The sequence below is a fragment of the Balearica regulorum genome, chromosome 3 (genome assembly GCF_011004875.1).
Source record: "Balearica regulorum gibbericeps isolate bBalReg1 chromosome 3, bBalReg1.pri, whole genome shotgun sequence".
Classification (NCBI taxonomy): Eukaryota; Metazoa; Chordata; class Aves; order Gruiformes; family Gruidae; genus Balearica; species Balearica regulorum.
In genome coordinates, this window is record NC_046186.1 from 106,422,253 (window position 1) to 106,566,431 (window position 144,179).

Here is a 144,179-nt window from a genome sequence, read left to right on the forward strand (position 1 = left end):
GCCAGCCCAAATGTCACATGCCAAGTCACAAGTTTATAAAGAATTCTCCTGAGTGTGTTTTGAACTGCTGAGTGTGCATGTGAAAGGAGATCAGGTCCTAAAATCATGCAGAAGAATAAAACGCTTGTTCCAAGATAGCCAGATCATTTTACAGCAGCATTGATGAGCTGAGGGGCAGGGGGAGCAAAACACTTCCAAATCCGTACAAGGCACACAGTGTTCTGCTCCCAAAAAGGAAATATTAATTTCAGTGCACATTTTTGGAATGCCATTAGGATGACACACATAAAGGCTTACACTTGCAATTGCTCTGCTCCCAAGTTAATTCTTTTCCAGTTGCAATTTTTTTCTTTTAAGAAAGAGATTGCAGGTGGGTTTCCAAGCAAAGGGGGAAGTTGTGCATGAAAGAAATGGGTTAAGATAAAGCTTCAAAGAGAAGAAGCCTGGCTGAAAAAAAATGTACAGGGATGCTGCAGGCAGCTAATGCTTTAGTCCTGTAATATTTTAAGCTGTACTACCTTGGTGCAGGTACTGCAATGAGTGGTCCCATTCTCCCCAAACATTTTATGGCTTTTTCCCATACACTTTGCTACTGTCACTTCTGGCATGCATCTACTGATTTTCTTTGGCAAGTCAGTCTTCAACAGCACCAGCTGCCCCAGTCAAGCACACAAGCTCAATGCTACTGACGTCAAAAAAGCAGCAGCAGCAGCTGAAGGCAAAGAGACTAGCACCATACCTTCCAATAGTTGTGTCAAGTTGTGTCGGGCTAAAATGGTTGTGAAACAATGGTGTATGTGTCCGTGACCACGCTCAGAAGCACCAGGGGATGTTCTAGAAATAGCCTTTGGTCCCATCCCTTTGCTGTCCCAGCTATTACATCCAAGAAACATTCCCAATACAGAGAATTAAAGGCAAATAAAGGAGCAGAATTTGTTTTATTCTGGGTATTTTGCCTCCTCAATAATGTCTGGTGCCAGGCAGCGTTTTGTGGGCAGCCCTGTTTTTTGCCAGCTGGCTCTGACCCCCAAAGGCCGACAGCAGAACTGCACACCCACTGCTCCTCTGGGCTGCTGGGGCTCCCCCTGCCCCTCCAGCCCAAGGCGGGGAGGCCCAGGTTGGACACAAAAGGAGGGCGCTCACCCATCTATATGTAGAATAGAAAGGCCTGGATTCCATTTCTAAGAAGTATGTAGCTGCACCTCGTGAGCTACAGAGGTATTTTTCCATCCTGTAGCTGCCTCACTGTAACTCAACTGTCCTTCTCACACAATTACCTCAGGAGGGGGCATGGACAGGGAGGTGCTGATCTCTCTTCTCCTGTGTCTGGCCATAAGGTGCGAGGGTATGGTGTAAAGCTCCCTCAGAGAAAGTTCAGGTTGGGCATCAGGGAAAAGCTCCTCACAGAGGGTGGTCTGGCACAGGAACAGGCTCCCCAGGGAAGGGGTCACGGCATGTCGGTGTTCAAGAAGCATTTGGATATATATACATGGTTTAACTTTTAGGTTGCCCTGCGTGGAGTGAGGAGCAGGCCCGGATGATCTTCATGGGTCCCTTCCGGCTCAGGATAGCCTATATCTCTGTGAGCTTCTCCAGCCTCCTCAGCTACCTTACCCTTGGGTTTCTTCTTCCACAGAGCAGGAAGAAAAAAGCCCTGTAGCTTCACAACGACCCACGTAAGACTTAACGTGCAAAAGGCCCGTTGTGCAGGGTCGGACTGCTGGTGTAGGGAGCTCATGGTGCCATCTCCCTGAGCCAGGCAGTAGGTTGCTTCTGTCCCTCGCCTAAGGAACACACCGGGCGCGCGGTCGCGTTCCCCGTGCGCCCAGGCACCCTTATCAAACCCTGCTTGTGCTTCCATCCTCCACTGCCCTCGCAGACAGCCAGTCTCGTGCTTTCGTTACACACGGTAGCAAAGATTTATTTCCAATCACTTGTTTTCAATCCGCCCCTGCTTGGGTGCCCAGCACTTGGAGGGGGGAGGGCGGGGAATTTGGAGCAGCCTCCTTCACCACGCCTCGGGGTCCTCCCTCAGCCGGCAGACGTGTCTCCCGAGGCGCAGTCCTGTAGCGGCCGCCCCGCCCCGCCCCTGCAGGCACCTCAGTGCCTGTGGACTCCTCGCCGAGGGCAGCCCCGGGCGGGCGGCACTGCCGGGGCGGGGCCGGGCCGCCGAGGGACAGCAACGGCCGCCCCGCTCTCGCGCTCTGCCACCCCCAAGCGGCCGGGCGGGGCGGGGCATTCCGTCCGGTACATACGGGGGCGGAAGTGTCGTCATAGGAAGGCTCACTCCCCTCCCTCAGTGGAGGAAGGACGGGCTCCAAGATGGCGGCGCCGGAGGAGCGGCTCCTGTCGGACGGGGAAGGCGGCGCCCTGGGCTCGGCGCGGCTCTCCCCGCCCCCGGTCTCGGAGTCTCCCGAGGCTCTGGCGCCCTTGGAGCCGCCGCCTCAGAGCAACACGCTCATGGGGCTGCCCATCGTGGCGATCGAGAGCATCCTCAGCTTCCTGTCCTACGATGAGACGAGCCAGCTCCGCCTGGTAGGGGCCGGGGAGGAGAAGGGAGGCGGCGGGGCGGGCGACCGAGGAGCCTTGTTGCGGCCGGGACCCGGGCCCGCCGGGGGAAACCCGCCTCGCTGGTCGGGCGCCGCCGGCCCCGGGGCGGGAGCAGCGCTGGGAGGAGGTGGGGAGGTGTCGGCGGCCCCCGCCGCCCCCCGCCGGGCTGCTGCTCTCGCCGGGGAAGGGGCGGGATGGAGTGGGGTGGGATGGGTCGTTCTCCCCTCTCCCGAACCGCCCCCGAGCCTTGGGTACGAGCATGTAGGTGTGTGCCTCTATACACGCATTCCTAAGGGTCTTTTACCATCTCTTACTTCTTTCATTCTGTTCGACCTCTCTAAGAAATTACTGGGCTGCTGGAGGCTTATATCTCCTAGTGACTGCTTTTCTTGGGGGGCTAGTCTATTGTGTCTCATGTGTGTATTTATTTTTACTTATAGAGCTTAAGTCTACAAGTGTAGGAGATGGTGACCCTGCTGCTCCAAGGACCCTACCCTATCTAGAAATAAATGGGCAGTAAAGAAGACTTAAGAAAACCCTTGTCTGACTGAAAGGCTGCCTGTTTCTTGCAGTCATAGTAGCAGATCTAATAAAAGATATTACCTCTACCTCCAAACTTTAGAATGCAAAAAAAAAAATCACAGCTGTCAGTGAGATCAGCATATATCGATCTTTAACTGCCTGCATAAGGAGCCTCATGTAAACTATGACATAATATGATAAGCTGCTATCTTACTGAATTTCTTATGAGGTTGTAAATGGAATACTAGTGAGGGAATTAATGCATAGCTTACGTAACCAGTAAACTTGCATGTACTGTATTGTTTCTATTTTAAGATCTTTATTGGCCTAAACTGGATAATATTACAAGCATATTTCTGCAGAAAATTAGACTGCGTGTGGCCTGGATCAGCAACCTGAAGTGTTGCATCCTGACTGTAACTTTAAACCAAAAGCTCTTCAAGCAGAAAATCTGTTTTTATTCATACTGCACCGAGTACACCACTACCTAAATACTTCTAGAATGTTGTCAGTCCACTAAAGACTCACTTCTGTGAGTGTAGGTTGTGGATGTGTGAAATAGATGTAGTGCTGCCTTTTTGGATTGCAGCCTCTGCTTTTGAGTACTTACAGCTTGAATAAAGGGAAGAGATGTATACTGCTTGGGTATGCTTAGTGTTTGTGTGGTCTGTATTGCAACACTAGACATAGCCCTTTGCTGCAGCTTTCCCATTGCATTTTATAAATGGTAGCTATCGCTAGTCAATAGAAGGTTTTTTCTTTCTGTAGGGCTAAGTTAATGTTTATAAGCAATGCTTTGTCAGCAGTGAAGTTCAGAATAGGAAAGATGGTGGTGTAAGGACTAACCAGCTGTGTAACTCTGGGTGCTACTTAAGGGAGCATAAAAGTGTTACATTTTACTTCTTATGTAGCACCTACAAGTTCATTTTTCTGGAAGAAGACTGCCCCTTTCAGAAGTTCCAGAAATGTGCAAAACCATGCTAGATAAATATCAACTTTGACACACACATGGAACAATACTAGATGTGAAACTATTCAGTTGTTCTTTCCCTATTTTTAATTTTTGAGTCAGTGACAGCCAAGAAACTTAATCTCCATCAAATACCTTACTGTTCCCTTAAGCACATCAGAAGGCATTATGAGCATTCTTCTGAGAAGAAAGTACACTTGTCTTTGTTAAGCTAGGTCTTTTGGGATGGCCATTCAGAACTAAAAGTGTTCTTTTGTTGATTCATTGAAGGCTATAAACAGAGGAAGAGACTGGATGTTTTACATAACTCCAGATGCTGTTGATGGAGAACTAAGGTAGCCTTTAAAAATAACAATGCTTAGGCATAAATTCATAATGAAATTTCATCACTTTCAGATTTTTAAAGATTGCAAGTAGCCTTGGGAGATACTTGTATATTCTTGCTCTAAGATATGTCTTGCACAAACAGTAAATTTTTCTTCTCTGTGAAAACAGACTTGAGCTGCTTATCAAAGATGAATGGATGTATCTTGTAATGAGTAGTATTCTGCTAAAGGTACATTGCAGGACCACATTAATTGAATGACAGGGACTAAATTGCTTAGGTCTTACGCATATTAAAAATGTGCCCCAAAGCAGCCTCGTTAACCCCTTAGAATGTGGCATTCCATGAGATAAAGCACCTTGAGGAGGGTAGGAAGATACGATCCAGGACATCGATCAACCCAAACGAAGTTTGATCATACATGCGTAGACACAAAATGCGGATTCCCTAAATTGATTGCTTTGATGCATTCTCTGGATCCCAGCGTTGAAGGAAATGAATGTCCTAATCTCTTTCTTTTTCTGGATCACCTTAGCTCACTGATTATAAAAAAAAACAACAAAGCAAACAAAAAAAAAAACCCACCAAGAAAACTTTGAGTTGAACTGCTGTTGGAGCTAGAGTGTGTACAAGAAGACAAAGACAGGCTAAGGAGTTGGGTGGGTGGGAGGACATAGAACATCAGCAAGCTCTCAGATTAAAATAGAGATAGGAACCTGTATTGTTTAGATAGAGCATAATGAGGAGCATAATCTAAGGCTTAAGATCCATAAGTCTTTTTCTGTCACCAAAGTATGAGGTAAAGAACATTTCCTGCTTATGATGATTGCCATTGGGCAAGGCAAGACCATGGGCCCCTCATTGTGCAAAGAAGCACTTGCTTTCCTGAGCATAATGCTTTCTGCTATTTCTGGTGTTGCTGCATTTAAAAGCATAAATGAAGCACCTACTGGTTAAGCAGAGAAGTGGATCTACAGTAATGGAGACAGAACAGTAGGTATTCAGAATGCAATCTTCTCTGAAATTATGCCTCGGTGCAGATCCCGAGTTTTCAAACTTTTGCTCAGATAAAGCAAATTGAAGGAAAAGCAGCAGCACTTTGCTTTCAGCTCTTTGGAGTATTTACTTCATCTACTTCCTCTGATATGTCATCATAAGAGAAACGCAGAAAACCCAGAAGATCATTATGTCTGAAGCTGTAATGATCTGGACAAGCTGCAGCCTAGTATGCATACTGATGTGGAAGCTAGCTATCTTGCAGCTTTTGAAGGCTTCTTTTACTCTGATTTTTTTAAAATGACTTACAGAAGCTCGGGATTTTTTACCTCAGTGGGATAATAATGAAATTCTTATATTCCAGTTTCTTTTCACTCACACGTCTGAGCTTGGAAATGCACTTCCATTCAGGCTATTGCTACAGCAAGCGTGATTAAAAACAACCAGTCCACAACCTCCTTCCATGAACACTCTGAGAAGGTTATCTTGGATTCTGACACACATCAGAAGTGTCTTAGATTCTGCAGCAAACTTGTGGTCTTTTTTTTTTTGCATGGCATAACTAAGGCCTGATAGCCTTTGGACAGCATGGCTTTAATCTTCCCACAGTTTCAGTAAATCTTCTATTTTAAAGCTTCTTGCTGAAATCATCAATGTTTTGTCACTTACTTTACCCTAGAAAGGCATTATGAAACATGATGTCCGTCTATCCTCTAAGAAAAAGAACATATTGAATCGAAATACTTTAGGATGTTTTTATCTCTGTTTTGATATTGGTTATCTGTTAGTGAAGCTCGGAAGACATAAGGTTTGCTTGAGGAAAGGGAAGCTGGTAGTAGTCGTCTAGTAGATTATGCCAGATTAGTTTGTTTACAAGTGAAGTGGAAAATTAGTTCTTTCATAGAAGCTGTTATCGCATATAAGTCAGCACGCTAAGAAGCGACCACCTCGTTCTGTTTTTCACATGGACTTGGAATAACTTTCTAACACTGAAATTTGGACAGGCTGTCTGGTTGGACTTGACATTTGAGGAAACTTGGGCTCTTTTGGCTTGATGGCTAGAACAAGAAAATATTAACAAAAATTGCAGATACAAATATGAGCAAATTTACTTTCTTATGGTCCATTGAATAGCTAGCATCAAACTGTGTTGGACTAATATGGACACTTAAAAGTGTAATGATGCTACTTTGCATATGAGTGCTGGCTGTGCAGTCTAAAAGAGGTATATCGTTCCTATATATGAGTGCCATGTGGATTAAATGGTGTCATCAGGAACCAGCTCAGAATTAAGAGGTGATTGGTAAAATAAGTTGCAGACGCACCCTTTTGGTACCTGTTATCTGTTCAATGTTTGGGTTCTAGACTGATTATGGCACAAATATGGGTAATTCCAGAAATTGGAGCAAATACAGTGTTTAAGAAATCTAGTGTTACCCATTCCAACCTACTTTTGGATGTGGGAGGGCTTCAGCAAACTCAAAGGCCCTCGCTGCCACCAGGTGTCAGTATGCACATGATGAAAATCACTCTTTCTGTGCTTCCTCTGAATTTGTAGCTCATAGTGTGTCTAGGATTGTTTTTCTCTCATGCTGAATAATCGCTTAGCTAACAAAGCCCTTGTGCAGGTACTAGTTCCTAGTTCAGGGGGTTCGTAGCATTAGAACTCCAAGTAAGCTGTTAAGTCTTGTACTCAAAAATGGTATCAGATCTAGGCATCCCTAATGCACCTGATATCTGAGAAGAAATGTGACCATTTCCTCCTTCCTGTAGTTGAAGGGCCAGCATTTTTTTTATACACTAGAAATGATTTAGCTGATTCTAGTGAATGTGGGGGGAGAAGTGTACACAGACTATACCTCTGTACTTAGTCTGTCTGATCATTCTCCTTTGACTGTTAACGAGGATCTAATACAAAGGAGCACAGGCAGATCGACAGCAGTTACTTAATAGTCTGTTAATACAGATCTGTTTGAAAATGATTGGTTCTTACTCACAGAACTTAAATTAGCAGTGACTAGAGGAAGACTCACGGAGAGTAGAACTTCAAGTAGTGCCTTCTGAATACACAGAAAATAATTGCAGGCTTTTCTAGAAGTGAGAATCTTCTTCCTCAAGGTATAAACTATGTAGATTTCAAAGTTATGAAATAAGGTGGGGGGGGAGGAGGATGTGGGGGGTTTGGTTGTTTTGGTTTTTGTGGTGGTGGTGTTTTTTTCAAAAAACACTCCCAAGCTAATCCATTGGAAAGTGGGGTCACAGTGGGAGTTGTGCACTTCAGTATAAAAAATAACAATTTCAAAGGACAGTTGGTTCACTGAGCTCTCACGTCTTCAGAACTGAATTGCAACTGCTTTAAACTTTTGTACAAGTTGGCTTTGTCTTGTAACTGGTTACTTGGTGAAGATTTCAATTTAGCAGTTTATTATGTCTTCTGCAGCTATTAATGTCCTTTTTCCCTAAATCTGTGCAAAACATTTAAGCTATTGGGATCCATCATTGCAAATAAAGGAATCTGCTGAACAGAGAAGAAAAGATTATTTTTTTTATGTGAAAAGGAATCTCGCTTTATGTGCACTGTATTGCAAAAGTTTTTAAATTTAATTTTGGCTGTCTTCAAAAACATAAGCCTTAAATGCTGAAGGAAAACCATCATAATTTCTTGTTTTTAAAGGCTTCTTTTTGAGACTACAAAATATTAACGTGATCTACCAGAATCACTGTGGAGGCCAAGTTAAAAGCTAGGCACAGGCATTTGCAACTTCCATTGAAATCAGGAAAAATTATATCTGTTTATATGTGAGTGGAATTCAGCCTGCTGTCTCATTAGGCAATATTAGGGGATTAATTTGTGACCTGTGTGGAACATAGCTGCTCCTTTTTGGAGAATCAGGACCATTGTTAGAGATGGTGATACCTTAAGCTCAACTGCAGTTTCTGCTTCTTGAAATGGAGCAAAAACTGATAAGAGAATCTTTTACGACCCAGCAAGTATGGATAAGATAATAGTAAAAGTGACTTGTGGCCTTAATTGAGCCTTAAGTTTTTCTTTTTACTTAAATACAGGTTTGTAAGCGAATGGACTTGGTTTGCCAACGAATGTTAAATCAGGGATTTCTGAAAGTGGAAAGATACCACAACTTGTGTCAAAAGCAAGTTAAAGCTCAGCTTCCAAGGTATGTACCAGTTAAAACTATAGTTAAATTTAAATGTGCTAGATTCTTCTAAGCAGAATATTGAAATTTCTGGCTAGCTAATTCAACTTCTATATCTTGAAAATTTGAATCACATTTGGTTTAACTTCTTTTTTTTTTTCCAAAAGCACCTTGAACCTAAGATCTAATTACAAAATAATGGTGTGGATGAATGTAAGTTGTTGTATACTAGGAACTGGAATATTGGAAAGTGTCTCCGGTATTTTATACAGAGAAAAGAAGAGTGGGTCCTGTATTACTCAACTCTTCTGGCAAATCAAGAAAGACTCCTAGGAGAGAATAAATGCCATTCCTTTTCAAGACCGTCTGCCTTCACTGATGATTATCTACAACTGCTTAAAAAAAAAAGCAAGGTTTTCCAGTGCCAAAGATTAAACAGGGAAAAGGGAGGGAGGGTTTGACATGTGGGTATTACTGGGAACTAGTTTCTCACTAAAGCAATGTCTTTTTTCCTCTTTCTGGTGACTAAATGCAGCTGCTGCTATGTCCTGTCAGATTTCCCAGTCAGAGTGAAGCAACTAAATGCTACTTACTGTACAAAGTACTGTCAAAAGAGCTTATATCTCAACCTAAACTTTGTAGTAAGCAGTGATATAACTGTAGGAATATGGGGGGGGTTTAAAAATATTCACACTGACTCAGTGTCTTATGCTAGTTAGTACTGAAAGCTTATTTTTAAATAGTCCTAAATTACATATAGACTTTATGGGTCACAGAAGATGTAGTAATTATTTAGAGAACAAATTTTGTCTAAGAAAGCGTAGTGTGCTATTACTAGCTGGTTCTCTGTCCGTATCAGTTTCTTTCCATGAAGACAGAACTAATATTAGTGGTTACATTTTCAAATCTCAGAAGGTTTTAAGGGTGAAATTAACTCAAGCAACTGTTATAGTTTCATTTTGTTGCCTCATTGTTAAATCCGTGTCGTTTAATGGTCTGTCTTCCAGACGGGAGTCTGAAAGAAGAAACCATTCATTAGCTCGTCATGCAGACATCCTTGCTGCTGTAGAAACGAGGCTCTCTCTGTTAAATATGACTTTCATGAAGTATGTGGATTCTAATCTCTGTTGCTTCATACCTGGAAAGGTAAAATGTAGACTATATTATGTAAATGTATATCTGTGTCTAAAAAATATGATTGTGTAACTTAACCTGGGACAAATTTATATAATGTGTATATATATACACTGTGTTTCAGATACTTGCAAACACACACATGCGCCTATACTCTCCTACAACAGGCAGTGTGAAATGAGTGAACCAGACTATATCTAAATACTAATTATTTTAAACTTGCTTTCCATTTTCCCTTAGATTCTTTCTTAATTCTGAAGTTTGACTTGTGACATATACATCCTATACAATCTTTTACGAGAAACACATGATATGTATGGTTTCATTCTGAATTTTAATTGTACAAAACAGCTGGAGGCCAGGTCTTCAGAAGATGTAGTGATTTAGTCTATGTATAACACTAAGCACTCAGTCAATCAGGAAGATTTTAGGCACCTTTTTTAAGGGTTTGAGTCCTTCAGATTAATTGAATTAAGATATTTAGTATGTGGAAGCACTGTTCAGTATTACAGTGGATGGGGTGTTTTTGTACAGTAGGTGGAATTAGTTTTAAATGTAGATAGTGTGTTAAATATTAAGACTACTGAACAATTCTGGTGTTTCAGTATGCTACCCCAACATAAAATATAAATTATGCAAGCAAGATGTACATCGGAGACACCACTGTTTAATGAGCTGTGAAAACAGAAGTGCACAAGGGAATTGACAAAATCATGATCTGAGGAAGACTGGTACAGGTCAGGGTTGAAACAAGATCTGTGAACATTTAGACTAATACTTTATTCATTGATCTTTCCATGTGAGGTTTGGATATGCTGGTATTAATTTTTCATGGGCAAATTACTGAATTGCTGGGATGAATGGAAAAATTGGCTGTTGGATTCAGGGGAAGCATGGCAGGCATTTCTACATTCAGTACAGTAGGATAGACTGCCAGCATGAAATGTATTTTTTGTCTTGAAGAGGTAACTTGATTTCTGTACACTCTTGTTGACTTGATATTTAATTAATTTAAAAATCATTATAGTTTAATATATTTATGCTTATTTGACTTTATATATCCTGTGTATTTTAAAAAAAGTAATGCAACATAAAGTCAAACTCAAATCCTTGATACTCACATAGTAAATGGAATACTTAAAAGAAATGTTGCCTTTTTGTTCTGAACAGTAGATGGAAAGGCAATAAGCAGTCGAGACCTGGGATGTGTAGGAGTTGGGCAAGTGAGCTTGCCAGCCGTTTTCCTTGTGGGCACTGAGTCCTAAAGACCTTGTTTGTATTCTAACAGCTAAAATTTTTTTTTTTAATTATTTACTTAGTGTATGAGCTTGCTGGCGCTGCTGCGCTCTCAGCATAGTTACCAATTCACCAGAAAATCCTATCTTGGTCAGGCAGATTCAAGGCTTAGTGTTCATTTATGGTCTGTGGTTTCCCCCCCCACCTGCCCTGCTTTCCTCAGGAAATTTCATTTGAATGAAACTGCCACAGAATTGTTGGGAAGTGAATTTGTATTAGAGTACGTGAATCCTGATTTGTGGTACAGCTTACTGTGTGGAGGTTCCTGGTGATAGCAGAGCGCTGCTGCAAGATTTTCCGTTGAGGATTGCAGGAGAATGCTTTGAGGATGTTTTTGCTAACAGGATATAATGTGGGTAAAATTAGAGAATTCTTTTATAAGCTTGTTGCGTGATGAGACACTTCAGTCTTGTCTAGCTTTTGCAATGTTTTTTAGCTAAGCTTCCTTTATGAAAACACAAGATGCAACTGTATTGTCTCACTTATGTTTCTAAGTCCTTAAGATCTGTGTTCTTCAGGAGACTCTTCAACCATTCTTAATCCTGTGCAAAATACCTGTGTCAGTAGTTTGGGTAATAAGAGACCAGCACACCTATCTTGACCTGCCTCAGACTGTAATTCATAGATTGGCGAGACATCGTTCATCTATCTGTATTTGTCCTCACCAGAGGACTTGTCAAACCTGTTAAAAAGGTGTTTATGTTTTCTGTTGGCAGTGGATTGATGTTTTATAAATTAATCTATTTTGGACTTAACCTGAATATTGCAATATTTTGAGTGTATGCAAGTGGACTCAAGTAAATATTTACAGCTCTTCAGACTGACATAAGGATAATTCTTGCTGTTCCATTCATGTGTTTCCGATGCCTTCGTAACTGGCTGGGGGGAGTGACTGCTCTGAAGAGTGGCTTAGAGTATTTTGCTTCAGGTTCTTTAAAAAGAAATGATTATGCTCTGCTGAGTATAGATTTATATAACTTAGAACTCAAGTATGGATGCAGTAAACCAAAATTTCACACAATGAGCATTATTTCATGAGTTTAAAGAGAGTTGTTGTGATAGATCAAGTGAATAGCTTCTCTGATGTATCACAAACAGGACTTCATTTCAAAAAGCTGATCTAGAACTAAAGCACACAGTGGTGTGCAATAGGTATGTAGTAAAAGCCCCTGAATATGCCAGAACTTCTAGAATGATCTGAAATAATCTTGCCTTAATCAGAAAATCCTAATTCTTCTTAAATGTTTTAGGTAATAGATGAAATTTATCGTGTGCTAAGGTATGTAAACTCTACAAGAGCTCCTCAGAGAGCTCATGAAGTTCTTCAAGAACTAAGGGACATTTCCTCCATGGCTATGGAATATTTTGATGAGAAGATTGTTCCAATACTGAAAAGAAAGATGCCTGGGTCAGATGTATCGGGACGTCTGATAGGAACTGCCCCAGGTATTAATTCCAATGTATAGTTAAGTTTTATTTAGTTTTTCTGTAAAAATTCACAGCACTGTGTATTTTTAAAGCTCCCTCCCTTAAATGCAAGCTTTATTACATAAATATTGATGATACTTGTTTCTTAAGAATGCTAACTGAAATTCATTTGCTTGGAAATTTAAGGAGCCTTTGTGCTACCAAAAGAACAGTCACTTGAATGTACGTTAGAATTATGCATAGTGTGTATTCATTGAACAAACGCTTTTGTGCCACTGATGAATGAGACTTTATCATTGCACTTGGTTGAAATTTGGCGTATGAGATGACAACTCGATGCCTTTTATTTTTAGGACGATCAGCAAAGAATTAGCCTAAGCTGTTGTAGTACATAGAGAGGTAGAACGTACTTGTATGTGCTTTTTTACTTTCCTGGGGCACTAAATAGTATAAATATATATAAAACATATATTTATAGTGTAATGTATACACTAACAACCAAAATACTTATAGGTAATAGTGAAAAGGCAATTAAAATTACAGTCTATCAATAAACAATTAGACTGGTCCTTCATATACTCTGTCAGGCTTTCCAGAACTTTTGTGAACCAAAGCCTAATGTAGTTGCCTCATATAATGGCCAAAAGCAAAAAGTTACTAGAACTGTAGTGTTTTTCCTGTGCTGAACATTTTCATGCTTCTTAGGAACTGTGGAATTAACTCTTTGAAAGGATAACTTAATAGAATTTTTTTTTAAAAAAATAAATTACATCTTGAGCAAAAATGATAGGCCTAACTGTAGGAGCTGCTGCTTGTTCCTGGTTGTCCCGTCCATCCTTTTGGCCGTAAGTATGTATACCACCTCTTAATTATATCCTGTTAATTATACCTCAACTCATTGAATCTCTTCCTTCTGTTAAGGAAGTACTGCCCAAAACCATAATTGATGTCAACTGGCTTTTCAAGGCCAAGGCTTTATGTGGCATAAAAATGCCTATCTTGTCTTGAGGGAGGAGCATAAACTCTCGAACAGCAAGCCTTTAGTGTCACGCAACTGTAGCTATGCTGGCATCTTCAAGGAAAAAAAAAGAGGAGGAGGAAGACGACTCTTCTAGGCTGTTCCAGAGTGTTCTTTGTAGCACTTAAAAGTTGCATCTTACTTGCACAGCATTGCTGAAAGAATAAAACAACAGAAAAAGCAACAGATATCTCTTATGATAGAAAAAGGTGAGAGAAATTATACAGTAGCTGTTAGTCTCCTTAATTTGCAGGAACTTTATTAAAATCAACATTCCCAAGCTCAAATTCCAGTATGGTTTTAGTACTTAGGAAGAATGATTCTAAAGCAGCATGGAAAATAAATTCCTTCCTTCAAAAAAGTAAGTTAAACTGAAATATCTTGTTAAGCCCCAAACCACAAAAAATTCAAACTTTAGCTGTCTACAACTAAGTAGAATTTTACAGCTCTGTTGAAATATATTTAATATGTCTATTCTGTAATAAGTAATTTATAGACATGTTGTGGGTTTTTGACTTAGCATCTGTAAGGAATTTTTGATACAGCAAAAGGAAGGGGGCTTATATACAGAAAATGAATGATGAGCTATTTTCCAGACTACGGAAAATCTAGGTATTTTGAATTAAACTAGCTGTGCTCTGAAATACTGTATGCTCTTGTTAGACACTTCAGTGACGATCAATCTGTTTACATGTTCACATAATTTGCAACTAGCACTCAGATTCCTGTTTGGGGAGTAGGGATAAGCAAAACAGGAAAACTGGGACACAATTTTTACCTTAAAGTTGTAGACGATTAATCACAGTTTTCTCTGAAGTTCCAGGGCCTTCTGCTGCACTGACAACAATGCAGCTGTTCTCCAAGCAGAACCCTTCAAGACAGGAAGTCACCAAACTCCAGCAGCAAGTAAAAGCAAACGGCACAGGCTTGACAGCGCTAAAGCGGGAAATCTCAGAGCTTCGCATCAAAGTACAAGAGCAACAGAAACAACTCCAAGATCAAGATCAGAAACTGCTAGAGCAAACCCAAATCATAGGTGAACAGAATGCCCGATTGGCTGAGCTTGAACGCAAGCTGCGAGAGGTGATGGAGAGCACAGTAGGAAATTCTTCAGGTTCTGGCTCAAATGAACAATCTCCTAGAAAAAGGAGGAAGGCGGTTGAATCCACAGACTGTCCTAGGAAATCTAAACGCCTTCGAAACAGAAAATAACTTGGGAGTAAATGACACCTTCAGGAGGATACACTGCTTTAGTAGCCCAAGCAGGTCTGCTTGTTTGGATACCGTGACTAGCTTCATGGTGTCACTTAGGCTGCTGGCTCTTCAAAACACCACTTAGACTTGAACAGTAATTTTCTTTCATTGAGACTTTTCCCCTGCTTTCTGTATGGGTGGGCCTAATGCACAAAATCTTTACGATTTGCAATAGATACATACTAACCAGACCTGCTCTGTTATGTTTTGAAGGGTTAATCTTTTTTTTTTTCTGTGCAGATGTGTTTAAAGTAAACTTATTTGTGTTTATGCATATGTTCACATAAAATCTTAAATAAATTCAGTCTTAACTGGCTAAAAAGTTAAGCGTAAAAACAGATGTCCTGTTCACTTGAAGGAAAGATCCACTTTTAAAATCTTGTTTTAGAGAACTTGACCTTTTTTGTTATAAGTGACCTTGTCTGGAATGTCTGAAAAGTAGTTAATACTTTTTGGGGATCTCTGTAATGAGTAAAACTGACTTCTTAAGCTACGGTATTGGCTATATATTTTTGTAAACCTACAAGGAAGGGCCTTCTATCCAGTCTTCACATGCACACACCCTGGGTCTAGGTTTTGGGAGCCATATTCTACATTTGCATGGATAGATGCATGTACAGCTTAGCCTGCTAAAAACACTTGCCTGAAATTGTTCTTAACTCTGGGAGAGAGAGCATAGAGACCTATAAAGCAATATCTTTGTTCCTCAGCCATGACTTAGTATATGCTTTCAGCACAACTGCTTTCTTACAATGAGGTGGTCCAATGAAGCCAGCTGCAGGAGAGTTTGAACCCAGGCTATCTGCCACTTGCACTGCCTGTGAATTGCAGATATCATTAGCCAAAGCTGGAGAATTGAGAAGCTACCTATGCATCACTTGATTCATAGGCCAACATCTAATAAGTATCAGACAAACTGTCCCTACAATAACCAAGCTCAGGGGGACATCATTTGAATGAAATGCTGTATTATGGAAAAAACTTAAACTATTCTGTGTGTATGTGTTGGGGGTGGGTGGGATGGAAATTTCTCTGTAACACTGATGACAATATTCTAAGCTTTCCTTATCCTAAAAGGAAAATCACTTCAGACAAAGCTTTAATTTCTTTTGCACTTCTGTTTTGAGCTTGTAACTGGAAAAGCATGTCTTGCACTGTTCAGTCTCTCTGGTCACTTTAACAACCTCAGAGTTGTGTACAGTGATTTTTTTTTTTTCCCCCATCTGTATATTTTTGGAACCTCATACAAATACCATTGTCTTTTGTTTTAATGTACTAAACTATGTAGCTTTATTATTTGAGTTATGTTTTTTTTAATCAGCTGCTGCTTTGGGTTTAGGTGGTTCTGAATTCAACTTGTTATGGCACTGAAAATGCAAATGCTGCATTTGTAGCTGTTCAAAATCTTGATATTATTACCATGGGTTAAAGTGCAAGTTATTCTTACATTTTGTATGGCTGTCAGCATAATGTAGTGGTTGTATTTTAATCACCAAGCAAGTTGGAAATTGTCTGGTCAAATGTTATGTAATCGTGGGAAACCTGACATTTTTCCTGAAACTTCAGCTGCAATCTTTACTTCTAAAACATATTAGCTCATATCAGAAGTACCATTGGAAATGCCAAATTTCTGGCAGGCGTTTAATTTTCAAATAAACTTGTTCGGTAGTTTGAGTCTTTAAAAAAAAAAAAAAAAGCATGTTTCTTAAGGAGAGTCTCGAAGAAGTGATAAAAGGTTATCTGGGGAAAGGTTCAACTGTTAAAGGAGCATTTGCTCTTACTGGTCTTCCATGGCTCAGAATATTTTACTGTTAAAGATCTCCTTAAGATATCTGCTGTTCAGTTTAAAAATACTGGCATATACTTTATCTTTTAAAGAAATAATAATTTTGAATCAAAGGGTCAGCATGATAGCTATAATTACTGTGTATCATTTGATACAAATTCATTTAATGGTTACTCATGATGACAAAGTCATATAACAGTCTAATTACCTGATATTTGTGGTTAAATGCTTCTAAACAAGTATAAACCTGTGAGTTGCATTTACTGAAAAAGTTTATTCATATATCTCTTAATATCTTTCACTTTAGTTTCTTTATTTCTAGAAGATGCAAACAATTTACTCCCCCCTTCACAATATAGAAATAGTTTCGGATTATTGGAGAGTACCATTTATTTATACGTTGGTGAGTCTCTAGCTGTGTGTAAACTGAGCTGGAAAGAACACTGGCCTATTGTTACATGAAACATCCTCTCTGAACAGTGCCAACTTGGAACCTTCAACTCAAGGAAGTATCACATGCTGCAAGTTTGCAGGTGCATCCTGACCTTTTGCATCCTACCGAGAACAGTAAAATTGAATGAGGCCCACCAAACCTCAGGGGCAGAGGGGATGGTTACATGCAAGCTCTGAGAAAGGCTATAACAAAGGTACACCACTACTTTGTTTTCACTTCCCAGGGAGGGAGACAGACATTGGGCTGGAATATACGCCAGTGGTATACACAGAATGTAGAAAACAGAGTAAAATACTAGTTGAGAGAAAATAGCTGGAACATTAACTTCTGACACAATATTGTCCCTTATTAAATAAAAAGGTGCATTTTGCAATACATGAACAAGCCGATAAATAGCCTGAAGTAAAACTAAATCACTTTTAACTATAAATTTATATGGAAATTTGCATGAGTTAGTATATCAATCTTAAAGTACAGTATTAGTAGTCATAGGTGAGTCTATAATCTGTGCGAGGGAGAACCTCAAACTAGTGAGACCGAGATGTAGTTTACAAAGTTATGTGAAAAATAATTTTATTTGCAGCCAGCTATCAGATTGTAGTGTTGAGCTTTAGTGCTTGTAGCAAGGGCTGAAACGGAACAGTTCAGGGCTGAAAGAAAAAGCGATAGTGCTTGTCTTTCATAGTTTCTTAAAACAGCTTCAAACTACTGAGGCTAGCTTTTCTTCTTTGTGAGCTTTTTTTTTTTTCTTTCCTAAAAACAGCAGCTTGCTTTGTAAACTGCTTTTTGTTTCATAGTAAGGTTGGGGATTTTTTACAAATTTGTGTATCTAGTGAAAATGGTATCAGAAGATACCGCAGTGGTACTTTTTTGAGGGAGAAGCTGTCTGCAAGCAGGTCTTGCTCCCCAAACTGAACAACTTGTATGTAAATGCAGTATGCGAGCACCTTCTAAACAAGGGCCAATGGATGTTATAGGTGGAAGCCCTGAAGGAAGAAAGACTACCTCCTCGACAAGATAAATTTCTCAGATTAAAGGACAGAAACAAATGTGAACTTCAATCCCTGACACTCTCTCAGCATAGCACATTAAATTAACCACAATAGTTCATAAATATTGTGAGGATGCCTTCACGTAATTTCTTCACATAAAAGGTAAGACTGTATTGAACAGAAACTTAGTTACTCTTATTGAAATGTAATTCCCACAGTTAATTGTGGAAAGCACTAAGATTGCCTAAGGAATTTTCAACATCGAGGGCCTCTTGAAAATAGGATGACATAGGATGTAGTTAAATGTGTCTCCAGACAGGAGAGGAATACCTGATTTCTTGGTGTTCCTGATTAAGAAGGTAACTGGCAAATTACAGTGATAGAGTATGATGTTATTCATCAGTAAATTCACTTTGGAGTATTTTATAGTAACATGTCTATGTGTTGGGTTTGCATGGCAAGGTTTTGGTAGCGGGGGGGCTACAGGGGTGGCTTCTGTGAGAAGCTGCTAGAAGCTTCCCCTGTGTCTGACAGAGCCAATGCCAGCCGGCTCCAAGATGGACCCGCTGCTGGCCAAGGCCGAGCCAATCAGCACCTCTGTGATAACATATTTAAGAAAGAGAAAAACAGTTAGAGAGAGCTTTTGCAGCCAGAGAGAGGAGTGAGGAGATGTAAGAAACTCTGCAGACACCAAGGTCAGTGCAGAAGGAGGGGGAGGAGGTGCTCCAGGCGCCGGAGCAGAGATCCCCCTGCAGCCCGTGGTGAAGACCATGGTGAAGCAGGCTGTCCCCCTGCAGCCCATGGAGGGAGGATGAGGGGGTGTAGAGATTCCACCTGCAGCCCATGGAGGACCCCACGCCAGAGCAGGTGGAGGCACCTGAAGGAGACTGTGGCCTGTGGGAAGCCGACGCTGGAGCAAGCTCCTGGCAGGACCTGTGGACCTGTGGAGAGAGGAGCCCAGGCCAGAGCAGGTTTGCTGGCAGGACTTGTGACCCCGTGGGGGTCCCACACTGGAGCAGTTTGCTCCTGAAGGTCTGCACCCTGTGGGAGAGACCCATGCTGGAGCAGTTCGTGAAGGACTGTAGCCCGTGGGAAGGACTCACATTGGAGAAGTTTGTGAAGGACTGTCTCCCATGAGAGGGACTCCATGCTGGAGCAGGGGAATGATGAGAGGAGTCCTCCCCCTGAGGATGAAGAAGTGGCAGAAACACCGTGTGATGAACTGACCGTAACCTCCATTCCCCGTCCCCCTGTGCCGCTGAGGGGGAAGTAGGTAGAAACCAGGAGTGAAGTTGAGCCCGGGAAGATGGGAGGGGTGGGGGGAGGTGTTTTAAGATTTGATTTTATTTCTCATTCCTCTACTCTGTTTTGCCTAGTAATAAATTAGATGAATTCCCTCTCTCAGTTCAGTCTGTTTTGCTCGTGACAATAATTACTGAATGATCTCTCCCTGTCCTTATCTCGACCCACAAGCTTTTCGTTGTGCTTTTTCTCCCCTGTCCAGTGAAGGAGGGGAGTGATGGAGCAGCTCTGGTGGGCACCTAGCCCTCAGTTGTGGGGGCCCCTATTAGTTGTGAACTATTCTGATACTTTCCAATTCCATTCCTGTACTACTTTGTACCATACCTGGACCAGCTCGCTTGTCCGCGTGCTCTCCGCTCGTGCCATTGTGCTTACTGGATCTCACTTTCCTGGTTGGATGGGGATGTGCTGCCAGCTTTGGTTTATGTGTAACTGAACACTAGGATTTTTGTCCTATCCTTGTGCCAGCTGAAGACTCCCTAGGTACTGGATCTCTGCTTTTGGAAGGGAAAATGTCAGGTACAAAAACTCTTAGCTTGCTAAGGACCAAATAAATCTGGATTTGTTATATGGTTAAACCAGAAAAACTAGGTGATTAAATAGGAAAAACACTGCACTCCAGGACACTTGGGCAACTAAAATTTCCAAAACTTTCCTATTTAATATTTTTCTGAGTTGTTTAAGCCTTGTTTGGCTGCTATGGAATGTTTCATTTATAAATCTGGGATCTTCTATTCAATTACTGAAACTAGTGACCATTTACAAACCTATATATGTTTGCAGTGCCATAAACCTGCCTCTGTGTATGGAACTCTTGATACTGTATCTCTCCTCCAATGTTCCTGTCAACAGCTGGAACCTTTCTTGCCAGCAGCTGGAACCTTTCTTGCCAGCAGCTGCCTTCATTCTTTTGGCAGGACCCTTCAAATGGATGAGGAGTTCTTTAGCACAGTGATGGATAGCAGTGCTAATATTTGAACTGTAGCAAGAAGGGAATGCTTCCAGAAACATTACGTGAAATGTTTAGAGTGCAGTTGAGCGAAACACTTGTGATCCTGGCAATTTCGCAGTCAGCTTCTGCAGTGGTAACCCCAAACCACTTCCTGGTTCATTGTGAAGCGGTCCCTGAGCAAAAAGTAAAACTGAACATTCCTTGCAAGGACAAAATGCCTTGGTGAAATCTAAGCATCTGTTTTACCTTCTATGCTGCACTAGTCCTCACAAAGTCTCCAAAATTCAGATTGTGTGACTAAGGAGGGAAAAGCTGTAAATAAACTTTTCTATCTCTCCTCTACTTGCTCCCTTTTTTACTTCTAATTTTTTTACTTCTAATTCACATGTGCAGATTAAAAATGCATGCAAACAAAAATATTCATGAAGCTGTTACATTTTATAGATCCTGTGCTTTGTCCATTACTTTAGATTGTAAACATTTTCGAGTAGGGATTGTATTTCCCCTATGTTTGCACAGTTGCACATGGGGCTTTTAGCAGCTAGTACATATTAGCCTTTTTTATTCGTTATTATTAACAAATTTTAAGTGATGCATCATAAACCTTGAGATATTCATATTACATTAATAGAAAAGGTATAATTTACTTTGTGATAAGTTCATCTGTTGTTTTTATCACTATTATTTAGAGTGGATTTATGGACAACTAAAATTCCAAGTAAGTAGCCATTCAACTTCTACATAAAGTAATCTTTGTAACTGAACTGTCAGCAGTCAATATTATATGAGAAATAGATGCAGGGAGAGATTAAATGGAGTTTAGTTCTTATGGAGGAGTTTGTCCAAGAAGTTCTTAAAGTATCTTACCACAAAAAGTGAAGAAAATGGAGCCCTTGGCAGAGGCGTTTTGATATGTAGTTAAGTATCTTTAGGCAGCTTGCAGAAATTTAGATCTTGGACAAATGATAGCTAGTCCTTACAACCACACATCTCTTACCTTTGGAAAAGAGCGCTTTTTGAAAAGCCGCTAATAGGATGCTGTTTCTGCTTCAGCTTTCAAGAAAGCGACTCGGATGACACTGCCCGGCCACCTGCGGTGGCTTCTGGTCAGGTAGTCCCCACAACCGAGAGGGGCAGAAATCTCGCAGACAGCTACACTTGCATAAACACGATTAAAGGCGGCAGGGAGCACGGCAGGGGAGGCGGGGTGCCTGAGCACCAACCTGGTGAGGGTTCGCCCGTCCCGCCTCTGGGAGGCCCGCTCGTCCTCGCTGACACGGTGAATGACGGAGGGCGCCGCGGCTCCGGGGGGACGGGGGCAGGGACAGCGCTACAAGCCGAGGATTTTCTCTCCCTCCTTAAAATATGAGTTACGCACGCGACGTTATTAAGGGCACCCAGAGCGCGGGCAGCGACACGGCGGGTTTGAGAGGCTCGCTGCCTCCCCGCGCTCTGCTCTCCTCAGGCGGCAGCGCGTCACGGCCCCTCGGGACTCCCCTGCGGCCGCCAAGGGCAGTCAGTCCCGCCGCCTCCAGCGGGATGGCCGGGGGACGGCCTGCGGGACCTGCCCCTTGAAGAAGGGGGGACACACGACTTTCCTCCGGCGGAAGCGGGGGCTGAGGGGCGGCCCCTGCCTTCCCGGCCGCCACCCCCGGACAGCACCGCGGCTCCGCCCGGCGGAGGTGTCAGGGGCCGAGTGCAGCCGCCAGCCGATCCCTCAGGCGACAGCTTCGCCGGGCGCCTCGCCCCGCCCCGCCCGGCCAGGCCCGCGCCGGCGGGCAGGGGGCGAGACGCGGCAGCGGCGGCTGATCCTTCAGCACCGACAGCGGAAGTAGCCAATGGGAAGAGAGGACGGGGGTGGTGGGCGGGATTTGTAACGTGCGGTGCCGAGGAGCGCTGTGAGCCGGTCGTTGCGGAGCTGAGCCGACCGGGTGAACGGACGGAGGGGCTGGGCGGTCGGGGAGCGCCGCGCTGCCGGGATGGGTAACACCGTTGCCAGAGAGGATTTCGAGTGGGTCTACACGGACCAGCCTCACGCCGACCGCCGCAAGGAGATCCTGGGTGAGAAGGAGGGGTGGCGGCGGTGCCGCCGCTCCTTATCGCCGGCTGCGTGGCGGGGGGGACGACGGGAGACACACACGACCCCACAAAATGGCTGCCAGCCGCCCGCGCTGGGGGGGCCCGTCCCTCGCTGGCAGCTGTTGGAGGCTCCTGGCAAGAGGGGGGCGGCTGGCGTGCGGCCGGGGCCGAAGTCGGCCTGGGCTCGGCGTGAAGGGAGCGGCGCTGGCCGCGTACGTGGAGGCGGGAGCCGCCGCCTTGGCGGCGCTGGCGGGGGAGGGGAAGGGAAGAAGCCGGGGGTGGGGGGCGGCTCGCCGCCTGTGGGGGCACAGCCCGAGCCCCGAGGCGTGGGACGGGCGGCCCGAGCTTCCATTTTGAGCTGCGAAGCGAGCGCTGTGCTGCAGCGGAGCGGCGGGAGGCAGCCGGGGTGCGTCTCGCCGCCAGCGGTGCGGGCGGTTACCGCTCCCTGTGGGGGCTAGGGGCCGCTCTCCACCCGCCGCCGGAGCTGCCCGCTTCCGCAGAGCTCTTCGTGTGGGTAGGAAACAAGCTGAGTAATTGATAAGGTGTCTGCTGGTCGTTAAAAAAACATAGTGTTTCGTGCGTAGAGGTTATCGCGGCACCCAATAACGATGGTGAATAACCGCATTTTTAAAGAAAGACGCCCAAATCGGACCCGAGCTTACTGGAGCCGTTTGGAATTACTGGTGGGTTGTCAGTTCAGAGCTATTTCCTTCCTGGGTAGGCTGGAGGCGTTACTGGTTCTTGCCATATATGTCTACTTGCTGAGCAAAAGAAAAAATGCTAGAATGACTTAATTCTAAAGGATTCACGATAGCAATAAATGTCGCAAGTGAAAAAGTCGTGCGTTTTCATTAGCTTTGCAGGCAAATCTTAATTGGAAGGAAGAAATTATTATAATCTGATTTTGTAATTGGGATAGTTGGCTGTGAGTAGTGCTTCTAAATAATTCCTTTTTTGTTTAATTCTTTCCCATCTAGCTAAACATCCAGAGATAAAAGCGTTGATGAAGCCAGACTATAACTTGATCTGGGTGGTTGTGCTGATGGTTCTTGCGCAGTTGACTGCATTTTACCTAGTTAAAGACTTGGACTGGAAATGGGTAATCTTCTGGGCATACGTTTTTGGAAGCTGTATTAGCCACTCCATGACTCTGGCTATTCATGAGATCTCTCACAATAGTGCCTTTGGTAACAGCAGAGCAATGTGGAATCGATGGTTTGGAATATTTGCCAACCTCCCTCTTGGTCTCCCATATTCCATATCCTTCAAGAGATACCACATGGATCATCATCGTTATTTAGGAGGTGACGGAATTGATGTGGATATTCCTACCAACTTTGAAGGCTGGTTTTTCTGCACCCGCTTTAGGAAGTTCATATGGATTGTTCTTCAGCCTTTTTTCTATGCAATTAGACCTCTCTGCATCAATCCCAAACCCATTACTCGACTTGAAATAATCAATTTGTTGGCTCAGCTTTCCTTTGATGCCGTGATATATTATTTATGGGGAGTCAAATCCACTTTTTACATGCTTGCTGGTTCAGTACTTGGACTTGGGCTGCACCCAATTTCAGGACACTTCATAGCTGAACATTACATGTTTTTAAAAGGGCATGAGACGTATTCCTACTATGGGCCACTTAATTTGCTCACTTTTAATGTTGGTTATCACAATGAACATCATGACTTCCCCAATATTCCTGGCAAGAGCCTTCCACTGGTAAGTTTACCTCCAATGTTATTACTTTTCCTTAAAATAAGCCCTAATTTAACTTGAAAATTAGGTAGAAGACTGATAGAGAAAGGGAAGTTGGGGGGGGGGGGGGGGAGGCAAACAAAAAATTCCAGAAAAAAACCTGAAAACAATTTCTAAGTTAAGTGATGAAGGGGGTAATTACTTACCATTTTAGTGGTATCCTGAACAAGCTACCAGTGTGCTGGCTGCTCAAGCATCTTCCATAAATCATAGAATCATGGAATGGTTTGGGTTGGAAGGGACCTCAAAGACCATCTAGTTTCAACCTCCCTGCTATGGGCAGGGACACCCTCTATTAGACCAGGTTGTCCAAAGCCCCATCCAACCTGGCCTTGAACACTTTCAGGGAGGGGGCATCCACAGCTTCTCAGGGCAACCTGTTCCAGTGCCTTACCACCCTCATAGTGAAGAATTTTTTTCTAATACCTAATCTAAATCTACCCTCCTTCAGCTTAAAAGGAAAGGGGAGGAATGCATGTCTTAGGCTTTGCACTAACTTTAGTTTTCTGTAATTAGAACCAGCCTTCTGCTTGCTTCACTTTGTAAGTATGCAGAAAACTATTTAAGAAGTTGGAAATAAATTCAGAGATTTGTTGGCTCTGTCCTTGAAATCTTAAGGACAGTACTGTAATGCATGCTTATCCTTCAGCCTTTTTTATTGCTGACATTCTCTGGCAGGGAAAAGAGAGGGTTTGAGGTACTGCTAATGTATGTTTGTACTGTTGGCAAATGTTTAATGGCTTTCCAGTTTGGAGCAGCCCAGTTTCCTCTAGTGAGAACCTTTGAACCCTAAGTAAGTATCAGCTGTACATTGACAGACTTAAGGCTTCAAAGTGAACTTAGACCTGTCACATCTGTGTGAGTACCAGATGTGAATTTGCAAACTAGTTTCTCCCTACTTCAATATTTGCTGGTTTCTCTTAAGCAGGAGCTTAATTCTTACTGTATATGTGTTTCCCAGTTGGAGCATGGTAACACAGGCTTCCAGGGTTACACCTAAAACTCATCGTCAGTGAAAAGTGTTTTTCATCAGGTACTAAGTTTGCAATTTGACAGCAGCTGTGGTGTTGGTCTTGTAGCTTTGTTATTCCATTTGGTAAAAGTAAGACCTTGTAAGCTTGTGCCTTTGGAGCCTAAACTTGTAATTTCTGTTGTCAGTGGTGGAATTGCCGATGAAATAACTACTCCAGTACTACTTTAGCAGGGCAGTTACATTCTGTAATTGGTTTGTTGAGACTTTGTTTCTGTTAGTTTTGAAAAAGATGATTTATTTATTTATTCGTAAATTTAATCTTTCAAATACAGCTAAAGCTGCTTTAACTCGCCTGTGACACCCAGATCTGTGCTGGTGAACCAGCATTTCACTTCTTGCACCAGTACTTCAGCTGTAAATATAGAACATTTTTTTTCCAAGTATTTAATTGCAGAGGTAAATACCCAGCTGTGCCTCAGCACTCCTAATCTACAGCTCTGATAAGAGAACAAAGCTGCCTTTTAGAGCAGTGGAGTTAATTTGATTGGACTGGACTCTGCTGTGCTGTGTGCTACAGATCACTGAAGTACTCAACACTTGATTCCAGCTGGGGTACCAGTCAGCTGACAATAATTAATGTTGAATAAAAATACACTGGCTAGATGTGCTATTCTATAGGTGTGATGATGGATCAAAAATGATCTTCAGCTCCAAACCAGGCATGCAAATGTGTTGAGTTTGTTGCTTATACAGAATAATGTCTTCTGTCTAAAGCTATAGAATTTAGTGAAAAATCAGTTTTGTTCAGGTTTTTAAGGCTTTATGTGATTGGCCTTAAATATCAGTAAGGATCTCTAACTGAAACTCCAGCTCTTAGTTTAAAAAAGTGGTCTAGTCAACCTGTACATCTGAGAATAAAGTCTTAGGAAGCAGTTTATCTTCATTCTTTAATGTTCTTTCTTATGAGTGTTGAGGTTTGAAACTTAGAAATAGCTGTGTTACACATCTCTTCCTAGAACTTAAACCATCTCTTTTTAGTGATCCTCATATACCTATGAGTCACCACTGAACTTGGTCACCTACTTCCACTAACAACCAAACTCTTGGCTTTCGTGAGCCTCATCATGCTGTAGGTACCACAGTGAATGGACTTGAGGGTGTGTGTGTGTTCTGGTTAGCTTCAACGTAAGTTTCACATGAAGTTTACTTAACCGGGGAGTTTCCTTCAAGAAACTTTCACATTATGGCACTAGTAGCCTTTCCTTTAGAATCTAACATCTAAAATGAAACTTCTAGTGCTCTGCATTAAGTTACAGGTTGAAAATTGTAAAGTTGTCACAATTGGTGCTAATATAAATAGTAAATAAACCTTGTGTCTCCTCTTTAGGTGAAGAAAATAGCAGCTGAATACTATGACAACCTGCCACAATATAACTCTTGGATTAAAGTACTGTATGACTTTGTGATGGATGACACAATCAGCCCGTATTCACGCATGAAAAGGCAATTAAAGGGTGAAGTGAAGCAAGATTAAACTTCTGGCGGCAAAAAAACCCAATTTGAAATATCTGCTTGCTTTAAAGTGGCTGGTATAAGGTCTCTTGCTAAAGATGTTCACCAGTGTCCTGAATTAAGATCTACAGCAACATAGCAATGCATCCTAAAGAATTTTGTAGCAGACTCCTACCAGCTCTAACATTCCTCGCAGTCCTCAGATTCATTGGTTTAATGTGTATATGTTTGCCTAAGTATCAGTGTTATATGCATAATGCTAAATCACTTTGTTACAGATTTTACTTTGGCAGGTGTTAAATCTATAGCGTATCTGTCTGACTCTTAAAATATTAAAAGTTCTCAATGTAGTACACAGCCCACAATGCGCTACTTAGATGACTGTAGTGTTAATGCTGTACTTGTTAATTCTAAACTAACATGATTTGTTAACTTAAACCTTCTCTTGAACCTGATTCCTAACTTATGGGTGGAAGAACTAAATTTGCACAGAAATGTTAAGTCTGCTTTTGTTTAAATATGTAACATGTCATTTGAAGCAATGCTTTAAAGTTCTGCCTTTTCTACTGAAAGTACCTTAAAGGAGCAATCTATCAGAATGAAACTGGCATCTTCAAGATAGCTTGTGTGACTTCCTAGTAAAAAGGGTGGGGAATTCAAGGGTATTGCCAACTTGGTGGGTCCACACCTACTGCCTACGTTGCTTGTGTTAGCATATAGCTGGGCAGCTACCATCTCGAATCCTATCGTGTAAGCCACTAGGTAACCTAATGTAATTGATTAGGATTTTTGTATTGGAAAAATCTTAACTACAGTTTGGGATTTTTCTGATCTGCAAAGAAAAATGATTAGGCTTGTTTGGTTCTGCTGTTATTCCATGGTTTGAAATACTCAATCTATAAATACTTATTTGGAAATTTGGCTTGTATGGAAAATGGAATAAATTGAAGCAGATACTGTTCTGGCAAACAAGGCTACCTTCAAACACTGACAACTCTACCTATTAAGCAATCTAGTCATTTGTGTACGCAGAAAGGTGTTGCTAAATGATGTTGATTTTTTTTTTTTCCCTAAACCTACAGTACCCTACATAAACACTTGCCTTTTTTACATATTAAAATGTGGTGAGAGTGCAGGTAGTGATATCAAATTTCCTGCTTAAGAAGTTTTTAAATTAGGAACAGAGAATGGATAGACTTGCTGAACACTGAAGAATCTCTTCATACCTCAGTACAGTATATTTGCCTTGTATCATGTAATGCATTGAGCTGTCAAAGATGGCTATAAATCACCTTTAAATCTCAAATGGTGATCCTATGGTATGTTCTTCACTTCTCTGAAAGATGGAATCTGATGAAGGTGGAAGTCTTAGCTGCTGTCCATGCTGGCCTGCTGTAAGTAACTTTTTTAGATGCTTTCAACTCCTGCATTTTGGGTGGGGTTTTTTGGAAGAAGCTGAGTGCCTGACAAGAATGTGTTGGTACCTCTTAACCCTTGCTTGATTGTGGTCCTGTTTTTAATGTGTGTTGTTTAAGTGTGGGCCCTATCTGTGGTCAAGCGCAGGAAGTGTTTCAATCACTTCCAAAGTGACTTCATTATGATGCCAATAACATGCTAGCTAGCCAGCATATTGCTCAGGGTAGAGTGTAATGTCAAAATATATCCAGTATTTTTAAATGTAATTCAATTAAAAAGCAAATGTAATTAAAAAGCAAAGATTAAAGTAATACTGGGTGAATTTTTGACTGGTCCCCTTATGCTGAAGGACTTAAGCTTTAGAGAAATTTCGTATTCTTAAAGCAGATGCAAGACCTGTTCTACTGAGTGGTGGTATAGATGAACTGTAAAGAATCGCTGCTTTGCCTTTCTACTTGGAAGAAAACTGACTTTGGCTGAAAGACTTGAATAGGCTTAAGTTGCAAACCAGTTTCTTTTTAAGCCACTTCCGCATGACTGCTCAATTTAAGAAGCAAAAGGTGTGGAATTAAATCTCTTTTGGTGTTGATGGCTTACCATAGCTGGATGAAGGATGGAAAGGGTCTCTCAAGTTTTACAGCTAAAAGCTAAAGTTAAGAAATTCAGTTATCCTAGATGAACACTTAGGATAACCAGAGTTCAGAGTCAAAATTTTATGCTTAGGCTTAGTTACCTACTTCATGGAATCACTGATGTTCCCAATAGGTAGTGTAACTGTGAATTCCTGCTTTTAAATGGGACTGAAGTTGCCATCTCTTGTTTAAAATAGCAAATGTTGCTTTAAGGTGTTCTGACTGTGATCTTTCTTTCCACCTCTGATTATAAACATCTGATTTTTCACTTTAAGAGCTGCAGAGAAGTGGGGAATTCTGAGGGAGATAATCTACGCTTGACACAATCTTTTTGAAACATCTGCTACTGGCTACCTATTGCAGAACACTTACTGACTTAACCAGACACCAGACCATGGTTTAGATCCAGCCTTCTTGGTAACTATCATTCTTAGGCATTCTTAATACACAAGAGGCCTTGACATCTAACTTCAGTACTAGGGATTTTGTCAGAAGCATATCATCTGAGAGTTAACCTATATTGCAGCATAGTTTCATCCATAAAAGTTAAAAGCATTTCTGAACCACTGGTAAGATGAATTAAGACGAACTGGACTGCTTGTGTTTGATATTCTAAATTAGTAACTAGTGTTCTCCAGTCATAATGTGTTTAGTCCAAAGGCATGGCACAGAAATAAGAAATGTTAATTTTTTTAAATGCATATGATCCATCTAGTTACTATTTAAGGAGTTAAATAATTTTCATTAATGCTATTAAAATACATTTGGCAGAAACAGGTTAGTATAATTTTTGAAATATTTTATCTGAAAAGTTGGAGGGAGCTTTGACTAACTAGTAAAGAACAAATTAAACAGGAAGACTCTGAATCTTGAGTTAACCTAATTATATATTTTTAAATAAATTACTCAGATGTAAGGACCTAACTTTGTCCTTTCTGTGTGCTTGTTAGCATTTGTTCCTTTCTGTGCAACTAAAACATCTTACTAGTTGGTCAGCTTGGCAAACCTCTCCTATGTGAAAACAGGCAGGAGTTTTAACTGTCAAAAGACAGCTTGGCTTTGGCTCAGCTGTGTTAAACACATCATCCAAGTATTTTAGCTGCAGTGAGATTGTGCAGAGCCCTGCATCCCCTCCAAGGCTTTTAGAGTAACTTAAGAGTTTTCAGAATAAACTGCCCTGTATGGCTTTTAACACACACACACCCACACATCCACCCCAAATTATTTGAAGTTGCTTAAGTGGAGTAAGTAATGCATCCTGGAATCTGATCATACTAGGCATGAGTTTTCCCACAGGACAGGCGTGGGTATATTCCTCTTTCAAAACAACTCTTGCCTCTGGCATTCTTGTTTTGCTGTTGAACCTGTCTTGCTCTACAACAGTGGCCAATTACCACGTGTTAAGTGGGCACATTTTTCTGGCTACAGAGCTCTCTGCTCACAGATCCAGGGCAAGGCTTCCTTCCTGGAACCAGAGGTCAATTGAAAAGTAGTTAAGACTTTCAGTTCTGGGTCTCAAAACTCCTCTGGTTAAGTCTTTAAATGTAGCCAGTCAGCATATAATGCATACTTAATATCTACAGATATTGAGAAATGGATCTATTTTAGGTAAGCAGACATGGTCAGGTAATGAGCTCAGTGGTTTACCTTACCTCCTTGGCACTTACTCTTTTATCAGATGAAATACCATGCCACAGTAGAACTTAGCTATTCATTTCTTATTTAATGCTGAGGTTCAACAACCAATAATGTCAATGCTATAGATTGCAGGCTGCCATACTAATCCTGTTGACAAACAGGAGAAAAGCTGCTTTCAAGTAGCAATCAGCAGCTTTTGGAAAGTGTACTCCTCTAATTTGAAAGAGTCTCAAAGTTTTAAGGCAAACCAATTTCTACTGTTCTAGCTTGCACCCTGCAAAGCACAGGAGCTGCTTCTGGGTCTGCCATGACTGATTCTGCAAGGTCCTAGAAAAACAATCTGACAAATAGGTGTGTCTAACTCATGTAGATAGGCCTTTAGTATAGCAACCTGCAACTCTATCTACACAATTATCTCTTCTCTATCAAATCCTCTATTTCACAATCAACCCTGCAGTGGTATACAAGACTTTAGTGAGGACTAAAATGTTGAAAATGTTTCCTATTGAGCCAAGAATGAAGATAGCATTTTTTTTCTGCTGCCAGTTCCCTGCACTGCCTCTGCCCCCTATCCATGCCTAAATTAGCATCTAATATGCTCTGGGAGAGAATCATTCTGATGTAGATATATGGCTAGCCTCAGGAAAAGGGAGAGAAGAATGGCATGATGAACAATTTCTTGATCTAGTCACAACAGAAACAACCTCCTCTAGGCCTGTCTGCTAGAAGGGGTGGTAGCTGCATATGCAGAACAAAGTAGTGGTCTGTATGGCAGGAGAAGGCTTGTTCCTTAAAGCAATTCCCACTTTCTGTGTACAAGGGATCTTGTGTTTTTTATCTTATCAGGTTGGTTTTTAGTGAGAAGTACTATAGCCTAAGCGGAATTTCCCACAAGAAAAAAGTAGCAGTGTGGGTGCAGCACTTGTGTGAACAGTCAAGCAAGAGTTCTGTTGCCTGCCCTTGTCTGCTCCTTCGCACACGTGTAGCCCACACAAGGTTAGCAAACAGGACCTGGACACTTGACTGATCTGGCTTTTTCTGTCTTTCAACTTCAGATTTTCTTGTAAGTTCAAACCCTGCTGCACCCTACTTCCACTATCACAAGTTAAGAATGATCAGATGCCTGGTATATTAAACATGTTTTGTCTTAAAACTCTTGGCAAGACTATATTGTTGTTAATACTTGAATAGTAATACTGTTATTACTACTGCTTAATATTACTACCATTTCCTCCTTAGTCTTGCCTTGCAAGTCCTACATTGCTTTCTTGTTCCATATATACACAGGAATAATGCCATCGTAAGAGGAAAGGAGGAGAAAATTCTTCAGTGAATATGCCAGGGTTTGAGGACTATACTCCTTCATAAGCTGTTCAGTGGCAGCTATACTTAAGTATGGTAGCAGGATTTTCCTCCATATATCCATAAAGGAGAAATCATTCATGTGGTTATTTTCAACTGGAACGAGTAGCTTGCTTGCCAGCCACATCCTTTTCCAAGAAAGGATGACAAATATTTCTAAATTGTATCACTAAAGTTGTATCACAGTTGGACCTCTTCATTCCTGACTTAAGTTTTTAGATACAGATTGTTTTGAAACCAATGCATGCCACAGGCAGGTAAAACCAGTGGTGGCCTCTAGAATTACCATATCTAAAGGTAGAATGGGTGCCAGTTTCAAAACTGGTATTTGAGGTATCATATACTGTTTTCATAGGCCTCCTGCTCGATTCTTTTTTCATCGGTCAACTCAAACACTCAAGTGAATTGAGTGCATTATTGTAGTAAAAGTTCACAGCTTACTCTCACACAGTTGTAGCTTCCTAGAAAGCAAAAACTTATTATTTAAGAAAGGTGGTAAAAAATGTGTAAGGTGGTAGGTTTAGAGCTGAAACAGGAAAAAATTCATATAATATATGTAATTCTTGTATAGCTCTGTTATGTGACATCTAGGTATGATTTTATGTTAAAATCAGTCACTTAACTGATATGTACTAATTGCATTGCCTCACAGTAATGAACACTCACAAGTAAAACTACTTTGAGATAAAATGATGATCTTTCATCTTGGATGTCTGGGAATCACGGTAATTCCTGAAGCTCCAAGCTGACATCATCTTCTACTTTATATGCAGGGACATCATTAGTTAGTCATACAGGCCTGAGTCTCAGCCTTTGCTAGAAGAGAGAGGGAGTATCATACCATGTTGTGCAAAAAAAACTCACAGTGCTAAGTACAAGCCATGAGTGTCAGTATTTTCAAAATACAAGTCTGTGGTGATTAGTTATTTCTAATAACCTTCCATGTTTACCTTTGGGGAAAATGTGCAAGATCTCTTGTCAGATGGTAATTCAGAGAAGGATCTAAGATGTAAGCCCCTCCCAAGGCAAGGTCAGTCTTAAAGTTAGATCAGGTTGTCAGGGTCACATCTAGCAAAGCATAGCAATTTGTTTAAATGAATTATGATTTGAGTAGGGGAGAGTTTTTGTAAGCAACACTTATTCTGTAAGCACCCCTATTAATATTTAAGAGGCAGGAGATTAAACTATTTTACTGTTTTTTTTACATAGAAATTCCATTACTTTAAAGTTTGGTATTATCAGACTTTCTATGAAATTTGCTAGCAGAAATAATCCCTTTCCTTTTCTGATCCTTGACTGATGGTTGCAGTGCTTTTAGGAAGAATAAGACTGATCGAAGATAGGGATGGAGATTAATGATTAAATAATTTCATAGAATGATGGTAGAGGTAAAAAAATCTCATGAAGGCTTGTAGGTTTCAGAAATTAGTTGCTCAGTATCTATCACATTGTCAGTGTTTTGTCTGAACTTGGATACTTCCCAGTTTGCTGATACTGAAAGTCATCACCCTCTAAGTGGAGTTTCTGGTAGTTAAACAAACTTGAGGGTCAAGGATATCAAAACGCTTGAGAAATTCAAATCCATAATATAATTTTTTATTGTTGCAGAACTGTCTGTTTAAAAAAAAAATAATTAAGAACCAGTTTGTTAGATAACTGTTTTGAATGTTTCTGAGGTGGCTGTTGAATTGTAGTATCATAGCACTTAGATTTCCAAACTTTACTCTCTCCTAGATAACTTTAAGACAGCTTGCCATCTGTGGATAGTTTGTTTTGATAATGTGAAGGGAAGCTGTTAAAAGCTCTGAGAACCTGTGCTGGCACAATCATAATGTGTCACTGTATGTGGGAAAGGCATGATTAATGGTACAGTAACATCCAGTACAGCACCTTCCCAGTCTACTTTCACAGCTCTGTTCTCCCAGTGTGATTCTTCCAGAGTCCTTGTTCTTGAAAACATAGCTGTTTTCATTCATGGTTGAAAACAGCTATTTGAGCAGTGTAAACACTTTGAAGGGTTAGCCTCTCTGCTTCTAAGGAACTTCTGATTAAGGGCACCAAATATCAGAATGGTATTAGCTCTTTAGCACTAAAAGCATTCATTTTTAAAATGTAAATGGTGATAAACAGGAAGTGTGTATTGTTGCTTTTATTCTGGAAAATAATTAAATTAAGGATGGCTTAGAACAGTAGGTTATCATCACCTTTTTTTCAGGTACAGTTTAAGTTGAAAGAGACTTAGTACAGCTTCTTTCCAACCTGTCTCTTGAAATCAGGCACAGGTATTGCAAAACTCTCCACTCCGCCAATGTAGAATAAGTCTCTTTTGGGAATTGTCCAAATATATCACCTGCACAGTGACTGATGCAATTCTTCATACATTATTTGATCCTAACAGTGCCAAGATAAGAAGAAAAAATACTTCAGACAAAGGTAAAAAAAATCATGCAATGTTTAAAAGTGACTTTGTTAAATAATACATATAAAGTGAAACAAAAGAGCTATATAAGCCACTAGCTATATTTTAAAACATTTACAAACAAAAACCTAAATAAGGCAACCCCCCCACTACCCTGGCTCACTAATAAGGTTCTCCAGTGCTAGTCACCAATGATATGTAATTAACACAAGTCTTTGGCAGAGTTCTTACACTTAATACTGCTATACTAGGTTCAGATAGTTTCAGTAAGATGCTGCCCTCTTTACCAGGGGAGCTGCTGAATTGACGCTCCTCCCCCATCCAGTTCTGCCACAGTGAACAGACAGATCATCTTCTGCTAGTCTAACTTAACTGCAACTGTTCCTTAATCCTTTTCACTAGTCACTCAAAGTTGACTGTTTTGAAGAACAGAATACTCAGATGTTAACTTCCATTAAATAACTGGCTTCAGAAGGTGATATCTGTCCTTAGCTTTAAGAACAACTTAATTTGGTTTGTCTCAAGTCAACCAATTAAACCAAAAGCAAGTTAACTGAACTCAGAGATGTGTATGGGAGGTAAAAGAAGAGTTAGAAGCACTAAATCAGTAAGATGCAACTTTTATTCTCCAGAATTCATAGGAAGGTTGGGAGAGAGTTTTTGTGGGATTTAATTTGTCTAGCAGACAGGAAGTAGCATCTGGAAATAGGTGAGTATCTTGTACTCCAAAAGATATTTCAAAATACCTAACTAAAAATTCTTTGGATTGATATAACTGAAGTACAGGGTTCTCAGACATGATATTTCAGTGGCCTTTGAGATGCAGAATGACATTTCTGGTTAACTCAGAACCAGAAGGAGCACACCCTAATACTTACCAGTGGTTGCTATGTTAGAGGACATATTTTAAGTTTTTGTGGCTGTTGCTTCTGAACGGTTTGCTTAGTGATTAGCAAAAGGGAAGAAAACAATAACCAACACCATCTTTAAAGGGTCTTGGAGCCAAAGATCACTTTTACATTTTAAAAAAGGTCACTTTTCTAAAACCAGGAAGGTAAAATAATAATGAAAGGAAATAGCTAACTTCTCTTTGGCTAGTATTCAGAGTGAATATAGTAACGTATTTTGGTTGCAGCATGCTCTTGGCAATATAGAAACCTATAAACAAAAGCTCTGCAGCAATAACAATTCATATATATATAAAACTTCTCAATTACAGTAATTAAGATGATTATAAGGAAAGCTGTTCAGTCATTAAAAAGAACAGCTCATAAGGAAGCCTCTAAAACAAACTTCCTTGATAAATGCAAATAATGAAAAGACTGATAAGAAATAAGTAAGACTATAAAGTATGTTTTATGTCTTATCTCAAAATGATATCTTTTGCACATTAACAGAAATGTTTGAGCATCTTTGGGTGTTACACCCATGTGGGGGGTGTGTGGAAAGGTGGTGGAAGGTGTGGTGCACTCTAAAGGCCTTGACTTTTAACTGGAAATAAGTGTATTGAAAGATAACCTTGATAGCATGGTAATCCAGCTACATACAGTGCATCATCTGCAATGGAAGAGGAAGACTTTAATTTCTGACCTTGCAAAAAAAATCAGGTTTGCTTAATGCAGAAACAGGTAGTGTCAGTTTGAAATATGTGCAAGTATACTGCAACCTTAACTGTTCCCACCAGTCTCCAGCACAGAGAGTATCCTTTCCAGGGGAGTAAGGAGTTGTACGTACTCAAAACTTATCTTACCTTTTTTGATACTGAGGACTTCACTTTCCTAAAAGCTTCTTCAAAGTGTTTATGGGAAATCTTGATTTCTCCTTAAAGAACAAAGCATAATAAATTACTAAAATTGTCACTTGCCTGCAATCAAGTGATTGTTGCATGTATTTCAAGGCAGCATTCATGAAACCTAACTCATTGCATGTGCTAGTCAGTTGGATGAGATCTAATTCAGTAGTGTTATCAACATCTGAACTCTTATATTTTATGTAGCCTCCTGTGTATAGACCTTGGGCAAGATCTTAATCCCTCTATCCCTTGTACCTTAAGCCAAAGAATACCTAAAATAACTTACTGAAACAAGTAAGTATTAGTGTTTCCACCTGCAGATCGAGAATTTCATTCTCAGAGATGCCAAGTTAGCTGCAGCTTACATCAAATCCAGTTTAGTCCTTTAACCCTTCTGGAAGTGAATGCCTCAACTCCTGCTATGTCTGGTTCTGGGCTTTATTTTCTGTACATATTTAATATTAAGCTTCCCTACAGAGTGTTATTTATTAAGTTATTTAGAAAACATCTTGTTATCATTCCAATTTTCCTACAGCATGCTCAATTCCTAAATAATTTTGTATCATTGCCTTGTCTGGCATTACCTAGAAGTGATGAAAGCTTTCACTTTTACAACTCCCTGTGTTTAAGTTTATGTAAATTGCATTTTAACCTTAATGTAGCTATCCACAGTAATTATTCCTAATCATCACCTTTTGAACAGGTTTCTTTAGTATGTGAAGACGTTAAGCATGAGACATAAGACATCCTCAGATCATGGATTCCTCTGCTCTCACAAGTACCTTGTTTAATCTAGACTTAAGAATCCCAAGATACCACTACTATACATATTCATTACAATGCTAACATTACACACTGGCATCATATGATAGGGATACAAAAATTATGTCTTTAGAGTCAATTTGGTGCATTTTTTTAATATATTTTATGAAGATGCATTTTGCTTCCACAGATATGTACTGCCACTACCTTTACATACATCTTTGTGATGTGAAATGGGAGGTACTGACATGAAAAAATTGTTAAGGTTCCTTGTGAGTATATTTGATGTCTGAGTTTGATATATCAGCAGAAGATTTTTGTTAAAAAAACCTACAAAACAGATGGAAGGCACTAAATTAAAAGATGAGAACTTGTTTAAGGTATAAAACAGAACAGCAAATAGTCTACAATTATTATTACTTGCTGTTAAAGTTCATTGAACTCAACATTCAACCTTGCTGCTCTCTCATCTTGGTTCTCTGAAGCTCTTATTCAAGATTTCCATTATCATATATTTATACCGGTATAAATGAAGATGTAAAGTTAAAGTTAATATCAGCATTTTAACTTATTTCCCCAAGGAAACACTACTTACAGTAAGAAAAAAAGTTCAACTTGCATCTTTCACAGGAGCCAAATTACTTTGATTGAGTCATCAAAGCTCCATGAAATAATAAAATGAAGCTCTCAATTTCATTTTACTTTCACTTTTGTTTGATTAAAAAGTTACAGGCTTAAATTGTGAAACAATACATAGCCTCAATGATAAAAGGAGAAAACTGCATAAATTAACTAAGATGATCAGTATCATTAAGGACATGGTTATCAGAAAAAGTCAAGATGAAACAGCCTGTGATACTTATGTCAGAGTATTAGCTATGTCTAGGTATAAGCATACCTTTACCCACTGCTAGGTAAAGTAGTTTACCTCTCATTGAACATAAGTTAGGGTACTTCATGCTTATTGTGTGATAAAAGCAGGCACAATTGTTTATACTGTAGAGAAGTTAGATGTCAGTAATCTATACCTTGGCTACTTGCATTAACATAGTTTGCCTTGATTTCTGATGACAAAACCATTTAGTCTGAATAAGTATGTATGAATGTTATTTTAAACAATTTATATTGATAAATTAATGGAGTATATCAACAGGTATAATCTTTTAAAAATAAGTAATTACATAAACCACCTTTTTTCCTATTTGCATAGATGAGTGAAGGATAGCTGGTTTCCTTTCCTCTTAATTTGAAAGTATCAAACAAGGACCTGATCTTGCTTTCAAATTCAACCGCAAAGATACAAAACTTTAACTAACCTCGCTTGCTCTTAACTGCTGTAACAAGAAGTCTCTCAGACTCTTTGCTTAAGAACAGCTTTACAGACTATGCAGGTGATGTGGGGGTCACTGGCTATCTTTTAAAAAAATAAATACATACAAAAAGGGACACTCCAGGGATAAGGTCATAGTTTAGAAGGTCAATGAATTCTCTACACTTGTCTTTGCAGCTGAAAATGTCAAGATATTCTCATACCCTACACATTCTTTGTAACTAGATCCATTACATAAATATACTGGAAGTATTAAACTAAAATAGGTCTGTTGTTAGTTAGAATGTTAACAGTGAGTCAGCAGGACCAGATGGCATTCATCCAAAGGTGCTGAAGAAACCTGTCTACAAAACTGCAGAACTGCTGGCTAAAGCATGTAACTTCTTGTTCCAGCCACCAGAGGACTGGTAAACTCCAAAGAATTGTAGGAAAGATCCTTTGGTGGACTGAAAGCTGATTAAAGGAGATTAAATGGAACACAAAGCTTAATGGTCACTTTTTAGGATATGGAACAGGCAGCAGTAGTGTCCCACTCTGGCAGTGGTGCTGAAATTGGTTTTATGCAGCATCTTCATCAGTGGTTTGGAAAAGGGAGCCAGAAGTGGAAACTCCAAGTTTGCAAGTGATGTTGAAGTTGTTCTGGGCGGTCAAATGCTGGGCAATGATGAGGAACTTCAAAGGGATCTCGTAAAACTGAAAATCTGCCCAATCTTTATTAGGATTCCCCCAGACAAACTCCAATATCTGGCATCTCCTGGTCTCAAATCAGAATCCACCTTGTACATGTTCATACCATCCAGGGCTGACATCTTGGAAATCCAAACCCTAGGACATCCCAAACCAGCAGCTACTATAAACATGCAGATCAAGCTATGCACACATTATGGACTTGCTGGCTGCCAACACATTCATACAGTAAGTGCTCAGGCTGCAATCCTAAATGTGATTCAAATGATGAACATCTTTGAATAAAGTCTACTGTATTTGGGATAATTATAAAAACAAACACAATACATTCAGAAATTTCCATCTGAAGTCAAGAGCTGTTTCCATCTAATGCAAGCAAACTGGGTAACCAAGTCACACAACAGTGAAGGTTTTTATAGTTTGTTTCTTCCCCCCCCCCAAATGAACAAGCTAGATCCCTCAAAACAAGAAATACAAACATTCTGCTCTGTTAACCTACTGTTGTTATAAACCAGATGAGACTGCATATGTACTAGATCAAAAAGAATGATTCAAAGCCATTAAAATTCCAGCATGGTTCTTAGAAATCAGAGGCATAATGAAAGCCTAATGTATTTTCCAAGGACATCATCTGAAGTGTCACAATTGCATCTTAATTTTGCATTCTTACTTAAGGATAAAATAACAAACAAAATTACTGGGGGAAAAAAATCTAAATACACACCCATTTTATAGAAAAGAGTTTCAGTTTCCAATTACATTTTCCTATCTGCACAGAAAAAAAATAATAATTTAAAAAACCAAGAAAACACAACTTAAACCAAAAGTGCAGAAAGATATGGGAAGGGCAGACACTGTACTGGAAACAATTTCTAACTCCCTGTTAAAGTCCTGGCAAGAACCACTGATGAGCTAAACACCTAAGATCAAAAATGGCACTCAGATTTTCCTAGTGCCATTACTACTAGGTGCATGTATTTGGTTACGCAGTACAACTGTGTGCCAAAGGTATGTGATCAGTGTGTGTGCAGTTACAACTGTGCTCAAATCTGGAAATAAGTCGGTATAATTAGTCTTTGATAGTGATGTGGAAATTTGGCAAAGACAAAGACATATTCAGTCTAGTACATAAATTGTAAGTTTATACTACCATTTAACATAAACTTTAAGGTTACAAGGTTCGATTCTTTTAGAAAAGAATGCTGAACCTCCAGCACAACCGTTTCCCCTGTACTCTACTCCAAAGATGCTTATGTGTTCTTGAAACAAATCTGACTTTATGTTTGGCTCAGAAGTCAATGATCATTTATGTACAGCATGCATATCTTTATGATCGTCTTGAACTACCTTACATTCCATTTATCTTCTTACCGTTTTGTGAAGATTTTTGTAAAGCTTTCTTACCTTTCTTGCATTGAGTATTCTGCAGGGCCATTTCCTGTCTCAAGGCGCAGATTGAAGCCTCACGGACTAGAGCGGAAAGGTCTGCCCCTCTGCAGATACACACAGAACAGGTTATTTTAGGATAAATTTCTCTCGTCTTTTGCTGATGGCATATAGAAAGGCTAGACGCTACAAATGATGGTAAGAGACTGGATGTGCTGTCATAAAGGTTCATCTTAAGAACACTGGAAAGAGGTCCAAGGACTACCCAGTGCTGCAACCTTCATTATGGAGTGATGTCCTCCAGGTTTTAGCCACAGATTAAAATCAAATAAATGAGAAGCAAGGTAAGGGACAAAACTTCCCGCCCAGCATCCTTAAAAATGCCAAAGGATTGATTAATATTGTGCCACTTGGTGGGAACATGATACATTTGTTTGTATCAGTCTTATGATAGATTCAAATGGAATCACCCATTATTACAACAGGGAATTGCCTTGCTCAAAGCTGCATCAACAGTTAAAATGCTCTTAAAATAATAGTATCCACAAAACATGGTCAGATTGGTCTTTCTAAATATTTGTTTCCAGTTGTTGAACTTTTTACAAGCCTTCAAAAAAGTCATTGAACCAAAGAAAAATTTCACAATTAACTCCCTATGCTTCATTTGGGGGTGCTGCTGTATGTTAAAAAACAAAACCCAAACAACAACAAAAAACCCCACACAAACCCCCCACCCTACAAACAAAAAACCCCCAAACAACCCACACAAAAGCCCTCAAAACAACAAAACAAAACACCCAAAACCAAACCTCCCCCACAAAAATTACAGTGAGCAAAAGAGAAAGAAAAAGTACTCATCTCTCCCAAGTATGAAACAATGACAATCTAAAAATCATTACTGGTGATAGCCTCTATTTCTAAGATTCAAAAGCAATATTGTGACAAGCAATTCTTTTGTGAACTCCAGCAAACCATTAACTATTAATAAATCATTTAATAGATTAAAGCTTTTTAAAGTTTTATAGAATGCAATTGCAATTTTTTTCTGGCAGATATGGCTATCAAGCTTTCTTAAAAGACACACCTTGGTATTCCCAAAGCATAAGTTGAATTAGGCCCTCATTATTTTGTCAAATACGTTGCTTTCAGCTGTGTGACAGAACAGCTGAACGCGTGGTTGTTTAACCAATTTGCTTTCATCATCACTGTATATGGGTCCACAACTTAAAGAGGGCTCTTTTATCCTCAGATTATGCAAGAATTGTAAAATAAACCCAAACAAAACCAAGAGGCCTCTACTGATCTGTATTTACAACATGAAGAGGACCATTGCTGATGAAAAAGACTTTAGCATCCATATATTCCTACCAACTCCCTGGAAAAAAGCCCAAGTGAAAGCAAAAAAAATACCGAAAGGGAAAAAGTGTATAAACCCTGAAAGTGAAGAGAGCCTCTTAATAATAACAACATAACACACATTATCACACATCAGAAGACTGTTGGCACTGCACATGAAATATTAAAGTCAAAACTAGAAGCTACTCACGTATAACAATCGCAATGTTGACTGTAAGCAATTTCTTCAAGGCTTACATCAGTATCTAGTGGAGGCCGGCTGCCATCCTAAAGGAGTTGAGATAATAAAAGGAGGAAGATAAGAAAACATTATTTTCACACATGCCATCCCCGAAGTGACTAAGTTTCATCAATCAGGAATCACATAGGGGTCTGACAAATTCCCTGAAATATCCACAAATATTAGCACTGGTTTTAATCTCAAACCAACAAGAAGGACAACCAGCCTTAAAAACATTTAATTACAAAATAATAAGTAATGATAAATTTTAACTTTCTACAAACAGATTAGACTTTCTCTAACAAAATGATGGCTGGCCTGTCACAGGGCAGTGTAACACTGACACTGTTCCATATGTGGACATGCCTTAAGTAGCTGTTTACATCAACAACATTGTTTAGCTGATCTTCTTCTAGTTTTACTATGTGTTGAAATCAAATAGCTAAACAATAAGCATGTAGATTTAGTCTTATCACCTTTCAGACTAAATTAATTGTATATCTTTTATGTTCTAGACATACATTTTCAAACTTAGAAGTTTTCTATTCTGGATTTCATTAAAGTTTACATCCACTGTAGACATTCCTGTAGACCTTGACACTATTCTTCCATATTATGACTGCTTCCTCCACAAAGATCCCTCAAGTGGTTTCTTTTGTTAGTATTTTTGCATCTCCAACAGAAAAAATATTGAAGAGCATTGTAAGTTATACTCAAAACTAGCCAACACAATTTTCAAACATTGTAAGCATGTATTACCCTTAGACAACAGTAAAGTAGTATCATGGTAGTACAGAGATTCTAGATATCTATGGTATCAAACAACACCTGAGTTTAGACATGAAAGGACACTTTTTCATACAACTGATATATTTCTGCCAGAAACTCATTTGACAGAAATGCACAAATTCATATAATTCTTTTCTGACTTCTTCAGGTAAACTAATATACCACATTCCTACAATACTTTCATGAGGGAAAAAAAAAGTACAGGAACTGGCAAGTTAAAACCCTTGAATACTGAACAGGCAGTAGGATAATCAAGACTGGGCAGAGTAAGAGAGCAATTTTGAATGAATCTTTGATAGAATACCAGTTAGAAAGGGGGATAAAACCCCAGACCAACAACAAAAAGACAAAGCCTAATTTGAAACGTCTTGAAAGGAGACTGTAACCTGGAAACAAGGAAGCCTCATATAATTTCATATGGGATGCTTTAGAAATTGTCATACAAGACTGCAAGCCAGAGAGACACCTTCTCTGCAAAAAGAAATGTTTTACCTATTGCTTTGAGTAGCAACACATGTTGGGCATTTTTTGAGTGGGATGATCTGCCTGCTCTGGAGACAAGCTCAGCAGTATGTGCACCATAGAAGCTTGATACAGCTTGCAGGAACATAAGTACAACTTAAACATGTGAAGACATGCTTCTCTTACATAATTAACATGCAATTTGAAAATGACTGATTTGTACAAAATAACTGAAATAAGACTCTTTCACAACAAAGCTTCAACCTATATTTAGGCTGTCTGTATTCCTCCTCCTAACTCTCTTTTCTACTCCTCGTGCTGCCTTTGTAAGCATTTATGTTTCCCCTCAGCAATGATTCTCAGTTTCCACATCCTGTGCATGTATTCCTTGGGGATTTCTGGGAATGCATACCGTCACCCAGAAGCCACTCACATCTGCACCAAACATCTTGTTTTATCTAGCCCTGAGCACATATTTAAGCAAGTGTTCCTGTACGCAGATTTTTCAAATTTCCTTACCTAGAGTGAATGGATGAAGCCTGACAAAAAATAAGGTATTTCAATTAATTTAACATATTTTCCTCTCTCCAAATTCCATGTTGTTCTTGCAGTTAATTCCTGTATCTTTTTAAAGAAAATAACAACCCAGTTCTTGTTCTTAACTTCTTAACACTAGAAATGCAAATCTTTGCCTAGCTTTACGAGAACTCTGGTGACTGCAGAAGCAGTAAAGTGAAAATAGCACCAGCCTCCTCATGGAATGAACACAGAAACACAAGGAAGACTCATTCAGAGAGTGTTTGTATCTCATTTCTGATGGCCTCTTAATTACGAGCTGAGGAAAAAAAAAATCCACGAAAGACTTAACACCTCATTCACTACAAAGGTTTGTAACTAAAATATTAAGACTAGTATGAATTAAGTATGCATGGAAGTATCTGGCATTCCAGAAATAACATGCCTTGATAACCAAGGACAGGATCCACAGGAACCAAACTGGTAAACACTATGCAATGCGTTGCTTATAAGAAGGCCCATAAGCAGATAAGGCCACAGCAAAGACGTTTTGTCAGCAGAAGACAAATATGCTGTGGTAACAGGGTAACGACAAGGTTACCACATCATATGTGCCACTCCTCGGTGTTATCCCAACAGGAAGACAGACCGTAGCCACAAAGATTCCCAGAAGGAGAGAGCAAAGACATTTTTCAGCGACCTCACCCAAGATTTATGGCAGCTGAAGTAAGCATGATTCTGAACTGTTTGATTTTTAAAGGGAATCTAGAAAACAGTTCTCTTTAACAACCAGTTTGTCTTTGCCAGTAAAGAGGAAGCCAAGAGATGAAGTGAGGACTCAACACCGAGTTCCTTATCCTCAGTGCTGCACACCAGTGATCCCAGCCCTACCACTTGGATGTACGCATCTCTGTGACTATATGTGGCTGTGAGAGTGTGAGCAAGTGAAACCCATGAGAGAGTGAGACACATCAAGTTTGTCTAATACCACCTTCCCCTCCCATGAAGTCTTGCACCAAGCTTTGCTGCACTGTCTTCCTATGCCACTCACTACAGTGAGAGCACATGGAAACCGTTACAAATCTCCAAAGATTCTCCAGGAAAAATTACGGAGAGCAAGGCTCAACACCTGTATGTTAAAAAACAGATCAGATGTAAACTCTGTACCAGAATCCTTCTGCTCTGTTTAGACACTTTAGTGACTGACCCTGGCTACTCACTTTTTCCAGAAGAACAAGGTTGTTTGTATTAAGTCAGAACAATCATATAAGCCGAATTTTTAAAGAATATTGAGTTATCTTTAAAAATAAATCGGTAAAATAAAAACCATAATTCCTTAAAGTATGTTTGAAGAATGACTCATGGATGTTACACTCAAATTCTCACTAGGCCTTTTAAAAGGCAACCATTTTTAAGGACAGGGTTGTAAAAAGTTAACAGAAATGTTTTTATAAAACTTAGAAACAATAAACCAATCTACTGCTAACAGTAAAATGGGGGAAAATACTTTTTCGCCTATGGGATCAACCATTGCCTACACCACAACTTTATGCTTACGCAAGTCTGAATTATCTTTTTTACAAATTTGCCAAATATTTTTTCCATGCTTTTCATAATACAGTGCTATCTTTACTCTATAGCCAAGACCTGGTCTCCTTTGCAGCTCAAAAAAAAAAATCTGATAGGACACCTGCTCTTAACAATCAATGCTGATCTACTGGAAAAAGTAGGAAACATCCAAGTAATTTGTAACGCTTTGTATGTTCTTTTTTTAAGGCCTTGATTACTGCTGTACTGTACTTAGAGAAATACTCCAATAGAATTCTCTAATCCAAATCTCTGAAGTGGCAGAATATGCCATTAACCACAGGGAGGACCCATGAATGTATTTTACACTTTCACATTTACTTTGACTTACAACCTCTATCATCACAACATTCCTTTAATCCTATAGGCAATTAAGTGTCACAATTACTGTTGAGCAAATACAGCTGGAGCTTGTGAATCATTTTGGTGAATGTGTGGAACTCCCCCCAAAAAAGCTTACAAAACACTTCCAGGCCCATTAGTCACACAGATAGGAATTTTTTAATTAAATCTGTTCAAACTGTGACTATAAAGGCAGCAGCTTCTATACTCAACAGGTTTGCTTTACTCAAGATTTATCAATGCCTTGCAGTCTCAGAGCAAATTTAACAGCTGATGTGGCTGACAGTTTCTTTTTATGACCTCGCATATTATCTGAAAGTGTTTCATGAGACAGGATGCTGCAATTCCCTGTAAAATTTAATTTGTCTTAAATCATTCCGCCAAGCTTCAAGATAAGGATTTATTTCCAAATACTCACTTTGGTGATAGTCTTTAAAATAGCAAGTCGATCTTCAGGTGGTGGCAAACCCACATAGAGTGTTTTATCCAGTCTACCAGGACGCAGGATAGCTGGGTCAATTATATCTTAGGGAGGGGGAAAGAAAAAAATAATCCAGAAATGAGATATATTCTTAGGAAACTGTACACATGAGAAGGAATATATGCATACTTGTACCCAGATTCCAAGAAGCCTTTGTGACATGATGTGAAGCTCTGAGAATTAAAATAGCTGATTGAAATAGTTTCATCTCTGACAAGTAGAAGCGTCTACTACCCAGCACAATTAAGCTGCATCTGCTCAAAGATGGCTCATAAATACCAGTTTCATCTCTTCACAAACGAGGGCAACTCTGTCGTCAGCACTACAGCACTAGAACATTTTTACTCTCATACCTAGCATAGTGAAGTGAGGAATTCCACATTAATTCATAACAAGGGGAAAAAATGCTTCCAGTTTGTTATATTGGAGCTAACTCTACCCATATTAACCATTGCAAATCTACTTGAAAGGCACAGTGATAAATTAACAAGTACACAGGGCCAATCATAGGCACCAATATGTAAACTTAATTTTACTGGTCATTTGCATTCCTACTACATATTAAATTTCCTGAATGGTAAAATAGGAAACCCTTGAAAACACAAAATAGAGCTGCAAAGTACAGAATTTGTTTCCTAGGAAGAACTACAGACTCCAAATTTTATTATGTGTGGAGAAGAAAGAAATCAAAAATCACCACAAACGTTTATAGATACCATTCAAAGCTTAAATGTAATAGAAATGTCTACAAGCCTTTTAGCACTATGGGCTTCAATGCCAACCTTCCACAAACAGTAAGTAAGGATACAAATACTAAGAGATACAAGAGATACAGACAGGAATCGAGGTCTTTTCCAGGTTATATTTGTATTTCAGCACGAACTGCCTGGATGATGTTTCTAAATGCTTCTTGATGCCCCATTTCCCCATCTACCAAAACTGATGATGGTATTACTTGCTCTGTTTCACTGAGGAATTCTATTGAATCACCATCCCCAGAGGTATTTAAAATACGCGTAGATGTGGCAGTTAGGAACATGGTTTAGTGGTTGGTTGGCATTGCTAGGTTAACGGTTGGACTTGATGATCTTTAAAGGTTTTTTCCAACCTACATGAATCTATGATATCCTACATACTACAGTAATACCAACAGCAAAGTCACAAAAGCACCCACAGAAGACATAAAGAAAACAGTACTTTTAGTATAACAGACTGTTTTGAAGTCTGCAAGTTATATAGAGGTGTTAGGTAGCTATTGCAAGAACCTTACCCAAAAGTAACAGTTGAAAGTTACACCTAAGTCTTAAGCTGGAAACTATCAAGGACTCCAAATGAAGCTGTCAACACCCTTACAATCATTACATCCTCTTGACAAAATGTAGCTGACAGTCAAACTACATGCATTCATGTATACAAAAGGTGAAGAACTGGGAAAAGTTAAGCTGTTAATCCTTACCATAAAAAGCCCCCAAAAACCACAGCACCCAAACCAGTAGCATGGTAGCACCAGTATCACTTTTTTTGCAAATGAAAAAAGTTTGCTTAACTCTGTCAAGACTCTAACTACCTGATCCTACCACAACGTAGTCCTGATTCACTTTTTAAAGACATGCATAGTTTTGTTCAAATTACTCTCTCACCTATGCTTAAAGGACAAAAAGTAGAATGAGATGCATACACTAAAAATTGCTCCACCATCTTTTTCTTGGACAAAAGCAATTTTTTTTCCCCGACATAGATGTCTTTGGCCATGACTGCGCTATGTCGGGAAATATCAGCTATTGCTAATGTGACACGAATGGTGAGAAAAGAAAGGAAGAACTTGCTGTATTAATTTAATCCAGGCCAGATGAAACAAGGGTTAAACAGGATCCCTGCCACAGCAGGCTCAGACAAAAACATCTTTCTTATACATCTGTGTGTGGTTCTATATGATACTGTATCTTGCTTTTGGCACAAGTGCACTTCCTGTTTGTGTGTCTGTGGACAGAAGTCTTGCCACATTATTAAGATGAGATGACAAAGTGTGATCAACAGATCAGTTACAAACATGAAAACAAGTACTCTCAATAGGGATTGTGTTACAACATCACGCACTTGATAACTTCCCCATTCTAAAGTTTCAAAAGGTCTTTAAAGATAGTAAGCTTGATACGGAAAATACTCTTTCCATTTTGCATGCTGAGAACATGGCACTTGCCATGCTATTTGTCCAACGATACAAAGTTAACGATATGGTCTAAAGATGCATTCATCCATTTATATGTAAACGATTACATTGCCTGCGTTCAAAGAGTTATCACAAGTCATATTAACTCAGTAAGTTGCAGTAATGGTGTTTACAACGAGAAGACCATACCAAAGTTTAAAACACAGATCTACACTCCCCATCTCCTCACGGGTCAATTAACTTTACTCTGCTGGTCCAGATCTGGGCCTGAAGTTCTTGAAAATTCAAATCACATTAAAAAGAAAGTTAGTATTTATTCATTGGTCAAATTCACTCATTATACGCACTTCATATCTGTTTAAAGAATCAAAGAATGTTCCCCTTTTAGGAACTTCAAAGCATTCCATCCTGATAAATCATAATGTTCTCTTCATATCTATTATCTTGAAACTTATCTGAACAGAAGAGAGTCAACTAATTTCAGATACATTTAACATTTCAATGAAATTAAGGTAGTTATCGTAGATACCTCTTTCAAAGACTACCATTATCTCTCAAATTTGAAAGTGAAACATGGAAACGTGGTAACACACAGCACTTCTTTTCCAAGCAGTTGTCTCACAGAGAGAATAAACTTCTATTAAGAGCAGTGTCTAGTTAATAATTTTTTTGTCTTGGTTTTCTGATGTAGTAGTCAATGGTGTTGACTATGTCGTTAGAAGACAGTAGTACCATTTTCCAAATAATTTTGCAAAATTACCTAAAGAGACATTTAGAGTACATCCATTCCTTCCTTTCTTTTTAAAGGTTAAAACAGGCACTAGCCTCTAGAAAATTATGTAATATTTCACTTTGCAACACTATTCTCCAAACTACTGCAAAATTTTATCCTCTCCATTAAATTCTATTGAAACTATCTTTGCATGAGTCCCTATAATGTGACATTTTATTGTCCTGTAATAAAATCTGTTAGTCTGACACTCATTTCCAGTTGATTATTTATGTCTTATCTCAACTGTACAAGTCAGCAATGTTTACCAAAGTTCAGTGCTTATCAGCAAGATGTCTATTTTGCCGAGTCCATCAAACTTCTATACTCACTACAGCCTTTAAAATTATATTTGAAATATACAAGATCTATGTCCTCACATTTATGACGTTCTGGAACGTATGCTTAGAAGCCCTAAAAGATTTTCTGAGACTCCAGATGAACACTGCAGTTGACAACTTTGCTCCTACACAACAAACGAACTCCACTAAAGTTACTATGAAAGACACATAACATTCAAGGGCTGGTGAAATACAGAAATATAATTTGTGTGAGTTAGAACTATCATGAAAGAAATTGTTCCATGACTCACATATTAGGTGCTTTTCTTAGATCTTATCTTGCATTTAATTCAGCAACATGTATAAACAGGCATAAACATAACAAACAAAAAACTCAAACCAAAACTGTGACTATTGTCAGAGCCCGAAGATTATTTTTTTATTGTGCTTCAAAACATGTGGTTCAGGTGAATAGCTCTAGAAAACTAACATAAACTTGCTAAAGAAAAATAGAGCTCAGTGAAACTCAGACCATGCTCTAAGACAACAGTAGAAGGGGAATTTTGCAAGAATTAATTTAAAAAAGCTAGAGAAAAAGACTGTGAATAAAAGCAAAGACCTCACCAAATTTACATCAAGCTTAAATCACTATCAGTGTGCAGTGTTTCACTGATTTCCTCAGTTAGCCTGTTTCCTCAGGTTACACACAGCTCCTTAGATCCCATGGGTAAATGCTGCTAATGCCTTGGTCAGCATTTCTCTAAAGAGTTTATAAATGTTCAAAGCCTGGGGAAGTAAAAAAAGAGCAGAAAGCAGCAGTATCCAATACTGAAACTCATGCTGGTAACTAGAAAATTGTGGGAAATTACAGACTTCAGTTAACAGTAGTGCTTGATGGTTTTGTAACTATTTAGTCTTGGATTTAGGGCAGGAAGTAGACTGAAAAAGAATACAATTATTCTGACCCATAAAGTTGTAACAGGACACGACATTTCTGCCTTTTTTTTTTTTTCCCCTCCTCTCTGTCTTTTTAATGACATTGAGTGCTTTAGAAGTTTAATCCTCTTCAGACAAAGTTTGACATTACTTCTGCATTTAGGTGGAAAGAGATTGAGTTGGGAATACTGCATCCCTGCTAATTTAGCAGCAGTCAAGAAAGATCTACAGAGTACTTTCAAAGTCACTGAGTAAGTGCAAAAAACATTCAAATATCCTGCTTTTAAGGACAGATCAAAGGTTTATTTCAGCACTGCCAGAATAAGAATTACTATTTGCAGACTGTATATGATAAACAAAGGAACCAAGCTATTGTGTGCCTGCCCTTCTGGCAAAATGGGAATTAGAATGTTCCAAGTCCTTAAAGGCTATTAAAAAAAGACTTTGGCAGTCTTCAGCCATGGGGTATATAAACTACCACCATTTCACAACAACACCTTGTCACAGGTGCTAACACTTCACTGGAACAACTGTGCCAGGAACATACGTTGATGCCAAAACTGGTTGAGCCACTGCTACCCTACTGCTGGTACTATTATTTTTACAACAACAATAGTTTTATGAGAGAAGACTTCTTTTGGCACCATGGTGTCTCAGACTACAATGCTGACAACACACACGCTAACAGTCATGAACAGTAACAGCAACCAACTATAAAAGCTACCATGCATGCAACCACTCTAAAAAAAGAAGCATCTTTAAAAGCCATTTTCTCTCCATTAAATCATACTAATACCGATTTAAGAAGATGAGATCTCACATGTCACGATACTGGCCCAGTGGAAGATTCCAGGAAGTTCTGCTGGGACACATATATTATTTAGATTTGTATTACACAATCCCCCAGCACCTCTATTCAACATAAGTATGACAGAAAAATATTTCCTATAAATGTCAAATTTATAAGCAAAAGAGCTTTTCAGGCACCACAACTTTTCTGGTTTGTGAGAATCATTTAAATATACTAGCCAGTATAGGCTATGGTTCTCCCACAGGTTTCTGCTTGGACATTTTGTTCTTAGGATGGTAAGAGTTCTTTACTAGCACAGACTTCACTGTTCTTTACCTGCAGTGTGCTCCTATTAAGTACCCAGACCATACTGGTAAAATTTAATTAGGCGAACGCTGCCTCTTCCTAAGCCCCATAAACAGTGAATAAACTACACCAGAGAAAAATCAGTTTCCCCAGTTTAACCACAATTTCAGTAAAAGTTGTACTGATAAAAGCTGCATCAATTGGAAACTATATTTCTCCACACTGACAAATGCAGATATCACAGAAGTTTGTAATTTAAACCTATCCAAAGCATTATTCACACACACAGCCGATACCCTTCTGAAGCAAGAGATCCATCCTATCCAAACTGCATAGATAAATGGCTCCCCTAGCAAAAATTGGATGTGCCAAGCTTTGCTGTTCAGAAAAAATTATTTGCCCACACGATAAAAACAACTCCTTTACCAAGATAAAATTCATTGCCATTTACAGAATTTGCAGATACATTTATAACCTTCAATTTGATAATGATATTTGTTATCCCTGCCTTTGTGTTTTCTTTACGTTTGGCATTTTTGCCTCAAATTAACTTTTTTCATCAATGTCACTGGCTAGTAATACACTGCTGAGTTCATGCCTTACAAATTTCCCAGCTTCCCTCAAATATTAGTTCAACCCTCATTACTCACGAAAGCGTTGTAATTTTAACTATTCCGGTATAGTAAAACAGTACATCTACCACTGTAGCTGAAAAAGGCAACAGTGACTTTTTAAAACTGAAAAATAAAAAAATTTTAAAAATCCCCAAACCATTACAGAAGTACTTTATACCAACCATAATGGTAAAACTGCATCCAGTATGAGGTTTATAAAGCGATGGATTAACAATTGCACAGATGTTTATTTCATGTATGCATGAAAATGAGACCCATAAGCGAGCGCTGAATCAGTGTAAATCTAAACCCAGCAAAGCTGGGAATTGGGACCAAGCTGCCAAGCATTCACACCTTGAAATTAACATCTGAGCAACATTTACTCTAAACTGGTCCTTGTAAAGCTACTAAACTACTTGCACTCAGCTGCGTCTATGAGAGGAGTCATTAGCTCAGAACAGTGCCATATACGCACACTGGCCCTAGAAGTATTCGTCCCATGTATACCTGTGGTACACCTGAGGTGGCACCGCAGGAAGTCGAGCTCGATGTTTCCTTCAGCAGTGTTGGAATTCACAGCCCAAACTACCAGTCAAGAGATAATGAGGAGTTTACTGTCATCAGCAATTAGATATGAAGCCCTTGAGAAACACTAACAAATAAGGCTGCTTGACATACATATTTACGCTAGCGTAACTAATTTAGCAAGAGATCTCTTTTCTAAGGCAACTTGATGACACTAGTACTAACTCCCTTGGTACATCCAACTCTACCTATATATAGATGTGCTACATTGTATAACCTTATTCTCTTTTCTACATTGGATAGGTCAGAATCATCAAGCTCATGCCAGGAAAACTTAAAAAAAAGCATCTACTGCTCATACTTTACCATGTAGAAGGCCTGAAAAGCCTGATAGTGGTGCAAAGAATTCAAGAGATGGGAAAACCTTCCTCAAAATCACTGAATTTTTTGACCATTGGAAAAACAAAAAACCCTCATATTTGCCTATTTTAGGTGATTTCAGACCAATTTTTCCTTAATCTATAGGACCCAAGCAATCTGTCAAATATTTTAACTTTCTCATCTTCCAATTTATATCCAAAGTAGCTATGCTACTAGTTTTGCCTGTTAAGCTATTTCTCATCAGAATTTTACATCTTGTCCTTATTTAATATATGCAGGTATGAACCAACTAACTGTGTCCTGTTGTTACTAATAATGTGCCAAATACGTGCTCTAGGCGCAAACATTCTTTCCAAAATTCTGGTACCTAAACCAGTATGGTTTTACCATAATGGACTAGTAATCCTGTATTTCATTTCAGTTCCAATATTCAGAAAAATGCTTATAACCAAGAAGTGCAACATCTTCATGCATATGTTTCCTTCTATACTTGACAACAAATTCCTTTACTTCTAACTCTCAGCATCCAGAGTTCAAATTCAGGATGAGACAAGTTCCTTGCTACATATAAAACACAAGACTTCTCTATAATATATAAAAAAAAAAGTTGGCTGTAAAACACATAGTGTTTGTAAAGTAGATGTCAGTATGTAACTTATTAACTAAGAAGATGCTGCAGGAATTGCACAAGCTACCAAAAGCTGAAGAGCTAGCAAAGGGGCACAGACAGCTGTCAATATCAAAGTTTGACAAAACGTGAGGGAACAGCAGAACAGCTTCAGGCTGAGGGAAATGAGTTCAGAACATGAAGCCCAGGAAGCAAAAAATAGGCAAATGGAAAAATTATTTAAGATTAGACAGATGCCTCAAGACAAAAAAAAAAAAAAATTAAAAATAGCAGAAAACTATAAGGTTGCTTTGGATAGAAAAATCAATGCAAGCAGCAAAAAACCTGCATAATTTATGGTTTAGTTCTCTTGTTCTTTTATGTTCCAAGGAGATAATCCAAAGTCCAATTAAGTCAAAGGTCTTTCAAAGCATTTTACAGCAACAGTACCAGGTGCTAATTAACACATTTTAAAGGGGTTGCTTCATCTCACTGTCACAAGCATGTGGAACAGATTAACTGATCAGAAAAGGTTTGGATTTGAGGAGACACTGTAATTTTAAGTACAGAACAAAGTTAGTTATAGAATTCAAATATGTAAGAACACATGATTTCATTAGAAGAGAACCAAGGATGTCTGATTTCTCTTGTTTATGATTTTTGGGTCCTTACCTGGCCTGTTTGTGGCAGCCATAATGAAAACTTGCTGACGATTCTCCAGACCATCCATCTCTGTGAGCAACTGATTAACTACTCGGACACTCGCTCCTGACTTTAAAAGGATAAATTTGTCAACAAAATTGAGGAAACAATGGGAATGTGAATATGTCAAAGTAAGAGAAACAAAAGATCTACTAGCTCCCTGCCCTGAAATACTATTCAAAGACAAAATTTCTTTTTCATACTTTTAATGTAACTGCATTCTACATTTCTACTATCATAGACTCAGCTTGTTTCCACCCCAAATTCATGCTACCTATATACCTACCAAACATTGTAACATGTGGAAAACCTTTTCTTTCCCATTAAAAATTATGGACTCACTTAAATAAGTACATATCAATATTTATAGTAGTCATTCTTCCAAGAACACCCAAAACTTCTCGGTATTCAGGTTTTGAAAAAAAAAAAGTTATCCAAATATTTAAACCTCTTTGCTTTCAGTAGCTCAGCTACTCAAGAGTTAAATGTTAACTCCATAGTACTGACATCCTGCAACCACACTCAATAGCTTAATCTGCATTTCATTCTAGAGTCGGGGAGACAGAGCGAGAAAGGAGAGGAGCCGGAGAACAAGAGTTCAATTATGCAGTAAAACTGCTTGATGATTTTGACGAATGTTGTTCTAAGTGTTACTGTTTTATTTTAAATGTACAAAGATATAAATCCACCTATGTATAATTAGAATATGTGGTGAAAATGCACACAGGTCTCAAAAAGCCAACTGAAACACCAAACACCCCTGAGTTTCAAATAGGAATCTCAAGGATTGTCACCAGTATTACAGCCCAAGTAATACAGTCAGCAGTCTCCTGCCCATATAGTACCTCCACATGCTTAAAGGAGGCTGTGAAGGGCAGGGGTGGGCTTCTAGGCACCAAGTTGCTGCCTGCTGCTGCCACCACAGACACGAGATATAGTGATGCCAAAGCACACTTGTTCCCCCTCCTTGGCTACCATCTATGCCTACTGTGGTACCTAGTACTGGACACCTTCATTTATGGCTCTGTGGGAACCACCACCTCAGGACATTCAAGAAGTCAAGTCTGAACTTTCCAGCTTGGCTATCTTTCATAGGAAGTAAAGTACGCAAAATTCAGAAGACAAGGTACGATTCAGAAACAGTTGAAACTTCCTCTCCCTTACAGACTAGAACTACAGTCTTTCTGTTAAAGTCATTGATGGCAATATCTGAACAGTACTGTCCTCAACCTGTCTATTGAAAAAAAGCATCTTTTCTTTCAGCTATCAACATACGTGCACCCGTACAGTATCATAAAAGATACTCTGCATAAAAAACAGAGCAGCTTTCCTTTCAATGCACTAACAGTTTGCGCTAAGAAAATACCCCCCCCAAAAGCAGAAGTTAATTCTAGGTGTAGGTAGCTCCTATTCCAAAACATAAAAAAACAAGAGAGAGAAAACTTCATGGGTGGAATAGCTCTGAAGTCTAACACATTTCATGTATGCTCCTGCCTCAAATATTTTTATGACCCAGTTCATGTTCAAATCAATACATACTTCATGCAAGCATTACAGTTGCAAGGAGATAGCAGGATTTGGCAATAAATTAAACATGATATCAAACTGCACTCCCTCCCTCTTTTCCTATGGCTCTACACAGCCAAGCTGGTGGAGATACACACATTTCATAGATAATTTAAAAAGTATTAAGCTTTATAAAATTTGGCCAACATTTTTTCTCAGATATAAGAAAGCCGATCAGATTGTTTTTCTGAACGTAGTACCCTTCTAGGTACTTGTGTTGCTAGCACAATGCCACAAAAGCTGCAACTCAGATTATTAATGGAGATATCTTAAGATGGACTCACTTCACGGTCAGACCTCCGAGGGCACAAAGCATCAACTTCATCAAAAAATATAACACAAGGGGCTGAATTCCTGGCACGCTGGAATACCTGACGTACAGCACGTTCACTTTCACCAACATACTAAAATGACAAATCACAGCAAAAGAATGTAAGACATGAAGATTTTGCTTGGAAAAAAACAACAAAAAAAAGCGCACAGTTTTAAACACTATTTGAGGTGCTTTGCAAGGAAGGAGTGCAACCTGCTAACCAGTTTATTTCTGATAAAGTTACCTGTATTTCCTTACTGATCAAGATTTACATAGGAACTAGTTGTCACTAGCTCACTTTTGACAGTTTGCAGTCCATTCAGAGTTTAACAGAATTCCTGCTTTCTGGGGAATAAATCTAACTCATCATTCTGCTGATGAGAATTAACAATCTCCATTACGGACCCTGTTGTTCTTCAACTGTTCATAAAAAACCCAGTGAGCAATCCGAACACAATGAACATCTGACATACGTATAGTCATTGCCTGAAGACGGGCGTTGGTGGTAGGGAACTGAAAAGTAAACCAGAATTTCACTCTGAATGGTGAATTGCAGGGGTGAGTGTTGCCAAGTAATAAATGCAAACACTTCACTTTTCCCAAACAAACATGTTTTGATACAATTTATGTCTTAACACAGTCTCTGAATCACAGCCAGACCTTTTCTCTTTACTCCACAAAGAAGTAGGGCTCCTCACTAACTCAGAGTTATACTTCCTGCCTGTATGAGTACTTGAAGCACACATACAAAAAAAAAGTTTGAGAAAAGAATAATCAAATCCAGTATTTTGGTTTTAGCTTCCACATTATTGATAAACAGGTAACTGCCATGGTCTTCCAAGATGTAGGCTGCAGCCATCTTGCTCAGTTCAACACATTCTCTTAACTCTAAAACCACTTTTAAGTCCAGTACTTTCATCTGTTAACATTTAAACTCTTTAAAAATTACTTTGATCAACTGAAAAAAAAAAAACCCAGAACAACCCCACATTGCTTTCCAAGGTTTCAAACTTCCATTACGAAGCTAAAATGACTGGCAAAACACATTTCTGAACTTGAAAGCTGAAAATTTTGTTTGGCTTAGTGAAAGCTGCTGATTTGCAGTTACTGATCACCAACTGTTCTCACTGTAAATTTGAATTTTTGTTCTTCTTCCTGATCAACATAAAAATAATGATGCATGTAGTTGGTCATCTAGAAATCCTAACTCAGTCAACAAGGCTCCATCTGCCAGGTAACTTGAACCAAGATACATACTTAAACTACCCAGATAGCTTTTTCCTTTTCACATGAACAACTTCACTGCTAAAAACTTTAAGCAGAGGTTAAATGAGGAAACGTCATTGCACCAGGATCAGTTGTGTAATCATCAGGAATTTTGCCCACGCTTTGGGCAAGAATTCCATAAATAACAAAAGGACAATGATTAGTGCATACCATATTTAGCAGTTCAGGACCTTTCACAGATATGAAGTTCAGTCCAGACTCATTTGCAACAGCCTATCAAAAAGCGAAAGACAGAGGTATACATAAACCGCACATTTTTCATGTCATCTTTCATTCTGTCCATGAAGCAATGAACAAACTTAAGGGAAGGAACATAGTTATCAATTGTTTGTAAAACATAGAAAACAGTACAAAGTATAATTACACACAATTAAGAGTGGGAGGGGGGCGGGGAATTTAACAAGGTGTTCTCTCTCTTTTAGGAGGCAGTGTTCCAGATTCACACCACACCTCCCTCCCCCTTACTAGCTGAAGAATTATCAATAATTAGTGGGAGTTAAAGAGAGATTCAACTACAGAAGAGCACTGGAAGACAAAGATGAGTGGCAATCTGGAAACTTGCATAATTATCTACATTTATATGGGGAGGCCACAAGAACTGAAATGCTCAAGGAGAAGGAAAACAAAAGTATTTTCATTAAGGTAAATATAATAAATAGAAATACATAAATTTATATAGTGTGGAATAGTCTACACATTAGTAGAGTGCAGACTACTTCCAAATATATAATTTAGTTGCAGTGAAATATTCCATATAAGTGGTTATCTAATAGAGTTTCTTCCCATCTTTGCTACTTTCTTCTTAACCAACTTGAAAGAATTAAGTTTTGCAATAATTCCCTCTCAATTCAAGCAAAATTGTAACTTTATGACAAGAAAATCAAATAACTTTAGCACGGAGGCCCAAATTTAATTTTCTGATGAGAAGCAGTGCAAAAGCCTAATTTCTGGCAGCATGATCCAGACTCAGTCATTCCTACAAAAACATCTACTTCAAGAACAATCTCCAGTATTTTTAAACATGTTCAGAAAATGTATTACCTTAGCTAACAGTGTTTTGCCACACCCAGGAGGCCCTGCAAGCAGGACACCAGCTGGAGTAGTCAGGCCCAGAGCTTTAAACTGCTCTGGGTTTCGCACAGGTGCCTAAAAAAAAATAATTATCATAGTTATCTGTGAAAAAAAGCCAACATGAAACTTTCAGATGATTCTTTATAGGCTGAACAGATAAACAGTCAATCAGCATCTTATTATCTTGCACTGACAAGTACCATTATTCAGAGGCAAAGATTTTATTTATTTAAGTTCTCATCTTAAGGTGTTAGTGTTAAGTATCCCTCTGACTGGCACCGAGACTGCTAACCTTCCAGCTAAGTATTCTCCAGTTTTTTGCGTGGCAGTTGCAAAACTAAGGTTATTGGTACACAACTTTTAGAATACTTAAGATTCAGCAATAATGAACATACTGAAAGCATGGATACAATAAATGGAATGTTAAATATATGTGCCAGACTTTTAACAAATTCAAAAGCAAATTATAGAATTCTGACTATTTAAATGATGTTGCAAAATTTCTAGTTTGTAGCATGTTAGGACTCATGGGCAGTACATTATACCTTAAATAAATATTAAAAAATAAACAAGCATAGTTTTATTTCCTGCACAGGGAGAAGTGCAAAAAGTCTTTGAAAGTAAGGTTAAGACATACCAGTATTGCCATAGTCAGCTCCTCCCGAACGTCCTCCAGGGCTCCAACATCTGCCCATGTCACATCAGGAATTGTGACAAAGCCTTCTCTCTTAGCGGAGGGTTGCACTGATGAAAGCGCAACAATAAAATCATTCATCTCAATGCACAGCTTCTGCAGCTGCTCCTCAGGCAAGGGGTCTTGCTTCTTCAGCAAATCCAAAAGTCTCTGCAATTCATCCTTAGGGTACAGGGAAAGGGAGAGAAAAAGTTTATGCACTGGATTAGATTTTAAGAACCATTTTTTAAGGGCTTTTCAAAGCAATACTTTCTTCAACTGTAATATTAATTACTATAAAACAAATTACTCTGTACAATACACATAAAAACACATAAAATAACATTAACAATAATGATAAAAATGTTCCAGGAAAGCACTATGTACATTTAACAACTGTGAATGTACTTGATTTAGATACTACAGAAACAGCTAGCACATGCATTTTGTTTTCGAATTCTTCCTACAGCTTCTCCCACACCGATTAGGAGAAAGTTCTTTCCATGCTGCAATTTCCAAAATATGTATTAATTATATGTATTAATTCTGTTTTCAATAAGAAATTGCTTTCGAGAAAGTGAACAACTCTGCTGAACAGCACAATTTCAACAATTTCGGAATATTCAGTTACGTATAAACCTTTAAAACTCCTAACACACACTTTTAGATTATACGTTTTTATTTAACATAACGTGATTTCAAGTCATCAACTCATTTCCTCAGTTTTTGTACCCAGGCCTTGATAAAGTTTGGGCAAACAGACCAGAGATACTTTGCTGCTTTTCAACACTGTCCCATCTTGCAGATGACAGCGCCCCAGGCAGGTACATTCAATTTCCCCAATCAGTTCCTTATTGGGGAAATTATCTGAGAAAATACTTGATCGAAGAACTTTATACCTTCACAACATAAATACATCCCAATTCTAATACGGAAAGGCAATACCAAAGCAAATTGATAATGCACCACAAGTAAAACTATACCAGGATTTTCACTATAAGATAGAGGGAGAAAAAAAAATAAATTGTAAAAACTCTGTTTAAGTTTCCACATTTTTCCAACAACAATATATATGGGAAAAGTATCTCTTCCTACCTGTTGCAACAACTGACCAAAAGAAATAGAAGTGTTTATAGTGCCTGATATTCCTTTTAAGCCCTCCCTCCTCCTCCTAACAGAACCATTAAGAAAAACTCTGAAATAGCCAAGACCATTGGGTTTGTTTACTTGAATTGTGTGAATGATTTTTAGAGGTTTTGTATGTTTATTTTCCCATTATAAACATAATATAATGGTTTTAATGACAATACCCTGTATTAGACTATGTCAGCCTCCTGCCAGCTATCAAAATATGGCTCTGTTAGGATTAGATTTCCTCATCCTCAATAACTCCTTTGATCATGGTGATGTTGATAAAAGCTGCAACTACCTGCCCCTCCCCGCTTTATTTTGGCTACATCAGGCCCCAGGAAACACTGGGAGGTATGCACTATGATTATGTCACTCTAATACAAAGGCTTACTACAGCTTTTTACACTGTTTTTTGTTAATTACAATAACAGTTTTCTTTTACAGGCCTTCTAAAACCAGAATCTGAGTACAATGTGGATTTAAAACCACTTTGTTTTACTTCTCCAGACAAATATTTAGGAAGCCTACAAAATAACAAAGGCACACACACACTATTTTGAGAAGTAGGGGCAAGAATTTCTATATAAAGATGCTCTGGTTCACTGACCACAGCATGTTACTTGGGTCACAGAGTAATTCTGGCACTGGAAATGCTATTTTCTGCAACAGCGTTCCAGCTGTACGGCACATTAACAGATACCTTCTCTGCAGCTCAAGTCACATTGCTAATCCAACTTTTCTACTGGATACATACTTCTTCCTCAAACTTGCTATAGGTACTCGACACCACATGCAATTTACCCCAAGTAATCACATGGGAAAATGTAGACTGTATAAATACTTCTAGACTTTGGCTAACTGTAACTATACCAGGTTAGGGAAGAGCCCAAAGCATCATAATAGATATTTCACAGAGGGCACAGCAAACAGCATGGTAAAAACTCAGTGCAAACGTGGTATTCTTACAATTCTCTTACAGTCGATAACACTTTAAGAGAGATATAGCCACTATTTTAACCTCAGGTCTGCTAGAAAACAACCCAACACAACACAAACAACAACAGCAACCACCCAGGGAAAAAAAACACACTTTGTATAAAACATTAACACGATTTTTAGAAGGTGTGGGTTTTGGGAGCCACTTATTCAGACCCATTATATGGGTCATTAGGAGTCAAGCTTCTGAGATGATATTTCTAAATCTAAGTTTAATATTACATTGGCCATAGATGTTTAAGGATTTATGAGCAATGACTTTCACAACTATAAATGGCCCAATTCTTAAAGATAATAGAGGCACATGCTTCAAGGAACAAATACCTTAGGAGGAAGTTCTAGTTGTTTGGTATCCTCTTCCCCAAGGTTGTCTGTTCCTACTCCCATGCTTTCTTCAGCCGTGTTTCCTCCAGAATGCATGTTTTTCCTTTTCTGCTTCTCAGATTTTATCAGGGCTCTGTTCACTGTGCACATAGCTGCCTCACGACAAAGGGCCATCAGATCAGCACCTACATAACCTGGAGTCAGCCGTGCTAAATGATGAAATTCAAAGGACTCTGGGAGCTTAAGTTTTCGACACAAAGTCCGAAGAATTCTAATCAAGTAGGGAGAAAAAGAATGACAAAATAAAGATGAAGCTGTGGCTTTTTTACTTTCATATGAAAACAAACAGCATTGATTTAAGGTCTCTTTCAGTCCACATGAACTAAAGCAGTACAGTGTGAACAGTTTTCACTCAACTAGGAGGTAACCAACACTGAAACCCACAAAACTATGCTATATATTTCCTTTCAGTTCTTAAACAAAAACCAACAGCATCAACCAGGCAATGTCCATCAGTGGGCAGAAGATAGTTTTGGTGAATCTAAATATTATAGATTCTTTAAACCTTAGTTTAGGATTCAAAATCAACAGAGTAGACCTCAGAGTATACCACAGAGACACACACAAGTTATCCACTGAGGTATTTAACCTTGTATTCCTAATGACCTTAGTCTGCATTGTCTGTTCCATCCCACACTTATTTATTTTTTGAAGAACATCCACAACAAACTATTCTGTGAGGAGCAAATGAAATCAGACTGTGTGAGGAGCTCTGTTTTTCAGTCTTCAGTATCTTTCCCCTACCATTGTAGGTGGAATGTAACTGCAGATATTTCCCGTATCCCCAGTAAAATTTTCAATAGGCAACACACAGCTTACATGTACACCTCATGTGTTACCTCATCCTCATTCAAAAACTAAAGTTACACCTACCTATGCAGTTCCAGCACTAAGCCAAAACAGCTCTATGTAACTGAAAGGGAAGTGCTATGCTTTACACCTTTTTTTTAATGGGAGTTTTTTCACTCTGTATCAAGGCTGAAGTTTTAAAAACCTCCTTTAAGGTCCACCAAGACTGCCAGCTGTTCTAAGCCAAGGACAACTGAAAACTATATGAATAGTGTAAAAAAAAAAAAAAAAAAAAAAAGAGAGAGAAAAAAGCCAATGTCACCACACAAATACTGGCACTGAAAAACCCTGAGCAGAGGGATAAAATCAACTTGTTTAAAACAGCAAAACATCTTTTCATTGGAAAAATATTTTAAAAATGCAGTACAAACCAAAAAAGTGAAGATCATTAACATACTTTGTAGTTACAATGAAAACTAGTTTAAATTATTTCCAGATCAAGTAATGCAACTACAGAAAAGTTATGAAAAGAACGAGTTATTAAACTATTCAAAACTCTGAAATTATGTTTCATCTGTTTGCCTCCCCCACTAATAAGTTCCATCATCTCTTATTTAAATCTTTATTAGTGATATTAGCTTGGTTCTCAAGAATTTTTCAACCTGACAACAGCTGTAGCTAATCAAGTGACTCAAAGTATAAAAAGTCAAGAACTGTAAACGGCTCATTCCAAATTTATGTCCTACATATGTTATTCTCCTTCATGTGCTTCATACATGCACAAGAAAACATTGCAAGTAAAGTAAGATCTCCAGGTACACCTCCTCATCCCGCGCCACCTTCCTAAGGCTATACAACCCCAGCCACGCAGTTCAAATCATGCTTTCAGCAAGGCTGATTTATTACATGGTAAATCAGCACACTATAAGGACTTCTGTTTCTATACGACCCCCCACCCCCCCACCCCCAAAATAGAACAGAAAAGCAGGGGGGAGGGGATAATCTAAAAAAATAAAATGAAATCAGCAGTTCCTGTAAGCCTACACCTCCAGGAACACAAATACAAACAATTGTACAAAACAATAATATAAACAAATGTGACTGTTGTGAACAATCTCTACATGCTATGATGGGTTTCCCGTTCACAACTCCTATCCTTTGAAACAGTGCTATTTCTGGGAACATAATATTTTTAACATGAACCTAAGAAAAAACATAGAATCAGAACACTCAGTCAACTCTTTAGTTCTACCTCTAACCATTTGTGTGTTTTCCCACAACCAAGAGGAACATAATTACAACAGGGCTGTAGATATGGAGGAAGAAGAAAAAAAAAAACAAACCCAAAAAGAAAAAAGTGGAGCATGGCCAGAGTGGGGGCAGAAATAAAGGGTGGAATAACAGCCAGTACAACACAAAGTGAGCAATGCTGCAAGCAGAATAGTTTGCTTTTCCAACCTAGAAATAAGATTAGTTGAGCTAGAAGGAGCTTATCCTTTAACCTTCCTTTCCTTCCTGCAACAAGATAAGCAAGAGCTGTTTTCACATTTCCCCTCCTGTGTTTTCTGCTGTTGTGGAAATGAGTAGCAATTCCTTTTTAATTAAAAAAGCAATTTTTTTTTTTTTTTTAATCTAGTCTGACAGTCACAAATGTTTGGAGTAAAAAGGGCTGGTTATACAAACCAGGATGACTGCAGCTCAGCTTAATGCCTGGACCAGTGTATTTCCACAAAGAATGGAACGGAAGAATCTAGAGCTGTTGCTTACGGTATGTGCTTCAGAGGACTAACAAAGAGTCCTTAATTTATATTCCATATTAAATACTCCAAAGAGTACTTAATTTATATTCCTAATTTAATAGTTACATAGGGAGCACCAAAGACAGAATGTTAACTTCCTGAACAACAGGAAAAATACATTTAATTCCATCATCTATACTGTTAAAGCACTTGAAAACCCATTAACATAATGCTAAAAGCAGATTTGCACACAAGAAAGAAGAGACACAGCTATCAAGACAAAGAGTAGACACACACTTCATGTCTTCTGCGCTTTTCAGTGTGTGCTGATCCATAGGGTGTGTACAGGCACAAATAGGACTAAACACAATAAAGTTCTTTTTCTTAATTTGTATGTTAACTTACACGTTATTTCCTTATTAACTAATCAAAAAGAAGTTTAAACTTTCTAACACATACTTTTCTCTCGCTGCTTCATCTGGGATCCCTAAACAAATTTCTCGATCAAATCTCCCAGCACGCCTCAGTGCAGGATCCAGTGAGTCAGGTCTGTTAGTCGCTCCGATAACAAGGACCTGGGTAGTGGCAGCCACGTTGTTCAAGTCTAAAGGAAGGAAGGAAGGAAGGAAGTTAGTACTCATACTCATTGTCTCAATTTTGTTCTAGTATCTATGTGACTCTGTTTCTGCAGCACACAATAATACTCAGAACAGCAGAGATAACCAGCAGTCATCCTAAACTGCTGTTCATCCTTATTTCTATTACCTAGGATTTGCATTTTGCACAATCAAGCAAAAATAAGCATTTCAAATGACATTTGACACATTCTCTCATTATATCTGTTTACACAACAGACAGGCTTATATAATGCTGTACAGACTACTGTGAAAATAATGTAGTAACATCCCCTCAAATTTATTAGGATTTTTCCACCACCACCCCAGGTAAACTGTGCCAAAATACAAAAAAACATTACCACTATCTCCACTAAAGTAAACACGAGTCACTACTGAAGGTAAGTAGGCAGTGAGCCTGATAATTAGAAAGTTTAGCTTAGTACAGATGTTCTTGAAACCGACCATCCATACACGTTAGGAACTGAGCAACAATTCTCCGCTCCATGTCTTTCGATGCAACTTCTCTTTTTGGGGTGATTGCATCAATCTCGTCGATGAAAAGGACACATGGTGCACTGGCCTAGGAACAAGAAATATTAATAGTTACAAAATTACACTGACACAGTGTATTATGAGAGAGAATGATTTTTTTTCAATTTTCTGTTCTATAATTATTACTTGAAATCTGCTGCACCATCGACCTGTCCTGGAACAATTCTGTTGTTCTTATTGACTCTCTGGAGAGCCACCAGACTATGAAACTGTGCTGAGCTGAGGCTATGAAATAATTAAGGCATAAGATTCAAAATGTCTCTATGTATTGTTTAAAATTTAAATGCACCTCTATGTTGCTTTATGTTTTCCACAAATATTCCATTGTAATTGCTTACTTGCAGTCCAAAAAAGAAAATCAGACAAGAAAGGTCTGATTTGGTTTTTTGTTTGTTTTGTTAGCGACATTAGAGCTGTGGGATTTCAAGAGCTAGTATTACCGATACACGTAATGAAACAAAGGGAGCAGTAGGTGGTCATGAAAAGTGATCTGCCAACTTCAAGATTAATATAGAGCCTGACCACGTTCAAAGAGTAAGAATGAGCAATGAGCAACTCCTACAAGCGTTCTAAAATTCATGTACTTCACGTTCGTAAGAAGCCAACGCTAATATTGAAGAATAACTACTCTAACAGAAAAGGACAGTGTTTAACTGACATAAGATTATTAATATTCTCAAGCAGCACCAGTAGTGCAAAGGAATACTCAAGGAAAACACTAGAATCATCTTCAAAAAAACCCACTAGATTCATATTAAAAAATAGTATTGTAAACGCCATGCATTCTGCGTTATCACCTACCAACTGCGCCATCTAGTTGTCATTCACTTTTCTGCTATCTGATAGAGGGAAAAAATGCAACTAAGCTATAAAGATTCCACACTATATGCCTAATATACAGTGGAACTATGTCTTTTTTCCCTGCACAAAAAAGGGTACAAAAACTAAATGGAAAAGCTACTTAATGCGAGGGACTATAAGAAAGGCAACAGATTTTATTTTTACACATATTTTATGCAACACATCTAATTTTTTCAAAAATAACTTTTATAGCAACCTCCCCTCAATCACTATACATAAAAAAGATATGTAATTTCTAAAAACTCTGTGCGATCACTTATTTAATTTTATTCTATACACCATCTTAACAAGTCTTTCTAAAAATTAAAATGTATCAACTGGAAGCATAATAACCTAAAAGCTTCACAATTGATCCTTTTGCCCTGTTTAGCATCCTTTTATACAGGAACATAACTTTAAACACCTATATACAGTTGTGGGGAAGAGTAGAAAAACGGAATAAAGTTGTAAAGCCAGAACATTCTCAGAGATCAGGAAGCTGTCCACATGAAATAAAACATTAGCCACAGGGGGGGAAAGGGGGGGAATCTGCATTTGTTTAAATTAAAATTTATCTCAACCTGTCTGGTTCTCCTGGCTTCTTACTAAGTCTGGAAGTCACACCAAAGCAAGACTTCCAACTGTAATTTGACTTCTGCTCTTATGATATTTGTCCCAAATTTCTTACTTTATACCTAAACTGCCAAAGCCTTAAGTCCCTCACATTCACCCAAATTCCATGATGTACAAAAGCAGCAAAAAAACTTATAAGAAAAAAAAAAGCACAGTAAACTGCTATTACATCTTTTTTATTTTTTATATCAAGCCAAGCAGCCCCAAACAGGCAAATAATTTACGTTGCTCCCTTTACATTGACATGATGAACTATCTTTTGTCAAGATTTCAGAATAGCAATCTTTGTGCTCTATGATAGCATGACAGTACAATGGAATTCTGGTCACAGAAGGGGAGATGCTATGACTTGTGTGCAGCAGTATAAAGAAACACTCACTAATATTCACTCAAATTCAAACCACAGCAAAGTATGAATCTTTACAAAGAAAAGGGCAAACAATTCACAGCGTTATTTCCAGCGGGTGTCTCACCACAGCCTGCTCGAACAATTCTCTCAGTTTCTGCTCAGATTCCCCTGACACTCCAGACACTATCTCTGTTGCTGCCACTTTGAGCATTGGGAGCTCAAGCTCCTGAAAGAGACAAGGAATGTTGTATGATACATCCAGAGGTTAGAAATGTTGCTTGTCCTAGAGGACAAATATTTTCCAGTAATACATCTTCTATGTTGATTATGTAATCAAGACTAAATCTTAAAGAGCTCTTAAAAAATATGAGTAGCATCCTCCAATTTAAAATGGGTCTGAGCCATTTGGCCAAGTGAACTGAAATGGATACAAAACCCAGGTTTCCCTAATTCAGCTAGGGAACGACTGGGCTGTCAAGTAGCTTTGCACCTTGGTCCCCAACCCAATCCTTCACAACACACATATTTCATTTCATGCTTGGGTTCCCCCATGAGAAAATTGTCTCTTTCCATCTGTAACAAACATTACTTAGCAGTGTAGAAGAGATCCCTATCAGTTTTGGATCCCTTAGTTGTGCTCCAGAAATAGCTGCACAGGACTATGTAAAGACACTTGTAAAGCTCACACTCAAGGTTTTCTGCTATTACAAATAAATAAATAAAATTTTGTTAGACTGTAGCACTACTGTGCTACATGTAGTTGCAGCCTATTTCCAGCTCTTTGAAACTACATATAAAAAATTCTAATTTATACAAATCACAGATAATTTGCCTTGAATAACTACTGATAATATCTTACTTAAGAAAATGATTTAAGAAGTAGTCACTAAATTTATCTCATCTCAGAAAATTTTTCACTTGTGTCATGTTTCTTCCCCTAAATTCAGTAACCTTCCAGGATACAAACGCCTGCTGAAGTATTAAATATCACAGATTCATTCAACAGGTACCTTTTAAGGTAAGGCATTAAAAAGAAAAATCCCAAAACTTTTGAATTAAAACATTTGACATATAGTGTCAGAAGGGTCTAACCAACATTTAAAGTAAATAACATTAATGTTTTCTTTCTAAGATAAAAGCTGTACTACAATATTTCATAATTTACATGTATCTAAATTTAAGGTTTTAATGTGGCATTTAAGGAACAACTGTGCTAAAGACAAAGAAATGTCCATGGTTATCACTGAATAGCCCTAAACAACCCCTAGATTTATAACCAAGACAGACACAGAGCAGCACAGCAGCCCCACCACACACCAAGGTATCAGTAATGTCACATGCACTGAAATCGTTAGTTTGACATAGGCAAGGCAACATCCAGTTCTGGAATCCAGAAATCACTGTTTAACAGATGCCACCCAATAGAATCAATGTAACGCCTCAAAGATAGTAAGGTTGAGTCCAGACTTAAACCAAAACACTACAGTAAATTTAACCAAAAGTATCTTCCATTTATAGCCTTCTCAATACCCATGCCTATATTGCTGTCCTGGGAATGCCTCAGAACAATTAAGTCAAACATAAAACCCTGTCACTATGTCTCCTCTTCATATGAGGTTCTATCAAGTTCAGATTCAGATGGAATTTAAACAAAGGAAGTGAAAATGAATATATTCTAGACTAAGATAGGAAGGAGAAAAAAAGAAATAAAAAAAGAGAAAAAGGTCTAGTCTATCATGAAGGAGGATTATTTTGTTTCTCTCCAAATATAATTCAGAAACAGAAGAAACTGTAAATGTAAAGTTATCTCACCCCAGCAATTGCCTGCGCAAGTAGCGTCTTTCCACATCCTGGTGGTCCATGTAAAAGAAAACCACGAGGTGGAACCACACCTAAGTGGTTATAGACTTCAGGATGACGGACATGAATGAGCATTTTGCATATTTCCTGTTAAGGACAAGAGACACCTCCATTTAAACTGAAGAAATCAGTATTATAGATTGCTAATATTCTAGACAGGCCAAAATAAAAGTAAGTTCTGTTTATTAATATAATTTCAGTGACTGCTTTCAGAAAGAACAGTCAAAGAAAAAAACCCCCAAAACTTTGTTGCTATTGGTATAAGCAGCTATTCTCAGTGCCAGGCAGCTTAATTCTGCCAGATTTCTTGTCATTATTCATGTGACGTTTTATTCAGAGCATTCTGTGTCTCGCAATTAAAATGTTAACTAACCTTTAAAGTTTCATCATTGCCTCCTACATCCTCAAACTTCACTGAAGGGTGGTAAAGCTCTGGTCCCTTACTTCTAACTGTTAAGGAGGAAAAGTCATGCAAATTTAGTCATGGTGTGATAGTAGTTGCTAACACCGAACAAGAAAGAACTCAGCACAAACAATTAGCTAAATACGTAGAGTAGTATTCTTTTTTGGTAGTAGACACAGAACTGGAATGTTTTTTAGTACAACATTAAGGCTAAGTTTCTTAACAAAAGCTTGAGGTCACTTCTCTGCACCTCAGTGTAAAACACTTCTCTGGTAATGGGATTCCACAGTGAAACACAATCTCTCTGTTTGGAGCAGCACACCAGAAATAACTTCTCACCTTTCTCTTTAAGTAACATGGCATTAATTTCTCCATCTACATCTGGAAATTCTTCTTTTTTTCTTTTTGCTCTCTTACCCTTTGTCTTCTTTCTTTCACTCTCCAAGACAGAAAATTCTGTTGATTTCTAGGGCATAAAACCATAATTATATATACAAACTCTTCCAAGTCAGTGAATTTCTGCAAATACTTAAATGAACAAAACGTGTGTGTGTATGATGCTTAACCTACACATATTATATTAAAGACAAACAAGGCAGGAATCTAACCCCTTCTTTTTGTAGAAAATCCTTTTTTTTACTTAAAATTTGCCTTTTTTTTTAAGGGTTAATTACACCAGTCACTTTTTTTTTTTGCTAAGAGTACCTACTTATAAGTAAAAAAAACCCCAAACAACTCCCCCCCAAAAAGTCCCAAAACCACTAACCAAAATCAGACACTAGTTATTTACATACCATAGAACAATCCACTTTGGGGATGAATAAAACTGTATGAATGTATGTATTCCAATGGAAACAATTTTTTTAATAGTAAGTCATGAGTGGCTGTAAGAAAATATCATTCAGTGCTGATGCAAGTTAACTGCATATAAGAAAAGGACTAGTACAGGAGAAAAGAAATAAAAAGAAGTTCAGTGATGAAAATTGGGGGGGGGTTGTTTTTAAATACACTATTGCAAACATTTTACAATTTGAAGATCTCCCTTTTATACGATTTCTCTATGTAAGAAGATGCAGTACTATTAGGATAAAAGGATGACTTACTAAATCTGCCTATTCAGTAAGCATTTTGGAATAAGTAACAGCTAATTTCTACTGATCTTTCTCTCAGTATAGGCACTAATCTGGGTCTCTCTAATACTGAGCACTACATTTTCCTCAAAAAACATGGAGGAAATTCTTAACTTTGTGACTTCTTACCTCCCATACAAGCATGCTTGAAATGGGCCAGAAGGTTCAAAAAATCACTTCTGACACAGCAGAACATTGGAACCTTTCTTCTGCAGAAACCAAACTAAAAATAAGTACTCCATTGGGCTTAAGCCAATCTTTCCTTTCTATTTAACATGTTCACTATCTTTAAACACAGCATGCATGTTTGTAATAAAAATAATATATTTTAAAAAACCAGAAAGACAGAGAGTCCCTTTGGTCTTAGTATCACCCTTCAAAAGCCTGTCAAATTACACAGGAAATTATATTCATACATGCTACTTAAATCACATTGGATTTGTAAAACACAATACCTCAGAAATCAGTTTCTTTCCATCCCCTTCTCCATCCTCAGAAAGATCAATGAAAAAGTCTTTTCCACATGAAGTTTTATCAATGAACCAGCCCCCTTCAGAGATGCGTGTTTCAACTCTTGTTCCTCGTGAGAAGGTGCTTGTTTGAGGTGCTGCTCGCACAGGAGGGGGGGTTTCCATTGAATCATTTTTTGGAGTGGGTGGAACAGAATCGGGATTGCCTTTCTTGTATAAGCTCAGCAGAGAACTGTTCATATGGTTTACAGACTGTAGATTCATGTATTTTAAAAGAAAACATAGAGGTTATAAGTTGGATTGTTTCTATGAAGAGGCCAATAAAAACTATTTCATAAACATCATTTAGCATTATCACTGATGGAGAAAAGTAGTCATGCATCTTCCAACCCACTCCTCTGCAAATGATATGACTGCACACAAAACTCCATCTGCTGGCTGAAGAGGCAGCAGCCTTTGCAATTTACCCCAAAATGAGTCCTGTTAATTGACAGTCATCTTTTAGTAATAGTCAAATATGTCAGTTCCTTCAATCATTTCATTCATCTGATAGCTGATCTTTTGGGCCCCCAGCACGCCTTCCTCAAAAGTGATTCCCCACCACAGGTTCCTCTTTTTTTCTTCAGCAAATAGCCTCCTTTTAGCTCTGTATATTCTCAGTTGGAATTGTCAACTCTGACTATACCTCATCGTCACCTCCACTTTTCAACTCTCCAAGTGCATTGTAATTTCACAACACTGAATCATGTGTTCTGCAAATACAATCAATCATAATAAAATACAACTTACAAGATCTTCTGGATAATCATCATAATCAGAGAGGTCTGTGGCACTTCCTGCAGTACTTTACATAGAAAGAAGACAAAAACTATTAATGTATCAGAGCAGAACTGCCAGTGAGACACCCAGAAAGCAAAACAAATGCAATTCCCACAACGTGGCTCACCACAGCCATGATATATAGCCTGAGACTGGAGAAAAACTCCTGGCTACCATGTTCTAAATTTACTATTACAAGGAATTAAAAAAATGCATCCTTTTCAAGCCTGTGAGGAGTTGGATCAACTTGGCAACCTGGCTGAAAGACACTCCTAAAAAACCCCTGATGTCAGATGAATCTGATTCAGTTCACCAAGAGATCACACAATCACTAATGCTGGCACAAGGGAAGTGGTAGCAAATCACTGCTGAACTAGATTAGTCCTTCTGATTACAATGTCCTAATCTGCCATGAGACCCTTGATACCTATCACAGGTTAGAGAAACCAGAATGGTCTACAAGACTATGCAAAGGGTTAGGAGTTTGGAAATCTTGATTCATACCCAGTGGTGATTTACTCTGAATAGCCTGTCTTGTAGTCTCTCAGATTTGGCTAATATCTCACACCCAAGAAAGATTAAGAACAAAACAAAACAAAGGAACTGAATCACATAAGGACTCTGGCCTTATGGGGAAAACTATCAACAAAGCCCCAAGGATATCCACTAATTCAGGGCTGTATGTTCCCCATAACAGAGAAATCATGATGGGCTCTAGTATCTGCTTGTCTTCAGTGAAAAAAAAGTGCTTCCATTAACTACAGGTAACTTCTGATGAAGACAAGCCCATGGGAAATCAAGGATCTATCTGTAGCCTTGAAAATACCCAAATTTAATAATACGAAGGCAGAAAGCTTTAAAGAAATGCTAAATACTAATGGCATTATTAAAGTAATCTAGTGGTAAAACTTGTCCTTACTCATTTTTCTCTTGTTGTCTTGCTCTTTTTGCCACATGTTCAGCTTCTAAAACTGCTAAATCTTCACGGTCTTTTTCATTACTGATTATTCCAAACACTGAAACAAAAAGTTTCAAACGTGTTAAGAAAACAGCTGAAGCATAATTCAAGAATTCAGCATCTTAAACATAATACTAGCAGAAATACCTTTTTCAACTTGTATTCTAAAAGCATTTCTTTTTCTTCGTCCATATTCTGCACTGAAAAAAACACCAAAATAAACAGGTTACACCAACTGCTTTTCCCCCTCAACATATCGTCATTCTCAGTAGAAAAAAACACATTGTAAGTTGATACCTAAGCTTCTACGCAAGTTCTTATTACAAACCAACTATGTGAAAACGTGATTGTTTTTCCTTGAGCCTGGAATAGCTTAATCACTGGGATGAAACAAAACCACTAAACGATATTGGTCTCTAAAGGAAAGTGTAATGAAAATTATCAAGACCCTCTTTAACTGTAGATATAGATAGAGAAGCAACAATGTAGAAATGAGCACACTGGATTCTATTTCACAATACTACCGACTTTTTGATTTTAATTCAAAGAACAACATACAGACACAGGACTACAGTCTAGAAAGCACAGTCCAGCGAGGAACAACTGTGATAATTAATCACAGCCACTGTGAGAAAATCTGATTCAATGAGCATCCTTAAATGCAAACAAAAATCATCAACCTTTTATTTTCACTTACTGAGAGTGTATTTTATTTGCTTTTATACAATAGCTGACAGAGGTAAAACAAAACAAAAACCCAAGACCTGTAGGCATTCTAATCAAGGGTTTTGCCTCCCTTTCTCTAACAAGGCACAAATAAATTGAAACAAATGAATATACTTCTCCTCCTCCATTAACCCCCACACCCACCAATGATCTGCTGAAACACATCCTCACTCCCCATCCAGAAAAGCTTAACATCCTAAAAATAATTAGGCAAGACTGGCAGCCCTGCTGAGCAACCAAGCAAGATTTAGTGTCTTACTGAATCCTGTATCTCCCTCATCTGCCTGCACCAAAGTGTTATTTTCCCTCATATTTTAAGCTCACTGGGGTAAGGACCAACACGCTGTAATGCATCTGTAGATGTTTAATTAAAAAAAAAAAAAAAAAAAAGGCAACCCACAAAAACCAAACCTCAACTAGATCTTGCAATGCCAATGCATTGATAAAACATAAGTTATTAGATATATCAGCAGAGGGAAACAGTGGAGTGGAAATGAACTTATTGGTTCAATCAATCTCAACAACTGGTAATGAAGTTAACATGAAGAAAGTTAAAATTTTGATTAAAAATAAACAAATGTAAAATAGCAAGATAACACATTTCATATTTTGAATGTAAAATATAAGAATACAAATCTTTGCTCACCTGTATGTTTTCTGCAAATTGGATGCTAGAATTCCAATATCAACATACTGGCCACATTTACTACTTGCAAGATACTGAAATGAAGAATTTTAGGCAGCAAATAAATTTTTTGTCAATCATTTCATCAGAACACCTAGTTCAAATATGCCTGTTTCAAACTCTACCCTTCTCAGAAGTCAAAATGACAATCAGGAACAGCTTTGAACTGCCTTGGAAAACACTGGACAGTATTTCCCAACAAACTGTTTATTAAGATGCAGCTAACTAGCTAGTTACATTTCCCAGGGAAAAGGCCCATACTATATTTTGGTGCTTGTGACTTCTGCTGGTACAACTCCATTGTTTTCATTTAGTAAGAAAAATTATTTTGTAACTCACATACCATCTTATTATCAATCCTTCTAAACTTCTTGATTTCTCTCAGTTAACCTTTTGGTTTTGTCTCATTTTTAAGGTAGGAGATCTATCTACATCAACTAGTATGGATACTGTCGTGATAAGAACTCTAATCTTTGCAAGATGTTTTAAATAATATTAAAGAAAACTATACAAATGAAAGTGAATTCTATCAAGCTTTTTTTTTTTACCCCCTGACAGCAGTTGATCCAACCCATTTTCAAATCACAAATTATGAAAGTGTGAGAAAATGTACTACATTTTGGGTATAACTGTTCTCCATTTGCTTTCTTCCCCCGCTCTCCAAATCAGTTCACTGTAATGGTGAACACTTTCTTAAAAAAGAAAAAAAGAGATAGAGAATCTCCCTGTAACAGATATGGTACCACAAATGTCACAGCGAGGAGAAGTTAAAAATTTCATTTAAATTAATACCTCTATTTAAAAAAATCAAATTGCATAGCATTGTTTTTTTAAAATTATGCTAGAATTCACATCACCCATGGACAACTACTGACCTGTAGAAAATATCAAGCCTACCATAAATTTCAGAATAGTCAAGACATAATCCCTGTGATCTTGTAAAAGAAAATAAGAGAGTTCCCTCAAGCGGCCACTCACATTTTAAGGAATTATACACAGAAAAACAGTGTTCAATTTGCGAAGCCATCACAGAAATTCATAGGTTATGACACAGCACTGTGCCACCTGAGGGAATCACCCTTCTCCCTGCTCTTCACACGTGCGCTATGGAAGTAATGGCATTTTTACCATTTTTTTCAGTCATTTAATACATGTTTCCAAATCGAAACACCTCCGATTTACCTATATATACTCATAGCATATTTTCTTTGGACTATTCATTTCACGCTTGAACTAGCAGCGAGCTTCAGGATCAGAAGTACTGAAGAGGTTGGAAGAACGAAACAAAACAACAATAACAATAACAACAACAACAACAACAACAACAAAAGAGCTTGCTAAAGCCTTTTTAAAGTCCTGAGAGACGAGGCCAGGTTTCGGCGCTCGCTGCCGTTCCCTCCCGCACCTGAGCGGGCCGGACACCCGAGGCCCTTTTCAGTGAGAAGGGCGGAGACGCGAGGCCCACCATGCCGGCCGCGGGGGACTCCCCCGCCTCCTGCCGCCCCGTGGGGACTAGAGGAGCCGGCCAGCCGCCACCGCCTGCCCGAGCGGGTACCTGCTTAACGCGCTGCTTCAGCCGCAGGTCCACGAAATGTCCCGGCCGGCTCCGCATCGCCGCTCAGCCGCCCTCTCCGGCCGAAGGCCTCTCTGAGGTCCCAGGAGCTGTCGTAGCGCTTCGCCTGCGCGGGGCGGCCGGGCGGGAATTGTGAGCAGGCAGTGCCCGGGCGCCTCAGCCACGCTGCCGCAAGGCCCCCTTCGAACTGCCCGCCTGTACCGGCGCCGCGCCGCTCCAGCCCGGTCCGGGCGCGCTCCCTTCTCCCGCCTCTGATCCCCCGAGCCGCCTATTAAGTTCCAAAGTAAGCGCCCCCGCTCCCTCTGTCAGGGCTGTGTGAGATCCCCGGCAGCGCCCTCACGAGGAGCAGGGACATGCCCCGGCTGTCACCGCCCGGCCGCCCCCCCTGAGGCGGACTCCATTTCCCAGCACGGTGTGCGGCGGGGCGGGGCCCGGCGCTGCTCTGCTCGGGTGGGAGGGGCGCGGCGTACGGCGGCCGGGAGGGCGGCGGCCGTGGCGGGATGGAGTCGGTGGTCTTCATCTTCTCGCTGATTGACTGCTGCGCCCTGATCTTCCTCTCCGTCTACTTCGTATCCTTCTCCTCCGGGGCTGGGCGGCGCCCGGGGCGGGGCGGGTTGTGGACCGAGAGGGGCCGGGCCTGTTGAGTGCGCCGCTGAGGGTGGGCGAGCGGGGCCGGAGCCGCCGGGCCGGGGGTGGGTTAAGGGTGGCGGGGCGTGAGGGCCTGTGCTGGGTAATGGCCGCTGGCGGGGGCTGTCCCGGGCCGTAGCCCCCGGGAGCCAGGGCGGGGGGCGGCTGGTTGCGGGGGAACGGCGAGTGGTTCGGTGCCCGAAATACGTCCGCTCATCTGAGGGCTGGAGGTCGGGGGGCTGGAGCCTGCCCGCGGGCGTGTGCGGCCCGTGCTGTGGGAAACGCATCGTGCCTCGGCAGAAGTAGCGTCTGCTTGTGGTTGGTGCAGTAAAAAGAGTGCCGAAAGCCTGCTTCACACCCTCAGAAACTACCCAGGCCTAAACCAACACGGCCAGACGATAGTCTTAATTGTGAGGATGCCTCATTCTGTTTTAGATGTGAGCTCCTAGCCGGGAGACTGAGCTCCTCCACAAACAGTGTTTCCATGTTCTTTGTTACAAACTCGCCTGTAGTCTTTGCTGTCTGGCATTGTCAGACTGTCAAAGGACTGATGTGGCTTTCTTTTCTCTTTTTTTCTGAATAAAAGAGAACTGGCTGTCATACTCTTTGAAATCCTGGTGCTATTTCAGCTAGCAGAAGGACGTACGGAAGCACTTGAAAAAAATTCATCCTAGAAGGATAGGTTACTTGCTGAAAAAGGAAAAGGCTTTACCTATTTTTTTTTTTTTTAGGGAAAGAAGAAATCTCGTGCTCTTTTATTTTCTTGGAGAAAAGCATGAGCTTTACAGGATGTAGCGTGATGATGTGCACGTGTGCATGCTAAGACTTTCTTGAGAGGACTTTTCAGTCCGAAATCTTGTTTCAGTTGCTGAAAGTTCATTTGATTATGATGTTATCTTCTTATTTCCTAGCAAAGTATGAATTAATCCACTGTTTCTGTAAAAGTAATAAAAGTAAAATTTCACTATTTGGCTTTATTGTGAGGAGAGTGTAAAAAGTGCATTAACTTATTCTTCCTTTTAAGTTGTGGTTTCAAGTGTTGTAGTAATAATTCTGATGCTAAAATTATTGAGGTTTGCCTCCCTGGTCTTTTTAAAGTGTTGAACTGAACTTTAGCACTTGTGCAACAGTTGCCCTTGGAAAAACATCATAAAATAACTTGGCCTGACAATAAAATGTGGCCTAACTTCCTACGTACAGTAGGAATGAGTTGTAACTGATTGAATGTCTTTGGCAGATCAGCTGTAGAACAAGACAGTCTACGGTAAGAGGAGAGTGCTCTCCCCAGATTATTGGATAAAAATAAAGCTTTGTGTGTTCTGATTTACAATTTTTCCTTATCTTGGACTTCAGATAATTACACTATCAGATTTGGAATGTGACTACATTAATGCTAGATCATGCTGCTCAAAACTCAATAAAGTAAATTATTATTCTTTGTATTTAATGTAGTTTAAGAAAACAATCCTTCAAGTTAGCATCACAAATACCAGGGGTATAATGTGTATCTGAAAAGCCTTGATTGGCAATATTTTGCATGTATCCTTTATTTCAGTCTGCTTGTCTTTTTTTGGTTGCCTACCTTTCAGCAAATTCAGTCACAAAAGGCTGTTCTTCTGACCCTTGGTGCTCTGAGGTGGGCTGGTGCTCTGAATTCATGGGACTGAGACTTAACTCTTAGCAGAGCTCTTGAGTTCTGTGCTTTCGTTTTTGTAGGTGTGCCAAACCAAGGGTGTCTGCTCGTGACTGAATTCTGGGGTCTTAATAGCAACTTTGTGTAGTGCTTCTGTATAATTTCTAATCTCTCTTGAACAGTAGAGTGTTACAGTGATAAGGAAAAGTGCCATTTTAACCAAATTTGCTTAAAACTGATGATTTAATTAAATCAATATGGCCTTCCTGCATGGGTGTTCACTTTGATTTAAAGGTATTTTTTTTCTTAATGTAAGAGAGAATGATATCAAGCCAAAAATGTGTTATTGCCAGGGACTGACCCAATTTAACTATCCTAGTTTTCTCATTGATCAACTTTCTTACATGTTCCAAGCCTGAGGGTGTTTGTTTGTCCTGTGTCTGTGCAGATTTTAATTGTCTGCTTCTCTCATTCCTAAATCCAGTGTTCTCTGCAGTGATTTCAAATGAGCACTGTATACACTGTATACCTTCTTAACTCACTTTCTTAAATGCTTGTGTAACATAGTTGTGTTCGAACAGCTGCTGTGCTTCTTTCTAGACATTTTTCTAATACTTAGATAAAGCAGCTCTGTTGTAGTATCTTAGGGCCTGATTTCTGGCTTATTCACATGGAATCTGTCTGAAGGTATTAATTTTCCCATATTGTGATGAAATCACATGAATTTTCTTCTTCTGTGAATTTTCCGTCTGAGTTTGATATGATTAGAATCAGATGATAATGCCATATAGATCTTTTTCAGAAAGAAATTTACGTTCGTTCATATAACTTTTTTCTTTTCTTCCTTTTTTTATAGTGGGTGGTCCCCGAGGTGATTGGCCATGCTATTGTAACTGTATTAATGCTTATTTCATTGCACTGGTTCATCTTTCTCCTTAATTTGCCAGTAGCAACATGGAATATATATAGGTAAGTGCTAAGGGGTTTGTGTGCTTTTTTTCCCCTACTGTTACTAGTTTAGCTTTAGGTGCAGTATGAAGCTAAATAATATGTCATGATGAGATGTTTCAGTTGTGTTCTTGAGCTGCTGACAGTCTTCATGGATCTAACTAGCATAAAACTCTCCTCTCCTTACAATTAAACTTACAAGATACCCAGCAGTGTGAAGGATATGAAGCTTTTGGCCTTTCCTTGCATTCTCTCTAGTGCCCAGGAATCTTGATTTGTGAATCATTCCCAAGTTCCTAGGAAATAATAGCATGTTAATTGGGATTATGAAGCAGTACTGCAAACGTAGTTGTTAATGTTTTTCATGCTGTGCCTACGTGCCCGATAATGATATCGGCATAAAAGTACTTAGGTCAGCACAGCTGGTGGTTGTAAAACCATTGAGCTCTGGTGTTATCTCCTGCACCCCCCTCATTTACTGTCTTGTCTCTCCCCCTCATTTGCATTGTTTTTGGTCCCCCATCTTGCCTCTGTGTATTTGGAAGCTTTGCAGGCTTTTCATCTTACGACAACTGTCAGTGTTACTGGTCTTTGCATGCTGGGCCATGCACCACTTTGAAATGGTTTAGTTCTCAGTAGGGGTTTCCACGCAGTAATGTTGGGACTGTCGGTTCAAAAATGTTCTTTTTATTTTGTATCATTTGGTGTGCACAGAATTGAACGTTTACAGGTGTTATGCTAAAACTAGGTGTGGATTTGTTGCAAATTATCTCTAATCACTGTACTATGGGAAGTCCAAAAGACCACGTGTTTTAAGATATAGGTATGAAAAGTTGGCTGTGATTATTGTTTGCCTGAGCCTGCTTGGGCTAACTATTTGCAGGTTGAGTTGTTGGTAAAATTAAATAAGAGATTTCATAGCTCTCATTAAAAAGAAGTTCAGAATCCCTTTACTGATAAGTGCATGGTTATTTTCCCCAAGAACAAGATTATCAGCCTTGTTTTCTACAAAACTGCTAGCAAAGCCTTCAAATGTTTCTAAACTGGGGTAACATGAGACAGTATAACTTGTATGCTTGCGGTGGGTTGACCCTGGCTGGAGGCCAGGTGCCCGCCAGAGCTGCTCTATCACTCCCCCTCCTTAACTAGACGGGAGAAAAGGTATAACAAAAGGCTTGTGGGTTGAGATAAGGACAGGGAGAGATCACTCACCAATTATAGTCATGGGCAAACCAGACTGAACTTAGAGGAAAATTCATCCAATTTATTACCAAGCAAAACAGAGTAGAGGAATGAGAAATAAAATCAAATCTTAAAACACCTCCTCTCACTTCTCCCTTCTTCCCGGGCTCAACTTCACTCCCGGTTTCTACCTACTTCCCCCTCAGTGGTGCAGGGGGATGGGGAATGGGGGTTGTGGTCAGTTCATCACACGTTGCTTTCTGCCACTCCTTCTTACTCAGGGGGAGGACTCCTCACATTCTTCCCCTCACATTCCCAGCATGGAGTCCCTCCCACGGAAGAAAGTCCTCCACCAGCTTCTCCAATGTGAGTCCTTCCCACGGGCTACAGTCCTTCATGAACTGCTGCAGTGTGGGTCTCTCCTCAGGGTGCAGACCTTCAGGAGCAAACTGCTCCAGCGTGGGACCCCCACGGGGTCACAAGTCCTGCCAGCAAACCTGCTCTGGCCTGGGCTCCTCTCTTCACAGGTCCACAGGTCCTGCCAGGAGCTTGCTCCAGCGTGGGCTTCCCACAGGGCCACAGCATCCTTCAGGTGCCTCCACCTGCTCCAGCGTGGGGTCCTCCATGGGCTGCAGGTGGAATCTCTACACCCCTCATCCTTCCTCCATGGGCTGCAGGGGGACAGCCTGCTTCACCATGGTCTTCACCACGGGCTGCAGGGGGATCTCTGCTCCGGCACCTGGAGCACCTCCTCCCCCTCCTCCTGCACTGACCTTGGTGTCTGCAGAGTTTCTTACATCTTCTCACTCCTCTCTCCGGCTGCAAAAGCTTCCTGAGGTTGTTTTTTCCCTTCTTAAATATGTTATCACTGAGGCACTACCACTGTCCCTCATTGGTTTGGCCTTGGCCAGCGGCGGGTCTGTCTTGGAGCTGGCTGGCATTGGCTCTGTCGGACATGGGAGAAGCTTCTGGCAGCTCCCCCCACTACCAAAACCTTGCCATGCAAACCCAATACAATGCTTGATAAACAAATGTTGCTTAAATGCACACACATAAGTTTAGTTTTGTTTGGCCACCCATATGTACAACTGTATTATATGCTGTTGCACAAAATAACCAGTATTCCCTTTGGTATCTGCTGGCAAGTATGGAGTCTGCATTTGGCGTTTCATTTAGGCTAGACTGTTTCTACAGTCTAGAGAGAGAATGCATTTTCTTTGAAGCTTTGAAGATTTCTTGTACTGGTTACCCCTTTGCCACTTCCTTTTGCTTACTTATGTTGATGCTTTAAGTAGCCACTTGCTTTCCCTTCTAAACCTGGTCAGAGAGAATTTTAAAAGATACAGTTATTTCTATTTCCACACTTCAGGCAGTAAGCTTTGACTGCTGTTTTGAATTGACAGCTCTCATTTTAGATTTGTCATACATGGGGTAGACATTCTGAGTATCCTAAAATCCAGAGTTGTTTTCTCAATTTTAGATGTGCAGTGTAGGCAATAAATAAATATGACAATATGATACTTTGCCTGTCCTGCCACAAGATGTTAAAATGTTAAGCCTGTATTGCTAATCCTGCCTTCATTCTGAGGATCAAGGCGTTTCACCCACATTAACAGCCTGGACTATCCCATCTATAGTGAAGGAGTTGTCCACAAAAGCAAGTGTGTTGTTTAGCATTAGAAAAGAAATCTGATGATTTGGGATAGAACTTATATTTGACCCAGTGTTCAATGGACAAAAGATATGGTAGTTGGAAAAATGGTGGGCTGTAAAATAGTTTGAATACACTGAAGAGAGGAGAAGGTGTCAATTACTGACCTAGGATTAAGTGGGAACAGATGAAGTGTGTGCTTGTTATCAGCTGCAAATTTCCAGCATCAGCTGAATGTGTTGGAATCTTCTTTGCATGTTATAGTATTTCAGGAACAAATTTCTGGAGTAAATGTTGCTGCATGTGAATTCAGAAAGGTTTAAGATTAACTTTTACTCCAAGATGAGTACCAATATCAAAATAATTGTGTTGAGATTGAAGAAATCTGTGCTTTGTAGTGTATCTAAGTGATAATAGAAAGGTAAGATAATAATCCCTTCCACTTTCATTCCTTCAAAACCTGCTTAATTTTGATGAGTAAATGGTACAGTTAAAGGCAGTAGTGGCTTAATTTACTAATTGTCTCAATGATTTCAGTGAGAGTAGAGAGGTTTTGTGTGAAAGGGGCATTGGAAACAAGTCCCAGGGAAAATAAATTGGTCAAAAACAGAATCAGGGAGACTTTCAAAGTGCAGCATGTTTATTTTAACACCCTACTGGCCCTTCTTATTCAGCATACTCAGATTCTCATTTAATTTGGTTTTTTTTTTCTTCTGAATTTTGTAGTATTTTATACAATCCCCAGTGAGACATAGTTTTGTCTTACATTTTCCTTGTTTCCTTGTGTTCAGTACTAGATATTGAAGCAGCTTATTTGAAATCTAATCATGTTTCAAAATAGATTTTTTTTAGTTCTTAAAGATTTCTTAGACCTGCTACTGTGCAAAAGAAGCAAGATTTACACAGGAAATGTTGAATGTGACTAGGCAAAAATAAAGCAGCTCTTAAAAAAAGTTGAACACTTCCCTTTCTTCTTTGTTATATATACCTGCTTGAGACGGTAGGTCAGAGTAATGTGATTCTTGTTATATCTTTAAGTAGATCATACCCCCTCTTAAAACTGAAGGAGTTGTGTTTGTCAGCATCTGGCATCCTTAGGTGTATAATATAAGCTGTACTAGCTTGTAAGCCTCTTGGAAAAACTACCTCCCAAGTTCCACAAGCTTTAATTAAGTTGCATCATTTAAGTGTTACCACTCTTCTTAAAAAAAGCAAAATTAATAAATCCTAGAGATGTAAGAAAACTCTGCGCTCTGTCTCTTTCTAGGATAAATTGGTACAGAAAACTTGTGTATTTTTTGTTGTAATACTAAAAATAGACCAATCGTTTAAAACTTCAAATTTAGAAGAGACTTTCAAACTGTCGTTATTTCACATGAACTTTTTTAATGGGACATAATTGTCTTTGTTATTAGTCAAATATGCTGCAGTGCTTTTTAATGCCTCTGTGAAAGGAAAATACTGTGGTCTTAATCTTTTTTTTTTTTTTTTTTTGTGTCTCCTGCTGCTGCTAGAAAACATCCTTGTTTCTTGTTCCCCTTCTTCCCCTCCTATTATTGAACTGAATGTGGTAAGAGGTGGGGGAGTGCCTTTTGGAGTAAAAGTGGTGCCATTCTTCAAGTATGTAAAGAAAATCAAAAAGTGTTCTGTTCTGAGATCTTGCTTTTTCTCCAGGTGTAAAGCCAGGAGTTAAATTCCGGTGTAGAAAGGGTATTATTCCAGGAAGGCAGAGCCTGTATGACATTTAAGTGAAATAATACTGTTCTAGACTGAGCTCAGCTGGAGTGAGAACTTCATGTGCTTGCATTTGCTCTCTTGAGAAATGCTTATGACAGAAGAACATGCTGCTTGTTGAATTTTCACAGGACAAACATTTGTTTTGCTGGTTTTATTCTTCCTTTTGCTTACATTTCACTTTGTTTCACTCAACTTTTGTTCTTCTGTGGGTTCGGACAGCAGTACTTAACTTCTTCATTTCTGCCCAGTCTCTCCTGTCGACCTCAGTGTCTCTGCTGAGGTAACACAGGATGGTTGTGACAAAGAGGGGAATAATACACAGATCCTTTGACTTGTTTTATGCTATCTCATTTTGATCACTGGAGTTTGTGATTATCTGTGTGGGGTTTTTTTGGAAATAAAACACTAGCTCTTAGCTAAACTAATTCTTTTCCATTCTCTTTCATCTAATGCATCTTTCCACTGTGGGTGGACATTTCCTTCATAACACCAAGTAACCACACCTGGAAACTCTCCCATTTATACATGGGAAGCTGGGCTGATGCTTTTAGTACTTCTTGTCCTCCTCTTTCTTTGTGGGTTGTAGTAGCAGAGATACACGCAATATCCTGAAACTGAAATAGAATTAAAAAAGACCTCCCTTATGTTGAATTGTGAAACAATTCTTTAGATGAAAGTTCCTTCTGTGCAAGCTCTCCTCCTCCCCTCCCCCTGATGCTCCCCAATGTTTTGATGACTATACTTCTGTTGGAATTGTTTTGTTTTTTTCTTAAACTTTCAGGTATATTATGGTGCCAAGTGGGAACATGGGGGTATTCGATCCCACAGAGATCCATAATCGAGGACAACTGAAATCACACATGAAGGAAGCCATGATTAAACTAGGCTTTCATCTGCTCTGTTTCTTCATGTACCTTTACAGGTTAGTTTCAAAAATTGCTTCCAAGGAACAAAGGAATTGTTCCATTTTTATCTCCTCTATTCTGCTACTGTAATTGCTGGTATTCGTGTCTTTATCTTTTTGCATCCTGCTAAGCCTCAGTAACATATTTTGGCAGCTATCTCCAGGCTCATTATATGCCTTTATTCTTTCTGATCAAACATTGTTTGGAAACTCAGACTACTCCTTAATCTCAAACCCCCTATAAGTACAATATAAAGAGTTACATGATTTCAGCACCTAGAATAAGTGGCCTGTTTAGAGTGAAAATAATCTTGAGGACCAAGTTTATTTTACAAGTTCTGTTTTAGAAAATAAAGCTGATCTGGCTAAATTACAAACAGATTAGTTCTGCGATGGGGCCATCTACTACACGATGGAAGAACTACTGTTCTACTGCAGTATTACTTCTACAGTCCTTGTCTTCGTAAGCAAAGCACATAGCATAGTTGCCTTGACTTTCTATTTCAAAATCAAGTGCAGTTCTTTCATGAAAGCAATAGCCGTTCCTGCTTGCACATACTTCAGTAATCCACCACTCTCATGTTTTCTGTTTTGTCACAGTATGATTCTGGCTTTGATAAATGATTGAGAAGTTGAAAAAGAACCATTAGCTGCCAAATTGGGTCATCACTCCAGTGACTGGTTGTGGAGCCACAGACACCTTCCGAATATACCTAGATCAGTGTCGTCATGCAGTATATTTTTCCTCTTCGAACAAGAAATATTTTTCTGTATTTTTAACATAAAATATTTTCAAAAGACATTGGATTGGTGTAGCAGTTGTTTTTGTTCCTTTACAACCCAAACTGCTTCTGTAGGGTGAAATCCTTACTTACAGAACTGATCTCAGGAATTAAACAGTGAGAAGGGAAACTCATTTTCAGCAGCACGGGCTGATAATAGTGGTAGATGCAGAACAAATTTAAGTGCAGCTCTGATGTCTGCTTCTTGCTGAAAGGTGTCTGGATGTGCCTTGGGCTGCCAAGCTGGCCTATTAGAGCCTAGATTGAAGCAGTGCTTGGAACATTCATTTCAAAGTGGAACAGTAGCACAGCTTGCATCTTTGTGTCAGTGAATTTTCCAGCTAAAAAGCAATGGAATAATAAAAGTTATGCTTTTCTCCCTTTCTGCCCCTTCCTCCAACAACCTCTATGAAGTCTTGTGTTTGGATGGATTAAGGAAGGTCCCTTTGGTGAAGGTGACACTTGGGTCTAAGAGTGAAAACCAGATAGGCAAGAAACATGATTAATACGTGCTTTTCCCCCTTCAACTCCTGTTTTGTTGTTGAAATATATCATAGACCTGCATACAAAGTAAACATTGCATCACAGTAAGTAGGGCTGGAGTTGGTTACAAAGCAAAAGACTGTCTGCAGTCACTACTCTGTGATCCTGCTGTTTCCATATTCAGGGAGATGAATTAAGAATACACCTAGCTCAGGGAGGTAAAACCGCTAAGGTAAACCATAACCCAGTTATCCCAGTTCTGATGGGACTGCTTCAAAGGTACCAGCAAACTAAGTTCTTGTGCAGCTCTGGCATCAATGATAAGTATATAAACCTGAGTTTGTACCCTCACTGTTCAATAACTGTTTAGATTGTTTTATATGTGCATAAAACCAGGGTTTTTTGAAACAAACACATGGAGTGAAATACTTCAAAAATACAGTTCTGTAATTAAGTCCTAAAAAACTATGAGTTTTTCCTTCTTAAGTACTTGCTTTTTGGTGTAAAGCTGTAGGTAGCAGATTGTTGTCTTTTTACTGCTGGCCATGAAAAACACTGAAGCTTGATTTCTCTAGATACCTTGTGTTCAGTGTCTGTTCTAGGAGAAGTTTGGCTTAAAATTTATGATGGATGGAATCCAAGTTCAGCTGGTGCGAAGATGAAAAACTGCTGAAAATTATGCTCATTAAAAATAACCGAGGAAATAGCTACCACAGCTGCATGCCACTGACTACTCAACACCACAAAAACCAAATTGCAGAAAGTACTGCCTTATAGAGCTGAAATGCAGACAGGATGTAGGTCTGGAAAAAGGAGAGCAAATAAAACTTTGAAAGAGAAGCCAGTAACTTTTGTAGCAGCTTATATGGTAGGCAATTAAGTTACCTTATTTGTATGTGGAAAAATATATATAGGTTTTAACTATTAGAAGAAAGGGCAGGGTTGTTAGTAAGCTGCTTGAGTTAAAAAATGTACAATAGCATAGCATATTTCCCCCAATTAATCATTACAGTTACAGAGTGTTGGTTATTTATCTTGTTTTATTAAAGAATATACTTATCTCATTCTAGTAAGCTACTGGTCCATTCTAAAATGGTTCTGTATTACGGAACATAATAAATCAGTAGTCCTAAGAACAGTTCTATGTGCAGGTTAACAATCAACCTGGAACCCCAATAAGGCCATAAAAGTAAATTTTTATCTATTCAGTATTGGTATAGCTTTATTCTAATGCTTTTTTCCTACCAGCAGCTCTCTAGGATTTTGTACAAATGCTAACAAAAGACCATTTTTCCCTATATTATGGTAATTACAGATGGCAGGCATTGGCAGGGACCTCAGGAGATCACTTAGTCCAACGCCCCTGCTAAAGCAGGATCACCTAGAGCAGGTTGCACAGGATCGTGTCCAGGCAGGTTTTGAGCATCTCCAGAGAAGGAGACTCCACAACCTCTCTGGGCAGCCTGTCCCAGTGCTCGGTCACCCTCACAGGGAAGTTTTTCCTTGTGTTCAGATGCAACTTCCTGGCAAAAGAAAAATTTAGGCTATATGGACCGCCAAGTAGTTACCAGTACATTAACCACCTTATCCTTGGCAGAAACATTAGAGGTGAACAAACTTCAGTGGTTACTCTTCAGAGCATTACAATTAATTTTACATCTTACATATGGTGGAATTCCACAGTTCTGTAGAATCATATACCTGTTTCTCTTGCAATCTTCTCACCAGAGGCAGAGATGGGACAGCAGGTGAAACACAGTAACAAACCCAGCCAAAAAACCTGGCTTCCTTCATCTGCCGTGCAGATGTTTGATGGCTGCAGCAGGTCTGCAGTCTAACAACCCTCCGACACGTCCGAGTCCCCAGGGCAGTGGCACAAAGCAGCACAGGGAAAGGGATAAGGCATGGCCCTTCCGCCACCTGCATGTAAGCCATGATTATCTAAACACTGCTCAAAGGGTAAAGGAAGGAATAAGGTTAATACAGAGGTGCTGCTAGACAGAGTAAAGGCCTGGTCTAATGAATAGAGCAGCTAAAAATGTAAAAATTGAACACATTTCAGCAAAAGGTTTGAGTTTGGGAAAGCTACAGGAAGGGGAGGGCAAATTTAGGCACAGCTTTTTTTTAACAGAACATTAGCTAACGCTGAATAAAAACACAGGACAAAGATGAGGTTCTGTTTTAAGGCACAGGGAAGAGGGACAAGAATGCAGGGTTAGTTGGAGGGAACAAAGGCAACAGCAGAGATGTATCTTCAGGAGCTCTCAGTCACTGAAGCTGCTTAGGTCCTATTCAGATAGACACCTAGAGATTCCCAATGTCCCCTTTACGAAAAGCTTGAGCAAGAGACATAAGTACTTTAGGAACACCTTATCTTCAAAAGGCGCCACAGAACCCACCACCGATCACCAGCCGCAACCCCTGTCTGGTATTTAAGCAAGCTCCCACGTTACAGAGCCAAGGTTTTCACCGAGCCTCGAAGGAGCAGACGTTCAACGAGTTAGATAAGCACAGAACTGGGCACAGGAGTGTCGACTGCTAAACGTAGGGAAAACACAAGCGTGAGGTAGATGAGAGCCAAACATCAAGAACTGGAAAGCCTGCACACAACACTGAGTGGATTCATCTTCAGCTAAACTGCCACGAGTTATTTTTCCTAGTGAGGAAATAAAATACTAGAGCTACGGAAGAAATCTGTAATTAATGATCAAGAAATTAACATCCAAGTCAGTCATATAAGTGAAGTTAGGGAAACTAAGAACTATTCATTCCAGTTATTTATTCTGTTTATTGAATTGAAAGAAAGGGAATACAAACATTTCTGTTAAGTGCTGTGCACCAACATGGAAAAAGTGTATTTTGTTTTTTTAAAAATCCTAATAAAAACAAATCAGAAGTTAATGTAGTTCCAATTGAACAACTTTTAAAGATATGTTTAAAATACTACACATTTATAAAATAAAAAAAAGTTAAAATGGTGTTCTGTAAATAATTAGTAAAACAAGTGAAAATAAATACGAGACCCAAAGTTCTTATGTTTTTAATGTAATATAGCAAAGAAATTTTTAACTACTTAATATAATCCGAGGAGAGTAACAAAAATCCAGAAAGTTTAAGAACGCAATCCTTTGAAACATTTAATATCAGTCCATAGCAAATAGTCATTACATACCAAAAGCTCTAAGTGTTAACTAGTTCCACCACAACTCCATATAAATCTTGACAATTTAGAAATCTTGAGATCAACAATAAAGTTCTTTTCTTGATCTCTACAGCTTGGTTTGTAAGTACATACATGCTTTGAGGATCCATTTTGTCCCATGTGTTTTCAAGGAGCCAATAACTTTTTCCATCTGTGCCTAAAAATGTTAAGATTCAAATCTAGCACATATACCCTAACAATGAAAACAAAAAAAAAAAGTTTAAGAAAAAAGATGGGGCACAATGAATTTCAAATTTATAAAAATATACTGATATTAACCAAAACCTTCTGGTCAAAGGACACTTCACATACACACAACTTAAAGTATGCAAGAAAACATGACAAGTACCTAGAACATTTGGTTCTCTGTCTGTTTATGGGACACACGCGCACGCACATTCATACCAGATGGGAGGAACACTCTCACAGACGTTTTACTGAATCCAGATTATCCGGATTCATAGACAGAAAACTTGTCTACAGTTTATTTCAACAACTAGAGGCAGCTACTGCAGCAGTAGTTCAACACTGCACACTTCAATTAAGTCCACCCTGTTTAAAAAAGTGTCAAGAGTTAATGGATATTTTTTTTCTTTCTAAACATCATTAAAAGTAGCAGTTTTCAAAATTAAGTATGGCAGCTGAAAATGGACTCAAGCCAATGCGGCAAAAGACAGGAGGAGGTCAAAAGGAGGATTAGCCATTTATGGGATGGGTGTTCCTCTTAATAGTCGTCTCAAAAAAATTAGATACAAGTGTATTTTGTAGCTAAAACCATGGACAAACTATTGAAAGTGCATTTTTCCTCCTCCCCCTTGAGTTACAGTAGTTTGTCTGTTGGTCAGTAAATTGATTTTTTTTTTTTTTTTAATGTTCGTTCCCCTTTCTCTACTCCCCTCCCCATTTGGGTCTACACCATCTCCCCCAAACTACAGCTAATTGTACAAGTCCTGGTTTCCTGCTAAGGAAGCCTTCAAAACTGGTTTTGGGTGGGAGCATCACTTAGCAGTGTAAGAGTATACAACTAGACACAGACTCCCAAGAACAAACCAAGTTTTATTAAACATTACCTGTTTGAAGCCAAGTTGAGAAGTACCTGGCAAGATCTGGATAGATTTCTAGCTTGCGTCTTTGCTCTAATCATAAAAAGAAGTTAACTTTAAAGTTGGAGAACTTTAGAAAAGACAGAGGGAATTTAAAACAAAGGTGTCATTTCCCCCCACTACCCGCCCCTCCCAAACAAGGCCAGATCTAGCATTTTCCCTTTTGTGTTCCATTGTGCCTTGAAAATTACTTACCTGAACAGCTAAAGAACATTCAGATAATACAATGCTTCAGCTTTTTTTTTTTTTTTTTTTTTAAAGATCTGCCTTGACAATAACCTGGGGCTACTGTGAGTATTTTAAGCCAACAGCTGACCAGAGAAAGTTATAAAAGGAGTACATGCTTACAGTATTTTCTTCTCTAAAACCACAGGTCTGTTGACTAGAAATAGTGATTTATTGCGGGTGTGTACTTGTTCCAGCCTTAGACTCCAGCCTACGAACATTTTTAAGCACATGGAAATCAAGGTGTTGCAAATGAGCAAACTTAATTGTTCCCCCCCATAGTCTCATTTTATAGTCTGTGCACAAAAAGTATTGGTACTTTTCAATTCACATATTGTGAATACATGACATACTATAGAAATAGTTTAGGTTACTCTTTGATCTATAGGTTGTAATGGTAGTCATTACTGCTAGATCATGTCAGTTTACTATGGGACCAAGTAGTGTGGCAGAATGAAGATTACTCTCACCGTTCTCTTGTCTCCGCTCATCGCCTGTGAGTGGCAGACAGCTACGCAATATACTGAGACACTCTTGAAACAGTGCCACCTATATGGAGCTTTCCTTTACATTGCATAGTTGCACCATGAAACTAAAGCGGAGATACCAGAACACCTGGCTCTCCCTAACTCTGCTTCTAAACACCTGAAGTGTATTCTAGAGGTACAAACCAAGTCCAGAAGAGAAGCCCCAGAATGGAGGGGGAGTCTTTTGGCAAAGTACTAAGTTTAAATTTCTAATTAGAAAGCATTGCAGTGGAAAGTAGGCACCAGCCCCCCCCCCCCATCCCCCACAGCTTGTACCAGGTAAGGAGTCTCACTTTGTTTTGGTATGGCCACCACATTAAAAATGCCTGTTGAAGTGCATATGAGACTTTAAACCTAAGCTTGAGATTTGATCTGGCCTTCTCCGCCTGCCTTAAGTTCCCACTGAAGTCTCACAAGCATGAGGTAAGCAAGGAGTGCCAGACCATTGTACGAGCCAAACCCAGGATTATTCTCCTTACTCTAAATAATGTTTTGTTTGAAAACGTAAGTTCCAGAGTAAGACAATACTAGGGTAACTTCTAAAGATTCACGTGCTGGCAGGGGTTGTGAATTACACAATGTTTTGAACATATGAAACACTGTTTACAATTTAGGTATTTGATTTTTATTTAAAACCCAAAGGTTAGCTTACTCAAATTTGAGCTTGGGAAGTCATCTGTTTGCCTGCAACACCAATGCCACAGGAACAAGACCGACTAATCTTACGTTGGCTGAACTAGGAAGAGAAACAAAGAGCTTCCTCTAGAACTAGCTAATGGAAGAAGGAACTGATTTGTAGCTTTAGTTTACACATGTATTCCCAGTACTGTGGAACAGTAATTGCTATCAAAGAAATTCACCTGAATTTTAAGACGATATACTAGATTGAAGATAAGAACATTAAGTTCCTACTTCATTTTGGAGGTACTAAAAGAGGAGTATGTCAGATTCAGGGCTGGTCTCAACCAAAGTATCAAAATCTTAAATCATGTTTAAGTTCACACACAAGGCAACAAGAAAAAAAAACCCACCTACCACCTCATGGCTGGAATCTAACAAAACCTGACCTGCCAAGCTTTGCTTTGTTTTTCTAGGAAAGAAAAAGTGGCTGTTTATGTTAAATACCACATTCCCATTCATCAAAGTAGCTACACTTCTCTTCCCAGGAACTCCAGCAAACCTTCCCCCACCCTTCTTCCACACATGACTAATAAGGACACTAGATTATCTCATTAAAGGATGAAGTCCACACTTATGTTCACATTCTTGGTGGCATGCCTTTCCCTGTTCCCTCTTTACTTCACAGCAGTACCAACACTACCTTCCTACCCAAGGTGGCAAAAGGGAATCCAGTGCCATCCCATAATGAATTTGTGGGTAGTGCAGAAGCACAGAGATGCCAGGCCATCTGTTTATGTCAAAAAGAATAAATAATTATAAATGTCTTTCTTTTAAGATGGGATATTAGTAGAGCTATTCCTGGATGTGTCAAGATGTTCACAGCACCAGCTCACAACAAGGTCTGGGAGAAGCATTTAAATCTGCAAATTTAAAAGCATATTCTCAAAAAGAAAGATCTATACACCTTTGTTTATCAAACCAAGAGAAATTTCCATCATAATACAAGTGTTTAATTATGATTTGTATGTTAATTACTTTTACAAAATGTTGACTTTGTGAAGAAAGGATTCAACAGATTCTTCCCTCGAGGTGCAGTCTACCTTTTACCAGCATTGTTGCATATATTTGTCATTAAAACCAAAAAGACCTTGTCTTGTTTAAACTCTTAGTCTGGTGGTGCACTCTGAAAGCTTTTTTCTCCTAAATATCTGTAAAGATGGACAGTGAGTTTCTCCTAAAACAAGCTTCACTGCCTACATAAGGCTCCTTCCAGCCACTGCTTTTGATTGGGTCTCAAGACACTTCGGAAAAGCATCAGTGATACCGTGTTTCATGACACTTCTTGCATTGTTTTAATTCCAAATGTATACAAATGAAGTCATTTTAATCCTATAAATAATTTATTTTTAAAAAATTGTGCTGTTAACCCCTTTGCAGGGCAACGAGCTATGTGAAAAGTACAAAACTTTTTGTCAAATGTGATACTGAGAGTGCTTTTGACATAGTTCATTGGTTTATCATCTCAATTTATATATACTGCGCAACGGGCAAGGCTAGAATCCATGAACCAAGCTGCAAAGATCTCAAGCTAAGTAAGGCGGAGAGAGACTTGAGAAACAAGAGAAGGAAATACTTTCCTATCCAATGTATACTCTTCAGACTAAAGCACTCTTTCTATCAAGCCTTCTAAACTGTTAAATAAAGTGTTCCAAACAAGCATTTAAACTTCATTACACAGAAGAGCAACAAGAACAGTAGCCTGCCAGACAAAAAGGCAGGAGGGAAAAATATATATACTGAGTTCAATGGTTAGCCTGAATGTAGCACAGTTCTTCACAACCGATGGGGGGGGTAATTTCAACACGGTGTCCAACAACGTTCTAACGACGTGCTTCATCTCGACTGGTTACTATGAAGCAAGGTGGTAAATGTTTGGCCCCAACCGGGCTTCAGAAATGGTTCTTTTTCATGACGAGCATGTCTGTCCAGCTATCAATCATGTTTGTTTGCACCAAATCCCAAGCCATTTAAAATACGACTAATTAAGTTAAACTGAAGTCGTCTGCTCCAAATTCGCCATCAACTATCCATGCTACTGCATTCCTCTGAGCAAAAACAAAAACATAAGAGAAAGAAATCACACCTTGAAGATTTTATCAGTAGTTAATATTTCTATTATAAGGTCATTAACACAGTGTATTTATAGAAGTTTTACTGAACATGCATTAGTTAATGGATCTTATTTTTATTCTGTAACTGAGTCCCATGCTAAAAATTTACTTATTTTAGGTATCATTATGCACATCAGTTTAGAGATTAATTTAGCATATTAGGTGCTGGTACACAAAAAGCATCTCTTCCAAAAAGAGCTAACACACATTTGCATTCAAGTTCCAGGGGAGTGTGCTAATTACAAAGCTGTCACCCATTTAAGATTCCCAAGTTGTTAGATATCATTCCGCACACCTACACCTCTTGTGGAAGCACTGCCGTGAGAAATCCATTTTCTATTGATTTGATTTTTACGGTGTTTACTAGCTCATTTTCTGGAGGAACTAAGAGTGAGCAAGCAGCTAATTGGAGAAAAACAAGCAAAATCACAAGTAAAAACCACTGGGAGGATGGGCTCCAAGTCCTTATGGGTGCATTCAAGGTGTTACAAACAGGAGATTGGCCAGGCTGGTCCACCTAGTCCAATACCAGAAGCAGGTGTGTCAGAAAGCACAGGAGCAGGCAGAGGAGGTAATTCTTACTCCTAATATCCTTCCAACTTTCAGCCATTTTCACCTAAAGGACATTCTGAACTAGAGACATTTACTTATCTAGTAGCACTCAATGGATTTCTCTGATTACTTTGTCCAGGTTCCCCTTGAACTCGTGTCCACACCTGGTATCCACAAGGTCCTGTGGCAATGGGATATACTGTATTTCATTTTAACGTCTACTGTAAAGTTATACAAGGTTGAACGTGTAATGACAGAAGCCTATAAAATGCAGAACAACCTCCCGGTGGTCATGTCGTTAACAATTCCTTCTCTTGCAGGGAGACAAGGGCTGGGACCAAGCATGCATGTTGGCATCGAAAAAAGCTGCCTTGTTAAAAAAGTGTCTCTCCTGGCCACAGCTGATTGCTGATGGTTAGGAAAGAATCAATTGTGTACAGATTTTATGGTGGGAAACGTCACTCTCCACACATTGGAGATTCCTTTTGTAAACTTTGTAATACCATTATTCAATTTGCAGTGTGGTCAGAACATATTATTTTAATTCTAACAACATTGTACATTATTAAACCTCAAGCACTGGATGCAAGATTTTTAAGAAGTCTATGTAAGTTAATATAATCCTGAGGCCTTAGTGACACCAGTTTTCTGTAGGGCTGTGTCAGAAGTTTGAATATCATTTTGGAAGTACCAGTTGTTTCCTTTTTATTCCACAAACATCAATAACTTAGATAAAAATCAACAGCCATACATAAAACCAAGTAAATCAGATTCTAACCCAAGACTTAAAAGCATTTTTCTACCCTATTTATAGTAAATAAAATCCACTGACCCAGCTGCCTTTGATGTAAGCTTTTAGTGATTAGAGAACATACATACACGCACACTGTTTTTTACCTTCAATATCCTGGTTGTCTACGAAAGGCGCTGGTCCCCATATTCTAACAGTGCCATCATCAGAGGCGCTGGCCATCATGGATGGAATCTGCGGGTTCCAGCTCACACAATTAACAGTACGCGTGTGCCCTGTCAGTTCCGCAATTGGCAGCTCACTACGCTTGTGCCAAATATATACTTTGTGATCTAAACAAAATAAGCATTTAAAAAACCATAGTGAGAAACGTTGTTCTGCACAGACTGATTTGTCATATCAAACAGCACTTCCACACAAGCTCTCAGCAACTAAAAAACCCATTAATGTTGTAAAACCCATGTTTAGAACCCATGTCTGTTGAACATACAATAGCACTAATAATTTTTCTTCTAAAAGTGATCAAAAGAATATGAGTAAAGCTCTTCCACTAAGAAGCACGCTCCCTTTTAAGACTTGTAAGTCTCCTACACTTGGTATTTGAAGAAAAACATTTGACTACAATGCAAATAAGCCAATACATGGCTAAAGAGAGAAACCAAGCTATTCTTAAATGAAAGACATGGGAGTTGTAATCTTATTCAAAAGGAAGTCTTGCAGATTTTTTTTTTAAACAATCATATTTACAGATTAGTACATGCATTATAAAGTCATAAGTACTAAGGCAGAATATTTACAACCAGCATCTGTTGATGAGTACTAGGTAAGATCACAGCTCTATAGTATCAAGATGTATTTCATAAACTAAAGACCTGAAACATTCCGGTGAAAGTGCAGAGCAAAGAAGGGAGAGCAACATAGCTTATTGTCTCAAATTGTGAGCTATTACTGTCTTGAACAACAATTAATTCTTGTGTGGTATTTAAAGATATGAACTTGTACATATTAAAGTAGATGCCATAAACAACCCTACAGACCTTATTTTGTGATAGGAAACTGAATTACTTCTAGCAACATGCTAGAAATAGGTGAATTGGTCAGACACTCCACTGCAATTTTTTAGAAACATGTTCCTGCTTTATAACCAACCATATGTAAGAATAAATGGCTACGGGTGTGGGGTTTTTTCCCCCAACTGTAGACTAGAAGCCTTTAACAAGTCTGTGTTGACCTTTCTAGGAATGTCTTTGGAATACTCTAGAGCTATACAGACTGAACAAGTATGTATTACTAGTATTACACAAAAGCCTAGTATTTAGGTCTAGCATATCAAATGAAAGTATTTTAATCTATTTGAAAAAGTTTTAACTTGGATGTCATTCTGAAGGCTTAGCAAACAAACCAATCTTCCTCTATTCCTCCTCCCAACCCCTTACAAAACAAACTTGCTCTCTGACCTACCTGCTAGAATAGCATCATGGAACCGTGCGATAACTCAATTGTCTTCTGCTGAATCAGCTCATTTGAGTACAACACCTTTATATATACTTGCATTGATGCAAATGTTCTGGGTGTGTTTATATTCCACTTAGGATTTCAAGAGACTACATATCCACGCTATTCACACAACACAATTCACTCTCTGCTTAAACATTGGACACGCAAGCCTCTGCTGTCTGGGAGAATCAAAGCCTAAACACAAACCAGTATTTTGGTGCTTGTCAGAATGCCTGTATTTTGTTTTGGAAAAAACAAGTTAACTAGATTAAGGCAGCAGTCAATTTCCCTCTCAGAAAGAGACCTCCATTTTCTTCCTATTGATGCAAGCGTTAGAAAAAAGCTTACCTGGCTGACAACATACCTTAAGAGGCTATGATAATGTAATCTGCTATTTTTGTCTTGTTTGCTTGTTTAGGATACATAGACTTTCTAAGTAGCCAGATTTGCAACAATTCAATGCAAAGAGGCAACAGCTTCAGACAGTCCAAATCTAAATAGGGTGCCATCAGTTTTAAGTACTGCTTGGTAGTTTTTAGAAAATGAAGATAATAAAGAATAAATAAATAGGGGGAAAAAAGGGACTGGTGCACTGTATTATCTACACCTACACACGCACATCAGTATGGCTCAACACAAATCCTGAACTTTGGGGCACTCAGGTCCCTTGTTCAACTGTGAAGAGGTTCACACTGGATTGGAGGACTGGAGGTGCTGCCCTTCAGTCATTACATTCCACTGGATTGGGTCAGAGGGTGACATTTGGTTTTATTTTATACATATTTGGTATTTTCCAGAAAAGGATAGTAGGAATGCTCTGGCCAATCTTATTTCCTGACAGCTGTGAGTTACGTAGTACTCGTAGTAGTACTAACAGTGCTAACAGTGATTGCTCACATATTCCAAGTGCAATTCTTAGCCCTGCATAGGCTTGAACCTTAAGTGACCTTCATGGGAGCTGATGGCACTACATCAGTGACAGAACTGAACCAATTCAAAATATAAACCATTAACTAATTTCTATTCTTGACACAGACAGTCAAATAAAAACATACCGCAAAGCCTTTGACTACCAAGACATCATACCAGACTATGTCAACAACTGCTTAGTTTGAGAGTATGCTTAATTTGAGACTACTCTCTTCGTAATTAAGCTGATGACTCTATTGAAATTCAAATAGCCTCACCACACCTATATCTTCCACAGGCAAATGAGGCTGTTACTCCCCAGAAGTATTTTTGATTCAAACCATAAGCCTAAGTATCATGTCCCAAAAAGAAAAAGCCTCAAGAACACCCCACCCACTTCTAATTAAAACCATGCAGATGCTTTTGCTTTAGAGGAGCAACACAAAAGATTCATTAATGTTTTCTACTACTGCCATTCTCTCAAAAGATTCCTTCTGCTACCATACAATTATTTCTTGAAGTATGCCACAATCTCAGGGCTCCTCAAACTTACTTAATGAACTAGTTGCTTGCTTTTATAGATGACAGCTGCTAACAGCAACATTATTAAAAAGGTATAGGAAGGATACAGTGTTCCAGTTTTCTGCACAAAAGGGAATGATGTTACCTTCGCTGCCACTCGCGATGAAATCTTCATTATGACCTCCAAAACACGAGTGAATTGTGTAAAATCCTTGTGTAACACCTTGATACTTTCTCACTAAAACTCTGTCTTGTAAGTCCCATAAGTGAACTCCCTGGGAATAAGTAGTATAAGATTGTTATCATTAAACATTATTCATTGCATTCTTTTGAAACACTAAAAAATTAAACATGATGAAAGTACATTACTTCAATACTGTTACTAGATCAAGAGAGTAAAGACATACCAAATTACTACATTAAACTTCCATTCTGCGGTCCCTTCCATTGTGAAAGCTCCTATTCTTACCCAAGGTTTCAAAGACAGAAATAAAATCTAATTCTCACTCCCCCTAACATGTCAACCTGCCCCAAGTCTTGCTGTACCTGGCTTCTCAATGCAACAGCCAGATATTAACATTCAATAGTACATATTTCATAGTGTGAAACGCTTGACTATAAATCAGTCCCAAAAAAAAGTCTCAAGAATAAAATCACCTTCTTGTCAGAGAATGCCATGCTATATTTATGAATATTAAGGCCTTTATCACATGAAATACAACTGATAAATATCAGACATTCCAACGTGCATCAAAATATTTCAAAACAGGTAGCAGTTGCAAGTTTTATTTGCATTTCCATTTATCATCACCAACTCACCTGAGTTGCTACATTTAACAAAGCTAAACGGCCATTTTTTGAAATAGTAAACGACATAATAGGGTGATCTTCTTGTACTCTGAAATGACAAGACACATCAATGTTAAGAGGGCACTTAACCAAAAAATGATGCAACACCAAGACAAAAGGCATGTCCTGTCTCTAATATTATCAGGGAAACACAGTTCTGAGTAAGTATGTTTTATGTCAGTACAAGCCAGGTCTGTAACAGTTTGCTTATAATTATGACAAATCCCAAGACCAAAACGGACTTCAGACTTCAAATCCAACTGCTCACTTCAAGGCAGGAACTACTAAAATATGCCAGGAATTAAGACAACAACTCCTTATGACAGGAGTGTCAAAACAGCCACAAGAAACCTACTCCAGTGCTCAAGAAGTTATTTCTAATACTCGATCTAATGCTTCTTTTTGCAACTGGAACTCGCTAATTCTTGTCCCATGCTATTCTCCTCTTCTTTTAATACTGAGAGTATTTTAATAACTTATTTCCCATCCTGCCCCACAAACCCTTCCTCAATCATCTTCTGACACTAAAACCCAGGAATTCAAAACCAAAGAAAGGGGTAGTTACATGTTCCTGTCTGTAAGATCCTCAAAGTTATAACCCCGAATTCGCTGGTGTGTGTCCGATGCTAGAACAGTTTTCCCATCGCTCAAGCACCAAAGGCATTGTACTCTCACCCCTTCCCAGGAGTCAAGGAGATTACCATCTAAATCCTGATCAGAAGGGAAAAAAAAAAAATTAACTGTTAGTCTCAGATTTCTGAGGAGTTGACACAAGTATCTCTCTCACCTTCTCTTCAGAAGATTGCTACAGAAAGGAATCTTACCCTGTAAAAGAGAGGACTTCATGAATTAGAACTTGGTTGTCTTAACCAAGGGCTTTTGTAGGTATCTGTCCTGGAGAGCTGAGAATCCCTTTTGTCACTTACTTTCTTGTGCGTGACACATGCAATCTATGTTACATCACAGAGCTCACCTTTGCAGTGAGTGAGGTTTGCATACTGCACTATTACTCTGAGCACCAATTCAGGTGACAAATAACTAAGGGTAGAGTGAGACTGCAGGCCACCACCCAAAAAATCAATGCTAGTCAAGTAATAAAGGTTTCAAATTTCTGTTCACACTAAGCAAAGACAGCATGCAAAACTAAGAAAGATATAGTCAAAGTTCTATGGAATAAACAGTACCTGTGGACAAAGGCACTGCTTTTTATTAGTGTATTATCTAGAGCAGCTAGGAAAAAAAGAATTCCCAGCCCACAAATCCTCCTTTAGGCAGACAAAAGATGCTTGAACTCTTCTAACTGCTACATACAGAAGTGCTGCTGAAATACTAGTATTAATGTATTGCTGCTTTGAATTACAAAGGATCAGAAGTTTTAACGTACACACACATGAAAAACCATGATCCTCAGATTTGACCATGACAAAACTTTCATTTCTTGCTTTGTTTTCAATGGGGCACATGCAGAGAACTTACACACTGATAGAACTGTCCACGCTGACCTCCCGTTACAAAACGCTTCCCATCAGGATTCCAGGCCACACTTGTTAAACTGTCTTCATGAGACTGGCTCATCTTTGTCCTCAGCTCCCCAGTCTGGAAAATAAACAAAGGCAGCAAGGCCTTATACCAGAACCCTTTCACAGAGAGGCATCCATAATTTCATCTGACATGCATAGCGTTTGGAAGCGCATATATTTCAACACGTTTATTAAAAAGCAACACAAACCTCGGAGTAATGCAATAAAAAGGCAGAACTACTTCAGCATCTCCAGTGACCCTGGACTTGATTTGGGACAATTTCTTTTGTCCCTCAAATCAAGAGGGATGGACTAGTCGGTGTGTCAGACAACTGGAAGATTATGAGTAAAGAGAGTAATTAAAGAAGTTGGAAGAACATGTAAGAGAGAGAAGCAATATGAAATTAAAAAAACAAATGTGGAAAGCAAGGAGGCAGGAGGAGACTAAAAGAAAATAGAAACAACAAAATACATTTTAGCAAAAAGCTGGGAGTATCAGAGTATTTAGAACATTTTCCTCCCCAAGCTGGAGCTCTCCATGCCAAAATTTAGCTTTCATCCCTAGCTTATAATGCCACTGTTTCACAAGACAGAGTGCCAATGAGTGGCTTACCATTGTCAAAACAGCAAGGGCTTCTCTCTATTCTCTTGTGCCAGCTCTAGTGCTCTTCACCGAGCCAATTTAGTCAATTAAACAGAAGAAAAGTATTCCAAGGGTAAAAAAAGGGAACATTTTTGTTTTAGAAAACTAAATTAGTTTAGAGTCCAAGGCAGCACAAGAAAGACTATACAGCCCACAACTCAGGCAGGGGAAGCTTTTGTATCAACACAAGTGCCCGTAAAAATCAATGGCAGAAAAGGATTTTCAGATTCATGGAGGAAATGGCAAAATGCCATAGTGTCTGACTGAAAGATAAAGTTCTGAAATCATAAATTTAAGCCTCAGTGGATCTTCCACTAACGTCCCTGGGAGGGTTACACAAAGTAAAATTAGCTTGTATCTTTTAGTTTTGCTACTTGTTAAAAATCTTCAATGACCAATTGCTCTCCTTAGATGATAATTCTGCCCTGTTTCTCTTGATTAATTCACTGTTCTCTTCAGCAGCTCTCTAAGGTCCTATGGATTTATGCCATCCCTTCTCAGAAATCATCAGTAACCAGATACACTAGAATTGCTGCACAGTCCCAGGCACTTAGACTTGAACTCTAATTTCAGTTCTCTACAAAATGAGTACAGAATTTGTAGGCTGACACAGAAATTGAGGGGGGATGGGGAGATCAGTGTCTCCTTTACACTCACACCTTTGCACAACAAGTTTGTAGATATGACTTCTTTCATACTTAACGCATTTAGCTATTGAAACAAAAGCAGTAGGCTGACCACAAAGGTTTATTTTTTACTCTTAGTCACCACTTACTTGTACATTCCAGAGCCAAAGCTCAGAACAATCATCTGGGCCACAGGCAACAAGATAGTTGTCATCTGGACTCCAAGCAATGTAAGAGACCCCATACGCATGGCCTTCTAACGTCTTGAGTAGTTTTAGCTGGTGAGTATCCTGAAACAGGAGAGATTCTGTTGAGACAATGCAAATAATCTCCTACTAGATTTCACGTATACAGTGTGTCCAAGTGCAGCATGGCAAGTTTATGCAACTTGGCACCCACATTTTACAAGACATGTGAATAGGGTGTTACTGGAAAAGCAGTTGCTAGTCTTATGAAGGACCATAAAATGAAAACTAAGTTTCAACGTGCAAAACAAGAACACTTTTAGGTATTTTTGTTCTAATCTTCCGTGATTCTGATTGTACACAGTGGTATTTTGCAAGTTCTACAGAGTTGTACGTTACGCTTGCTTTAGTATAGAATATTTAGAATACAGAAATACTATTATCCACATTTTACAGAATTAAGTTACTTTCTTAAAAGATGTGCTGGAAGCTTGTTAAACAGAGAAGCAAAACTTTCACGTATGCTGAGAAGGGAAAAACCTACAAGTGCCAATGTTTTTATGAACTTGAGTATCTTGTGCATGCCACTCAGAAAACAAGTTTTACAGAAAGATATTTTTAAAAGCTTCCTTTAGAGGTGTTCTTATTTCAGAAGTGTTGCCTAGAGCAAGCTGTTGCATCTTTTCTGCCAGATTTAGTGAATGAAGCATACTTCGCTCACGCAGAGTATCTCATATCACCTTTATGCTACAACTGCTCTACTGCTGCCTTGTCAGAGGAACATGATTTTCAAGCAGCTTATCAAAATAAATACTACAGCTAGATACTGTGAAACAACCATACACTGCCTTCCTAAATACAGGAACACACTTCAATACAGTATTAGCACTGACTCTTGACAACAACATGCATATACAGAAAGTAGAACCAAGCTTGTTAAACTGTCGACAGTTTTTGTGAAGCTTCTTGGAAAAGGGCAAATGGATTTTCCTACCACCTCTTTCTTGCCCCCCCACCCCCGGGGAGATATTTATACCTCCTATTTCTCTTTGTAAAGAGTGACTCATTTGAAAATCTAGCTTGATTTCTCAAATTGTCCCTTCTCTTTCTTTTGCTTTAGTATAAATCATCAGAGCACCTCTTGATTCTAAAGAGAAAGAACACAGTCAACAGAGGAAGAGTGACACGAAGGCCTGTTTCTAGGATCAGCTGCGAGGGATTTGGTGACTCTCAGTCAGCCTGCAGCTTTGATAGTTCAGCTGGCTAGAAAAAACTAAATTCCTCAAAACAGAGTGGGGTAAGAATAATCTTCAAAGCACAGAGCAAGAGGGGCAAGTGAATGGACCTCCCCGAGGCCCCTTTTCCTTTCTAATTGATATTCCTGATCTGCATTAAACACTGCTGTACCTGTAGCTAAACTGATTTGCAAGGAAACTGAGCCACGTCTGACATCATCTCACATCCTGGAGCCTGTTTGCAACCAATGTATTTCTTTTTACATCAGGATTAAGTAGCCTGTCACTTCTGCATCACATTTGAGACTCATGAGGAGCAAGGTACATAGGATATTCCTCTTCTAATGATAGGACTTTGTGGCTGTTACTATCTCTCATACTTCTCTCCAAATACAGCAAAACTGCCATACCATGTTTTGCTCTAAAACAGCAGTCAATGGTATTTCAGGAAAACGTCCCCAAATTTAGTCAATCTGCTTCCCACTCACCACCAGAAGAAATCTCATCACTTCTATCCCTTACATATAGCTTCCCAGATTTTTTTTTTTTTTTAATGTAGAAGAAACAACTACTCAGGTATCAATTTAAGTCTGCAGTAGTTGAGCTCCTTGGCTGAAAAGCTGAAAACCTGTCAACAGTTTTCAGAAAGTGCAGAACACAAGATTGGTTTCTTTAAGGAAAAAGTCTTCTATCAAAGAAAATACATGCCAGACAAGGTGATGAACCTACTCTGCTTATTCTTTGTACTCTAGAAGTTCTGCCACACTTAGTACTGGGCAAATAATGTATTCCACACACAAACCTAGTTCACTCAAGATGTTATTTAATGCTGCTGAATCTGCGTAAGAACTTTGAAATGAACAAATGAAAATGAAAACAGAAGCATGGGTTAAGTTAGGTTAGACATATAGTTGGGTCTTTGAAAAAAAGGAATTCATGGTATGAAATGAAGAAAACACATGGAAGCAGTGCCATTACACTTCAAGAGGGGTGATGAAGAAAAGAAAGGGAGAAATGAAGGAATCTCACACACATGAAGCATGTGCATGTAAAAATACTGTTCATTTAAAATAGTGTTCCCCCATCACTTACCCAGAATTGGATGGATGTTTCCATACAATTTATATACACAGATTAGAATAATTCTAAATACCTAAAGCCATGAAAACCTGATTAAACTCATGGTTCAAAAGACATTGTCAACTGCTACAGAAAACGTGAGAGGCATGCTCTGGCAAATACAAAAATGAACCATTTATGTGGCCTAGTGTTATTTAGACATCCAGCTCCTTGAAACGGTTTAATTTTTTTTTTTTTAATTACTCAAATATAGAAGATAAAATTCTACAAAGCTGCTTTCCCACAATCTATGTATTAAAGATTTTGTTCCTTTAGCAACCCCTGGCTAAAAGGGTTAGTTCAAAACACTCACAAAACATATTTGGTTTGTTTAACCAGATATCAGCTAACAATGTACTCAACACACTAATCAAGATGTTGGGTATTAAAACCCATCAATATAAAAGGAAAATGTGCCTCTATGATCAAGTGACAAGTCAACAGCAAAAACATTTGATCCTTGATTTACTTAGAATTACTCTGTTAAAAAACAAAACAAAAAAACCCCAGATCATTTCCTAAATAAATCACAGCAGTCAGCTTACACTGCCATGCATCTCTTGGCCCAGAGCACACTGGCTCCGGTAACAAACCACAACGGTTCTATACCTGAAACACAGATAGCACTTGCTGTTAGCTCAGGGGCTATATAACAACTATGCACTTGGAACAGGGTTTTAAATTCTCTCATCATCTTAATAGCAAAAAGGACTCAAGTTATGTGGCTTCCTAACCTGTAGCGGAAGAAAAATATTAAGTTCAGCTCTTAAATTCTAGTGAAAGCCAGTACAGAACTGCAAAAATACGTCATCTTCCACTTAGTATACCAGTTGTGTAGTTAAAACCTGTAAGAATCCCATTTCTGATAGTGTTTTACAGGCATTAACAACTTCAAATACTGTGTACATATGTTCAAGTTTATTCACAGTTCTCGATTGTTATGTAATATATGGACACTTTCATATCATTTCTACCAGTCAATTAAAACAGTCTTAGATTCACCACTTAAACTTTTTTCCTACATGTATCTGTTCTCATGTAGACAAGATAAATCTCGTAGCTGCAGGATATTTCGTAAGAACAGTGCCACATGTTAGCATCAAAACCTAAAACTGCAGTCTGTAAGAAAATGGCTGGGTATACTTCCATGCATCAGTGGATTCTGACAAGTGTTTAAATCTTCACCTCAAGCCAAGGCAAATCTTCAACTACAACTAGCATGAAGTGGTGTACTGATACAACTTCAGTTTAGTGCATACCATTTTATTACTCCGAAAAAGTAATAGACAGTGAAATAGAACATTTAAATCCAAGTACACTAGTAGTAACAAGATAAAAGAAAGGGGTTAGTTGCATACATAGCTCAGAAGTATTATAAGAGCTATTCAGAAGAAACGTTACTCACTGCCATGCTCCTTCCACTCTCACCCAATGCTTGTCAAGGCCTCCAAGCTGAGAAGCTTCCCTGGAGACCACCAGCAGGCTCTACCCTGGGCTACTGGTGAGGGGCACACAAGGTTCCTGCCCCAAAGCAGCCAACAGTTCAAGCCTGTTACGCTCAGGCATCAGGTTTTCAAGTGTCCCCCTTCGCTTACACTCACTGTGGTCTTCAGTCATTAACATCCCAGAGAAATACCCTAGTCTGTGGGCTACAGTACATATTATTAGCCTGTCCTACAAAAATCAAACCATCCTATCAAGAGAAAGCTGAGAGATAAGAGAAAGACAAGTCGTACACGTTTTAACACGCGTCGCATACTTACTGGATCAACCTGCCATATAATAACAGTTGTGTCCTTAGATCCTGTTGCTAGTTTAGTGCCATCATTGGAGAATTTACAGAACCACACTTCATTACAGTGCTCCGTTAGTATCTGCTGTGTATAGCATGGGAACTGTTTCCTGGGAAAAGAAAGGGATGTATTTGCAGATTAATAAGAAAGCAGTAAGACTTTTTAAATTGAGCTAATAAAAACTAAACAAAAAAAACTTATTTAAATGCAAGACCAGGCAACTTAAAAATTTCCTCTATTAACAGCTGCTTCAAATAAGTACAGAATGAAGTGTTTTATCTGGTAAAAAGCTCACACCACCAAGTGAACATAACTAATTGTAAGAACTTAGAACTATTTTTATTCCGCTCACAGAATTTGTTATGCTTTCATGTAACTTGGAAGAAAACTGACCTCATTAGAGTAACAGCTTATTATAATACACTTCTATGATGTATAGAAAATACTTGAGTCCAAACCTCTTTTGAACCCTACCTGCAATGTTTTATTTGCATGTGAGATTTGTGTAAGTACCTAACTCACTTAGCTATATCTTGACAGATCTTTAGAAATTATTCTTATGTAAGTTGAGTAAAAGAATAGTCTTATTTCTTTTTCTTGAATGTGATCTTACAGTAAGTTAGGTGTTTCTTTGCCTTAATTTTGTGTCATTTTTCACTTTCTTTGCAGAGAACCACACACAATACCTAAGCATAACTAACACCACCATTATGAGCTTTCAACTTGAACTGTTTTCCCTCACAAAATCTACATTATTTTGTAAAACATTAAGTGTTTATCAAACAAAATATTATATGATAAACTACTGAAGGAGAAGAGTCAAACATTTCTCTAGAGCTAATACTTAATCTTCTAGTTACACACAGAAGAAAAGCTAACAGTCAAAATATTAAGTTAGGTAAGCACCGGAGACAAGTTTTACTTTATTTACAGCTTGCCCACTGTATAAGAATTTGAGAGCTAAGCTAAAATAAAAGTAGGCTTTTACAGCAGATGACTGCTTTTATAAGTAATACTGCAGTTAACTATAGCAACTACAAGTTCATTGTTTGGATGCACTAAAAGGCAGTCTCTAACCATGGACTTTTTTTTTTTTGAACTGCAGAGATCCTGAAGTGGTTTAGTCTTATGTTGAGTTTTTATGGCGCTCCATGCAACAGAGCAGTTGCAATGACAGTCTCTAAGAACATACAGTTGTACTTCTCACTGGAGATAAACTGGCCTATAGAACGCCTACTTCCTTTAAATTTGTGTTTAAAAAAAAGTTTGGTGATAGACTAACCAGGCTGACAAACTACTTCTTACCAGAAGCTAGAAAACGTTCTGCTTAATCCAACATCCATATCCTCTTAATCCATCTTCTTGTACTAGAAGATACTTCCTAGTCCATGCTTAAAGACTATCGAGCAGCACTAAACAACCATACAACCCTCATTTGCTGTCTTATGGTAGAAGAGGATAAACAAAATGTACATATCTATCTATAGTTGGCTTCCTTGGGTATGTCTACTTACTCGTTTATAGAGAAACACAAGTCTGTTTTGTTCCTGCTTTAAGCTGACCAGGAGCTGTCTAGTTGCCACTGAGCCCAAGGTAAAAAGCCCAACCCATGAAAGAAGACTTTGTTTTCCTTGAAGTCTAGGGGGAAGTAAGCAAGCCCTTACACAGATATGTGCACCTACAGGAAGAGTGTTTCATTATTATTTAGCCATACTGTAATAAGTTAATGTTTTCCTCAGAGCAGCAATTTGCTCTAGAAGGTGAAAGTCTTTATCCATAACTCATACAAAGTACAAGGGGCACACTATGTCCCAGGAAAGCCTTTTCAGCATATTGCATTTAAAAAAATACTCTGTGAGGCAATAACGTTTGTATTTTAAAGCTTAAGAAAAGCAACCAAGGTTTTGTAGACATAAAAAGCAAGCAGTATAATGCTGGAGTACACAATTTTCATAGTAAGGTGGCCTTTAGATTCCTAAAAAGGGTAAACAGGCACAGTTGATATAGCTGCTGCAGACATATCCGAATGTTGAATTACACTATTCACAGTCCAGTCAGAACAGAGTGCTCTCACAAAAAGTTCTCTTCACTTAATGAAGGAAGCATGCAATCCAGCAAGTTTGACTTCACAGATAGCAAAGCACACATTAAATAACCGTTCTGCAGAAGGAAAGAGCAGCAGCCTCAAAACAAGAAACCAAAACCAGTTGTCTAATAGTTTCTGGTTTTGGTAATTAGATATTGTTGTAGCTCAAAGGGGGTTTTTTTGTTAGGGTTTTTTTGTTTGTTTCATTACAAGTTGTTCTGGTCAGTGCAATACACTTGAATGGTGGTGTTCACATACTGAAATAAAGTATCTAATAAAGTTATCTGTTGTTGTAGTTACAGAAGTTCAAAATTCTAAATAAAACACCAAACAGCCACTTCTTTTTTTATTCCCTGTACATACAATGGAGGATTTATTCCTCAACTTCCACAATGGTTCTTTTTCAATAATGCTACATTAAACTAGTACCTAGAAAGCAGCAGCATTAACCTCTCATTTGGCTTCACTGTTTGTTTGTAAACTCAGACTAAAGTTTATTTACATGAAAGCAAGACAAAAGAATTCCAGGCAGGAACCAACAAACAAAACACCCAACTAGGCTGAAGGTTCTCAAAACCAAAAGTGACCACCCCCAAGAGCATCAATTCTCTATTATCAAAGTAAAGATGAAATCCCTCACCTTCACTCCCAGCAATTTCTCCCTCTTATCTCCCACTCTTACAAAGTGCTTAAGTTTTAGTTAAACATTTTACCTATTAGTGCAATTCAAGCATGCTTGATCAAAATATTTCCAGAAGTCCAAAACAGATTAGTTCCGACTAAAAAAGGGAAAGTTGTCAGTGTTCTATCATGTAAATTGTCTAAGCTATTAGACTACTGTTACTTCTGTCAGTTTAATCAAAATTTGGCTTCCACTGTCTTTAACTCACCTCATTAAGCCCAAGCATGGCAGCATGTACAGCGCACCACATACTGATCTCAGATCCCTGCAACAGGTAGGTACAATAGGTTGAGTTGAGGACAGAATGGAAGCCTTTATTTTGAAGTGGTTTTCTTTTTGGAACCAAAGTAGTCATGAGTATGTATATATGTATGTATACATACCAAATATGCAAGCTTAGAAAGTACCACATTAGGTAATAAAAAAAACAACAAACCCAAGCTATGGCCAAATTTAGGTCAACAAAAAGATCCAGATGGGTAAAATTCAAGTCCAGATTTATTGCATATATTATCTTTTATATCCAGCTCTAGCTAGTACTACTTCAGTAAACCATGCTCTTCACAGTTGGCTTCAATGCTCTTTGATGTGATTAATCAAATCCCAAACCCCTACAGAACATCCAACATTATTTATGGATTTGTAGAAAGACTAACATCTCTTTCCATTAGTCTGATTTTAAGATTCACTTCTGAAGTAGAGAAGTCACAATTCCAGTATCTCATAATTTCCAATAGCTCTTAAAATGGGGAACAGTCAAAAGTCCGTACACACACATGAAACTGATGCAACAATGCGATGTAGCAAAATTGCAAGCTAGACAATAGTCTAAAAAAGTTACTTGAATACAGGAAGTACCAAGGATATTAATTTTAAAACCTTAATATAGCTACAGTGAAGTACTATGGAAGTTTGCATCTTTAAAAGAGATTCCAAGTAGCCCAAGAACATAAGTCAAAGCAGCTAAGTTCAGAAAGTTTCTATAAGCAAGTTTATAAGTACTTAACTTCCTCAGATGAGCTAACCTTAACATGAAAAAAAGCTCACAAGCCCAAGTGTTGGCCTGTTACATGAACAAATATAAGGGTATCATATACAGCCCTTATTTTTCAGGTGTGCTAGCCCTCATTCCCTTACTACACCACGCACAGCAGTTTTCCATAAAAGCTACACTGAGTTTTTAGGTCCTTGGTCAAGTTTTGCTGGATGAGAAAGAGCCACTTAAGTCAGCCATCTGCTACAAACAAACATCTTCCTGCTTCACGTCTACTAAAGCATGTCTTTTTGAAGATTCAGAAGCAGCATCAGTTTTGTTAAAAAAGTTACCCAGATAGTCTTAAGAGATAAGATGTAGATATAAAAGACGTTCAATTCTTATGACCTTACAAATATGAGAAAATAAGTTCTTTATATCATTCATATTATGTATTATGTAAAATAAGTCTACTGCATGTTTCTAACCCTGGTGTCTAAAAGCACCTCACTGTCCACTATTAAAAGCTGAAAGGTGACTTCATGAAGTATGCTTCAGTAGGCTTTCTGCATTCCAGCAAGCTTGAAGACAGAGTCTGGATAAGTAACATACTAGTGATTCTCCAGTGAAAAACACAGCAATCATGTGCTGCTGAATAAACAGACTGGTTGTCCAAAATTACAAGAAACAAGTGGCTAAGGATTAGCATAGCAATATATCCTATTCATATCCGATTAAAATTTTAAAGCTTCGGTCTGACCCCACTACCCCACACCCAGCTACCAAAGTCTCTTATACACACCTTCTCTACTTGTCCCCACTACTCATTTACAAGAACTGTCTTCCCAGTCAAGCCCTGTTAAACCAACTCAGAATAGTTTTCACCTTCCTTTTAACAGCAGGTACAATTAGATTCTTTTAAAAGACAAAGAAAAGATATGTTGCCCATCTTAAAAGTCGCAAAGGTTTCTTACCTACTACAAACGTGATCTATTAGCAGCGAGACAGAATCTAGATTACTATCTAGTTTGGTATTATGATATAGGCACCGGTCCCGTTGTAGTTCCACAGCCTGACGTAGCAGGTTCTGTAAACGCCTTGGAGGAAGCATCACTGATGGGGGTAGGTATGCTTTAAAAGAGTTATTAAGAAAAACAAAATCATATATCAAAACCAAGTTAAAAGTAAGAGCGTATTTTGATTTGAGTGTTTTTGGAAGAGAACTTAGTAAATAAAGCTTAACAGCTACAGGAAAAGAGTGCATGCAGCTTGTCAAATTTACAGCTATACATATGGAATTAGAAACGTGAACTTCTGGAAAGCAGAGCTGTATGCAAGGTATTTGTAGTTATAGTATATGTTGTCCTGGCCAACAAGCACCATTTACACAAGCTAACTCAAAACCCAGCATTTAACAGAATCTGTAAAATTATAAAATGACGGTATCAGCTATGTTTAAGGAATTCTCCATTAATGATATCAAAATAAAGAATGCTATAGGTTTTACAACTCCCAATACATAGTATTACACTGGCCACAAGAAGCAGAGAGGAAAACCCGTAATTCACAGCAGAGTCAGAGACCAGTATAAACCAGCACTAGTATCACTAGTAGTTATAGGTCACACTTAGTTTCAATCTCTTAGTATAGCTGGCATTTACAAAACACTCCCCCTCCCTCCAAACAGCACATTTAATCACTAAGTTATACTATCACTGCATGCAGCAGAGCTAAGAAATAAGAGCTCCCATTACAAATAGTTTATCAGAGACAGCAAAAGGTTAGCTACAGGAGACCAAAGTGTAAAGGCACCTAAAGGTATCCCCATTAACCAACAAATACAAAAACAATCAGCAAGTGCAGTTGAAGTCCGTTCCCTGGATACATCATTATGTAAGACATACTGGATTTACAGAGGTGGGAATAAATTCTAAACACTAGAACATCTTACTCTGGAGTTTGTCCAAAAGTTTAGATCTGGAAGCTGTTCCTTTCCCTTCCCACTCTGCTTTTGCACGCAAGTCTTCTGCATGGCTACACATCAGATACCTGTTTAAAAAAGCGCACATACACCAACAGACCAAGTCTTTCTGGAATCATTCTTTTCACTTTTAAACATGATACATATTATAACATTCTTAATGAACTGGAAATAGGTGACTTAAGCTTGAGACTGATAGGAAAAAAGGCAGGGAACTACTCCACACAAACATACATCATCTTCAGAACAAACATCTACAAATTGGCAATAGAAAAAGAAAACAAAACACAAGCAGATTTTAGGGAAGGTAGAAATGTCTTATATTCATTTAAGAACAAACCAGACTATATTCACCTACTTATTCAGTTATAAGATAACAGGCTAATAATTCTCAAGATCAGACGATCATACATGTGTATGTCTCAATTTGGGTTTTAGTACTATAGAAGTAAATCATAATCAGAGTATTTTCAAGCATCAAAACAGAACATGTCTATTGAATAGTCTTAACTCACCATTTTAGCATATCTCACTACAGCTTATTAATCAACAGGATAATAGCTTTAATACAGTTTGAGTTTTTACTATGTCAGCTATCAAAAGCTATGGAATTCCTTAGAAAATTCCACCAAAAGAGCTTTCAAAGTCCAAACACTTACCCACTGAGGACATGAATGCGTTCTGTATTATATTTCAGAGGCGTCAGTTCACAGCGTAGAACTTGAAGTGCCTCCAGGACCTTGCCATCCTCCAGGTATTCCAGGTACTTCTGCTGCAGCAGCAAAAACTTCATCCTCTGACATGACAGAAAGCAGCAGTCAGGGGAAAAAGGTTGACTGAAGTTTCAGAAAACGTTTGAGCCTAAACAGAACAGTAGAAACCATTCTACTATGCCCTTCAGAAATACAGCTATGTAATGTTTCATTACTCAATTTCTTTTTGCTGGGTTTTCAAGAAAATTGCAGCAATTAAGTTATCCATGAATTTCCTTCCTGCCTTATGGGGCTCCAAGTGTCTTCCTACCTCGTTTCTCAGATCCCCCCTTCAACTTGTCTCATTTTCATATTCATGCCCTATTCAGCCACCATTCTTCAAATCCCAAATTAGACAGAATGCAAGATTGGGAATCCTAGCAAGAATAGCACCCAAAAGCAGCTAATCACATATTTAAGACTGCATGACAGAACATAACAGGCCAACTCAACAAGTTCTCATACTGCTTCTATAGGAGCTGACATGGATTGTTTGTATAGCTGCATAACATATAGCAGTAACAAACTGACACTGCCTGAGGTTTTGTTTTGTAGTTCCATATTAAGTTGTTTTCCTTAGGTGTTGTATCATTTTTCAGGATTACAGAAAAAAAAAAAAGAGTTTCTTATATTTAGGAATCAGTTCTCAGAAGTAGTCACTACTATTTCATAGTATTCCTTTCATCTTGTACAGTTTTTTGTTGTTTTCTTTTAAAAAAATAATCAAGCCTGCTATTCTAATAACAAACATCTGTGGATAAAAACCAGAAAATTCAGGCATTTATTTACTATATTCAAAAATCCAAAATCCTAAAAATTTCTAATGCCAATTTATTAGAAACACAGTTTAGTTGTTTCTGGATGAAACTGACTATTCTGTGTTTGCATATTGTCTTTACTGCTAGCAGTTATCAGGGAGAAAAGACATTTCTGGACCACACGACTCACCAGGTTGAAGAGGAAAACGTACATTCTTAAACATATCAGTGAGAAGCAGAATGAAGATTAAGTGTAGAAAGTTACATTTGCTTTTCTAATGAATACACCACCAGTTGAATCACTGCTTTTGTTTGCTTTGTCAGAACTCAGGCACCTCACTATTTTCATGCTCATATTTGGTCAATGTTTACTTAGTTTCAAACACACTGCCAGCCTCCTTATGTAGAGGGATAATCAGGAAGTTTAAGATGCTCCCACCCTATTAAAGCTTACATGAAAGTTAAAGGCTTATTATATGTAAAATCCAAAGTTAAAACAAAGCAGTTAGTTTTAGCTTTCAGAGATGTTCAGTTCTTAAAAGAATGAAGTTTCCACAGAGTGCTATTAACTTATCACACAGCTTTGTGAAACATAAAACATTACATAGTAAAGATGATTTATGTTCAAATATGTCTGTAGTACTCTGTCTGGTATGTGACAGGCAAACCCATACTATATTCCCTATCCAGTTCTTTAGATGATTTGGATTTGGAATTGTTAGAGCACCACTCTACTGTTTTTCCAGTTGAGAAAACATTTTTTGGTGTTCTGACACATAGACAGCCAAAAGAAAGATATCCCAATTATGTACAGCCTCAGTGGTGGTTCCATGCAGTAGGCCAGCAGACCTCACACTGTTTGCTTACACACTAGCAGCAGGAGGGATAAGAGCTTCCGCTCCCAGCTACGCACGTGCTTACAAGGATGCACGGAGGTGCTCAGGTAGGAGTCACGTACCATATTTCATTCCTCTTGGTCACCTCATATTAATGATCACCATCAGATAAAAAAATAGTCTGATATTTCCAGTTTGTAATAAAAACTATAATCCCTCCAACTCTTCTTTATCCATTCACTGCATATAATATTTATTAAATTTATATCACCTTTCCTTTAAATGTGGTAACTGTATCTGTATCTAATTCATCTTTCTCCCTCCCTACTTTTAGGACTCGGTTAATTTCATTTCTTTAAGGGAAAAAGTAAGAGCAGCAGAAAACCCTAAAAACAGTTTCTATAACACCAGTCCCAACAATTCCATGGAAGCATTGCAGGAACACTACCATGCAGAATGTTGTTGCCAAGTTATCCAAAGAGTTTTGGGTTAGAAAGCATAACTTCAAAAATCAGACTCATCAGTGCCATGTGTGACTCTGGCATATTAGGAATATAAAAGCCTCCAGAACAACACAGTACTGTACACTTCATGCAGGAATCTACTGTTAACATAACAGAGAATTAGAATAAAAGATAATCAGTTTGACAATGTAATTTATCTATAGCAAAAGGCAGACACTGAAGTGTTGATAGGGAAATTAAATTGATTTTCTAAGTTACAAAAACAACTGCTCCAAAACTTGCCCTACAGCATACTCAAACAATGGCATGAATCCTCCTTAAGGCAAAGGTCACACTCCAGTGACATCATATTTCAAGTCATCGCTTTATGTATCAGGACATTTCCAGCCTCCTACCACTTATTTTTGTACAACTATTGACTTTGCTGACAAGCAGATTTCACTGAACTGAATTTTGTCTTTATTTTCTCTCAACTACTTCTATATCCTACTAATAGTACTGCTAATTACTTCCAATACCACCTTCTCATGATGGACAAGACCATTTTTAAGTACATCATCTCTTCTGCAGCCCAAATAACCTCTTCTAGAAGCACAGAGAACTGTTTATAATATTGGCAACTGTAAAGTAAAAGCACAAATCTCACTATTTAAGCAGAATAGAAGGAGCATAAAACTAATCTGATGCAATGCACCCACAAGAACAGCTTACTCATTCTCCATATTCTTTAGCTGCCTTCCAAAGAAGGAAAATAAAAGTTACCATAATCCAAATTATACCATGTGCAGTGTAATAGAAGTGCCTGGGATCTGTTGTTATCTCTGTTCGCAATGGAAATTCAACATCATTACACTCTTTACTGTTGAAGAATTTAAATCCAGACAGCACCATTGCTTAGCTTATAGCAAAGATTCTTCACCCTGTAGGACCCATGGAAGAGCCCAACACAACAGTTTCAGCACTGCAGTCTGGCTGGTTTTGTTCAGTTATCACTACCTGATCCTGTCTTTCAACTCTATAGAGAGGATGAGGATAAAGTGCACTACTTTGTTGTTTCTAAAAGCTATTATTTAAGCATAAGTTGAACCCCTGATCACCCTGGCACAAAACTAAGAGTTATTAGATTTACGGGGAGGGGGGGGGGGTTTGTTTGTTTTCATGTATGTACTATTAACATTTTGCTTTCTTCAAACCACAGCCTTCCATTACTAACATAAGTGTTTAGTACTTTACTCCTCCATTGTTCTAATTGTTAATAGGAAAGCCCCTTGCAGAATCTTAAATTCTAGGAAGTTTTGTATGCACCATGATTCACCAGCACTAAGGAACTGAAGGCAAAAACCTCAGTAAAATAACTGAAAGTAATAGAACAAGCATCCTACCACAGTCAAGAAATCGGGCTATTCTGATCACTGGTTATATTAGCAAATCTTCAGATGTTTAAAGACTAACACACATAATAACCTAGTTTTAGGATTAGATTTTGGTGTTATTTTTGACCTGAATAACTTAACAGGCTCCACAACATTTTTATTCCTGTACTAAGAGTTCAAAATAAACACTGCTGAAACAACTCTTCTTTGAAATGAAGGTGGTAACTAAAAGACATGCTGAAATTATCAGCTGATGTTTCAAGACAAACTCAATACAGTAGCTAACAACTTATAGCCTGCAGAACTAAGACCCCAATTTTCATTACTCTGTAGTCTTTATTACTTTGACAGTCTGGTAAAATACTGATAAAAGCACTTAAAAACCATACAAAACTTAAACGTACGATAAGTAAGGGGCAGAAAATATTCTGGCCTATGGAATTTAACAAGGCTTCAACCATACCAAATCCTGTCACTTAGAGTAATTCATTCCAACAGGGAATTTCCTGCCATTAATGCTGGTAGCAAGAGGCATGCCATACAGGCAGGTGGAGCACTTTGCCCAAAAGACAAGATATAAATCATTTTTTTTCTGTTGTGTTGCCTGCTGCAGGCTGTATACCTCCAGAACTGGTGAGAAGCCCCATTTAAGTAAATGAACATAAAAAGTAAAGATAACAATTAGAAAGTATATTCTGGATGACTATAGAGGAATAATCTTCAGATTTCTTCCTAGGTTCAACTGGTTGCCCAAGATAGATGCCATAACATGCCTGAGTAGCCCTAAAGTAAGCAAAACCTCGGGCTGGCTTGAAGCTGATATTTTTCTAAGCGTTACTCAAGGGAAAATAACATGCTTGAATCAAGTATAAAGTTTTTCTACAGTTTGTCTCAAGACAGCTGTATCTTATATGATGGAAAAGTAAACATGACTAATCACACACTATATAGCACTCAGTTGTGTTGACACAAATAGAAATAGCAGGCAACCCAACATATCAACACACAGCAAAGGCTTACAAATTGAGATCAGCCATTTCATGTCTAGTGTTTTCACCTGTAGAACTTACACTTTGCAGAAATAAATTCTACTGCTGTTTTAATTTCTTTTCAAAATACATATATATCCCCTTCACTGATCAGACATTTCAAAAGCAGCTATATATCCTGGTTATTTTGTCCAGGTCATATAACTCTAAAGAAAAAGCAAAACAAAAAACCACCCACAACCAAACCACAAACCAAAAAAAAAAACCAACCCACTAAACAGCCACCCACCCTACTTTGTTAAATAGTCTGTGTCATCTAAACTCTTAGGCACCTATTCTTCTTGTATGCACACATTTTTTAAACATCTAGTCATACAGTATGAGTCACAAGTCAGGAAACCCAAAATCTAATTTTCTGTTTTTAAAGAGTTACCTGCAGCAGCATCTTGTTTGGACTTTGCTAATCAAGACATTTATCATCTTCATTAGCTCTGTCTTTGTTGCAGTAAGGATTACCTACAAACCACAAAGCATCCCTCCTTACCTGCAATGATCTTTCACTAGTTTTCCAGGTGCTGACTATACTAATACCCACCCATAATCTCAACCATGTACAAAAAAGCCAGGCAGGGAGCAAGGTGGACACAGTGTGCACGCGATGGAGCACGCACGAGCTCAACTTATCCTTGCAAATCAGTATTGTCTTACTAACACATACGTAAGACATTTCATACTGTTATCTGGTTTAAATTATATGAAGTCAATATAAGGGAGAACATCTTTAAGAAGAAGATAGACTGAATTTCACCTGAACCAAATATTAACTAAACCAAGTATTTTTATTGCACCAAGTTTTATTCAAGCAGTTAGACAACATTAAAGACAACCATGCTTTCAGAGACCTCCAAGATAACAGAAGGAAAACGTCCCCTTTTTCCTCAAATTAAGTTCTCCAAAAAGTGCAATGCTGATACACAGTTAAACCTCTTGACTCCCAGACATGTAAAATGCTTTAAAACCAGAGAAACTTAACTTCAGAAGTTAGAAACATGAGAAAAATCTGCTTCAAATGACCATTCATATTCACATACAGTGGTTTCATACTGTCTCCACAAACTATTGAAAGCTGCAATATTCTAAACTATTTAAACAGTAAATCTTATGTGTATCAAGTCTTTGAGAAAAGAGAAAGTGAACTACTAGTCTAATTAAGAGGTGCTAAGCTTTGACCAAATTAATAGAAGAGAATGTAAACTTCTCTCAAGTACTCTCCGATGTTTTGTTAAACATCTGTTTTTCCTACTTCACTTCCTGTTCTCTCTTTCTCTCCCTCCCCCACCAGACAGGAAATTGTCTTGACAACAAATGAATCAGCTAGAAGTGGAGCTAAGCAGCCATCAGCTGATTCTTCATTGTTTACAGTCACAGACACTTCAAAAAGCCTTGCTACTGTTTTCTTCCTAAGTGACCTTAGTTGTTCTAACTTCATTTCATTAAAATAAACGTTTAAACACAACAGAACAAGCCGTTTGAAGAGCCAAGTAATGATTTTCATCATGAGATAGAGAAAGAAAAGTCAAACCAAGAAACACTTTCCTCAAAATAACTAAAATCATAATACCACATATTGTAATTGTCAAGTCACAGGATTTACCAACCTTTTATTTCTAGGTTCATCTTTTAAAAAAAAAAAGCCAGCCAAAGAGAGAAAGCTCTAAATAAAATCCCAAACAGCAATACAAATGCATTTGGTCTTTAGAAGCCATCTGGAAAAGCAACAGTATTGTTCATGGTCTATAGCAGCTTCTATATTCTTGTAATGTGCTATTACAATGCCAACTCCACATTAGTATTACTGCATTTTATTTCTAAACTTCTCTTCCCTCGGGAAAGCCTAGCTCCCATAAACACAGAGATTGTGAGAAGTATTTCAAGTTTGAAATTAGTATTCAACATAAGCAGTTTCTACAGAAACTGACCTATTTTAGGACTATTACAGGATTTATATTTTATCAGTTAAGTACGTTTAACAAAGTTTAAACATTCAGTACACCAAATATTAGCCTCAATACTTTTGGGCTTCCTATCTCACATTCTAAAAAAGAATTTAAAAGTTCAGATTAGTATGACATTTGAGATAGCATGCAAGCTGCTTAAAGTAAACAAAAAACCCCCTGAGAACTATGGACAACCAACTTCAGAGTGAAAGATTACCCCACTACAATTAGTCCAACTACACAGCTCCAAAAGAGTTCAAGTGTGCCTCTTACCACAATTGCATGCGGAGAATGCACTAAGGCCTTAAGTTCATTCAGGTCGTTCTCAGCCTGCAGAAATTGGCATAAGAAAAAAAAAACAAAAACAAACAAAAAAGTATGTAAGGACAGTGGATTTTTAATTGTCTCACAGATACTATAAATTTAAACAGTGGTTAATACAGTCCTATAAGCCCTACGTTACCTTATCCCATTCTCCTTCCATGACATGATTGCGGAATTTGGTAGCAGAAGGATGTTCTAAACGACATCCTGACTCTTGCATGAGAAGATCAACAGTCTGGCTGCAGGAGAGATACAGTGTAAAAAAACCCGACCAGTTTTACCCTCACAAATATACCGCCTGCTATGATAATAGTTAACCATATTTAAAAGTAACTTTAATAAAGAATACTATGAACAGATTCAGATGCTTGTCCAAAAAGACTACCTCAGTTGCCTGAGACATGTAAACAGCTACCTATATCTAAAGCAAGTTGTGAATGAGCTTGAAAGCTTCACTGAAGTACCATAAAGTATGTGACTTACCAGCCACCACAAACAGCCATCCCTGCACAGAAGATAAACATGAAGGAAGACACAGACTAGAAAGCTGTTAGCTACTGGCTACTATCCCCTGCTCCCCTCCCTCCTCCCCCATAAAAGAGCATGGAGAGCCACTACATCTGCAACAGGCCTAACTTTTTCTTCTTCATGGTGGATTAAAAGACTGGCTCCTTAAAATAAAATAAACAAACTCATGAACCTGTAGCCCTCCCCCTTTTACACTAAAAATAGCTTATTTACTGTGGTGTCATCTATGAACAGTCACGAGTTGTCTGCTGCTGTAAACTTGCCTCTTGTGTCAGAGGCAATTTATTTTATGTTCTAAGTTCTTTATAATTGACCCACTCCACAGTGTTTTGAAAACTTCTTTTGTGGTAGCTACGTGAAGACTTTACAGGACTTCTCTAGCCTCCTTCCAAAATTATGACATGTTGGCTTTAGCTTTACTCCAAAGTGAGTGTTGTGATTAAATCCTTAGACTTCCCCTACTAAACTGGGAAATTATTTTCCCTATTCTGATTTCAAAAAACAGCCAACATAATCTTATCTGTAGACTAGAAATGAGTATTATAAAACACATGTGTCCAGGACAAATCTGCAGAGGCCTTCACCATTTACAGGGCCGAAGGCTTTCCGAGTGAAACCGAACAGCCTATTTAAGTGCCAGTTTAGTTTGTGCTCGCTTCCTCCCAGCTGACAAACCAAATCTTGGAGCTCATCTGCAAAAAAGCCGCCCCCCTCCCCCCCCGCCCAGCTGCAGGCTCCATTATGTTTACCAGATAACTTCTCCCCCACTAACACATTTGTATTGATCAACCCTTATCGGTGTGCAACCCGACTTCCATATTGCCATCTCTGGCAGAGGAAGCTCCCGGCCTGTCCCTTCGCAGACACCGAGTTGACCGGCACAGGCTTGGAAAACACATCTCCGGCTCCATTTTTTTGCGAGCGGGCCTGCCCCACTGCTCTGCCTCGCACCCAGGCACTGCTCTCTCCTCGTTGGGGACTACAAGGCTGCGACAGGGTAGTTTTTGCCACCAACCCCTCCTCCGGAGAGCCTTTCCTCTCCCCCCCGCCCCAGCTCCCCGTTTCGGGCTGCCCATCCTCCGCGGGGGCCATCGGCCTCCTGCGACCCCGCGCCGGACCCTGCCGCCCCCTCCCCTCGGACGGAGAGGAGGACGGCGGGGGCTGTGTGCGGGGCCTCCCCCGGCCCCACGGAAACCCTGCGGTCAGGGCGCCCCAGCCGGCGCGGGGAGGGAAGGCGCACCCCACCCCCGCCTGCGTTGCCCCTCGCCCACCGCGGCCTCCCCACGGCCGAGTCCACTTACTTGAGGCCCAGGCCGTGGAGGTGCTGCCCGATCAGCCGGATCACGTCCTCGTCGGACTGCGAGAGCCGCTTCTTCTTCTTCAGGGCGCTGCCGCCGCCGCCGCCCCCCAGCTCCGCGGCGGCCGGGCCGGAGCCCCCAGCGGCGGGCACCCCGTTGTTGACGCTGAGGCCGCCGGGGCTGCCGCCGCCGCTGTTGGTCGAGGGCAGCAGCCCGTTGGCGTGGGCCAGCTGATCGCCGGCGGCCGTGCCCGCCGAGGCCTCGCCGTTCTGGGCGCCCAGGCAGCCTAGCTCCGGGCCCGCCGGCCCCTGCGGCGGCTGCTGCTGCTGCTGCTGGCCCCCTCCTGCCCCGTTGGCCTGCATGGCGCTGCAGACGCCGCCGCTGCTGCTGCTGCCTCTGAGCGGGGCGGCGGCGGGGGCGAGCCCGGCGGGGAGCGAGGGGGACTGGGACGAGGTGAGGCCTGCTCTGCCCGCGGAAGCCCCGGGCTCTCCTGCTCCCTCCACCGCCGCCGCCGGGGAGGCCCGGGCTTTCTTCCGCGGGGGCGGGGAGGCTCCGCCGGTGTCCGAGTCGGAGGAGGAGGAAGCGGAGGCCAGAGTTTCCTCGCCGAGAGCGGCCGTGGTGGGAAGCCGGGGGGGCGAGGAGGGGAAGGCGGGGGGCGGCGGGGGTGAGGGGAGGCGGAGCGGGGCCCTGTGCCCCCCGGGGGTCCCGGAGGCAGCGCCGCCGCCCGCTCGGGGCTCCCTCTGGCGATGGCGGCCGCCGCTGCCCTGAGCCCCCGCCCGGCAGCCCCAGGCGCCCGGCCCGCTCCGCTCGCTGCCCGCTGGGTTTGTCTCCTCTCAGCCCAGCTGCAGCCTAATGGAGTCCGGGCCGGGACGTCACAGGAAATTCCTATACTGCCCCCTACACACACTTCCGCCGCCCGGGGCTGGGGGTGGGGTATGGGCCCTATAGGTGCCGGGGGGCGGCGGTGGGGCAGGCTCCGGGGTCGCTGCCGGGGCCTGCCGGGCTGCTGCCGGTCGCCCCGCACCGCGCCCACCCGGCCTCCGGGGCCGGGGTCTGCCGACGCCTATGGGGGCCGCAGGCGTCCTGCCCCGGGGGATCCCGGGGGGTCCTGGGCATGTGCCCGGTGTGTGCCAGCACCTGCCAGCCCTTGGGCGAGAGCTCGATGGTGGGGACGTGCGAAGGCGAGCACGGTGGGCACGCACAAAATGTGGCGAGCGGCCACTGCCCAGACACGTCTCGATGGGACTGGCCGTCCCCAATAATGTGGTGGAGGTGACTGGGCAGAGGGTTACGGTAATTTCCTGAAGGAATCTTGTGGTTTGTTTTTTTTTAAAAAAGAAATGCTCAATGAAGTCGCATCTTGTCATTTCCCAGGTTGGTTACTGGAAGGGTTCAGACCCGCTGGTGGTCTTGTCTTTTGTAGTCGCTGCGTGTGTTGGCATGGAAGTGGGGGGAAAATGGCATTTTTGCCATAGATCTTCCAGGAGTGTTGAGGGTTGGGGCACATTTGTCAGGACAGGCTGTCGGAAGACATTGGGTGTTTTAGGGGTCCCAGTCTCTGCTCTGAGGTGTCTCCCTCCTGTCCCCTCCCATGCAACAGAGGGGAAACTCAAATCCTCAGCCAAGTCTCTGGTCAAAAGTCATGAGACGAGTGAAATCTCGGTCTTTAAAAATAGTGTCTTGAAATAATATGTTGTGTGTTATTTGGTTTAGAGCCGGGAATTTCCATTTTTTTAATGTTCTCAAGCTTTTCTCCAAAACCCAAAGGGAAATAACTTTTCTTTTTTTTCTTAATGAAAGCTGAGATTAACATCTCATCATGTTAGCCTTCAGAAGCTGAGGTTTTAGGAGCACTGCATGTTACTGATTTATGTTAAAATCATAAGTTTGGACAATAGTGCCTTCACTGAGGGAAACCATGAGCCCAAGACCAGTAGAGAAGTCTATGAAAAGACAAAATCCATGAAAGGAAAGAAACCAGAGAAGGAGATGAGACCTCATGGAGGCCTGGCCAATTGAAGCAGATACCGTACCTTGGCCCTGTTTAGAGGCCTCAGAAGGTATTTGACTGATGCCAGCTGAAGCATTCTTATGACAAAGGGAGAAGTTGGAAAGAGTGTTGGCACTGAGCGCTGCCCAGGTGTGGCTGTAGGGTTAAATTCAACATTGGTCTTCCGGAGAGAGGAGCGTGTTGATTTTGTGTTCCTTAGCTCACCAGCCATTGCTGAAGAATGCATTGCTTGTGCTGTAGCCACTTCACCACTGCCTTATCTCCTCCCATCTCCATCACTCTGTCTTTTCATCGTTCATGAGTTCTTCTTCCTCAGTCCTCCCCCTCCCATCACCGAATCTATAATTCAAAGATTTGGGTAAAGATGACAGGAACAGTACAGAGAGCAGCATAGAGCCTGTGGAAGCACCTTACAAAAGTGACAACTAAAGAGCCAGACTGGGTTTTCAAGAAGGTAAAGTTGCCCATCATCCTCTCCTGCCCTGTGCCTCAGTGTCGGGGGGTGGGGATAAAAACCCCTTCCCACCATACCCGTTTGTGCCACCGTCTCTGCAGCTCCTTGTCCTGCCACGCAGCCCTCGTGCTGCCTGGAGAGCCTGGCATTCCCTCGTCGGTCACTGCTTTGAGTACCTGCCCCGTCTTGATGACTCTGTGAAGTATATATCTATGATGAAAGAAATGCAGAATCCCTATCCCCTAGCTGGATGATGTCACATGGGTAAGGGGTTCTATATACCCAACTGTGATAGAAAAGGGTCTCAGAGTCGCAGTATGCCCCATTCATTTCAATGAAATATTCTTGGAGTAGTGTTTGGAGCCAAAAAGAACCTGAAAGATCACCTTCAAGAGGTAGATCTTGCTGCATGAATTGCAGTGAAAGTCCTTCCCACCCCTACCTCAGAATCTTTCTGTACCCAGCAGAAGCACAAAGAGCTGGAGGAAGAAGCTCGGTATTGCCGGGATGGCACAGGTCGTGGCTGCTGTGCCGGGGGACCTGGGACATGACATCTGAAAGTTTCTCAGGATCCCATCTGACGTGAAGGTGTAGAAGAGGAATGATTCAGAGTCTCAGGTGTGAAGAGCATGCCTCAGCCAGATCCTAGCCCCCACGTGGAAAGTTCCTGGAACAGTTCCTGCTCTTTCCCTCCTTTGTCACCTATGGTTTTCCTAGTCATAGAAAGAAAGGCTTTTCCTTCACGTAGGCTTTTCCTAGTCACCAGGAGGGGGTCCTGACAGCTCTGTGGCTGGCAGACCTTCCTGTGCTGCAGCAAGGAAAAAGAGAATTGGGAAAGGGGCACTGTGCTTTGGCAGTCTTTCATCCGCTGAGCCCTGATTTGGATCCTAATTCTATTCCACACCCTTAGGAGGGAGAGCAGATGTAATGACGATCCAAAAAAGCATGCAGCTTTTTGAGCAATTGTAGAAATTGACTATTAAAGAAAAAACACATCTCATTTGTAACAGAGAACTTTATTATAACAGAAGTATACATTAATCATATTCAAACATCTTCAAAATTTCCCAAAAATAGAGAATAAATGCAACAGTTCAGCAATAAAAATTGACAAACTTATAAACACCCAGAATAAGAATTTTAAAAACAAATTTTGGCAGCTTTAAATACAGCCGTCGTAATATCAACCATGTTACTGAAGTACAGAGGTGATACATAACTGTGGAGAATATGTACAATTCTGGCTATATTGTAATTCAGACAACTTCCTTTTGTACAGAAAATGTTTCAGAAACACTTCTTAATTATTGTGAAAGTTTAGAAGACTGAAGAGACCAATCACTTTGTATCAAAAACAACCAATGAAATGACCAAGTGTAGAATATGTTGAACAAGTGGTATCTTTATCCGTAAGAAAACTGTCTTGGAACGCGTAGACTAAATACGCATGCTGGAAAAGCAAGAAACACCTCCCTTTTCTAGATCTGGAAAGTTAAAAAAGAAAAAACCACCCTCAAATGTATCATTTACAGGCTGACTACAATTAAGAAAACTTGGGCTAATTTCTCCTTTTTTTTTTTTTTTAATTTTACTTTAGAGGAGGATGGAGCAGGAAGTTCAGATCTGAATAATAGGAAGGAACTCTTTCATTAAGGGGCTGGGTTTTTTTAATGATAATCATGTGAAGCTGCTTAGGCAGACCTGAAATAATACAAAATATTAGAGAAAATCCTGGAGAGATGGATTAGCAGTCAAAAATGCATGATGAAGGTAATGAATCATTTGTTGCCCTCCTATCAGGTGTATGTGTGTACACTTTTCCTTTTCTTCTGCACCGAATTTGAGGTTACTGGAAACAAACCAACTAACAACAAAGAACAAAGGAAGAAAGAATAATTTAGAACAATGGCATTTTCCGCAGTACCAGCTAAGTAAATGCTTGAACAGGCACCTGCCTATGCTTGCAACTTTCAAAAAATGAGATACCGATGAAAACAAACCACATTTCTTAAATAGCATTTCTAGAAAGCATTCAACAGATAGAGGATTTATAAGCAAACTACACTGGGCTGCAGTTCCATCACTTCATGCAGAGGATGGTTGATATTTTAGTAAAGGAGTGGAATCTGAAAAGCCAAAGCCTGGCTGGAGTTGCAGCTGAAAGAGAATGTGAAGGGCAACAAAAAGCTTCTACATGCACATCAGCAGCCAAAGGAAGACGAGGGAGAATGTGGGCCTGCTGCAGAATTGGGTGATTGACCTGGTGATAAAGGTCAAGGGAAAGGCTGAGATACCCAAGGCTTCCTTCACCTTGGCCCACATCTCCCAAGCTTCCATGGCTAGTAGCAGAGCTTGTGGGAGAGGGAGACTACCCACAGCAGATCAAGTTAAAGTCCACTGATTCAAACTGGGCATTTAAAACTCCACTGGTCTGGTTGGTGTGCATTTGAGCATTGACGGAGCTGGCCAGTGTTGTGTGGTCACTCCCGATGACACTTGTGGTGTTTAGAAGACTGCCGGTGACTGAAAAAAGGCAGATGTATTATGCCTTTAAGTTCAGTTATGTGTGACCCAATCTCACTAACTTCTGGCTTAGTGAGCAAGGAGAAAGTGGAGGATGCCATTTAAGCTTGACTTTACTAGGACTTTTGATAGAGTTTCCCTCAGTAACCTTATAACTGGGGAGATGTGGATGTGATGGGCAGACTGTGTGTGTGAAAAACTGGCTGTACCACCAGGCTTGAAGAGTAGCACCTCATTGGTTTGAAGTCTGATGTCCACTTAGGAAGGATCAGAGATTGATACTGGAGCAAATCCTGTATGTTATGTTCATTAATGACTCGGGGATAGGACAGAATGCACCCCCAGCAAGTTTTCAGCTGATCTCTACACCAGACTGGGGAGATCAGTTGCATACTGGAGGCCACAGCTGCCATTCAGAGTGGCCTTGGCAAGCTGCAGGAATGGGCCAGCAAGAACTTTGTGATGGTCAGCAGAGGCAAGTGCAAAGCCCTGCATGTGGGTAGACCATCCTCATACAATACTACAGGCTGAGAACCAACTGTCTTGGGAGCAGCCCAGCACAAAAAGGCCTGGCCATCCTGGTGAACAAAAGAAGTTCATCATGGGAGTTCCACACCCTCAGAGGTGCATTATCAATATGTGATCTCTGTGCAGCACCAGTGAGGTCACACTGAATATCCACTGTCCGATTTTGGGTCCTCTAGCAACAGCCTAGAGCAAGTTGAGCGGAGGCTGCTAAGGTGGTAGGGGCTGGAGCCCATGATGTACAAGGAGAAGCTGAGGAAGTGCGCTTGCCTACAGCAGGATCTAATGACAGTGTTCACCTTCCCAGGGGGAATTCTAGAGAAGATGGCAGAAGGCTTCTCTCTGAGATGTACACCAACAGGACAAGAGACAAAAGTGAGAAATTCCAACTGTGTATGAGAATACAAAGTTCAAAGTGAGAGCGGTCAAGTACTGGAACATGTTCCCATAGTGGCTGTGAACTTTCCATCTGTGGAGATACAACTAGACTGGAGAAGACTTTGAGCAACCTAGTTTAGTTTTGACGATAGCCCTGTTTAGAGCGGGAGATTGAACCAGTGACCTCCAAAGGATCTCACTCAACTTTAATTTTGCTATAATTATAAATACATTTCCTAGAAGAATCTCTGTGGTATGGGGGAACAATATTGGTGACTCAATAACTGTCACGTCTCAGGGGTTACTGATACTATGTCCCAACACTTCAGTAGGGACATCATGTTGCCTTGTAGATGAGCTCATGTGGCAAGGATAAGGGCATTAGTGCTATTGTTGTAACCTAATTAAATATTAGGTAATCACACTGTGTCTTCTGTGCACCAAAGTCATGTACATATGCTGATGTTGACCTCTGCACTCTCCTGAGCAATCACAGCATGGCATGGTAACAAAAATAAATGGCAGAAAGTGCTGAGGGTCCCGTGTAGTATGCAATATCTTGTTTAAGTACAGGCTGTGTCATATTATTATATGGTCAATACAATTTCTCATAGGAAGAGCATAGATGGCATGGCTTTCCCTGTATTTCTGTTGCCATAGGTGTCTTTCTGCACGTGCAGGATACCATGTGTTGGGAGAAGTCAGTTTTGTCCATGTGGGCAGATAAAGCACGTGTGTGCAAGAGGTCTGATGCCAGACTTGTACTTACTGTGCAACTTCTCTGAGCATGTACAGCACGACAATACTCCATTTGCTGTGAATCTGACATGTCATACTTGCTTTGCATGCATGATTTATCTGTCTGGGACTAGATATAGACCTGCAAAATCTGGCTGTATGTACCATGGTGTATCAGTCATTTTGAGATATATTAGAAAGTTATGTATTGCCAGGATTTGGAAAGATGGTAAGCTACCATGTCTGTGCTTCAAAGAGATGTTTCCACACTTGCAACTGACTGAATAACAGTGTGTTTGAGCTTTTTTTCCCCCTCCACATCTTGATAGGCATAAATGTTCACTCTAACACTTACTAAATCCCCTCCTGACCATTGTGTGCAGCAGGAGCTGGCAGGTATTCCACGGAAAAGCCTAGCACTAATTTTGTCCCATGGGGCTTTCCAAGCCTGTTGTTTGGAGTGTCTCCTGTAGTTTGTGTTCCTTAATACTAGTGTGTCCATTTCATGTCCAGGGCTCAGATGGGTTATCAGTGGTTTTGTGTGAGATTAGATTTATCCTTCTATTGTTGCAGTTATTTTACTTTTCCTACTGGAGGGCCGCTCCCCTGCCTTTTACTTCTTGCTGGCTCTCAAGGCAATTGTTATTTCAGGCTTGTTAATTGTGTCTGCCAACTCCCCTACAGCTCCTAGAGCCTAACCCCGAGTGGAGTAACACAGCACTTTCTATTGCCTAGCCATTGAATTAGGCCCTGCCTCTCCCAGAATGACATGTGCACTAGTCCCTTCTCTCTGCTTTTTCTGTTTTCTCTAGAGGCTTATATTGCAATCAGCTCTTACACCTGGAACTAAAAATTCAAGACCGGGCATGTAGACTGTGGTATCTCAAATCCACTCTGGAATGGGCAGAGAGGGGAAATTGTTACGTAATCGCCGGCAGATTATATCTTAACACTGAGCTTGTGGGGAACTCCTTGGAGCCTTGGGATTACTTAGTAATTTTTTTTTCCTTCTTAATCAGGAATTACATGGTTTTCCCAAGTCCGTATTTAAAAAAGCAAGTGAACCGCCAGACTCTCCTTACTTTCTTTGGATGAGAGATTAACCAGAATGTCATTGCACTACTATTTAAGTGCCCCTTATTTTAAGGGAAATCACTAGATTTTGTTGCAACTGTATCTTTGCTTCAAATCCAGCTTTCAGCACAAGCTTCTCCATCCTTGCTGGTGCATAGTATTTACATGAGAAATAAAGAGTCACAGAATTAGAGGAAAGATTCCTTCGTGTGGCTCCTTACATTTATGTAGTAAAAACCCCTCACCACTTCATTATCATTTGTCACTGTTTTCCAGTACATCAGCTCTGGCACTACTTCTCTTACTTAAGACCTCATAAAGTTTCAAATAGGTGCTGTAATAAAGACCACAAGACACCACCAGTAACCCAGCACAAAAAGATATCTTCTGCATGTTTGAAAAACAGTGGTGTTCCAGAACTGTACTGGCCTGAGATGCAGGAGGGGGAAACAAAGTCATGGCACAACAATATTGCATGGTATTGAAAGCTGATCGCTCAAGCTCTCAGGATGCTCATGCAAGACAGAAGTTCCTTCTGTAGCTAACAGCAAGCAGTAAGATGTTAAACCCATGTCATCTGATGACCTTTAAACGTTGCATTATGATTTCCAGAAGAGTTTATTCAGATTCTTTTCCAAAGGCTCCTAGTATCTTATAGTTTTGTTGGGGGTTTTGGGGTTTTTTTTTTGCCTTTGACTAATATATTTGGGTCTTTGTTACTAAACCAACCTCATTTCTCAAGTAGAAAAAGTTCCACAAATTTTCTAAAATACTTGGGTTTTTTGAAGAGGGTACAATCTGTGGAATATAGGTGGAGACAGTTTTTACTGACACCTGTTTGGGGTGACTAATACACCTTATTTGAATCTTTGTCTCACAAATAATATAGCCATTTCAAATATGGGCAGATTAAACCTTTATGTTTTTGTGGCTTCTCTCTTAAAGAAGAGGGTTTCTGAAGCATGGCGTGGTAGGTAGGCTTTTCTGACATTCATTTGGATGCATTACTCATTACCAGTTTGACTAATGGGAAGGGCACCCTATATATTGTCATTCCTATTTTTATCCATCGGCACATGATGATACAATATACTCAATTGCATCTGTAGAATTTTCAAATCACTTCCTAGTTTTTTATAAATACTAACACCTTCTTTGTTAGTATCTCCTATTTAATAGCACTTCTTCAGAGCGCCACATCCAAGGGAGGAGTATGTCCCGCTGGATACACTCAGAACTGGGAGGCATGGTGGGAAGTGGTTCCAGCTGGAAGGAGGAAGGGGAAGGTTTTTAAAATTAGGATCAAAGGCTTGGTCTTTTAAATATTTCAGTGCGTGTGTAGACATACTTCTGTGGGTAGTACTATTTGCTGCATTTTCACAGTTGGAACCTGTTATTACGAATTATAACAAATCTGTCACCTTGAAGAAGCTAACTATATCTCACAACGTGACCACTCAAAACCTCACAGTGCATTCTGAAATGAGCTCAGGCTTTCTCTCCTAAAAATGAAGGCTTTTGTCCCTGAAGCTAAAAGAATCCCCCTGTGTTGTTAGAAGTCCAGTGCCAAAGACGCATAGTGCCAAAGACACAGCTGAACAGGATGAATTCCATTTTGCCAGGAGCATCAACACAAATGCAAAGTAGGTAGCTTGATAAATCTGCGCTGCTGTTGTAACAACGGTATTTGCAGGAAAACCTTGATAGAACTTTGTTTTTAAAAAACATAGTTCATGTTATTCATCTAGTCTGACTTTATACCTCTACAAGTTAAGCGCCTAGCCCAAGCTATTTTCCTGGGCTTCCTCTGGAGGGATAGAGGCACCTACAAAGGTGATTCATTCCAGATACTTATCTTAGGATGGGATGAATCGCTTTCTGGTGTCCTTCTCCATTGACATTAGGGGGAGCCTAGCCCAGCTACATTAGACTACATCACTAACTTCTGGGTGAGTACAGTTAAAAGAGGTAAATTCTGGCCTAAATTCTACAACTTTAATGGTAGATGTGAAAATGCAGACAGTGTCATCGTGGTGAAAGATGCCAATATACCATTGACAGTCACAGTAAGTTTTGGCAATTTAATGCCTACTCCTGTGTTACTGGGAGGCCAACCTGTGGCTCATGAATTGCATGCAGCTCACAAGCCAAGTTGGAGCCATACTGTCCCATCACTTCTTGGAGATCTGTCATCATCTGTCTTCAAGTTCATAATGGTTTCTAATGCTCATCTGTGGGAGATTACTAGCCAGGAAGGGATGCTTAGGCCACTGTTGACAGATCACCTGAAGAAGAAACAAGTTTTTAAGGAGATCCTCAGGTAAGAGCCCAGGATGACCTTTAGGGATCTCTGAGGATCTACACCTACTGCCTCTTCCCTGGAAGTTGCTCCCAGAGCTTGCCATCCTCTTGGTTCTTCAGGGTGTGTGTCTTGTGGCTCTTGGGCCTAGCTAGAGTCTAATATATGCAGTTCATTAGATAATAAAGGGTGATCACTGCTGCTCAATTAGTTTAGTTGCTTTAAAAATGTGCAAATAATTAAACTGCTTATAGAAATATTATAATACTTGCACAGGAGCAAAAAAACCAAGATGAAAGCTTAATAACCTTTACTGATTGAATGCAGTAGGCATTGTGAATATGCAAAACTGCCAGCAGTTTCTCATTATTTCCACAATCTCTTTTCCTTGGTAGAAACAAGAAAAATTGCAGGTATCAGCTATCCCACATTGGAAATAAAGCTGTCTCAACAAAACTCTAAAATATGCCTTTTTGTTCCCTAACCCCATTCATTTTTCATGTTGATTTTTAAATTTTATAAGGTCACTTACCCCATAACAGATACTTGTGATGCCTTCTTTGGCAATGTTTTGGTAACATTATTTCAACATTGAGAAGAGACTTGGGATCATCTACTTCATTGTTAAAAAAGCTTGCCCATGCAGGTACCTTAAAATGTCCAGTATCAACACTTTATAACTTCACTGAAATCTTACAAGATATTTGATGCGAAAACATCCTTAATCTGTCTTCTACACAGAACTAATATGTTATTGTAATACTTACTTTTATAATTGATTAAATATTAACATTTTTATCAATATTGTTTAAAAATATTAATAATGTTGACAAAATAAATGCCCGCTATTATGTGAAAAATAAGACTATACTACTTTACATATGTTCTAAAGTTTGTCATAGGAATGACAATTTTAGCTATGCCTTTCACCATCTTTAATGGGTTTTATCATTTTACCTGCATAACATGTATACATTAATTTAAATGGTAAATAATTTAATGTATGTAACAAACCCTATGTATATTTGGTCTGATTTTTTTCAGCTACAGATATTCTGAATACAGTAAGTTGAGGCAGATTCAGATTGTCAACAGAACTGCTTCCATGACTTTGCTTTTGAAACAAGTCTTCTTTAATAATATTGCATAGTTATCGCACTATCAGGCAATTCCCAAACATAATGAAAATATTTAATTTTTTAATGAAGCCTTCTAGCAGGCTCAACCTGCTGAATTTTATGTTGGGCCTTTGTAATCTTTAGGGAGCAGCGCTACTCCATGTTTCAAAAGGGAGCATTTTCAGGGGCAAGGCAATATAAAGCCTCTGAGATGGGGGAAGTTTCGGTGCTTGGATAAATGTAACCAAAATAAGATGTAGAAATCATGTCTTCAGTGGTAGTCAGCCTCTGCTGATTTATGCTTTGCTTTTCTTAATCAGTGGACAGATAGTCTTCTCATTTCTAAAGATGTTTTCATCAACTGTTGTCAAGTTCAACCATCATTTTTATTTGTCATTACATTGGACTTCTGTTTGTACAGATCAGGCTGCAAGGTTTTCTTTCTTTTTTTTTTTTTTTAGAGGTTTTCATAGGCAGGAAAGAATATCATATTGTTCTGAGTGACACTGACTTGCAAATAAATAACACTGAAACTTGGAAGAGTGTTAATTAGAAATTATTATAACCTGACTGGCCTGAATTGGCATTATGGTATCTTGCCAAACTGGCTTTTTATTCTTACACGTGTCTGATTTGTGTTTGTGGTGGGAAGCTAATGATTTAATTGAATTGTTTGGCTTAGTACTTCTTTCTTTACACTGCAGAAGTTTTATGTAAGGAAGAATAAGTAAAATCAGAATGACGTTCACTTGGCATGACCTGTCGCGATTACCCCAAATAATATTTGGTATAGATTTCTATTTCAGTAAGTTCAGATAGATGATATATTGGGCCTGTTATTTGTTTACTTAAATTAGATTTACATTGGTTTAAGACTGGATTACACCTGTGTAATTTCACTGGCTTCAGTGCAGTTTTTTTGTGATTCTTACTGGTGTGAGGTCACAGAAGGGTCCATTGAAACAAATTAGCATTTATTGAATGATGTAATTAATCAACAACAACCTAAGACCCAACTTGCTGTAACTTCTGATCACGTTGCCATCCTTGTAGTTCTGTGGAGGAAGAGCAATTTAGGCGGCTGTGAACAAGAAGGACCGCTGTGTCTAGCTGGACCGGAATCTCACTGAGAGGTCCCTCAGTTAAAAGAGAAGCCGATCTACTCTTTACATCTTTACATCCGTACGTTCTACGTAGACATCAAAAGGCCATTTCTTAAAGTCTTTGAAGTGAGGTGGGTCTAACATTTGGGCTGCTCCTCGTTCCAGTTCCCGCAGGGACATTGGACTGTGGGCTGGGGCTGTGGAAGCCGCAGGTCTCCCGCCTTAGCCTGCCTGCCACGCTAATTAGCAGGGGTGGAGCACCCTAATGACACACCTATAGAGCATCTTGTTTTGGAGTTCGTTTGGTAGGAGAGCTGCGCTGAGCTGTGCAGTCATATCCTACATTTAACTATAGGATTATATGAGTAACAAGTCAGGTAGCTAAACCAAAGTTATTCAGAATATGTAGCACAGGTGATGCAAATACCAAACAAACATGGTGGGACCCCGCTCCGTGGCCAGCACTGTATTCAGTCATTGTCAGTGTGGTTCGACGTGTGGGGTTTTAAGCAGCACAGGAGCATTCTCGATATGATGTATCATACTGTCCTTTTTGCATCTCCTGTTTTTCACAATTTTTTGTATTATTTCAGGAAGAATTCCTGGACTTTATTTTTTCTGTTTCCTTAGTAAGGTATGTGGTAGTAACCACAATCCAACATTGCATTACTTACAGTACATAAGAAGAGTATTTTTAACATCTGTGGATACCAGTAATCCCTGTAGACCCAGGCAAAGTGAACCCTATTTTTGGAGATATTTAGTACAAGCATAAAATGAATGTCCACGCCCCAGTAGCCTTACAGTTCAGAAAGAGGAGACAAAATGGGGAGGTAACATAAACAGAACAGTTTGAATAGCAGGGATTCCACCGTAGGTTTTTTCCTTAACGTTGGCATCGGTCTTTTAAAGCTATTGGAAAGGAAGTTATTATTGAGAAGTGATGGGAAGGGGAAAGGGAAGACAAATAGTGGCACAGTAGTGTGAAGGGAAAGGGCAGGAAGAATAAATTCGAATCAGAGAAGCTTTTGCTAACTGGCATCACAGGAATAATACAATAGCAAGGGGAGAAGAAGTCCATGGTCAAATCTCATGAGGAGTCGGGCCAAAATTTCCAAATAGGTTGCTGATGCTTGCTGGCAGCTTTTCACTTCAGCTGGAAGAAAAGAGCCTCTTTTCTCCACAAACGAGAATTAATCTGTAACACTTTTCTCCTCCAACTCAAGTGACTTGAGTTAAGGGAGCAGCTTTCAAACAAGGACCCTGGCCCAAGTCCTGTTTGGGTACAGTGGAAAATTTCCAGCTGTATTTTAAAGCACCATTCACCTCTTGTGTCTGAACTGTTAATTTGCAGTGGGGTCACTCCCAACTTACACTACTGCTAGGACATTAATGGTCTAAATAACTGCACCTGCTATGTTAATGAAAGTGTGCACAATAGCTCCAGTAATTTAGAAAATTAGGTATTGTGTTGGGGTGGGGAGGAGGAGAGAAGGGTATAAGGGGTGAGAACTTGGTCAAAAGAAATACAGATTTCAGATCGCTTGCTGTATTATTGCCGCAGTGTTAGCAGTGCTGCTAGTACAAAGCTTTCAGTATTTTACTGGCTATACTCAGCTTTGCAGTTGAATGTGTTGAAAAGTGGGAGGGCTTTTTGAGTAAGGAGAGGGGGGAATCAGAATAATGTTACTTAAAAAAAAAAAAAAATCCTTCCTATTTTTTTGCTGGCAGTGTTTTAAGATTGTGAAATTTGTTTAAGACTGATCCCTGGCAGAAGATAGGCCACCAGACATCCCTGAATCATAAAATCACAGGAAAATAGGACTGGAAGGGATTTTGCACAATCCATTCCTTGCTCCAGTCTGCGAACATGTATACCAATCTGATTCCTGATAAATGTTTGTCTAACCTGTTTTTGAAATCCTTCACAGCCTCCTCAAGCAATCTATTCAAGTCCTTAACTATGCCTACTGTTAAAAAGCCATTTCTAATGTCTAATCTAAACCTCCCACCTGCAGTTTACACCCATCGCTTCTTATTGTGCCGTGCTGGGCGCGAAGAACAGCTTAATTCTCTTCCCCTCTGCATCCATCTTTTATGTATTAGATAATGCTTACATTCTTCTGAGTGGGCCTTTTTGTGTACGACTGGACTCGGATGAAAATAGGTTAAAGGAAAAAATAAGAAAAAAGTACAATTCTGGCTGAGACAGTCATTTTAGCCAATCAGACAGTGAGTGTCTGAGATGGAGGAGTTGGAAGACGCTGGGCAGGGCAGGGCGATTTGCTTAAGGCGATCTGGGGCCCTAAACATAGCGCGTAAGAGAGAGGCTGATGCCTGCCATGTGTTACACATCTCTTATGACAGTGTCTGTTTGGCATTTCTGTCTCACCTGCCCATGTCTCAGCCTGTATCTCTCGCCCGTCACCTGAACTGTGGCCAGGAACAGTAGGTGCTTCTGTTGAGTCTGATTTTCAGGCATGAAGTTATTTCTCTGCTTCCATTGTTAGTTCTCGACATTTCTAAAGTCGGGGATGGGTAGGAAAAATTAGGGGATGAGAAAACTTGCAATGTGGCAGCAGCTACAAGGTGCCCAGCTGGTGGGGACAGAGACACGCTCCTTCATTCAGTCCTCAAATGTCAAACTCCGATATACGCCAGGAAATAACTTCCTCCTTCCTTCTTCGCATCTTACAGGTCCTGGCAAAGATCCCAAAAACTCTATTGTCCGGGATGATCCCAAACATGAGACCCTGACTGATCTCAGCACCTGTTCCAGACCCGTATCCCGTTATCACATAAACTGCAGAGGCTTCCCCAGCATCCTGCAGACATCGTGGTGGCCCCAGGCACTGAGGAGCACCAGCCTGCTTGTCCTGACGCACTCTGGCTGTCCACTGTGTCCTCTCCCAAATGTCCAACAGCCCTGCCAGCCCTTCCTGGTGGTATTCGTTCAGAGTGTATGGAGTCTAAACTTAATGGTTACAGGGTTTAAATTATTTAGTGTATTAGCCTGTATAATTGCAAATCGTTTACTTGGTGCTGCCTACGGATGCATGGAACAGCTCCCCAGTACTCCAGGTGTAAGGTGTACACGTGCGTTGGTGACACTCCTCATCTCACGGGGTCCTTTGTGCGTTTTAACACTGGCTTGTCCCTTTGGAGCTGACAGCTGAGCAAAGACACAAAGCAGTTCACATGATTTAAAGCTCTTGTCTGCAAACTTGAATAGGCACCAATTATGCTAGGGTCACATTTTCTTTTCTGTGAGGAAGACCACAAACTTACTTTTAAATTAAAAACCACAGAAACTCACATTCTGCTAGTCGCATGATTCTGAGAGCTGGGGCCTTAAGTGTAAGGCTGTAGTGTTACGTGTATTGCCGAAATGTTTAGACTTTCTTTGAGTGAATGGGTTTCTTAAAAAATGGAGATGAAAGAATTGATTCTCTTGCATATAATTTTTGAAAGAGAAAGCCTGAGGAAATTATTCCTCAAGTCCATGAAGTCTAGAATTGCCTCATTCCACTCTAGCAGTGAAAACACTTCACAAATGTGCAGTATGACAGAATCTTACCTGCAGACTAAATTTGAAAGACAAATCTCTATTTTGCTAGGGTTTCTAGAAGAACACAGTTTGTATTAACTCTGACTGATTTTTATTTTTATTGAGGAAACTATTTCCTTGACTTGGACTGGGGGTAGCTATTAATAATATGGGTGTAAGAGTATACCCATTATCTCTGATAACATAAATCTGTTTTCAAACAAACCTGCAAAAGTCCTCAAAACATAGAGTTTACCGTTGATAACTGTGACACCCAGTGGTCATCTAAAGAACCATAAAAATGTAGTACAGAATGACTGCAGTGAAGCCAAAGGCTACACAAAATACTGAGGTTTACACAATAAATGTGTGCTTTTAAGAGTAGTACTCTTTTCCTCGGTAATGTGTACAGGTAGTAAAAGTAAGCTATTTTAGGAGTTGTAAGACTTTCATCCATTTAGTTTATGTTTTACCATATTTCACACACACATATATATATTTGTATTTACTTGTACAAAGCTTTTTAATATCTTGTGAGGCTGCGGTTACAACTCCGATAAAACACACTAGATGACTGACAAAAAGTTACTTTATCGCTATGAAGTATGAAATGGCTTTGAATTCTTGTTGGCAAGAAGCTGGCTCAGAAGAAGTCTGGGCGATAAAGGGACCTTGTTTCGCCTCCTTTGTTTGCCACTGACTCATTGTGTGGCTGAGAGCAAATTGCTTGTGTGCACGGCTGATAAGTACTTCAGTCAGTGCATTCATAAAGGTGCAAGGTGTAATTAGTATTAGTCTAGGCGGCATTCACCTCCAACCATAGTCAAGAATGATTAAATTGTATGTTGTCTATAATGCGTCGTATTTATATTCCAAAGCATAATATTACTTTATGAGCTGTGTTTTACTATGGAGCACCGGATACAGATTTAGTCCCATATACCCAGTAAATGAGGAACTCAATACTGTTGTTTATGGATCATTGACCATAAAATATTTACTCTTGGTGGCATGTTTTAAATAAAGAAATACCATCAAAATTCATAATATCTAATTGCAGTGGACCAAGCAGTGCATGCCCGTTATATATATCATTAAATCTATCGTTTGGGCATGTCTCATGGAACCACCGAAGCTTTTCCTTACAAGTAGGAAGAGTTACACAGCAAAAGGAGCGACATCAGAAGGCATCAATTTATAAACCTGGAGATTACACAGAGCTGCAAAGTCAGTTATTGCCTAAGGCCATCTTGTTGTCTACTCCTCACCTCCCTGAGTGCATGCGTCCTGTCTACACCCAGAATTGGGATGACATCTGAATTCCCGCCATTTATTCATCTCTACCCTACCCAGTTTCCATGCAGGGGAACTGCAGCCAGAAAGGGAGCAATGAGACTTTAAAGGCACACACACAGGCGCACATGCACACACTGAAAATTACTTTCCAAGAGCATCAATATTACATATTTCACACTTTTTTTTCAGGACCATCAATGTTTCACATTTAAAAGGATCACGTGAAAGGAAGTACTTTATTGTCATAACTGAAATGCTTAAATACTGAACTCATGATAAAAATACCTTACAACAACTGCACATGGTTTATCAGGAAAAATACAGAGTTTGCACATCTCATTACTTGATTCCTGTAACATTTAGTTTAGTCCTGGTTTCACACCCTGCTGTCCTGATCTTTACAAGGACACAAAGAAAAAGTTAGTCCCTACTCTCAAAAGCTTACAGTCTAAAGATATCACAGGTAACAATAGAGGGAAACAGATAGAAGAGAGCACTCAAAGAAAGTGAAATAATGCTTCATAAAATCACTGTTTACTATGTAGACAGTTTCCCAGTTTCCCACCTGGTGTTCTGAAGTGCAGGATGAAGAGTGGTTTTGTCTTCCAGCTTCTCATAAAAGTATATGATACAATATTGTTCTAACATAAGAATATATACTGGTGCTTACTAATATACTAACATATGTATACCCTTGGTACAATTCTAGTTTAGTCTCCGAAAGGAGACCATGAACAGATCTTTCGCTCTTTAAACTAGCCCTGAAATAAGGATATTTCCTCCAGAAGTTTGTTTTTGCTTAGTGTCCCTCGACTGTTTATTCTATATTCAAATGACTTGAATTCTGGCTCTGGGTCATAGATGCCTGCTTTTGGGGTCTTTTTGTATTACATGTAGCTCATTTCAATCTTCCCACTTCCACTTGTTTTTTTGGGTTGTGGGGGTTTTTTTTGGTGGTTGTTGTTGTTGCTCATTAGCCTTAAAAAGTTTGATTTTAGTCCTCACAAGTTGGACAAATCATGTTAGAAACCAGTTTGTCTTCTACTTTGTTTATAGCAAGTTTTGCTAGCCAGCATAAACAGAGCCTCGGGCAATTTGCCATCCTATTCTAGACAGGATGTCTAACAAGTGTAGTAAGTGCAAGATCTTTTGTGTACATCGTAAACTGAGTTTGGGTTTTTTGCTGTCTGGTTCTGTATTCTTTATTTTAACAGTGTTTTCTTGTCCTGTGAGGAGAAAGCTACAACTTCCAGTGTGCAAATCTGCATTTTTAGATAAAAGAAGATCCAGATATGTGCTAGCTGTGAGAAATTTATTCCAATATTTGAATTGTAGGAAAAAGAATATGCTGAGAGAAGAAAGAAATCTGACATGTATGTTGATATTTACCTTAGTTTATATGCTGGGAAGAGCATGACTAGTGATGTGGTTCATCCCTTCCTGCACACCGGGTTCTGGCATGCGCTGGGAGGGAATCTCCTGGTAATTGTTATTAATTGCTATGGTGCAGCACGCCAGCGGCTCATGAAGTCTCTTGCTGAAACCAAATGTTTCAGATACAGGCATAAGTATCATAAAGTACACTTTTTCCAATAAAGCTACACCCTCACTGATTAGCCGGTGCCCTGAGGTCTAGCGATAATAAGACCTTCTGACTTAAAGCTCCGTGCTCATCCCTCTTCACACCACCCTTCTGTGACAAACCAGCTCTTCCAGCGCCCAAGTTCACGTCAGTAGTTAAAAGTTAGCTCCTTGCTCTCAAGAGCATCGAGGCCTGGCTTTTTGCAACCGATGGCAGCTAGATATATGCACATTAATTTATTAATTTATTTCAGGGACTAAAGAAAGAAAAAAAAAAAGGGTGAAAGAACAGAGCTTAGGACTGGAAAAAGAGCAAGAAGGCAGCTGCAGGAGCCTGGAAGCAGGGTGAGCTACAGTGCTCTGTCGGGAGATCAAAACAAGCAGATCCACCCTCGTAATCTTCTTCTTGCACAACCCCTGACATGGCTCTGTGAGTGTGGATGTGTTTCACCCTGAAAAGAGGTGAAAAGAGGACAGGCCGCTGACTTACGCAACGGTCAGAGGAGATACAAGTGAATTTTTAGACTCAGCCCCTGTAGCCGATACACTGAGTAAAATGACAAATATAAAGGATGTAGCAAGCAAGTTGATTTTGTATGAGGGTGCAATAATTACCAAGCCAAACTCCTGCCTTCTGGTGTTTTGAATGCTGAGGTATAAAAATAAAACATGCAAAATACAAAATAGGATTTCTGAATGGTGGGAGCGAGCAAGATGTATTCAAGGATGTTTGTTTAAATACTGCTACGGCAGAGGTACTACAGATCATACCATCTCACTAAGTCACAGGAGTTCAAGAGTTGAAAATGGCCATTTAGGACTTGTGTGTATAAATAAGTGTCAGAGAAGCTGGATAAATTCTTTTCTCTTGAAGTTGAAAAACCTTCTCAGACCCTATAAATGACAAAAATTTCATCTTGTTCACCAGAAAGCCTTTCCAGAACAGTCAGTGACTCGCAGTTGCAATGTCAGTCCTAAAAGCCTTCCAACACGAGGAGAATATGAAATGATGAAGCATCCTCTGCCACACGCCTGGAGTACAGCACGACGCTGCCTTAGCACCAGCGTTTTCAGGAGTACAGGCACCGGTCTCAGTCACTGAACGTCCCTGTTGCGGCAAGACAGGACTGTCCCTTCTCTGTGGAGTTTTTATGGGGGTTTTTCACCTTCAAGCACAGATACCAAAGGGAGGAAGTAATTGACTGACCGATTCGTTGCTGTGACTACTGAACAAAGGCCCCTCTAAAGAAATGTCTTTGAGGATAAACTGACAAAATTATCGGTTGTTAGCCTACTGTTGACTGACAGTAGAAAAATCACTTAAACAGACATTCTTCCTTGAAAAGTCCTGTCTGCCACTCTGCGGAGGCTCAGACGGGGCAGCTTTGCTTTGTCATCATTTATATTGTGTAGCATTTCAGAAGTACACTTGCTGGCACCTCACGCCCCTATTTGTTTTAGGCCAGAAGTTTCATGATTAGCTCAAGCCAATCTAAGACTGTACTGCTGCCAAAAGGGACATTCCTCCCCCTTCTTACATCAGACCAGACGCCCACATGACCATACAATAAAATGATCCAACCAAAAAGCAGACCTGGGAGGAAAAAAAAAAAAAAAAAGAAAAAAGAGATTAGTTTTTAATTGAGTATGGACGTTAAGCAGATGGTTGTTGGATGGTTGCTGGTGCTAACGAAGCAGCTAGAGGGAGGGAGACGTTAGACAACCTCTCTTGGCAGCCATGAGATTCAGTGGCGAGTCTCATTGTTAGTGGGTACGTCTACTTTAGCACACAGTGTAGGATTAGCTCTGTAGAGAGAAACAGGTTGTGCTGCCATCCCAACAGCCCCACTGTGTGCGTCGGAGGGGTTTGACTTTGGGTTAGCTCTAGGCTTGTCCCATGCAGGATCTTGGTGTATTGGGTACGCTCCTGGAACACGTCTTAGACGTAACCTATGTGCCTGGGGGTAGCGCTGGTACTAGTATTTCCCGAGACCTCCAGGTGCTACCATAACACAAAAGATTTGAGTCTAAACTCTCTGTTTGGGGTGAGAGGCAGGAAAGATTTCATGTGCTTTTATCCCCACAAAAGACTGAACCGTTTCCGTGGTCCTGCTCCCAAGCAATAGAGGTGTGCCAAGGCTGAAGCTCAGGCATCAGTGCAAGTTCCCTTCGGTGATGATGCACTCGATGCTTTTCCTCTCTTTGTGATCATTATTCTACCAACATATGGCTTTGCTATTCTCAGCTCCTGGATGCTTCGCCAAAACAGTCTGTGGACTCACACTTTAGCTGAAATGTGTCTTTTTGAGCGGGGTCCTTATTTTGCCCTTTGGGGATGTTTTGTGGCGGTTTGGTGCATTTAGCACTTTTTTCACAGGTATTTTTCATAGGTCATTCTGGCAGTAAAAGACAAGGCAGCAGGGGGCACCAAATCTGCATAATTCTGTTGGAATGACAGCTTCTGGAGCACGCTCACAAAATTGAAGTTATGATGCATACTCTCAGTTTAACACCTAGAATTTCTTTCCAGCACTGATATTTTCTAAGATACCCCTTTGCTTCTCAGGAACTACAGTGGTGAAAGTGAGGGTCGGATTTCCACAAATGTAGGAATCTGAGACAGTAGCAGACCTTTCTCCTGCCAATTGTCATCCCACTCCCTTCCCTGCTCGGTGCTGTAGGCTCCAGAGCTCATGCCCAGGAAGATGCTCTAACACTAAATTCGGGAGGGCGTTCGTCTTGGCGGAATTAGATTAACTAAAGGCTTTGCCTTTCAATCCCAAAGTGTGCTGGTGTCAGCATTGTGAAAAGGTTTTGTGCTGAAATCCGTGTTGGACTTTCTAAAGAACTTAACCTCTCAACAGCCATGGAAAATGGTTTCAAGCCTAGAACAAGGAATGTAGCTTAACTCTGCATCTGTCCTTGTGCAGAAGCTGGAACACAGCTTTCTTACAGCTTACTTTTTAATAAAAAATCCTCTACAAAATAAAAATGAAACTGAAATATATATTCCCTCATGATTCTTTGAGTACTCGATTTAAATGTAATCTGTGAGGTATGGATCTGATTCAAAAGCCTTCTTCATGTGAGTGGTTCACACACATGGAACATCTGTGGGAACACTCAAAAAAATAAAACCTATTATTTGTATATGAAATACATAGATATTATTTGTATTTTGGGAGTGCTTCAGGATTGGATCCTCATTTGATATATAAGGACAAATTACACTGCAGTTTGGCAAATGCTTTGAGAAATCTGTGAATTGGGAACTACTAGTAACTTATTTCTGTTACAGCCAAAGACCAGGAAGATGAAAAAACATGTTCAAATCTTGCTGAGATGTTCACAACATGATTTTTTTCTGCCCTGCATGCCCAGTCCTGGATATATATTCTTCTAAATTTATAATAACTTTCTTTGAAAAATCAAGCCATTGATACATAGAGAAAACAAGGTAGAAAAGATAGTCATGTGACTAAGATGAGACCCTAGGACTGAGATATGACTACTCATTGTGTGGCTTTTGGTAAGTCATTTTAGGGTCAGAGTCATAAAATCATGTAGTTATTTGAATTGTAAGTTCAGTTGGTTAGGTGCATGCCTAAGTAAGATGTGTCTCCAGGTTTGTTTAAGTACTTTAAATGTAATCAATCATTGGATAAAATAGGTAAACGACATACCTGCTAACCCTCCAGAACAGCATGTTCTTACAAGTAATTGATATTGTTTCAGACAGCAGGAAAATAATGTCTTGTTGTCAGATGACTAAAACTCACACAATAGCAGCTGCATATGTGCATATTAATAGCTCAGTGACCTCATAACAAGCCAGTCATGATCTATGTTGAACTGATGGCAGATGCTCAGCTGATCTGAATCCAATATATTTGGATTCGGTGATATTGGCAGGTCTGAAATGTTAAGAGCAGGACCTAGAAATCATGTATGCTTTCCTTCAAGGAGGTATCTCATCACTGGATTACTCTTCATGTTTCATTTACTGAGTCTTATCACAACATTTTCTCTCGGGGTTCATAAATCATATTTTTGCAGTTTCACAGGTTCACTGACCTTACAGCATTATTGTGAAGAGAAGTACATTAAATATTGGGAAGAGTACTGATACTGCTGTAATGGAGATTGCATAAATATCTAGTGTAAATAGACTCTGCGTTCCCATCGATTTCTTTAGAGAAAGTTTACAGCCTTGAACTTTTAGTTTCATTTGTCCTACTCACAATAGCAGGCTAAAATAATTATTTCAAAACCATATTTTATAGTCACCTGGCAAGAACTACGTGAGACACTTGGTAACAGATCTGGGTTGTTCCTTAATCATCTGGAGGGTTGCTGTGCTGCTTCTGTCTCCATAGCTCTTAGCCTGGGACCTTCAACCCTGTCAGCTTGAAGTTCAAGAATATGGGTCCTTTCTCACCTGTGATCTACTTCACTGATTCCTGTGGCGTGACTCCTAAATAAAGTTAGGAAACCAGCAAAACAAACTGACTGCTCCTCATGCTCAGTAGCGGTGGATTGCAGAATCACAGTCGCAGAATGGTTGAGGTTGGAAGGGACATCTGGAGGTCATCTGGTCCAAACCCCTGCTCAAGCAGGGTCACCTAAAGCCAGTAGCCCCTGTCCTTGAATATCTCCAGGGATGGAGACTCCTCAACCTCCCTGGGCAACCTGTGCCAGTGCTCAGTCACCCTCACAGTAAAAAAGTGTTTCCTGATGTTCAGAGGGAACCTCCCCTGTTTCACTTTGTGCCCATTGCCTTTTGTCCTGTGTTCAGCTACCTCTGGAAAGAGCCTGGCTCCATCTTCTTTGCACCCTCCCTCCAGGCATTTATATACATTGATATGATCCCCCTGAGCCTGCTCTTCTCTAGGCTCGATAGTCCCAGCTCTTTCAGCCTTTCCTCATACGAGAGATGCTCCAGTCCCCTAATCATCTTTGTGGCCCTTTGCTGCAGTCTCTCCAATATACCCATGTCTCTCTTGTACTGAGGAGCCCAGAACAGGACACAAACCGCAACTTATAGGATAATTGTGTCTTTCCTTTTTTTAATAATTTGAGACATTTCTTTCTTCCCCACGCTTCCATTGCAGCCTGGCTTCTGGGGGCTAAGTCACTTGTCCTACACAAGCCTAAGTTTCACAACCAGGTCATTCTTTGCTGGGGTTTTCCCCTGGTACAACAACTGGTGGTTGGTGGA

The 144,179-nt window shown here is 39.7% G+C and overlaps 5 protein-coding genes across 8 annotated transcripts; 3 read left to right on the plus strand and 2 right to left on the minus strand.

The window, feature by feature from the left end:
- The first annotated feature begins 2,187 nt into the window (after positions 1–2,187).
- On the plus strand, positions 2,188–15,141 carry FBXO28 (F-box protein 28). The gene is made up of 5 exons (XM_075749344.1): positions 2,188–2,535; positions 8,430–8,539; positions 9,526–9,664; positions 12,199–12,394; positions 14,212–15,141. Exons 1-5 carry the CDS (start codon positions 2,323–2,325, stop codon positions 14,604–14,606), a joined length of 1,053 nt encoding a protein of 350 aa, XP_075605459.1. The 5' UTR covers positions 2,188–2,322; the 3' UTR covers positions 14,607–15,141.
- A 6,486-nt stretch (positions 15,142–21,627) lies between these two features.
- On the plus strand, positions 21,628–29,276 carry DEGS1 (delta 4-desaturase, sphingolipid 1). Its single transcript, XM_075749345.1, has 3 exons — positions 21,628–22,195; positions 23,191–23,933; positions 26,330–29,276. Exons 1-3 carry the CDS (start codon positions 22,114–22,116, stop codon positions 26,474–26,476), a joined length of 972 nt encoding a protein of 323 aa, XP_075605460.1. The 5' UTR covers positions 21,628–22,113; the 3' UTR covers positions 26,477–29,276.
- Positions 29,277–33,076: 3,800 nt separating this feature from the next.
- NVL (nuclear VCP like) lies at positions 33,077–75,505 on the minus strand. Of its 2 annotated transcripts, XM_075749347.1 has the most exons (24): positions 75,259–75,505; positions 74,886–74,964; positions 73,665–73,738; positions 72,440–72,492; positions 72,254–72,350; positions 71,305–71,359; positions 70,501–70,767; positions 69,255–69,381; positions 68,886–68,962; positions 68,465–68,599; positions 66,777–66,878; positions 64,741–64,858; positions 64,121–64,265; positions 61,074–61,344; positions 58,587–58,805; positions 57,920–58,024; positions 57,029–57,091; positions 55,563–55,682; positions 53,683–53,782; positions 45,569–45,675; positions 41,425–41,501; positions 39,897–39,985; positions 35,672–35,742; positions 33,077–33,893 (listed from the first exon to the last, which is right to left on the minus strand). In XM_075749347.1, exons 7-24 carry the CDS (start codon positions 70,753–70,755, stop codon positions 33,849–33,851), a joined length of 2,226 nt encoding a protein of 741 aa, XP_075605462.1. In that variant the 5' UTR covers positions 70,756–70,767; positions 71,305–71,359; positions 72,254–72,350; positions 72,440–72,492; positions 73,665–73,738; positions 74,886–74,964; positions 75,259–75,505; the 3' UTR covers positions 33,077–33,848. The 2 variants fall into 2 exon arrangements, with proteins under 2 accessions (XP_075605462.1, XP_075605461.1); XM_075749346.1 differs by lacking the exon at positions 74,886–74,964.
- Positions 75,506–75,628: 123 nt separating this feature from the next.
- Positions 75,629–84,760, plus strand: CNIH4 (cornichon family member 4). The gene is made up of 5 exons (XM_075749352.1): positions 75,629–75,845; positions 77,257–77,325; positions 78,393–78,505; positions 83,836–83,976; positions 84,559–84,760. Exons 1-5 carry the CDS (start codon positions 75,777–75,779, stop codon positions 84,584–84,586), a joined length of 420 nt encoding a protein of 139 aa, XP_075605467.1. The 5' UTR covers positions 75,629–75,776; the 3' UTR covers positions 84,587–84,760.
- Positions 84,761–92,029: 7,269 nt separating this feature from the next.
- Positions 92,030–121,144, minus strand: WDR26 (WD repeat domain 26). 3 transcript variants are annotated; one of them, XM_075749351.1, is made up of 16 exons: positions 118,972–119,006; positions 118,628–118,727; positions 118,438–118,494; positions 111,655–111,791; positions 110,966–111,063; positions 109,989–110,145; positions 108,250–108,306; positions 105,244–105,382; positions 101,091–101,231; positions 99,629–99,748; positions 98,718–98,863; positions 98,123–98,201; positions 97,449–97,578; positions 94,522–94,707; positions 93,755–93,805; positions 92,030–93,006 (listed from the first exon to the last, which is right to left on the minus strand). In XM_075749351.1, the coding sequence occupies exons 1-16, from the start codon at positions 118,989–118,991 to the stop codon at positions 92,981–92,983; spliced, it is 1,644 nt and encodes a 547-aa protein (XP_075605466.1). In that variant the 5' UTR covers positions 118,992–119,006; the 3' UTR covers positions 92,030–92,980. The 3 variants fall into 3 exon arrangements, with proteins under 3 accessions (XP_075605466.1, XP_075605463.1, XP_075605464.1); XM_075749348.1 differs by lacking the exons at positions 108,250–108,306; positions 118,972–119,006 and adding an exon at positions 120,318–120,828; XM_075749349.1 differs by lacking the exons at positions 93,755–93,805; positions 108,250–108,306; positions 118,972–119,006 and adding an exon at positions 120,318–121,144.
- Positions 121,145–144,179: the final 23,035 nt, after the last annotated feature.

What these genes read in the sequence shown, in the direction of transcription:
- FBXO28 (XM_075749344.1), top strand. Translation starts at nt 2,323, where the DNA reads ATGGCGGCGCCGGAGGAGCGGCTCCTGTCGGACGGGGAAGGCGGCGCC. An exon ending in GTTAAAGCTCAGCTTCCAAG is followed by an intron (nt 8,540 to 9,525) that starts GTATGTACCAGT and finishes TCTGTCTTCCAG; the next exon opens with ACGGGAGTCTGAAAGAAGAA. An exon ending in GTTGCTTCATACCTGGAAAG is followed by an intron (nt 9,665 to 12,198) that starts GTAAAATGTAGA and finishes TAAATGTTTTAG; the next exon opens with GTAATAGATGAAATTTATCG.
- DEGS1 (XM_075749345.1), top strand. Translation starts at nt 22,114, where the DNA reads ATGGGTAACACCGTTGCCAGAGAGGATTTCGAGTGGGTCTACACGGAC. An exon ending in CCGCCGCAAGGAGATCCTGG is followed by an intron (nt 22,196 to 23,190) that starts GTGAGAAGGAGG and finishes TTTCCCATCTAG; the next exon opens with CTAAACATCCAGAGATAAAA. An exon ending in CTGGCAAGAGCCTTCCACTG is followed by an intron (nt 23,934 to 26,329) that starts GTAAGTTTACCT and finishes TCTCCTCTTTAG; the next exon opens with GTGAAGAAAATAGCAGCTGA.
- NVL (XM_075749346.1), bottom strand. Translation starts at nt 75,315, where the DNA reads ATGCGGAGCCGGCCGGGACATTTCGTGGACCTGCGGCTGAAGCAGCGC. An exon ending in AGACAACAAGAGAAAAATGA is followed by an intron (nt 71,360 to 72,253) that starts GTAAGGACAAGT and finishes TTCTATGTAAAG; the next exon opens with TACTGCAGGAAGTGCCACAG. An exon ending in GAAAGAAACTGATTTCTGAG is followed by an intron (nt 69,382 to 70,500) that starts GTATTGTGTTTT and finishes TTTATGCCCTAG; the next exon opens with AAATCAACAGAATTTTCTGT.
- CNIH4 (XM_075749352.1), top strand. Translation starts at nt 75,777, where the DNA reads ATGGAGTCGGTGGTCTTCATCTTCTCGCTGATTGACTGCTGCGCCCTG. An exon ending in TCTTCCTCTCCGTCTACTTC is followed by an intron (nt 75,846 to 77,256) that starts GTATCCTTCTCC and finishes CTTGGACTTCAG; the next exon opens with ATAATTACACTATCAGATTT. An exon ending in GCAACATGGAATATATATAG is followed by an intron (nt 78,506 to 83,835) that starts GTAAGTGCTAAG and finishes TTAAACTTTCAG; the next exon opens with GTATATTATGGTGCCAAGTG.
- WDR26 (XM_075749348.1), bottom strand. Translation starts at nt 120,676, where the DNA reads ATGCAGGCCAACGGGGCAGGAGGGGGCCAGCAGCAGCAGCAGCAGCCG. An exon ending in CGCATTCATGTCCTCAGTGG is followed by an intron (nt 111,064 to 111,654) that starts GTAAGTGTTTGG and finishes TTTTTTAAACAG; the next exon opens with GTATCTGATGTGTAGCCATG. An exon ending in TGTTAAATGTAGCAACTCAG is followed by an intron (nt 97,579 to 98,122) that starts GTGAGTTGGTGA and finishes ACTTATTCCCAG; the next exon opens with GGAGTTCACTTATGGGACTT.